Below are 144,179 nucleotides of genomic sequence, written 5' to 3'. Positions count from 1 at the left end.
AGGACATTTGCACTAGCTGTTTCCTCTGCCGGGGGACCCCCCCCCCTTTGATATTTTCAAGGCTTACTTTCTCATTCCATCCAGATTTCCATTGAAATTGAAATCTAGATTAATGCCTCTATTGTTCTCTATTTCTATACCATGCTGTATTCTTCTTCACTGTACCTATTTATATCTACACATATATCATGTATTTAGTTGTGTCATTATTTTTCTCCCTGTCTTCCCAGTTAAAATGTGAGCTTCAGAATGACAGAGATTTTGTCTTTTTCAGTGCTAGAACCCAGTGGCTAGTAACATGCATGATACGTTTTTAGAAACTCCGTAGACTTTGGTTGGAGGAGTAAATGAATGGATGAATGTCCCAGTTTTAAGGGCCCAGAATTAGAATGCATATCTCAAGAAAAAAGCTTCTCAGCTCACCAAATTCACATTCTACAACCTTGTGGTCACAATGGCTCAAAGTCCAACTCTGCTTTATCTACTCAATACCTCCTCCATCACCCTTGGTTTGAGATGGCAGATCAAGAGGTCTGAGCTAGAGGAATAAGGAAATATTACACCTGGTGAGTTAGAAAGTCAGGGCAACAGTGGGGTAAGAAGAAAGTGGGCATGAAATCAGCACACAGATATCACAGGGTTAAGCAAACTAGAGTTTCTAAAGTCAGTCAAGAGCAGCTACTGGTACTCAGCAAATGGAAGGATGGATCAAGGTTAACAACCAGGAATATTAACAGTAATAAAGATAGCAAATATTTTTATGTTGCCTTAAAGTCTTACAAGTTACAAAGCTTTTCAACATCTAATACACAGCTGAACCACCAATGAACTCATGGGGTTCCATAGTTAGAATACAACAACAGTTACAAGAGTTATAGCTACAATTCTTATGCCTCTGCTAGGCATTATGGTGTGGGAATAGACTTTCCTTCAAAAGCCTCAAGCAAAGGTGGGAGACAGGCACAGTAAGAAATTATTATTCTAAGAGAAGTAATTGCAATGTTAAAGGCATGACCAGTTGCTATGGGATCACAGAAGAGGTGAGCCTAACCCAGCTCTGGAGAAAGAAAAGATCAGGAGAGGCTTTCTGGAGGAGGCAAGAACTGAAATAAAGCAAAGAAAGCTTTTAGGGCTGCGTTGTCCCTTAGTAAAGCTACTAGTTACATGTGGCAGTTTAAATTTAAGTTAATAAAAATGAATGAAATTTAAAAGCCAGTTCCTCAGTCACGTTAGCCACATTTCAAGTGTTCAGTGGTTATTTAGATAAGGCAGATATAGAACATTTCTTTTCTATCATTGCAGAAAATTCTATTGTACGGTGCTGCTACGGAGTTTGGCTTTTCAGGGTCATTGTCCACTTGGAAACTCTTGAAATTAACAGAGTATTCTAATTAAAATTGGATTAAATACCAATCAGAATTCATTTGTGCACATAACAGAGCAGTCCAGAGGGAGCTGATCCTTCAGGTGAGATTTGATAAAGATGCTGACTTATTTTCTATGATTCTCCCACCTTTCTCTTCCTCACCTGACAGCTTTATTCTCATGCTGGTCTCCCTCATGGTAATTAATGGCTGCAATAGTTCCAGCCTTTTCATTTGTATTCCACGCCATCAAGAAAGAGAAATCGTTTTCTCTATCCATAAGTCAAAGGCATGGGTTTCACTCTGTCCCATGTGTGTACCCTGCAGCTGACACTAACCAGTGTGACCAAGGACCCACCATCTGTTTATTGACTTAGACCTGCGTTAAGTGCCTGATTGCTGAGGCCAGACATATGGAATTATGCTGATTTGCTTAATTCAGTAAGGATGGAGCTTGTTCCTGAAGCTAGAGGTGAGGTACAGACTTCTCATTCTGGCTATAACCCAATAAAGGAGGGGTGCAGAAAATGGTGAGTTGGCAAGACCCACTGTAGTCATTTAGCTAAGTGGATCTTGGATTATCTACATCTTTCTGGGCCTCAGTTTCCCATAGGCCATGTAAATAAGCCACACTAGTTCTGGCTTCTGTTGATGCCTCAGGGTGAGATTTCTTAGCAGGAACAGGCTAGAGAGAGGGAGAAGAGGCTCAAAGGATGCCGGATTTAAAAAAGCACCGATTCTCAGTGTTGTCCAAGTGCAGGATTGGCATCTAAAATTAAGGGCCTCCTTAAACTTTGTGCCTAAGGCACCATATTTGCCTTATCCTAGTTCCTACTCTGTTTCTTAGGAAATCAATTTGTCAGAAAAGATGGATTCTATCTTTCTCTTCAAAGGAGATCTTTCTTTTATCTGAAATAGCAATGATTTTCAGGTTCAAAAATGTACACAGACTGTTAAAAAAAAAAAGGCACTGCTGTTTTCACCAGGCCAATCCATCTCCCCAATGGTTGTTCTGATGAGTTGGATGATATTACAACACAATAGGAAAACATATTACCCATTACAAATGGCATTGCATTATAAACTATAAATAATTGATAGGCAATGATATAGAATAATAACTTTGCCTCAGAGCTATTTGTCTGAGGTCTTAATAATTTCACTCTGTTGAGTCATAGACTAACCCCGGAGTGGCAGTTATAACAATACCACGGTGACTGAGCAGATGGGTAGGAATGAGGATAGTGGGGACTCAAAAATCAGGTGGGAGGGAGGATCAGAGTTGATCAGAGTTCCCAGATTTAAAAAATAAAAGTATACAGGACAAACAAATATTGCATGGGACATACTTATACTAAAGAAATCATTTGCTATTTTTCTGAAATTCAAAATTAACTAGGTGTCCTGTATCCATGTGGCAACCCTAGTATATTACTCTCCTATTGCTGCCATAGCAAATTACCATAAACTTGTTAGCTTAAAATGACACAAATCTACTATCTTTATAGTTCTAGAGGTCTGATGTCTGAAATTGTTTTCACTGTGTGAAAATCAAGGTGTCTGCAAAATTGCATTCCTCATGGAGGATCTAAAACAGAATTTGTTTCCTTGTCTTTGCCAGCTTCTAGAGGTCACCTGTATTCCTTGGCTTCTGGTCAACATGCCTATGACCTCTGGTTCTGTTCTCATATCTTCTCTGATCCTGATCTTCCTGCTTCCTTATTATTATATTGAGTCCATCTCGATCACCTAGGATATATCTCCCCAAGGTCCTTAATCACGCATACAGAATCTCTTTTCCTATCTAAGGTAACAAATTTACCGGTTTGGGAATGAAGATATCAACATCCTTGGAGGGGACGTTATTCTACCTACGAAACCTAGCCCAGCCTAGCTAGAGATGTCTAGTTTCTGAAATGTGACCTCAGGGTACATAGTGTCCACAAATAGCATTGGATGGCACTTGTACTATTGTTCTTCCCCTGAACATTACTTTTAAATTTCCAACTTTTGGAGCCAATACTCCTATCTGAAGTATGAAGTCGTAGGGAGAACTTGGTTTCTGGAGCTGGGGCAGATGTGGATGGGAATTCTGACCCGTCCTCTTTCTCTCGAATGATCTTGCTAGGTTGCCTTCCTCTCTGGTTTCCTGGTCTGTGGGATATGAATAATAATACTGCCTCCACCCCAGGATTATCTTGAGGGTGAGAGATATTTGATGAAAGTGTGTAGTAGGCGCCACGTAAACATGCAGGGCTGCCATATTAATGATGCTGATGAGACTGTTGTAAGCAGGGGGGTTGTACACTTTCTTTCTGAACAAAGGCTGAGAAGCAAAGTTATGGAGATGGCAAATTACTGTCAATTACTTACTTGACAATTCATGCTGGGAATTTACGCAATTTGCTATAACCCAGAGCAGGACTTGCTCAACCTCAGCACTACCGATAGTTTAGGCTGGATGATTGTTTGTTGTGGGGAATGTTCTTTATCTCTGATTACATGTCTCTCTTTGGCTCCCAGTGTGATAGGTCAATAATCACAGTTTCAGAAGAACCAGTCTTGTTAAATGTCCATACTACCTAAAACTGTCACAGATTTCATGTAATCTCTATCAAAATATCAAGAATTTTTTTTCCACAAACTAAAATAAATAATCCCCAAATTTGTATGAAACTACAAAAGACACTCAACAGCCAAAGCAACCTTGAAAAAGAAGAACAAAGTTGGAAGTATTGCAATCCCAGATTTCAAGACATGCTGCAAAGCTGTAGTAATCAAAACAGTATGGTACTGACAACAAAAATAGACACATAAATCAATGGAACAAAATAGAGAGTTAGAAATAAACCTATACTTATATGGTCAATTAGCTTATAACAAAAGAGGCAAGAATATACAATGGGCTACAGACAGTCTTTTCAACAAATGGTGCCAGGAAAACTGGACAGGTACATGCAAAAGAATGAAACTAGATCACTTACACTGTACACACAAACTCAAAATGGATTAAAATAGACTCATGGATTAAATAATTTATTCAACTCAGCACCAAAAAAAAAAAAAAAAAACAAACAAAAAAAAACAAACAGCCCAATTAAAAAATGGGCAGGGGACATGAATAGGTATTTTTCCAAAGAAAGCATACAGATGACCATCAGACACATGAAAAGATGCTTAACATTACTAATCATCTGGGAAATGAAAATGAAAACCACAATGAGCTATTACTTCACACTTGTTAGAGTGGCTAAATAAAAACCAAAAGAAATAATAAGTGTTGGAGAGGAAGTAGAGAAAGGAAATACTTGTGCATTGTTGATGGGGATGCATATTGGTGCAGCTCACTGTGGAAAACAGTATACAAGTTCCTCAAAAAATATAGAATTGCTGTATGACCCAGTAATTCCACTTACCCAAAGAAAATGAACACACCAATTTGAAAAGATATACACACCCCATATTTGTTGCAGCATTATTTATAATAATCAAGATATATAAGCAACCCATTTGTCCATCCATAGATGAATGGATAAAGAAGATATGAGATAGGCATGCACACACATAAAAACACATACACACTGGAATATTACTCAGCCTAAAGAAAGATGAAATCTTGCCATTTACAACAATATGGATGGACCTAAAGGGTATAATGCTAAGTGAAATAAGTTGTTCGGAGAAAGACAAATACCATATAATTTCTCTCGTATATAGAATTTAAGAAACAAAGCACATGAACAAACAAAGACAAAAAAGAGATAAAACCCCTTAGACTCTTAAATACAAGAGAACAAATTGGTGGTTGCCAGAGGAGCATTAGATTGAAGAATGGGTGAAATAGATAAAAGGAATTAGGGTATAGTTATCTTGATGAGCACTGAGAAATGTATAGAATTGTTGAATTGCCTGGAACTAATATAACATTGTTATGTTACTATACTTCATTTAAAAAAATTACAACTTTATCTCTTTGACCTTGAATGCCTCTCTAAGTGGCCACTTTGCTGTTGATCATTTATACTTTAGAGTTAAGGAGGAGTTAGAGACCAGGATTTGATAGAGACAGAGCAAGGAGAGAGAAAAAGAGGCAGGTAGAAACAAAGAGATCCCGATTTGGGACACCAGAGATGTCACATTCTAACTTTACAGTTTTCCTGACACTTGATTCTTTTTTTGCACCTGTTCACAGAATTGTTTTGGTCCAGATTATGTTTTCCAATACCCATATTAAGGAAGTAATTGTTAACACCTCAGCCACAGGAAGGAGTTTCTCTGGATCAAATGTTAATTAACATCACAAATGTCTACATTTTCCATTTTATGGGCATTTACCTCTCCTCCACTAAACTAAGTAATCATTAAATTGCCCAGATATTTACTCTCTTTTGAAGGCCACCTTGAGATTGGTCATGAAACTCTCAAATGGAAAGACGAGGAAATCCTACTAGCATAGTAGTTGAGAGGTATGAGGTCTTTCTCTGATGCAGTATTGACTAGATATGTGGCCTTGGGCCAGTTTCTTCACCATGCTGGGCCTTACCTCCCACATCCCCACAATGAAGGATCTTGGTTAGATTATGCCTGATGTTCCCTTTTGGCCTAAAGTTCTGTGAGTCCGTAACTCATCCATGATGGTGTTGGGGTTCAGATCTGGGCTGGAAATGAAATTGTTCTTAAGCTCTCCCCCAACAGTGTGGTTTGGTTAGAGATTGCTTGTCTTGGTTGAAGTGAGAAACAGCATTTTCCTCCTTTCTTGTCTTTCCTGCCTTATCAATCCCAGCCACTGACCAGCCATTGGCATTGGTGTTCAACTATGGTAAGTCTGGAGCAGGGATGCTGCCTCCCATCTGGAGACTCTTGAAAGGACATACAAAGTAAGCAGGTCCTACAGAACTCATCAAGGTGACGGGTGTTGGGATTCCCTTGGAATTTAGTTTCTTCCTTTGGCAAAGCATTTAGCTGTACAATCTGGAGTATTATACTTTTCAAAGGAGTAAAATTATTTATTATATGCAATTATATAGCCTAAAGGGCTGATCAACTTTCTAATTGTTACAAAGAAGTAAATGATCATGGAACAGTAAACTGTCCTTATTTCTTCATTTGCTCTTGACTTTCTTTTCATGTGCATCAATTCAAGTGGATTAAACAGAATCCATGATTTTCTTGAGAGACTTTCTGAATCCCTTAATCTCCACAGGGCATCTGGACTATAATGTTGATGGGGTGGCTACTATCTGGTTGCCAATTTATTTATTTGTTCTCTAGTATTCATTAGGTGCCGACTCTGTGCTAGGTGCTAAGGAGATAGGAAAAAACAAAACATAAAAAAACTCATATTCTATCAGATTTATGAAATTATTATAATTCAATTCAACTCAACTCAATTCAATCCCAATTATCTTTATGCAGTCTAATCCAGTTCAATTTGACTTATGCTAACAGAGTACCCACTGCATATAAGATGATATGCTGGTTGTGACATCTCTTCATTTGTATTTCTAATTTCACCAGTCATAATCACAGCTTTGGTTATTAGGCACTGCACATTGAACCTTTTTATAAATAGGTAAATGACTATAGTAGGGAATAAATACCCCATGAGTCATACCTGAAGAGTATAAATCTTATTTCTCCATTCCATTGTAATCTTGAAAAAATCAAGGGTATCTAGGACAAATATATTTATTTTTTTCCAAGTCTCATATTCATTTATCTATTCATTTAACATGCCTTATAAGAGGACTGCCTAGAAACTGAGAACACAGAGATAAATAAGACCAAATCCATGCCCTCAGGCACCTCTCATATAGCAGCAAGACAGTGAAATATATAAATAGATAATTATTATCATATTAATAATGTTAATTATCCCTATCTTTCATTGACTGCCTCTCGTATTCCAGATAATATGCATGTCACACATCATACGCATTATCTTATTTGACCTTTATGAATAGCTATAAGAGGTAGGCATATTTTCCTCTTTTTGTAGATAAGGGAACAAAAGCCTGAGGCGATCAAGGTTGCACATATGAAAAATGGCAGAGCAGGGATTTGAACACAGGCTCGATTGACTCCAAAGCCCACGATCTTTTCCAACAGCAAAATTTATAAATAAAATTAAGGCCAGGAGTAGGAAATGTTCTTCTTAAGGTCGGCTACCATTCTTTCCTTTAGTTCTGAAATAATAGTGTGCTCGTTACTATTGCATATATTTTATATACAGATGAATGTGTGTGTGTTAGAGCTTCTGATAAGCATTAATTAAGAAGTATTAGCATAGTGATTTGATAGAAGTAGTTATAGAATGAAGTCAAAAAGTAGTATGGACATAGTTATATGTATGGACATGTAAATATAGGCATCTCATATCAGATATTGTACTAGATCCTGGGGACCACATCGTGTAGGAGACATAGCTTCTTCTGTAGGATTCATAACCTTCCAGGAGCTGTGGATAAATGAACTAACGGTCTTGTTAAAACGGTAATGTGCTAAGTCTTACACTGGCTGAGGCAGGGGTGGGGGGTGGTTTGGGAACTATGGGAACTAGCTTATTAGCGCCAGATAAAACTGGGGCATGGGGTGGCCAGTTCTCTTGTGGAGTAAACATAAAGTGAAGATCTGAAGGATGACTGGAGTGAGCCAGGTACATAGGAATGGTGGAGGGAGTATCCATTAGCCAGCTTTGCCTAGGCTATTCTATGTAACAAATAACATCTAGATCCCGGAAGATCTAAGGTATAGTAACTATAGATTAAGGTTTATTTCTTTCTCATGCTTTATCTGTCCTTGGTCAGTTGAGGATGTCACTTCATGTCTCTGTGCTCCAGAACCCAGGCTGACAGAGGCTTTACCATCTGGAAAGTGGCAAGAAGAGAGACAGCGAGACAGAAGTAAGCGCTGGCTGTCACAGCTTCTGCCTGAAGGGACAAACGTCGTGTTCCCTTATATTTCATTGATGAAATCAAGCTCCATGCTCACAACTCCATGGTCAAGTGGATAAGGAAGTGCAATGTTACCATATATCTGGAAGGAAAGGAATCCAAAACCTGGTAAAGAGCCTTCATGACCATCACCAGGGTATAAAGAGAGGGAGGGCATTCCAGGCCAGAGATGTGCATGTGGAAAGGCTGGGGGTCCTGCAACACTTCACCCTCAGAATTGCAGTGTCTCAGAAGGATTGAAGCCCAAGTAAACCTCACATTTTAATGATTCTCAGCATCCCAATATGCAGCCCCATAATCTCATGAAGACCTAGCACTATGTTTGGCACAAAATTGTTGAAAAAGAACTGAATAAGTCAGAGTTCATTATGTCTGGACCCAAGAATCAAGGTCCTGTCTTTTGCAGTGAGGTCCACATTTGTCACACAGACCTCTTTCCTATCCCCACACTTACCTAAGTCAGAGCAAAAGACATTTACTTTTTTTGGCCAGACAGGATGGTGGAACATAATTATTATTTATTTAAAACTCATTACCTGCAAGCCTTTTGCATGGAACCAATTAAGAAAGCTCTTAAAGAAAAATAAAATATTATGCTTGGTGTAACACAGTTTTTGGGGGCCCTCCTAATGTGTTAGAAATCCCCATAGGTCTTGACAATTTTTTCATCTCTCCCTTTTAAAAGCATGGTTGCTGCCAGGGAATTTGGCTCCTGGTGTTAAGTGCTGGTTGTGGTTTTCCCCCAAATAAAATTATGGCCACGTTGAAGGTGGGAGTGGAGCAGGGAGTGGGAATTGGGAGGGAGCATGGGCACTCCTGTCGGTTCAGGTGTCAAATTTTACATGTCTGGGTTTTGTTTCCATCAGGGCCCACTCTCTGCAATCACTACTCTGTTATATACGCTTACTGGAAGGGCTGGCTCTGTTTCCAGGAAATCTCTCTGAATTGGGGACATCAGAATCTAAAAGTAGATGGTGGGAGGGCCAGTTTTAGATGGAACCAGCAAAGGTGCTATGATTTGAAAAAGTGTCATGAGAAACAATCCTCCTTGAGATTCAGCAACCCGAAAATGCCAGCCCAAGGACAAGTGTGAGTGCTTGGCTGATGGCTAGGTCATCTTGAGATCTCTCTGAGTTCTGCTTTTCTGGTAGCAGGTTGGACTCTATAAAATATCTGAAAATTCCCTTCTGCAAAGAGCAGGTTTTGTGCCTATGAAATCCCTCATAGATGTACCAAAGTGTCACCATTCCTGCACTGGAGACCCACTCGTGTGGTTTAAGATCTTGCTGTTAAGACAGTAGCATTTATTATGAGGCTTTAGCAGCAGAGTGTAAACCACAGCAAAACAATGCTTAGCAGGGCTCTGTGGAAATACAGTTAAGCTCTGACTGGAGAAGAAAAGTGTAGTCAAGGAAATGTGCACAGGCAGGCCAATGGCCGGTTAAGTGCTCCTCTGGGTTTCCAAAAATTAAAAAATATCTGTCCATACTGAGAGTTATGCCTCTTGTCTATCTTTCTAGCTGTTTCAGGCTTGTCTTCTAACATGGGAAGGATTCTGTAGAAACGGCAGGGGTACAATGTGTCTTGTTTCAACCCTTTCAGAAGCCTACAGCCAGGAGGAGAGGTAAGACTGTGCATGAAGAGTTACTATCACAACAAGGGTTAGGTTGTCTTGGGAGGCAAGATTAAATACATTCCCAAAGTCTGGATCAAGATACTATGATTCCATTTTGTCATCTGTAAAATGGGAAAACTAATAGTAACTATCTCAAAAGTATTGGCAAATATTAAATTAGAATATATATACCCCACATAGGTACTAGTTAATATTTATTAAGTCCTTATTGATATTAAACTAGGGTTTGAATTAAACATTTTATATGTTTTTTTTAATTTATTTTTTATTGGTGTTCAATTTACTAACATACAGAATAACCCCCAGTGCCCGTCACCCATTCACTCCCACCCCCCGCCCTCCTCCCCTTCCACCACCCCTAGTTCGTTTCCCAGAGTTAGCAGTCTTTACGTTCTGTCTCGATTTCTGATATTTCCCACACATTTCTTCCCCTTCCCTTATATTCCCTTTCACTATTATTTATATTCCCCAAATGAATGAGAACATATAATGTTTGTCCTTCTCCGACTGGCTTACTTCACTCAGCATAATACCCTCCAGTTCTATCCACGTTGAAGCAAATGGTGGGTATTTGTCATTTCTAATAGCTGAGTAATATTCCATTGTATACATAAACCACATCTTCTTTATCCATTCATCTTTCGTTGGACACCGAGGCTCCTTCCACAGTTTGGCTATCGTGGCCATTGCTGCTATAAACATCGGGGTGCAGGTGTCCCGGCATTTCATTGCATTTGTATCTTTGGGGTAAATCCCCAACAGTGCAATTGCTGGGTCGTAGGGCAGCTCTATTTTTAACTCTTTGAGGAACCTCCACACAGTTTTCCAGAGTGGCTGCACCAGTTCACATTCCCACCAACAGTGTATGAGGGTTCCCTTTTCTCCACATCCTCTCCAACATTTGTTTCCTGCCTTGTTAATTTTCCCCATTCTCACTGGTGTGAGGTGGTATCTCATTGTGGTTTTGATTTGTATTTCCCTGATGGCAAGTGATGCAGAGCATTTTCTCATGTGCATGTTGGCCATGTCTATGTCTTCCTCTGTGAGATTTCTGTTCATGTCTTTTGCCCATTTCATGATTGGATTGTTTGTTTCTTTGGTGTTGAGTTTAATAAGTTCTTTATAGATCTTGGAAACTAGCCCTTTATCTGATATGTCATTTGCAAATATCTTCTCCCATTCTGTAGGTTGTCTTTGAGTTTTGTTGACTGTATCCTTTGCTGTGCAAAAGCTTCTTATCTTGATGAAGTCCCAATAGTTCATTTTTGCTTTTGTTTCTTTTGCCTTCGTGGATGTATCTTGCAAGAAGTTACTATGGCCGAGTTCAAAAAGGGTGTTGCCTGTGTTCTTCTCTAGGATTTTGATGGAATCTTGTCTCACATTTAGATCTTTCATCCACTTTGAGTTTATCTTTGTGTATGGTGCAAGAGAGTGGTCTAGTTTCATTCTTCTGCATGTGGATGTCCAATGTTCCCAGCACCATTTATTGAAGAGACTGTCTTTCTTCCAATGGATAGTCTTTCCTCCTTTATCGAATATTAGTTGCCCATAAAGTTCAGGGTCCACTTCTGGATTCTCTATTCTGTTCCACTGATCTATGTGTCTGTTTTTGTGCCAGTACCACACTGTCTTGATGACCACAGCTTTGTAGTACAACCTGAAATCTGGCATTGTGATGCCCCCAGATATGGTTTTCTTTTTTAAAATTCCCCTGGCTATTCGGGGTCTTTTCTGATTCCACATAAATCTTAAAATAATTTGTTCTAACTATCTGAAGAAAGTCCATGGTATTTTGATAGGGATTGCATTAAACGTGTATATTGCCCTGGGTAACATTGACATTTTCACAATATTAATTCTGCCAATCCATGAGCATGGAATATTTTTCCATCTCTTTGTGTCTTCCTCAATTTCTTTCAGAAGTGTTCTATAGTTTTGAGGGTATAGATCCTTTACATCTTTGGTTAGGTTTATTCCTAGGTATCTTATGCTTTTGGGTGCAATTGTAAATGGGATTGACTCCTTAATTTCTCTTTCTTCAGTCTCATTGTTAGTGTATAGAAATGCCACTGACTTTTGGGCATTGATTTTGTATCCTGCCATGCTACCGAATTGCTGTATGAGTTCTAGCAATCTTGGGGTGGAGGCTTTTGGGTTTTCTATGTAGAGTATCATGTCATCGGCGAAGAGGGAGAGTTTGACTTCTTCTTTGCCAATTTGAATGCCTTTAATGTCTTTTTGTTGTCTGATTGCTGAGGCTAGGACTTCCAGTACTATGCTGAACAGCAGTGGTGAGAGTGGACATCCCTGTCTTGTTCCTGATCTTAGGGGAAAGGCTCCCAGTGCTTCCCCATTGAGAATGATATTTGCTGTGGGCTTTTCATAGATGGCTTTTAAGATGTCGAGGAATGTTCCCTCTATCCCTACACTCTGAAGAGTTTTGATCAGGAATGGATGCTGTATTTTGTCAAATGCTTTCTCTGCATCCAATGAGAGGATCATATGGTTCTTGGTTTTTCTCTTGCTGATATGATGAATCACATTGATTGTTTTACGGGTGTTGAACCAGCCTTGTGTCCCAGGGATAAATCCTACTTGGTCAACATTTTATATGTTAATCAGTTTGGTTCTTCCAACAGTCTCTGAGTTGGGACTAGTATTATTATTCCCCATTTTGCAGATAATGACACAAAGGCACAAAGAAGTCTCCCTAGTTGACAGCCAGTGAGAGGGTGTTTTGGGATGAATCTGAGGTATCTGGCTGCAGAAACTGTGCCCTTAACTTCCAGCTCTGATGAATATTGGCTATTAACATTAATACATGTATTATTTTATTTGAATCTCAGGATACCCGCCCCCTGGGGGTGGTTACTCTAAGTCCCCCTTTTACTCAGGCAGACAATGAATCTCAGAGAGATGAGGTGACTAGGTCCTAGTCTCCCAATGCATGGCAAGATCAATGAGCTTTCCATTGCTATCCTTTGCTGCCAAATTCATGAATTACTTATCCAAAGAGGCAGGATATGCTAAATACCCAAAGTGCTACTGTCTTGAATCAGACCACATATGCAATAAATAGGATCAAGAACTAGAGTACTTCATACCTATTACCTCAAAGTGCTTTATTATGAAGGCAGGCAGCTGGAATACCCACAGCAATCTGATATGGGCTCTGGGACTGCTCTAGGCTAGATGCAAAATACATATCTCTGGGGCCCATGCCATGCCTGTGCAATCAGAACCTCTGAGGTGAGGCTTAGAAATCTATGTCTGACAAGCTTTTCAGGTGATTTTGAGGTGCAGCCAGTTTGGAAACCACACCAGCATAGCTAGACTCAGATCTCTGAGTGGCATTTTTTTACCAAGTGATGCAGAATGAAGCTGAGGGAGGTTGTAGAGGCTCCAACTTTGATGACTCTGCCCTTTAGGTCTTGCTAACAATAAGCAATTCACCCAACCTTACCTAACATTGGTTTCTTCATCTGTAACATGAAGCCCATAGTGCACAGGGTCATGGAAAGTAGCACAGGTGTTAACACATTAAAAACATGAGCCAAATCAAAGAGTGATTGACTCTGAACATCTCAGATGCTCAATATATACTTTCCAAGTTGAATCTTTGCTTTCTTGTGGTCATATCTGAAATCATGATGGTTTCTAAATGCATTTAATGTTTCTTGATGATGCTGATAATAAGGTATTTCCACTAGTCTCTGAAACTGTCTGAAACATAGTTATCTCTAGACAAAGATTGTTTCTAGAGCTCTCAGGTGTTCAAATTTTCCTTTTTAGTCAGAAATCAATACAGTGGTATATTTTTTCCTAAAATATACTTAAAAGAAAAGAGAAACCTAAATTAGTCCCATTAGGCTTTACCCAGTGCAAGGGGAGCCCCACTGTCTTTTTGACATTACTTACTGAGCATCTCTTTCAGCCTAAGAGGCTAATCTGATAAGTTCTAGTGGATGGTATAACAATTCCAGCTAGGCAGAGATCTGGGCTCCATTAAATACATGGGAAATGTCAAAGGGTTACTCAGTTTGGAGAAATAACTCCATTAGTTATAAATGGCAATTTATGCTGCCATGATTCCTCTTACAGAAACTATACTATGTTCTAAGGAGCTCAGTTATTTTCTGGTTGCTGCGGAAATGACTTCTCATAGCAATAAAATAAAGTAAAATGGTTTCCAATCATGAGTTAGCTCCCCTGTGACTTGGCTTCAGGGAAGGAATCACACCAACTCAGACTAGGCCAACCTGAACATTTTGGTCTATTTCTTTTTCCCTTTGGATATTAATAACCTGACTTTCTGGTGTGCTTCTAGGCCTCATGGATACATTGCTTAGCCTGAATCAGGCTGAACTCTGAGAACTCGCAAGATGACTTTCTTTACAAACATCATCCTTTAGATGTCAAGGTCTTCAATTCACAGTCTCTCAAATGATCTCAACTCTGAGCAGCTTACATTGTGATGTGTCTTGTTGGAAGCCACAAAAGCAGAACAAGGCATCATCCTTGCCTTCAAGGAGTTTGTATTCTTGCTGGGAAATCAGTGCTGATGAGCACTAATGCACTAAACAAGCACCAGTAACATACATTTCAGAATTACACGACACATTATTGGATGCTGAGTGGAATACATCCCAATGCGGTTGGAGAGGTAAACTGGAGACTGAGAATAGGGTTCTTATAGAAGTGTGGTGGTCAGAGGGAGAGCTGACTATTGTCTGGAGTCAAGATGTTTCCTATTGTATTGGCTCCACTGGGATAGGGAAGCAGGGAGAAGAAAGGATGGCCTATCCTCTGGGAAAATGGCTTGAGCAGTTTTGTGAGAGCGGGTCTGACCAGGTAATGGCTGGGTTCAGGGAGGAGGTCCTCTCTTCTCCTAGGGTAGGTGGGTAGGTAATGTACCTGTGAAATAATGGGTGGTCTCAAATCTGAGTATGACAGGAAGTCTTTCCATGATGGCCAGACCCTCGCCAAAATACCTCTCCTCTACTTTCAAAAATACCTCTTCTCTACTCTTATCCAGTATAACCTTTCTTAAGAAGCCTGGGGAGCAGTTTTCCCAGATTGTATCTAGGGATATGCCCTGTACTTTTCCACTCATAATTAAATAGTGCAGTAATTATTTGTTTAATGGCTGTCTCCCCCACCAGACAGTAAGGTTCATTAAATGAAGAATACTTAGCATGATAACTGACTCCTGGTAAGGACTCCGTAAATGTCTGTTTTTGCAACCTGAGTTTCATGAGTGCAAAGCTTGTTTTGTCCTGTCATCCCAGCATTCCAGGCTTAGCACGATGTCAGGCACAGAGGGAGTTTCTGTTACAGACATACTGGCCAAATTAACTCTTGATTTCTCCCCAAACTCCTTCTCCCGTCATCTTTCTAATCTCACTGAATGAGAACTTCATTATAGAAGTCACCCTTGACTCCTTTATTGCATAGTCACACCTATTCCAACAGCACACCTGTCAGCTCTGACTTCATTAGTTATCACTAATTGATGCCTCTTGAGACTTCTTTTACCACTGCGAGCAACCACGATTCTTCAGCTGTCACTGTTGCTTACCTTGTCCCCTGGATTCTGCACTTGGCTTTCTAGTCTCTTCCCCAAAGACCCACCAGATTGATTCCTCAAAAACATAACTCAGAGCATGACAAGCCTCTGTCCATACATCTCCAGTGGCTTCTTGTCTTTCTAAGAAGAAAATGCAATCCCTTAAACTGGCTTACAAAGCCCCATATAAGCTACCCTATTATATGAGTAGCTCTGAACTTCTCTGAACTTCTATCACTGTCCCTCCTGCTCCTCTGCATTGGCTTCCTGGCCTCCTTCTTGTCCTCAGCAGGCCAGATGGCTCCCTTCCCTCAGTGCTTCCACAAGATATAAGCTACACTCTTGGTCTGGAAGGCTCCTCCCCATACATCCAAGTGGCTCCTTTCCTCCTTCCTTGAGGCCCATTCAAATGCTTGCTTCTTAGAAAGACTTCCAGTAACCACTCTATCTAAATTAGCACCATGGCCCATCCAGCATGACTCTCTCTTACCACACCTATTTCTTTCATAGCTCATACTGATGGAGTCATTATATATGTTTATTTGTTCATTGTTTGTTCCCCCCCTACAACATGGTCAATTTTGTTCAATACTTATATATCCGGCACCTACCCAAAGTCTGGACATTTAGTAGGCAGGAGATCCTTAACGGATGGACTTGTGAATGAATGAGTGCAGGGGTGCTCACAGACATGCACACATACTCATGCCTCACATTTCTATGTGAGTGGTCTTTCAAAATTTTGCCTTAACGTGTCCCAGGAATCATTAGAGGTGTCAGCCCTTTATTTACATGATGTTTTCTGATCCTCCTGGCAATCCACTAATGGAAGCATTGTTATGCTCATTTCACAGAGAATGGGTAACTCATTGAAAAGCTTGCCTAAGACCAGAGCTGGAAAGTGGAAAGCCGAACTTGATTTGCATGATTCTGGAACCACTGACTTTCACTGCCCCAGAATGTTCTGTCCAAGTAGATAGGAACACTGGAAACATGCTCTGCTGCCTTGAGGTTTCTGGAGGGAAGCTTCAGAGGGGAATGTTGAAACAACACGCCTGTGCGTCAGTCGTGTAGCGAGGGAACAGTATTTACTGCCAACAAGTCAAAGCGGCTCACCCTCAGTGACTAAACTGAACACCTACCCTCAGATTTTCCCTTTAGGAGGAAAAGGGAAGAGAGGCGGCAAGCAAGAGGAAAACAGTGAGAGGTTCCTCTGGCAGGAAACCAGGCTGTCCTGTCAGGACATCTCCGACGCACCCCTTACAGGAGTTATTACTCATATGGGGGAAGAGAAGCTGCCCAACACAGCACAGACTCTTGGAATATTGCCTGCGGGAGAGGGGGCACAGTCAGTGATGGGTGGGCCCAAAGTTGGCTTTGAGAACTTAGTTTTTTTAATTACAGCTATCCTGAAAGGCTGTTTGGCAACTGACAATTTACTCAGAATTCACTAGATTGATGTATCAAGTTGGCCTTTCTTAATTTGGGGTTTGAATTCTCTTCCTACCCTTGAGTTCTCAGAAATTAAAGTGGTGTGGACTGCAGTTCTGGGGATGCCAAGATTCTGAGGCCTGGCTGATGCCTGAATCGGAGATCTGCTTGATGGATAATTTCGGTATTAAGGGGTGGTAGATGTCTGAGCCCTCATAAATAGTGGAATTCCATGGCCTAATGAATCACAGAGTTCCATTGTTATTGCCCACTGAGGACCCAGGTGTAGAGTGGGCGGTCTGACAGAGTGTGATGTGTGGTGGGATGGCCGGTATGCCTGAAATACAACCACCCTCTTGCTACCCCTTTTTAACTTGGCTTTGGGAAATGATCTTGCATGGGAGGAGATTTGCAAATTCCTGAATGTGGATTCTGCAAGGCGAGCTGTTTAGCATTCCCAGGTAGGATAAGTGTCCTTTGAACAAACCTAAATAGTTTAGACATGGCAGATATTTTTGGATGAGCTATCAAGGTAAACCAAGGTTAAACTAAACCAAGGTTAGTTTCTCCACATCTGCCTCTAGCCATAGGTGTTAAAGGACCCAGAGTCAGATTCATGCTCTTGCCACCTATTTGTATCAGGGCAGCCACATGCCCCAATTCTGTGCAACGAAATGTTAAGGGCAAGTCTTCTGAATAGCCAGGACATATTTCCCCTCTATTATAAAAGGAGAGATGCATGGAGACTCTCTTTCTCTCTCCCTCTTACCTCTCATGGCTTGGCTGCCTCCTACTTCTTGCCTTTAAATGTAGTTATGTGAAACTGTGACACGTAAAGGCAGGGTAGCTGCTTTGAGACTATGAAGGGAAAATGGAGAGAAGGTGGGAAATACCTGTCAAATGGCTTGAAGTCACAAACCTATCAAGCCAGCCTTGGAGCATCCAGCTCCGTGCATCTTGCTAAATACATAATCTCTTTCCATTAGGCTTAAATCATTGGTCTAATTTCTCTTACTGCCAGCATTTTCTTCCTCAGAAGCATCCTTATCTTCCACGTGAGGCTTACATAGAACAGCTTTGAACCTGCATGTTTCTGCTGGAAACTGGCACAGGTTAAAGCTTAGAAGCTCTCCAGATTGTGAAAACTGAGTGGCCAGGAATCAACTTCCCAAAAGCCAAAGATAGGAAAGCACTGTGAATTTCCCTTCCTTCTCAGACCCAAGCTCAAACAAGGTTAGGGAGCATTGCAATTGGCCACCTGCTGAGCTTAATAAAATCTGCCAGACTGTGAAAATATTTGTGGACAGGGACTGTGCTTTAATCATCTGTATACCCATATGCCCCAGAGCATTATTATGCACTCAGTACATACTTGCTAAGAGGTACTGGGCTGGGTACTGGAAGTCTTGAGTTCTAGTCTTAGCTTTATCATTAACTTAGTCTTTGACCTTGGGCAAGACCTTGACTCTTCTGGGCTTTACTTAGCTTCAGGGTAAAAGGAGAGCTTTGGATTAGCTGATCCCTGTAATTTCATGTCTACTACTAATGGGGAATGGAGGTAGGATTCAGAGCTTCAGCTCTAGAGGCAGATAGCCATCTACTTTAGACAAGTCACCATACTTTATTCTCTAAACCATGCGGAATAGGTAATTAGAGATCAAATTCAGCAAAAGATGAGCCAATACATTATAAGATATAAAAATGAGGAGCTGAGTGTATAGTGAATCTTCTTGAGATTGTGACTTTTGCTCAAGAGACTTACAGGGTAAAATGGGACAAATGACAAATTTGGCAAATGAGGAAATTGAGGCATGATGAATTAACTTGCCCAGAGTCACATAGCTAGCAAGTAGAAGAGCCAAGTTTCAACTGCGGGCAATTTGACTCGGGTGCCCACACACTTCGCTGCAATTAAAACGGCATGGCCTGGCTTATTCCTATTTTCTTTGGTTCAGAACTTGCTGGAAATTTCTTCAACTATTTGTTTTGGCCAAAGTCCTGTGTGTGCTTGTGTGCATGTATGTGTGCACATGTGGTGTGCATGTATAATGGGTATGTGCTGGGTATGCATATGTGTGTGTGGTAGTTATGTTGGGTGGACTGCTTAAACTTCATGTAAGCAGAAAAAGAAAGGAGTCCTGATAGCTCTTTTAAAGTATTAGCAATGAAAACAAACTTATCAATTTTTTTATAAGTTCTAGCTTTTATGACAATAAGCACAGTGGAATTACCAATGAAATTACCAAATTGGTAATTTGGTAATTACCAATTACCAAATCAAACATATGGTACAGAATGCATAGGCCATCAGAGGTCAGTTTGAGAATGCCTCCTGTTAGGCAGGAAAGACTCATGGAAGGAGAGCTGAACTCAGTTGGTGGGACTTGGGAGAGAGGATTTTTGTCTAAGAATACTTAAGAGGTTTATAATCATTGAGGAAGGGTATGGACTGTCTCCCCAGAAGAGAAGCACTCATACATATGTCCTATTTGTATGCAATTTCAAGGGGGCTCATAGACTTCTTTTGGGAGGGATCACTGAGTAAAAGCTCAGGTGGGAATATGCAAATATGTGTCCAACAGTAAGTGAAGACTTTCTTGAATGAGATACTAAATGGCCACAGGGGTGCAGAAGTGGGGTGGGTTTGGTAGATCTTTAGATAGATAGATAGATAGATGATAGATAGATAGATAGATATATTCCTGAGATTCCAAAATGTTTGAATACCTTGCTGAAATCCTAGCCAGGGAATTTCATCAGGGTATACTATGGATTTCTTACTCCATGTTAGGTCTTATCTGAAACAAAGCAAGGATTCAATAAAGGTTAAGACATCACATCTTCCAGACCAGCAGATGACAGACATGCAATAGGGGAAAATAAAGAAATCAAAGTCAAGGACAAAAAGAGTGGTAGAAGCAATGAATGACAAAGAGATTTCCCTCTTCGTTGCCATTCGCACCACCTTTAAGTTGTTTGCGATCCTGTAAGCCTGTCCCTGGCACTTCTTTCTTAAACTCTTCAGTGGCTACCTCTTTAGGCTTATAGGATAGATGCTAAGCTCTGTGGGATGGATGGTATGAAAGCCATCCATGATTGGGACCTGCTGATACCTCTGACCCCGTCTCTGGCCATCCTCTGCTTCTGCCTTTCCTGGTGGCACTCAGGTGTCATGATGTCCCAGCCCTCTGCCTTTGCTCATGGCATTTGTTATGCCTGATTGTCCCTCCGAACTTCTCTGGCTGTTTGTTTTTATCTTTCAAGTGTTAGCTAGGTGCCAGATCCTGTAGAAAGCTCTTCCAAGTCCACACTCTGGGTTTACTCTCTCTTCCTCTGTTCCCAGAATGCCTGTGGGCTTTCTCTCAGTGTGATGATCTGTTTGTATATCTATTTCTCCTTGCAGCCTAGGACTCTTTGAGGGCAGGGCCCATGTTTCCTTTCTACAGGCACTCATCAAATACCTGCTGGCAAGAACTATTACTGGAAGAGCCCTTTGTAAGTCATGGACTGGGGTTGTGGTGAGTTGGCCACCACTCTTGCAGTATACCTTGCCCAGCAGCCACCCCTTCTGCAAGTTGTCACAGCTGCAAACCTGGGAGTCACAGACCATGCCATACTCATCAGTGGATCCCAAAAGCCCCATTTAAAAATGTGCCCTTGATCTGACCACGTTCACTACCTCCGGTTCTCCTTCTGAAGCCCAGGCTGTCATTTCTTATCTCCCAGTTGGTCTCTGTTTCTACTCCTGACAACTCTCACCTCTCAAAAGCTTATTCTGCATACACCCCACAAAGTGATCCTTACAGTAAAACAAACGCCCCCCACCCTGCCCCAACAGATCACAACTCTCCTCTGCTTGCTCCCCTCCCCCCACAGTTTTATTACTCTTATAACACAATTCACACTCTCCATGTCCTGTTCTCCAGGGTCTATAAACCACAAAACCACCCTGGCTCTGGCAACACTGTTGGCTACATTTCCACCTTATGCAGCATCTTCACTGCAGCCCTACAAGCTTATGCTATTCTTCCAAGTTTCCCCAAACTATCCTGATCTCAAGGCCATTACACTGGTTGATCTTCATACTTGGAATATTGTTCTTCTATGCCTCACCTGATAATCCTTCTCATCATCCAAGGCCTTCTCTGACCACATCTCTAAAGCAGCATGCCTCTGTCCCATCTAGGACACTTTCCTATACCACCTGAATTTGATTCCTTTTCACCAGTTACTGCTATTAATAATTATCCTGTTTTTGTTTGATAATGCATGCATTGTCTCTCTATCCTTGGTGCAATCCTGGAGGGCAGGGATAGGGACTTCTTCAGTACTGTGGCACAGTAGATCACATGTAGTGAATGTTGAGATTAATAGAATTATAATTATAGTAGTGCCATAGTGTTTGAAATTCTGTTTCCCATCATATACTTTTTTCATCTGGGCAATACATAATGAGATAGAAGGCCATGGAGATGATCAGCAAGCTGAAAGCTCACGATTTTTTACTTGCTGAGGCAGGATTCAAATCCATTGTTTTTAAATCTCAAAATAACATTTATCAGTGTATTTTAACAAGAGTCCCCCAAATTATTCACTTAGGGAAAAGTTACCTTTATGAGACATATTCTATTTCCAAATTCCTGGATCACTGGAAATGCCTACAAGGTTGAAAAAAGGTGAAGTCAACAGGTCAATACTTACTGAGTAGTGACTCTGCAGATTTACATAGCGATGCGAAAAGTTCCACTGTCTGTATTCCCAGAGGGTGTGTACTAACACTATAAAACTCACAGGTGTCAGAGAGAAATTCACAGAGGTGTGAGTGGGGACAGAGATCTACAGTCTGGGTAGAGTGGAGATTCAGGACATGTGGGGAATGGTTTTAAATTCAGAGGATAAGGCAAAGAGGGTATGTAATCAAAATTACCCTTGAGCTTTCTAAAAGGGACTGTAAGTCATAGAATGTATATTTTTGTTTATATAATCCTGTTACAGTAATATTTATGATGAAATATAAATATACATATATGTGTGTACATGCATGTAACAAATGGATACTGAGGGATAGGAAAATGTATGTCCTTAAGTGCTAGAATCACAGAATCATGTGCAATGAAGTGCTTATATTATGGGCAATAAATTGATGTAGGAGCTGCTCATATTTCCCACCTTATATTCTTTCCAGAGCAGATACACTATTGGTGGGATCATGGGCTGAGCCTACTAATTTACTCAAATTGTTCTTACTCTCTCTTTTGCCCCTTGAACTCACATAGTTGAATCTTGTTATTTGATGCACACATTAAATACATGATATAGCTCATGAACTAGAAGTCTGCGGTAGTAAATGGGACAGCTCTGAATTTGAGCCTGTGCTTTCACACACATTCCTTGAGGTAGCCACTGACCAGTTCTTCCCCCAACCCTTTCCTTTATCCTTCTAGACACATCCTCTCTGAGTCTCTCACAACTGACAGCATGTACCAAGCTTTGGCCAATGGATAATGAGTGGTAGAGATGCTTGGCATTTCCAGGCCTTGAACACAACCTTCTGTGGTCTGAAGTGCTGTACTCTTTCCTTCTTCCAGTTTGATGCCGATGATCAGGGGGGACCTTGGAAATCACTTGTTGGATAGAGTGGAGCCGGGGGTGGGGGTGGGGTTTGAAGGAGCCATATTTCTGAATCACCATTTGGAGGAGAGCCACCTGTCACTCAGGAACTTCTATGCTAGACTTGGGTTAGTGAGAAATTTATGTATCTTGATTGAAGTCACTGAGACTTAGGAGTTTATATCTTATAGAAACTAGCATTGCTTTAACTAACACCCCATTTGTGTGACTTTGTGCCAACCCCTTAACCCTTCTGTGTTGGATTTTGTATCAGTCTGGGTCCCTCCCAAAATAACCAGCCTGTACACTTAAAAGCCACTATTGAGGAGGTTCAAAGACAAGACTATTTACAAAGATGCAGACAGAGCTAAGGGACACTCACGAGGAATGGTGACAGCAAAGAGCCATTTACACTCTGAGCCTGGGATTAAGGGCAAGGAGAGGAAGCATTACCAGAGTCTGGCAAGTAGTTATAGCTGTAGGAAAGAGCTGCCTGGAGAGAGCTATACCTTCCAATGGAAGATTGCTGCCGATCCAAGTTCCAGCAGGAAAGGAGTTGGAGCAATGAAGAGCCAGATGTCATTCTCCTACCTTCCAATCTTCCCACTGATGGCTCCCATTGACTAAACCCAACTGGAAGCCAGAAGGCAAGGAGCTCATTGATGTAGTCCATAAATGTCAGTCTCCTAGAGTGTGGGCCAGGTGTAAAAGGATAGAGAAAATATCTGGAGGTGCAAATGAAGAATTTTCAGCAGTTTCCCTATCCACAAGTTAGGAATCCTTACCACGTATAGAATCTGTACTAGAGTTAAATAATAAGTTCTGAATAAAATGTGACTCTTACTTCTCTGTGCCATCTGCTGCTGAATTATCCACTAATCTTTTTTTGTCTTAAAATTTTTTTGGTCATTATTATTGTTTAGTTTACTTCTTTTTTCAAATTTTAATTCCAGTGTTAACATACAGTGTTATATTAGTTGCACATGTACTATACAGTGATTCAACAATTCCATACATCATCCAATGCTCATCGCGACAAGTGCACTCCTTAATCCCCATCACCTATTCCCCCATTCTCCCACCCTGCCCTCTGATAAATGTCAGTTTGTTGTCTGTAGTAAAGAGTCTGTTTCTTTTTTTTTCTTTTGTCTTTTCCCCTCTTGTTCATTTGTTTTGTTTCTTAAATTTCATATATGAATGAAATCACATGGTATTTGTATTTGATTTATTTCACCTAGTGCTATACTCTCTAGCTCCATCCATGTTGTTACAAATGGTAGGATTTCACTCTTTTATTATGGCTGAATAATATTCCACTGTGTATATATATATCATATATATATCTCACAACTTCTATATATATGTGTGTGTGTATATATATATATCTCACAACTTCATATATATATATATATGTCTACCTCACAACTTCTTTATCCATTCATCTATTGATGGATACTTGGGCTACTTCCATAATTTGGATATTGTAAATAATGCTGCTATAAACATAGGGATTCACGTATCCCTTTGAATTGTTTGGTTTGTCTTAATCACCCAGAAATGTTGACATTCTCCCTAATGCCAGAAGATTTTTCAGCATGAATTTAACTCTGGTATTTCCTGGAGTGTGGTGTCTTCACTTCTTTGTGAGTATTTTTTATTGTAAGTGGAGCAAGGAGAGGAAGTTTCAGTTTCAGAGAAGATTCTTCTTTCCAGTTTCAGAGAAGATTCTTTCCAGTTTCAGCTATTCATTGTTATTTTCAGGCTCATGTTGCTAGGAACTTACCTGCTTCCCACTCCAGATGACATCCATGTCTAAAGTACTCTGCTTATTTCCTGTTTGGGTTTTGTCACTTCCTGTTTCATGTCTGTTTCTGGGTTTGTTGAATAGAGCTGCCTGTTCATTAATGAGAGAGGACTAGCCCTTTCCAAATAATAGGAGATTAGCATGTTCATGAGACAGGCCCGATTTGATGTGGAAATCTAGGAGTCTCAGCTCCAATCTTTCACTGCTTCTTACTTGCAGTATGACCTTGAGAAATGTTTTCCCTTTTTCTGAGACTTATTTTCCTCATCAGCAAAATGGGGTTCACTGTACCTGATTCACTAGTGAGATGTGGGGAGATAATGAAATATGCATATATAGAAGCACAGATATGACTTGGCACACAGCAGGCATTCAGCAATTTCTGTAGAAAAAAATAAAATCTCTAAGGTCCAATGAGGATCCTCGCCTTCTGGTTATCATGAAGCTAAACATGGAGATGACAGGTTGCTCTGGACCCCAAAATATGCAGAATCTTTCCAGGCTAAATATGTCCTATTTATTCAAATTGGAACTCTTTTGAATTTAATCATTACTAAAATTTTCAAATTGGAATCCACAGATATCAAGCCTCTTCCCTGGGATTCCTCAATGATAAATAGATGAAAAAAATCATAATAAAATATACCTTTGATTGAATATTGTTACCTTTTGTTTCTCCATGTGTGATATATGACACCAGCCTTTTTTTTTTTTTTTTTAGTATTTCTGGAATAACTTGTCCTTTTGACCAATCTGGGATCCAGAATCATTTAGATTAGAGCAAAACAGAGCTGAGTCCAAACTCCAACCCTGCCTTTTACTTTAGGAAGGTTACTCAACAAACCTTTTGCACCTAAAAAGTGAGCATCATAAAGCCACTTATCTCCAGTTTGTTTAAAGATTAGAAAAACAGGGGATCCCTGGGTGGCTCAGCGGTTTAGCGCTTGCCTTTGGCCCAGGGCGCGATCCTGGAGTCCCGGGATCGAGTCCCACGTCGGGCTCCCTGCATGGAGCCTGCTTCATTCACCCCCTGCCTGTGTCTCTGCCTCTCTCTCTCTCTCTATCATGAATAAATAAAAAATTAAAAAAAAAATAAAGATTAGAAAAACAATGTAAAAAAAGTCCAAGTGGTGTGTAAGGGAGAATGCTCAACAGTGGTAGCAATCATTGTTGAAAAGGGGCAATTGTCATATTATTTTAGATCCAGGACAAAGGCTTGTGGAATCCATTGCTTTTAGTTTATGTCTGAAACTGAAACTCCAAAAAGGAGACATGACTTACCAAAGACTACCCCATTAGTTCATAGATTCCAGATTTCCTGACATCCACTGTGACCTGGCCATGGCATCACCATTTCCTATGAAAGTGTCACCGATGGCCAAACAGTAGAAAGCCAAGCCATCAGGAGATGAATGATGGTCTCTGACTTATGGATCATTTGCAGAGCCCTGCAATTTCAAGCAAGTCCCCTGATATCCACCAGTACTCCTACTCAGTAATCTCCACTGGGCTTCAAAATAGCCTGAGGATTTTATTGCCATTTGAGTTATCAGTTGGAAAATGAGTGCAGTTTTGATGTGCTTTCAGAGCAAATTCAGAAAGAATTGTTTTTCAGTCTCCCTTCCATGTCCTTCCAGGAAAGTCCAGAGTGACTATGGGTATCTTCTTGGATCAAGGACTGTGCATAGGCCCATTATTATGGGGAGGACCTAAGTTCCTAATATTCCTTATGAATAATGACTCTAATGTCAAATATCATTAGTGAATAGGAAGATAAGTATCGTATTCTTTTAAAAATAAAGTATATGGACCATGGAGAATAGTTAATTATCTGATTTTTGTGGAATACACCTGGAAATGGAAAGAAACTGTAACCTTGCTTTTAGTGTTCAAAGAGGTATTGTCTCACGATAAATGAGATACCTTGAAGGAAACCTATTATCACCACCACCACTAAGTGGGACTCTAGTAGAAGTTCAAAGTGAGGATAAAAATCAAATATTTATTGAGTACCAGATATGTGCCATACAACATGCCATACTTCAAAAATATAACTACTTGATGATGTTTATTTTCCTCTGAAAGCTCTGTTAGGGTATGGCTTTATGTGTCTTATCCTCAGCAGTAATGGACACAGTGCCCAAAGCATCTTCAAGTGTTTGTTGAATGAATAAAACTTTCTATAAATGATCTTTTAAAATCATTATGATCACCTTGTGAATTGGGAATTATTATCTCCACTTTGTAGATGAGTATGCCAAGATTTATAGGAGTTAAGTAATGTATCCATTGTTGCAGTGGTGGATCTAGAACTTCATGATTTCTGAATCCACTCTGTTTCCACTGTGACACACTGCCAGACGCTTCATGAGAGACATCTCTACTTGTGTTTTATGCTGTAGAATGGTGAGTGTTTCTCTCCAATTATGGTTTCTTGCAGATTGAGGGGCAATGTTTCTACCATTTGACAATCACAAGGCAGAGTAGTTTAAGACAGAAGGAACTCCCTGGCTTGATTTTTGATTCTTGATAGTTCTGGGAAAAGCTACAGTTCTTTGCACGTTGTTGGTTGAAAGCCTCAATTTCTCACCGTGTGGACATCTCCATGAAGCTGCTTATGTATCCTCACACTATGTCAGCCTTCACCCAGTATAATCTAAGAAAGAGAGGGCAGGGAAGAAACCACAGTGTTCTTGATGATCTAGTCTCAGAAGTTACATACTTTCATTTTTGCCTTTTTCTAAAAGTAAGTCACTGATACACAATACTCAAGGGGAAGGGATTGGTCTTCACCAGTTGAAGGTAGGAGCATCATAGTATTGGTGGACATATTTTAAAACCACCATAATGGGTTATGTAGGCCATGTTTTATAATCTGCTACTCAAATATTGTATTTAAATTCTCCATATATATTGTCCAAAAAAGGGGGGCTTTGATGTCATACAGACCAGTGTTTGAACCCTGTGTATATATTAATGTCTCTAAGGCTTGTTTCTCAACCATAAAATGAAGATCGTATAAAACCAACTTCACAGGTTTGCAGGTTATAGAGATAAAACTGTTACTACAATGTCTGGCACAAAATAAGTGTTCAAAAAATGGATTCATTTCTGTTCCATTATAAGACAACACTCCCTCTCCCCACTTCTCAAATATAAATCTGAGTCAAGAGATGAAAATCACAGACACACAGACACATACATGGTGATTCTCAAGTCCACTCTGTTTCTACCATGCCACACTGCCAGAAGCTGCATGGGAGCCACCTTCACCTCTACGCTATGGAAAACAGTTCCTTGTGACAAAAATTAGATTTTTGAATTAGAATTGGAATACAAGTTGGAAATGGAACTTAAATGTTCTCCAATCTTGCTGAAATTCTCATACTTATTGACCACTCTTGAATGTTTCTCATAAGATAAACATGGGATTAATTCTAGACTCTTCCACTTGTGACCTTAATGACCCTGAGTTCCCCTTTTGCAGTGATATGCTCTCTTTCAACTTTGTTGTGAAGTGTAAGTCAGATAATGTGTGTAACTCACTCAATAAACAGTAGTTATTACTCTCATCATGTAGATGGTTAGCTTCAGTTCATTTAATGTCTAAAATATTTTAATGCCATCCGGAAAAATTGTGTGTATTTGGAGGGGCAACGGTAGGTGTACTACTTTTCCCTAGAACCATAAAATGTGCTTGCCAATTTACATAGATTACATAGGAATTGAGATAATTTCCCAAGAAAAAAATAGAGTGAGGCCCATATTATTATTCCCACCTAGCAGATAAGGAAATAGGAGGTGAATTGGTTGCCCTGAGCCTCACAGGTACCTAGACTTGACCTTGGGAAATTGAGATAGTGTTCTTCTTTATTGAATATATTAGGACAAGGGCAGTGTGGACTCACAGAGTGATGGGTGGAATTCTGTGACCTGCTGATTGCTCATTTGACTACACAGTGTAAGTACACGTACAAGTGTAAGTAATTTGACTACACAGTACAAGTACATGTTTAGTTTAGTGCAATAATAATTTCTGGGGATACTACAGGCCAGGCATAGGCAGATCTAGATAGAGGGTTAAAGAGAGGTAAGGGGGTTCTATGGGAATGTAGAGGTAGAGGAGAAACGCAAAACTCATTATAATGTTTCTTTTCTTTCCAGATAATGACAGATAGACAGCCCTTGTGAACTAGGTGATGGATGGAAAGACAGTTTATGTTACTCAGACACACACTGGTAGTAAACACTGAAGACTGGCAACCCAGAGGCTTCAACATTGATGAAATTCCTGATGAAACTGTGTTGGATGATTATAGAGTCAATCTGCTTGAAATCAAGATATCACAGCTGAACAATTTCCTTGGTTCTCTTGTGTCATTTATCACCATTGTTTGTCTTGGTTGTTGGTATTAACATCAATTATTTATCATAATGCACATTTCCCTTCCTAGCCCTTTTTCCGGTCTGTCATGTGGAGTCTCTTGCTATTAAATTGAGGGGCAGGTAGAAACATTAGTCCTTCTTACATCATTGTTCTCTCTGAATTAAGGTTTTTTTTTTCCCCTGGGAGGTGGGGGGAGCAGGTAAATTGGAAAAAGCCAGTCTAAGTTGGATAAAGATTATTTTTCTTGCTCTGTGCAAATATTTCCAGTTGTCATTTAAGTTACTATTCCTCTGGGGTTGAACCTCAACTAGAATAATGGAAGTGTGATGTAGAGAAGCAGGCATGTATGTTAAATCTAAGGAGTAGAAGCAGTGACTCTTGGGATGGCAAAAACAGCTATTTGTCCCCAGGTCTGGTCCCCTTTTCTTCCTTAATAGCATGACCTCATTGTTACGGGACAGCAGGCACCCAGCTAAAAGACTATATTTACTACTCTTTCAGTAGGCAAGGAGCATCAACAGTAGTGTAATGTGAAATTTGGAGGAAGGCTGATTAAAGGTAGTTAAATTTATCACGAGTTCCTCCTCTTAACTCCACCCTATGGCTCTTTCCTTCTGTTTTCCTATACCGTGAACATGATGGTGGTGCTCTAGGAGCCCTGTTGAGCTGTGAAGACATTAGGATAGGAGTTCCAACCTATGTGGTGAGTAGAATGAGGGGTTTTGGATTCCCTGATGGCCATTATGCCACCGTACGGAGCTCAGATTTCCTATCTCTGGACTTTTTTATGGGAGAGATAGTTAAACAGCTGAGTTATTTAAATAATTATTTGTTTGTTTGCTGTTTAGGTTTTCTGTTACAGACAGCTGATCTTAATCCTAACAGATAAATTTAGGGGTGACTAGATGGATAGGAGGGAGGATTGGAACAGGCTACTCCCAGGTTCTTGGCTTGGGTGACCATGTGGGTGGTGGTCTTATTCAGTAAGAAAGGATACACAAGAGGAAAAACAAGATGGTGAGGAGAGGGGATATGTATGGTCTTGGGCATAGTCCAAAAGGGCCATGGGACAGTAATGCACAAGAATCCCATAGGCAGTTGGATATAGGCATTAGGTGCTATGAAGTGATAAAAAGGAAAGAGAAACAGACTTGGCCATGGCTAGCATGTATGGGATAGGTAAAGCTACCGGTGTGGATTAGATTGCTCAGGGAGACCTGGATGTGTCGAGAATTAACATAGAGAGTATGAGTGAGCTTCCTGTGGGTCAACTGAGGTGGTATACAGATATGCAGCCATAATTATGATTCCAGGCAGCATGTGGTAGATGTACCACCAAGGACCTATCTTATTACTCTTCCCCTGGGTAGTTTTATTTTGATAAAGTGCCAAATAAATGAAAAATTTAAAGCAGTTAGTTTCAGTTTCTAATGAATCTAAGGCAGATACTGCTGCCAACAAGAGGTTCTAATCAGCACGAGACACTAGTATTGCCACGGTAAGTTGATATAATTTTATCCACATCAAAGCCCTGTGATGTCTGAATGTATGTGTCCTAATTACAAGCAAATAAGTGATTTCCAGTAGGGTTGTAAAATGTTGAAACTGACTAATGGATTTCCCTTAACATTGTCAAAGAATCATCAAGTAGTGGACAGAGCATGTATCTAAGACTTAGACCAGACTGGGTGGGTATGTTGGCTCTAATAGTTTTTACCTACACTGTCTTAATGTCTCAGCTCCATTTTCTCAGAAGAAAAATGCCGCAATGCTTTCTTTCTCATGGTACTGCTGTCAGAAACACAAGATGTCACATTTAAAGCATCTGAACAGTATCGGCATATGGAAGACCTGTAATTCTTCATCCCACTAGGTTTATCAAGAAACTGAAGCTGCAGGGATTGGGGCTCATTTTCTAGATGTCTCTTGTCTGAAATTCTCATTCTCAGGGGATTTTCTTCAAGAAGTAAAAGCACTTGAATGGAAAAAAAAATAGAGACGAGACAGAGTAAATACATTATCCAACTTCATGGGATGCCACTTACATTGTATTTATGCAAAGAGTGCTCCTGGAGTTGGGCAGTGTACAACCTCTATACCTGTATGCAGTGGTCCTGTTTGGGAGCCACTTCTCAAAATAAACAACCCCCCAAAATACAAAAAACCCCCAACCTTGTCAATAATAATGCCTGTTATCCTTTGAAATAAGAGGATGCATAGTCATGGTTGTGTTTTGTCCTTTGTTGAGGTTATGCATCCCTAGGCTTCTTAGAATCTCATTTTCTCTGCTCTCTGCCACACATTTAGTGCTCTTCATCTTCTCAATTTTTCCACCTTTCTTTGGAACATGCTGTTCTCTTTTCCTGGAAATTGTCCCTGATTTGGCTTCCTGGTGAACCTCTGTTCATCCTTATAGACACAGCTCAAATGTTACCTCCACTGATTACCTTCCTTGCTAACTTTGCGTGATATCAAAGATTCCCCCTTCTGGGATGCCATGAAAGCTTGGCCATATTTTTGTCTCTGCCCTTGAGTTAAAGCCCAAACTTCTCAGTTGGCCTTAAGAGTACAATTGTACTGGCCTAGTACAATGATCACCTCTTTAGCTGGATCTCTTGACACTTCCATTCCAATACACCTAGAATCAACACATTCTACTTATATTGATTTAGACCTTGGGCTTAATTTGAGCCAGGAGAACATCTTGCCATGAATTGGGATCTATTTCTGGATGGGGGTACACCTGATCCTGCCCATGGGTATACGGTACAAACATCCTTTCTTAACCTGTTATATGTTTCTTTCTTCAAAACCTCTAGTTTCATAGCACCAACTAGATACATGTGGCTATTTAAATCAAATTAAAATTAAATAAAATTAAAAATTGTGTTCCTCAGTTGCACTAGCCACATTTCAAGTGCTCAGTAGTCACGTGTGGCTACTATACCACTGGACATCACAGATAGAGACATTTCCTTTATTAAAGAAAATTATACGGATAGTGCTGCTGTAGACTTTTCAAATGTTTGAGAGAAAAAATACCTTAGAGTCTTATTACTCAAAATATTGTTCCAAGACTAGCTACAACTGCACACCTGTTGCTCATTAAAAATGCAGAGTTTCAGTTGTATTAAGTCACAGCAACTGAGTCAGAATCTGTGTTGGAACAAGATTCCAGGTGGCCTGCATGCACACGCAAGGTTGGGAATCACTGCCTTAAAGATTATTGATGTCAGCCACCTAACTTTGAATGTCCTTAAGGTTTTCACCTGTGCATCAGAAGCCTGGAGAGCCTAAAAAATTTGGGATATCTGGGTCTCTTCCCTGGAGTTTATGATATACTTGTTTTGGAGTGGTCTTGGCACTAGGAGTTTTCAAAGCTCACCAGTGACTCCAGTATGTAGCCAGGATTGACAACCAAGGCAAGAAGGATCAGAGAAGGACATTGATGGACATTGATGGTCTCTAGTTATAGGCTAGCTTATTTTACTGACTCCAACTCCAGTGCTCATTCTGCTACACTGTCTAGTCTCACCCTTGTCAGAATTCTAGAAGAGCAATGTGTACTGATCATGTTTTTTCCCCCTTGTTTTTTTCCTTTATTTCTCCTCTTGAAACAATCACCCTGATATCCCCGAGTAGAGGTGACACAGGGACTGCATTATAATTGCTTGTTAATGTCAAATTGATGGCTGATAGATTTGCCATCTGCAGAGGCCTTGCTCTTAACAGCCAGTGCCTGGCACGAGGTTTGCCACCCTCCTGGTGGAGATCAATATTCTATTATGGAAGCAGCTGGCTGGCAGACACATGGGAGCTTCACCTCTTGCCTTTAGGCACACTGACTCTGTGAAGAAGTCAGATCGGAGTTGTGAAGGCTGTGGGAAAGGGAGCCACTAATCAGCCCACTAGAGCCCCACACTTCCACTGAGACAGGTGCATGAGGGGGCGCAGTGGTTCAGCCATTACCCTGCATATTGTGAGGGCCTCCAGGCCAGGCAGGTAGGCAGGCTGCCCATCACCCCATTATGTCCAATCAGCTAAGTCTTGCACTGCAGCCAGCCTCAGCCTTGCCTACAACAGACTGCTGGAAGGAAAAAAAAGAGAGAAAAAGAGAGAGAGAGACTTCATTCACATTACTCATTCCCTCTGCCCACCCTCTTCTCTCTCTTATGGTCTTTCTCTCTCTCCAGGTGAACTGGAGTGAAGGGCAGATGAATGACAATAGTGACAGTGATAGTGACCTATATTTATGGAGCATTGACAAAGTATTAGGAAATCTGCACTGTAAGATGGAGATTGACTTTACAGATGAGAAAGTTCAGGATCAGAAATGTTATGTGACTTGGTCAAAGTCACACGTCAGGTAGTGGTAGAGCTAGCATGTGAACCTAGATCTGCCACTCAGCACAGCTCATGCTCTTTGCAACCATGTAGTTCGGTTTCCCAAAACACGTGTGTGAAAGTCCTCAGGTATGTGTATGGAGTAGAAAACTGCTGGGTGCGCAGCATCGTAATGACTATGCACATTGCACCGTAACAGTCCCTATTTGATATTTAAATGGTTGGTACCATTTATAAACATATGTTGCACTCACCTTAAGGATACCACCTGATGAAGTTTTTTTTGCAGGTGTATACACCTGTGTAACCACACATTGTGTCAAGAAATGGAGTGTGTCCATCTCCCCAGATGTTTCTTCAACGTTCCTTCTTAGTCCCCCCACCAAGAAAGAACTGATATTCTATTTCTACCCGTATGGATTAGTTTGCCTCATCTTAGACTTCATGTAATCACACATTATGGGGATCCCTGGGTGGCTCAGCGGTTTAGGGCCTGCCTTCAGCCCAGGGTGTGATCCCGGAGTCCCAGGATCAAGTCCCATGTCGGGCTCCCAGCATGGAGCCTGCTTCTCCCTCTGCCTGTCTCTCTCTCTCTCTCTCTCTCTGTCTCTCATGAATAAATAAATAAAATCTTTTTAAAAAAATCACACAGTATGTTCTCTTTGTGTCTGGTTTCTTTCACTTGATTTGTTTTCAAGGCTCGCCCATGTTGTAGCGTGTATCAGCAATATCTCCCCTTTTATTACTGTACAGTATCCCATTTTATGGATACATCACAATCTGTTTATCCATTATTCTGTTGATGAGCTTCCAGAGTAGTTCCCCACTAGACTATAAATGCCTACAGGGTAGGACAAGAGTTCCCCTGATACTGTGTTTACTTCAACCCCAACTCTATCACTCTTATCACCACCTTACTTCATGGGGTTGCTAGCACAGTATCTCACACAGGGAAGGGTTTTGAAAATGTTTGTTCATGGGTAGGCTTGCTGAGGGAGTGTCTGGAGTACTACTGAAGTATCTGAGACTAAAGCTGATGAGCTTTCTATAAGCAGTTCTTCAGAGAGACTAGCTTAGCCCTTGGGGCTGCTATAACAGAATATCACAGATGAGGTGGCTTATAAACAACAGAAATTTATTTCTCACAGTGTCTGGTGAGGACCACTTCATGGTTCATAGATGGTTGTCTTCTCACTGTGTCCTCACAAGGCAGAAGGGGCAAGGGAGCTTCCTGGGGTCTCCTTTATAAAGGCACTAATCCCATTTATGAGGCCTCTACTCTCATGACCTCATCACCTCCCAAAGGCTTCACCTCCTAATATCATCACATTGGGGATTAGGTTTCAGCATGGGGACACAGTCATTTACTCTCTAGCAGAGATCATCCTATTTTCAATTCAATTCCTCTCAAGGAAAATTAAGCGGTGGATCTAGACCACTGGCATTCATGGCATGACAGTCCAGAAATACTTGTCCAGGGACGAGTTTTTTTATGGAGTCCAAGGACAAAGTCCAGAATGAGAAGAGAGATTTTTCTGTTTCTTCAACTGGAAAATGAGGATAATATAACCATCTCTGCCTCAAACCACATATATTTATAGGATAGAGGAATTACAGCAAAATTCTTCACAAGTCACAGTGGACCTTTGCCAGTCATTAGTATGATAAACTAAATCCCTAAATCTGCTGTCCTCTAGCATTTCTTCAAAGTACTTTCTATGACATGCTCAGTAAATGCACCTGCCATTGTATCAGTTTGGAAACTACTATGGCAGAGGTAGCTCTGGGAGCAACCTAATGCCCTAACTAGCATGTTAAAGAATGTGAGGCCCCTTAGAAAGCAGGTGAGCTGTGCATCTTCCATTCACCTTTCCAGATGCCATCTCCATACCCCCACACCTCCCCCCAAGCCTGCTGAGTTATTTCCCATGAAACTGACTTAAGTAGACAAACCCTATAGGTTCCTGTATTCCTGGTGTCTGGAGGGAGTTAGGAGAATGGAATTGGCATGATTATTCCTCTGGGTCTCTCTCTGCAGGCTCATCTTCATTAAAGTCCTTAGCTCCTGGCTCCATCCAGCCCTCTCTAGCTCCAGGTTCCAGTGACTATTCCATGCCCTTGCCCCTTCTGACCTTGGGGTGTTAAGTCTATAACTAACCCTCCAGGGTACTTTGATATTCCTTAGGGCTTCTTGATACCCTGTTCACATCTTTACGAATAGTGTCTTTTAAAATTTCTCTTCAAATTATCCTAATCTGAGTGTGTCCTCTGTTTCCTGCTGGGACTCTGACTGATACATTAATCTGTACAACTTTACAAAGACTTGTTTCCCAAAACATCTGATGATGACTTCCTTCCCTTTATTTTTCTTTATTACTTAAGAGAACCCTGTTGCATTCATGGATAATTCTGAGGAATACATTCTCTCTTTTTTCTATTCACCAACTCTCAGCCTTCCAAACCCAGTTTTCACAGAATTCTGGAGCTTTTCTAACATAGGACAACTCTTTGCAATTACTAAAAAGTGGCATAGAGGATGGTCGTGGACCTGCCATAAGTCTGAATTTGGAGATGGCTCACATGGGTCAGGGATGGAGTCTCCATAAAGTATCTGTCCTGGATGGTTTGGAATTTCAAAACGTGGCCTCAGGATACAAGCTTGGTGAGCAAGGATAGACTAGGTCTCTCCGCAGTGGAGTGCTACCATTTCAACCATGTAAGGTGACCAAAAGTCTTATGTCATGAGTCATAGAAATAAGTCTGAAGGCCTGGCATGGTCAATTTAGTCCTTTTATTTAGTGACCAAATCACTCACTACTTAATTCAGTTTTTTGGAGGTGATTTAAATGATGGAACCAAATATCTTATATTCAGTTTCTTTTGTCGTCCCTGTTGTCAGTGACCTAAATTGAGACTCTACTATGTCTCATTCACTTCAGTACAAAAGCTTTTTAATGACTCTCTGTCACAAACGTCCTCTTCTCTAATGCATCCTCTGTAATGTCATCAAGTATCCTTCTAATCAGAACCAATCATTCCACACATCCTTTTAATCATTGATATTCTAGAGCCTATAACAGTTTCCTGTATTTCACACCATGACCTTTGAGGCCCCTTTCCTTGGAATGTGGCCATCCCAGAAACAATTTCAGCATTAGTCAGTCACCATAAAGGTAGGTGCATCTCTATTCTGTGACATCCTTAACTCAGGATAGTGAACAGAACGTAAGCGACATCATCATAGGTTAAGAAGTGATAACACAGATACAGCCACTATCCTGTTCCTGGGGCTATCCAGAGGACAATGCTGACCCATCTGCCTAATGCTACTTATGAAATATTCTCAGTTTTTCTGCAAGTAAAGCAGATGTCACTCAAGGGGAGTCTGCACAGAGGAAAACCGATCCATTTCATAGTGTGAAGATATTTCCAAAAAATATCCTTATTTTGTGGAAGCATTATTCTTCCATTTAATTGATGAGAAAACTGATGTGAAGAGAGGGTAGATAATCTGTGACTTTCTAGCCATTCAACCTCAAAGTACCTCAAATAAATGTAGATTTTCACAAAATGGAGACAAAGAGAAGAAGGAGACCAAGAATAGTATCTTTGTTTCTTGCTTCCCTTAGACCTTTGGGCTTGATTTCTGCTCCATCTGACTAGCTCTTCTTTTCAGTTCAGTTTTATAATGTGTGGGCTCCTGGCCAAGCTGAAGAACTGTTTAGCCATATGTATGCTGGGTTGCCAGGTGCAGGAGAGATGGACTCTACTCAGATGTTTACCTTTCAACTGTGTGTGAGGAATGTAGAAGGGGATTTCTTGGTGGAGATACCCATGCTAGCTTGAAATATCCAGTTCAGAACTAGCATTTTAAGTCATCTGAGGTTCAGAAAATTCAGATAAGACTGGTTTAAAGAGGTGGGGACATCAAAGATAATGTACTTTTTTTCCTAGGCGAAGAAAGGAAAATATTTTCTTTATAACTTCCTGCTCTTATAGGGCTCCTTCCTTCACTGTGTATTGAATGCCTGATGTATACTTGCCTGAGTGCTAGGGCACAGAGGTCAAAATGGCCATTCCTGTCACTGAGGAGCTTCCCAGTTGTCCAGTGAGAAAGATACAAATTGCTGTTATACAGTGCACTATAATTGATGGGCACCTATGATTCTCTGGAATACAGGGGAAGCAGGAGGGAGGGAAAAGGAGTAATATTTCTGGAATGTCTACTGGGTAGCAAATACTGTGCTTTTTGCATTATATATGTCTTGTGTAATCTTCACAGCATTGCTGGAGGAACAATATAATTTTCCCCTAATTCTCAGAGAAGTAAAGCAGAGAGGTAAAGATAGGAGTTAAAAGTTCTTATTCATGCTACGTTTGTCTGGTTCAAAAGCTTTGGCTTTTCCCCCTGACCTTTGCCAAAGGATCTGGGACTACATTCATTCACTTGTACACTGTTTGCTGATGGCTAAGGTGGAAGGGCTGATAGGCATTATAGGCCAAGCAGGTCCAGGCTGTGAGAAGTCAAAGGGTCCAAGAAGCATAGAATCTTTGGAAAATGACTACTCCTTCTCTGTGATCAAAGTCCATTGGAGGAGAACAGGGGGATAGGGGAGAGTAGGAAAGAAGAGGTGAGAGAAAGAACTAACAGTGTGGACAGTGTCTGTTTGCAAAGGACTTTGTATCTGCAATGGCATCTTTCTTGTACTAGGAAGACTACAGTCTTGTGATTTGTTTTCTTTGTTAATTTACTATATGTTCCCCTTAACTTTTAGCAACCAAAGGGCATCACGAATGTCCATAGGCCAATGAGACAAGAGCTGTGGTGCCAGAGATGAGAAAACACCCCAGATTTGGATTTGTAGGATGTGCCCCTGTTTCTTGACCCACCATTGAGACCTCTGTGAACTTTGGACTATTATTTAACCCCTCTGAGCTTCAGTTTCCTTGTTTGTGAAGTGGGGATCCTCTTCAGGTCTACTAACTGAGCCAGGGTTTCAAATAGCATCACAGATCTGGATATGCCTGGAAAACTAAACAGTGTTGGGCAAACATTTGCTTCCCTGATTTTGGCATAATAGTAGTTTATGGAGTCAAAGACAATGGTCTTGTCCTTGACTGGATTTCTACTAGGAAAAGAATGAAAATGGTTTTTGAATTTCATCTTTTTTTAATTTTTTTTTGCAATTGTTTTGCAGAAGTTTTCTTTTGCTCCTTTGGCCAGTTGTAGACAGCCTTTGAAAGAAGGCCAGCCTAGGAGTGATTCTGGTCCTTGTGTGACTGAGTCACTTGAGATGGAGAGAAAGTGTGAACTTGCATGAGCGGGATGTGTGAGAAAGCTCACTTGATACCCTGGGTCATAGGTAAGGAGACTGAGACTCAGATGAAGAAATGTATTCCAGATTATCCAGCCAGTCAATCCCAGAAACGGATGCCAGCCCGGCTCTGTGTGTTCAAGTGCCCGTTCTTTTGCCACTTTATGTCACCTTCTGTAAAAGCACCTCTGAGTAAATGGGTAGGGCTGTCAGTTAGGTTCAAATCAGAGTTAAGGTGGAAGTATACACATGGGACATGTGTGCCCTGTCAGAAACTTTACTGTGGCTTTTACCAGCCAGCCCTGAAAATAAAACCCACCCAGAGCCAGTTAAAATCAGCCTGGGCTGTAACGAGCCAACAGCTTCCAGGGTGAGAACACCTCTCTTGTTGGCTCCAGTTGACAGCAGGAGAGCAAGTCAGGAATGAGGAACCAGGAAGCCACTGGGAAAAGATTTTGCTACCTGGACCGTTTCCTGGAATACTTTAGTTAAATAAGGCAAACCCTGATAATTTTTTCAGCTATATGTGTGTGCAGTTTTAAAGGAAACCCATTCAGGGGCATGAGATTTAAGACTTATGCATGAAAGCCTCAGTTTGGTGAGACCCTCCTTGAGGACAGTGACTGCTTCCTCCGTTGGAGGCATCTGCAGGTAGCGCACCTGTACAGCAGGAATGCTCTGTCAGGATGCATTAGTGTCATCTGGGCTGATGTTGCCCACGGCTCCCTTCCCAGATTAGAAAGAGGAAAGCCGAACACCTCCAGGATATCTTGGGAATGACATTTAAAAAGCCACAGCTGTCCCAGCTGAGCCTGGAGCCTGGCAAGGGCTTGGAGCCCATATTATTTATGTCAGCAATCTTTGTCAGAGCCACATCTGGGGACAAAGGATCAAACTCTGACAAAGTTAATTGAGGCTCATCCCATAGATGAAATTGAGACACTAAACAAGACAATTTGTAATGTTTAGAAAATGCGTTTCTAAGATACCATCGAATGCACTGGTTTCTTGGCATTTCCAGAGAACACTCTCACCAGATACACCCCAGAGAGACAACACCTTTTAGAGGTTCAGGGACCACATAAAGGCTGGTGATGGATGTTTTCCTTGGGGGCGATTATGGCTTTTTCTTGTCTAATAGCTCCCCTATTCATACCATATTAAGGGCTTAATAAGAACTGAAAAGGTGCCGTAGCTTTAAAAGCTGACGCAAACTCCAGGGCTCTGTACAAAACATAATATCCCTGGGAAAATAGACGGCATAAAACCATAAACAAAACACACCTTACCAATGCATTGATAAAAGCCAAACTGGTATTACAGCCTGCTGGGAAAAGAAGGCTCATTCTTGGTAGTGACACTTGTACATTCTGGGGGTAGGTCGGAACCCAGGAAAGAGAGAATGCCTTCTTGTTGAGACTTGCGGATAGAACCTCTGTAGGGCATGCCAAACCCTTCCCTCATTAACTATTTGACTCTTCCTACAGGCTCAAACCTATTACCTGGGCAGTTGCGAAATGAGAACAGTTGTGAGACAAAGAACACATTGTTAAATTGCAGAGTTGCACAGTTATTGCCTGGAGCACCAGGTTAAAGGAAACTGAACTGGAGGATTGGCTGGGACCGTGAGTGTACACGGCTCAGTCTGAGGCCCTGATCCTGAGAAACTTGCTGGGTTCCTGCCCTTTGATTCAGAGAAAGCAGCTTTCCAGCTGGGGCAGACTCCCTCCCCCACAGAAAATAAAATAAAGTCAATAGCACATAAAAATTCTTTGTACTTTTTTCAGTGCCTTTCATCTGCTGAGCTCAAAGGACGATGAGGGTATTAACTCTGGCTACACCCCATAGTGGTAGGTGGAGAGTTTGCTCGTCCCTCTGTTTTATGGATGGGGACCTGAGATAGGGAGAGGTTAAGCAATTTGACCGGGGTCACACGATTGGCAGGGGTGGAGCTGGGAAGAGAGAGGAAGTGCTCCAATTCCTAGTCCAGTGCCCCCTGCAGGCTATGTTGAGAGATGCAGTAGGGTTAAAACTGAAGGACTGATGCGGAAATGGAATCACACGTTAAGATCAAGAAAGGATTGGGGTGACTGGGTGACGGGCGCTGAGGGGGGCACTTGATGGGATGAGCACTGGGTGATATGCTATATGTTGGCAAATTGAACTCCAATAAAAAAAAAGATCAAGAAAGGAAATCTGCAATCATCTTGTCAATGTCTTCAGTTCCCAGTTGAGGAGATGAGGCTTGGGAAGTTGATGCGATTTTTTCAAGGTCAAATGCGTAGTTGATTACAGAGCAGAGGCTAGAATCTTGTCTCTTAACTTCCAATCCAAGGTGGTTTCCACTTCACTGTGCTCTAGTTATCTCCGTCTACACCAGCTTTGCAAACTTTAGAGTACCTAACAATTTCTTTGGGGTTCAAGAAATGTTCAATGATAATTTGATAGTCTCATACCAGCTTTCCTTCTCTATGCCTTTGTATTCATTTTTCAGCATTCAGTTCAGGACCTAGAGTAACTAGGAAACTCCTTGATCACCTCAAAATAGCTCTAGTCTCTACCAGTTGAATCACACATTTGGGCTCAGGCATCATTTCCTAAGGTGTCTCTGTCCTTCCCCTTGACTCTCCAACTGCCACAGACTAGGTTTCCACAACACTTTGTATCTAAATCTGTCACAGTGTGTGAAAGACTTGGTCATAATCCATGATGTACTTGTGTCTCTGCTCCACAAGACCTTTTATGTGCATGGATTCATATAACCTCACAGCAGTTTTGAGTTGCAAATTTAAACCGTTTGGTAGCAAATGAAGAAAAGCAGAGGTGAAATAATTTTGCCAAGGTCTCACTGCTGGTGAGTCACTTGCAAGCCAAGTCTTTTTATACCACAATTCTGTGCTCTTTCTATTTCACTTAGCTGTGCTTTTCAAGGGCACCAACCACGTGTTTTACATCTCTATCTCCTCCATAGGGACCGGTATGATAATGATCGCTGATGAAATTCTGATTGCTCTGAAAAGAAATGGATCATAACACATCACCTGATACTACTGATGATGAGCCATGATTTTTGTTGTGTCTGCCTCCTATGTCCACATATGTGGGTGAACGTGTGAGTTCTTTACATCCGCAAAGCCTCTCATCTAGTCAAATATATCTCTAAATCCAAGCTTTCTTAGAAAACCTTGGAAAGTGTGTAGGACAATGATTATAATGTGGGGCGGGGCCATGGAAGTGGGAGTGTCTTAGTCATTTGTGGAGGTTTGTCCAACTATCACTTCTCCCACAAAATTATAACATGGGCTCCAAAGTTTTCTTTAGTTGAGAATCACTGGGAAGAGGTGTAGTAGTTCAAGGTAACGCTAACTGTTGTAACAGACTCCATGCATAAAGGCTCACACTTACTCGGAGGTTGTTTGGTGTTTGATAAAATGGTTCTGGAAATACATGCATGTGTGGTCAGGCTGGCTTTACTTCATGTTATTGGGAGACAGTTTTACAGAGCTGTGCAATCCACCACTTGCTTCCAAGTTTGCTATGATGAGCTCCATCCCAGCCAGCCATAGGGGAAACGCTTAGAAATTTTTATAGGTTAGACCTGGAAGTTATGTTTCACTGGCCCAAAAGTCACATAACCACATCTTACCTGCAAGGAAGGCTGGGAAATATAATTCAGCAGTGTGTCTAGGAACAGAGGAATACATTTATTCTGAGCTCAGATTACTGATATCATCTCATTATAATGCCTCTGTTGCAGGCACCTTTTTTCACTCATTATTTGATTCATTTACTCATAAACTTACAACTATTCATTGAGGGTCAATCATATGTTAGGCATGATAGTGACTGGGAAGAGGCAAAAGCAAAGAAAAGATCTACTTTCAGGGAGCTTACAGACGAATACAGACAACAGACATAGTTTAAATAGTCACACAAACCAATGTACATTTTTGATAAGTGCTGATTTTGAAAGAAAGGAATACAATGTTAATGAGAACTTAAAACAGAGGCTCATCATGACTTAGATTGGTTGGTCAGGTATGACATCCCTAAAGATGTGTTTTCAGAACTGAGAATAGGAGTTAACTAATGAGCTGATGGATAAGTGCCAGGAAAGTTTTCCTAGCCAGTCCCAAATAAAACAGTGTCTGATACATAAGACAGTTTATATCCTGGGGTAGGGGGAGAGAGATGCCGCAAACACATGGTATAATTTAGTCAAGCAACTGGTAAGTCTTGAATTAAACCAACTGCCTGTCTTTCAACTAGTGGCTTTGGCAGTGACCAATGGTGAGGCTTTCCAAGTATGGACAATCAGCTTAGCCAGGAGTGGATGAATAATCTACCTGACACTCCACCTGAGCATACTGTCAAGGGACCCCTTTAGGAACACAATGGCTCCTGTTCCCTCTCCAGGGATAATGCTCAGCTTTATCCCTTGAGATGGTCAGGAGTCTTTGGTGTGCTGATAGTTAATTAAGTACATCACTGCTTGGCCTCAGGCTGTTCTGCTACCTGAATCCATGTTGAGAGTCTTCAGTTTGCTCTTCTTATGCATATGTTTTTGCCATGATTATGGCACTTGGGTTGTGTCAATATCGCTGAACTGTCCTATGTTGTGTCATAGCATGTCAGGACAATATCCTACAATAACAGGGTACAGAAAGTCTGGCACAATACAAGGGAAAATAAGCCTGAGAAAAAGAGAGAGAACAAAGTCATTTATTTGTAAGATAACAAGCAGGTTGAACATTTTTCTTTTTGGAAGCTGCTGGTTTCCCAGGGCAAACACCCCACAGGTAGCAGAGCCCCAGGTACTGTTTGAAATGATGTGTGATCCCATCACAACTATAACTTGGTATATATATTTTAGAGGTATGTCCTGCCAAGAAAGATATTAATGAGGTATTGCACCATTTCTCCTTCTATTGCTTATGTGGAAATGCTGAGTCCAAATGAGATTCCTTGGGGGTTTGAAATTTAGGCTGGGGAAGAATTACCCACATAAGCTATTTTGTGACATGAGTTCTGTGGTGGGATGGCAAAGTTTATTTAACAAGTGCCATTGGTCAGGCTACCTTTCCAGCAGTCAGGTGTAGTTTTAACCAGTGAAATACTAATGACTCACTTCACCCCTCTGGGCCTCAATCTATTCATCTAGGAACTGGGAGATGTTTATAGGTGAGACTTTAGAAGTCTGTACAGCAAAAGCAATAAACAGGCCTTTAACCCTGCTGAGTGTGGGGTAGATGTATTGGATGGTACTGGTCAGTTAGGCTGAGTGCCAGGTGTGCCTTTGGGTTCTGCAATCTTGGATTTTAGCTACTTCCTTGGTGGTGTCACTAGGCATTCCTTCCTCAGAATCTCCTTTAGGTGAGTCCTGATATCTGGGCCTCTCAATTTCACTCACGTGTAATTTGTTTAAACTCACTCTAAACAAAGCAATGATATCTGTGAAATGAAAGGTTTGACAGGCTAGAGATTTAGTACTAACACATGTTAAAATTGTAGTTGTTTGAATATAAAATAGTCTTCCACATACTGTGGAAAGTTGCCTCCCATAGTATTCTGGCCACTCTTTGGGAAACATTCTGTTGAAAGCATCAGCAATAAAGTTTTTTCAATAAAGTTTCTTCTCTCCTTTTTGCTTTCTTCACCAATTTCTTAATAGCTGCTAAGGACTCTTCAAGGGGCAAGAGCTCTTGCAAAGTGACCACATATGACTGCATTTATCTCTTCCGCAGATCTTAAGATCATTTTCTTGTCTGTGTCTTCAGGGCAGGGATTGTGTTTGAGTTCTGTGGGACCCTTAGAGTTGCCATGGTGCCTGGCACACGGAAGTGCCTCAGTGAATCTGTTGCATGCATGGACACTGTCTTTGGGGTCATGGCGCTCTGGATTTAATACTGGGTAGCAAGTCAGAACTGGTAAACCTGCCATCAAAGCATACAAATGCTTCAATGTGAGAGAAATGAAAAGGAGTCGAGTTTGTCTGGGCGAGGAGTGGTCAGGGTGGCTTCATGGACAAGACTTGAACTCCATCTTGAAGAACGAATAGACAAAAGAGAAGGAAATTCAGGGCAGAGGAATGGTAGGGAGACCTGGATGGGAAGGATGAGCTTGAAGGCTATGAAAATCTTGGTATGGAAAGTGACCTACAGCGAGTAGAAAACAGTAACAACCACACAGCCCTTCCTGTGTGCCAGTAACTTTTTCAAACACTCCTCATGTATTGCCTTCCTTAATCCTCTTGCCTGCTTTGTGAGGTAAGGATTATTTGAATCCCTATTTTATGAAGGAAAAATGGAAACAGGTTCCCAAGTACAGCAGTGAAGCTGATGAGTGAAGACAGGCACCCTGGTTCAGAGTCTATGCTCATGATGACATTATATTGGATGAGAAAATAAATGGGGCTAGAGGAGACTGAAAAGGTGGTGTGTGCTAACAATTAAGCCTGTAATGAGTATCCCCAGATCCCAGGGCAGAGTGTGCTGGTTGGAGTAAAGTTTTGTCATGGGAAAGACCTTCTGAATATTGTTGTGTTGGTCGCTATTCAAATTGCCCACTCCTCAGGACAGCTGGGAATGACAAAGTGGCTTCCTTGAGGAGATAATGTAGGTAGGTGTCAGTCAGCAAACATTTATAGGCACTTCCTGTGTATCCAGAATGATGGCAGTTTTAAATGAATAAGTGAAAGGATAAATGAATGGCATCAGTGTAGAGGAGATCTGTGAAGGTTCTGGTGTGTGTGACCAAAGATAATGGTTTTTATCTAGCGGGCAATGGAAGTCTACTGTCTGTTTTAAACAAGAACAAAATATAATCAGATGTATGGATTAGAAACCACTAGAAACATATTCTTGTAACTGTAGAGAGTACAAGGTGGAGAGTAGAGTAAAGGTGGTCAACTCTGCAATGGTCTAGGGCAAATGAAGCAGTGGATATTATGAGGAGGGAAAAGATTTGAGAGATACTTATAGGGAAGAAGTCAAAGGAGAGGAGTGAATACAGAGGATAAAGGTGAGGTGGAAGTCATAAGCAGTGCTTGATCTCAGTAAGCAGTGGTTTGTAAAACATGATCCAGACCCAGTGCCTTACATATGGACCCATGGGAAAAAAGATTTAGACCAGCTTATACCCTGTCATGTGTCACTACTTATCTATCAAACAGGAAGCTTTAATAGGAGTTCTAGAAAAGGGGCAAATTCAGTATTTCAAAAAGACCGAGAGAGAGAGAGAGAGTGTGTGTGTGTGTTTAAGGTTAAAACACTTAGGAAATGTATTTTGGCATAAGTGGAGGTACAGGAGTCTAGGGAAATAAAGCTCTTTTTACCAGAATATGCTCAGTGCTGGAATTCATTCATAGGAAAGTGGAGTTCCTATGAAGAGAAACAGGAGCCTCTTTCTCACAGTCTTACTTCCTCCAGCTTGTCTGGGTTTGGCAGTGGGTGGGGAAAGGCTGATATGGGGGTAGAGGCAATGTGTGGGATCAGAGGCATCACCATCTATCAACCACGGTCCATTGATTTTGTATTTTTACTATCCCCATGATTTCTTCTTTTCAAATTGGCAGCTACAAGCAGCAGAAGGAAATTGGAGCCTGTGTGATTTTTGCCTCAGTGGTTTAAGCTTTGACTTTATTTATGCCTTTAATTTTCTATTTAGCAAATAATTGTTGCCTTACACTCTATTGCATGAAATGTCCTGGAATTGAAATTAGATTCTGCCCTTGGATATGCATCTCTGATTCCTGTTGACAGTCCCTATGATGTCATACTTTGAGCTGAGTCTCTTCCAAAGCAGGTCAGACTTCCAGGCATGGAGTATCTCCACCTCTTCCCTGTGCTTCTGTAATGCCCTCTCTCAGAACTGTCTGGTATGGCTCACCGGCCCTTCCCATCATTGCTCCTTTAACACCTGGACTGAATCTTCAAGCAGTCAAACACCAGGGAAGGCTACATTGTAGCAGAAAAAATCTGGGCTTTGTGTTAGCATCCTTGTTCTATCACTTGGGAGCAAGATGATGTTGAGAGATTATTTAAGCATGATGGCCCTGGTAAAATGGGAATAAAAATCAACTTTCTCAAAACATTGTTATGGTGATTCAAAATGTGGTACCTAAATAATGAAAACATGGGAAAGGTTTAACACAAGACCATGGTGGCTATTGACAGTTTCTAATTACAAGGGTTTCAGACACGACAGAGCACTGTTGGTGGTGGAGGGGTAGGGGCATCTTCATAAAAAACTTCTTGGAGAAAGAGAAATTTCACTTAAATCTTGAAGGATGAGAAGATTTAGCTGGCAGCAAGGACTCCTTGGCTGGGACTCACTCGGAGGACTCAAGGGAGTGGATGCTCACAGGCATCAGATGTAGGTCTGTCCTCTCCTGGGAGATGATTTCCACAGTCACTGACATGCAGCTCAGGGTGTTGGGCTCTCCTCAGCAAGGCTTGGGAGGTTGGGGCTGCCATTCGGTCTTCATTCCCACCAACTCTTTCTTTTCCCACCACATCTTCTCCCACATGGTTCCTCCCCATCTCCTCCCAGTGGGTCCCAACACTAAACTCTTGGGCCTTAAAATGTGGCTGTGAATTGTGGACTTTGTTTTTGCCATGCCTTAGAGTTTACTAGATTATTGTTTCCTCTCTCCTTTCCTCCTTCCTTCACGTTCTATTTCCTTTCCTTCCTTTCTCTCTTTCATCCTTCCTAGTAGAGTTAACTTTTGAATATAGTGAGCCACATTGGCTTTGAATTCCAACTCTGCCACTGTGGGTTTTCATGCCTCCAAATAGTAGTTTTATCCTCTGTAAAATGCTAAAAGTAATTATAATTACATTCTAGAAATTGTAGGAAGATTAAATGTGCTAATACATTTTAGGGCATCCATCAGCATTTCTGGACTTGAATAAAAGCTCAATAAATATCTTCTTTAGTTCTTACTCAATAGATACTTGTTTTTTCAAAAAAATGCATGCATGTATGTATGTGCATATTTGTATATAAATGTAATTAGAAGGACATCGAGGCATTGTATGTTCTGGGACCCCTGAGACCCTCAAATAAGAAGCTCCACAGAACAGAACCTTCCAGAACCTTTGCTAATTCTGCACCCTCCTCATAGAATGCCATACCTATTGATGCTGCACCTTCTCAAAACACGATTGATGCTGTATGACCACAATTGACCCTTGAAGTATCAACTTGGATCTCCCACTTGCACCTCCCCTCCAGCACAGTGCCCCACATAGTACCTGTGTAAAGAAACCTAAAACAGATTTCCACAACTGAATGGACTGAGACAAAAATAAGTAGGTGTCAAATTCTACAAGATTTTGTTTGGTAACCTCAGATAAAGATGCCAAGATCAGATCACTGCCTTCAAATCCTCTTGCATTTACTAGTAGAACTCAATCAAAGCTACCACAGACAGCACAATGACTATGGTGGTCCCGCTGAGAGAACAGTCACAGATCTTTTAGCCATGTAAATGGTGAGATCAAACCAAAATCAACAATGGAATATGCCCAGGCTTGGTGTAAATTAATTTACAGTAAGAAAAAAATAATTCACAGTAAGAAATAAGATACATTCCATATGTAAGAAATGACCTTGTCTATCTTGTTCATTGCTGTATCCTTTCTAGACAGCACTGTCCTTGACATTCAATTGGCCATCAAAAAATACTTGTGAATAGATAAATGATTCAATGGTGCCATAGGAGAAGGAGCTGGCTTTTCAAGAACTGCTAAGGTTTATTGAGTTTCAGTTGTGTGCCACCAACTTTAACATATATTATTTTATTTAATCCAAACAACAAAGCATTATGGTAGGCTTTATTATTATTTCAATTTTTGAGATGAAACTAAAGCTTAGGGAAGTTAAATTGCTAGGCCAACACCATACAACTGGTTGGTCTGATGCTTTTCATCATCCTAATACACAGTCTTAAATGCCTTTGTTTTGCTCTCACCTAATGGTAACAGAAAAATCCCAGTTCAACATTTTAATTTAACATAAAACTCATTAAGTACTCCAGAGGTTCTACTCTCAGGTGGACTATGGCTTTGTGTTCCATAGGGCTCTGCCTCAGTTTCTCCATTTGCAAGGTGGAAATGATGAAGCTTGCCTCTTCTTTGGGAGGTTATGAGATTTAATTAGAGCAACACTTATTAAAATGCTTTGAAGTTAGAAAGTACTTATTAATATCAGGACTCATGATTATGTTTCCAAATAGGATTTCCTTGTCTTTAAAGCCAATTGCCTGGGATGAGCCCCAAGGCCCCCCAGAGGGAATGGTAGGGAGCATTCATGTTGGATGCCTAATTCAGCCCATATGGTTTTACAGTGATTCCATAAGTGAGGAATAATCCCATCTCTTTAACTTTCAAGTGTGGGAACATTAGAGTTTGCTCCTTAATGATTATAACATTCAGGAATGTTGGCACCTTTTCTTCCTGACTTCACGTTATGAAACCCAGAGAGTGTTGAGTAACAGGATGTACATTCATGCCATTTTCGGTTTCTTTGGGGGTTCATTTGGGAAACCTTCCTTCAAGCAAGAGCTACAGTGGTTAGACACGGAGCAGCCCTTTAACCTCAGGGCTGTTGCCTCCAATGTGGTGTAAAGGTCCTGGTGTGTGGAGTAAGAGTTGGATCCTGTTCCTCATCAGTTAGGAGCCATTGTTTGCAAATGTGTTCCCCGATGGAAAAGGATTAGGTCCCGGACAGTAGGGAACATTATGTTCATATTGCAAAATCTTGGTATGATCTAGTCTTGGGCTGATGGGGATTTGATAAAACATTCTTCTTGGCTGAAAATGTCATCATAGGGCTCAGCATATTGCCGAATCCCACCCCACCAGCCCCCTCCCTCTTCATGCTGCAAGGCCAGATTTACAGAAGTCCCTTTGGCTCTGTTGGAGTTGCCTCAGGACTGTGGGAAGACCACAGGAGTCCAGTCAGAAAACTGACTTTGCTTCCCTAAGCAAAGGGAACCTGGGAGCAGGTTGTTTTAACTGTACAGCTTAAGTGTTCTCATTGCAAAGTGAAGACCATAATACTTGATTCTGTTTATCACCCATGTTTTGTGATTATCGGATGAACCTATCTCTATCTCTATTTCTCTCTACTAACCTATCTATTCAACAGTAGAGTGATAGATAGATTGACAAGAAATAAAGGGACATACGGACATGGGAGGCTGTCTAGCATGATGACCATCATGTGGATTCAAATTCTGTGTGACCCTGGGAAAGTTAGGTAATGTTCATAAGTCTTAGTTTCTTCCTTTGGTAGAGAGGGATGAAAATGACAATATTCACCACAGAAAGTTATGAAAATTAAATGAGATGATGTATATTGAAGCACTTAGCACAAAACCCAGCACATTGTAAGCTCTTCACAAATACTAGCTATAGTTATCATCGTCATTGTTAGGAGAATAATTAGAAAATTATAGGAAGTTATATACATGCAGAAAGTATTACTATCTTTTAAATTTGCTGTTTATTTTGGCAAAAGCAATTCTGAGGCTTACAAATTGTTCTTTGGGAAAATGAATTATTCACCAGGTTATTGGCCTCAGCACATTTCATCCTCAGCAGGAACAAGAGAAGTGCAAAATCTGCTGGCTGCAGCTGTGGCCCACTTACAGGATGCACTTGAGGAAATTCAGCACAGTGAGAACCTGGCTGTAACTGTTTCTTGTGAGGTCAATGTCTTTTGCAGAATAGGATCAATGTTGAAAAGATGCCTGGAAAGTGAATCTATGCATATTGAAAGCTATCTTCTTATTAAGTTTCCTTACAAATATACAAACATGTTCAGCCAGAAATTGGAACATAAAAATCACACTGGGAAACTTAGCTGATATTTCCAGTCTATTCTTTAATAGAAAAATAATAAGTGTGTATTAATAAGATAAACTATAATTATAAAAGAGCTAGGTTTTACTTTCAGTGTGGAGTCTTGAAACCCAAGAGAGGTAAGTCCTACTGATAGATTATCAGAGTCATCTGTAGATTTAAAAAAAAATACAGGTGTCCAGCCTTACATCTTATGCTGCTGATTCATAAGTCTGGGTAAAGCCCAGGATTTTTATTTTCTTCTTGGTTTGCTTTAGCTCCACATGTGATTTTTATGTACAACCAGCAAGAACCATTGAAAACATGGTGGAACTGAATAGAGCTCAATTGTTGAATTAGTAATTCAACTCTTAATTCTGTGCCTTGATTTATAACTGCATTTGGTTGTTCAGATCCTGTTTTCTAGCTCTTATTTTAGAAATGACTTTTTCTTCCTGTATAAGCCTATCTGAGGTAATGAGGAGATGTGGTGGCGGGGAAGGGGAACAGGTGACAGGAGCATAGAGATGGAAAAAACAGAGAACCCCGGTTAGAATTCACAGAATAATTTAAAGAGAGTGAAACAAGATTGTATTTTTGGAACAATATATAAAAATTTTTGGAACAAAGAAAAGGCAAAGAATTCTGAAGAGTTTTCAGATAATGAATATGCAACCAATGAGTTACGAAGTCTTGACTTATGAAAGTTTTCTTTTCTACTCATTCATGCCTAGAAGATCTAATTGACCTGAAATAACACACATAGGTGCAAATACTGGAAGAAGTTTTCATAAAGAGTAGAGAAGGACTAGGATCTAGTAACTGTAATTTCCCTAACAAATCCAGTGGGCTGCCTGTTTATGTGTATAGTAGATAGTCTACAAGATGGCTGCCCTCAATTCTGCTCCTCACTTCAGAGGTCAAAGCTTAAATCTAGGCTGATGTTAGTGATTGCTTAACTAATAGAATGTGGCAGAAATTATGTGATGGGACTTGCAAGTCTAGGTCAGAAAAAGCCTTAGAGCTTCTGCCTGAATCTCTTAGTACACTTACTCCTAGGATGCCTCCAAACTAGCTGCCATGCTGGGAGAAACCCAAGTGACACAGAGATGACAAACATAAGCGCTCTGGTTGACAGTCCCTGTTGAACTCTCAGTCAAAAACCAGCATCAGACACTAGCCAGATAAATGGGTCATCATGGATGTTCTGCCCAATTTAGTCCTCAGATGATGCAGCCACCCTAGCATCCTAGCCAACATCAGGTGGATCAGAAAAGCCACCCAAATAACTTTTCAAATTATGAGAGATAATAAAATATTGTTTTAAGCCACCAAGTGTTGGGCAGGTTTGTTATACAGCAAAAGATAAATGAAAAAAAAAAAAAAGGAAATTAGTTGCTACTCTGTATTTGCCAGTAATAGGGAGATTTTGAATTTGTTGATGCTATATATCTATCTGTTTATCCATTCTTCCATCCCTTTAACCACCCATTCTTCCTTCTATCATTCCATTCAACTGACACTTATTGAACATCTATTATGAAAAGGACAGGGAAAGGAACATTTATTTTTCTCATTCAACAAGTATTTATTTATAATTTATTACTACCAGGTATTGATCAAGGAATTGATAAAGGCAAATAAATGAGTTTAAATCAAGACAGAAATGGTATTGGCTCATATTCCAGTGGGAAAACATGGAAAAGAAAGATACCTAAATAAACAAATGGTGTAATTCAGATGAGTACCATAAACGAAATAAAACACTACTATGGGACAAATATTTTTCTGAGGTACTAATAAGTGTGACTATGGTATGTAAGTGGTTAGAGAAGATGTTTCCTAAAAAAAGTGACATTTGAAAGGAGACTTAAATGACAAAGAGATAGCTATGTGAAGAACTGGGGTGAGAGGAGCATTTCTCAAAAATGAAAACATGGTAAAGGCGCTGGAAAGAAAATCATATTGGTCTGGAGGAGGGATAGCAAAAAGATCAGTGTGATTGGAACACTGGAATAAGGGAGAGAAGAGAAGATGGAGAAGAAGGAAGAGGCAAGATCACATGGGCCATGGTAGGGATTTGGAATTGAATTTAAAATATACTGGGAAGCTCTTGCAGGATTTTAAGCAGGGAAGAAGTATAATCTGAATGTATTTTCTGTAGATCACTCTTGTGTTATATGGACAGTGAGTGTTGAGGAGGAAGAGTAGAAGTAGGGAAACCATTAGGAAGCTCTCGCAGTGGTCCAAGTGGAATTCGATGGTAATGTGAACTAGGTTGGTAGCAGTGGGGGTGATGAGAGAATATTCTATTCAGAGTGTGTCTTGGAGGCAGAACCAACAGAACTTGCTGATGGGTTGGATGTGAAGTGTTAGGAAAAAAGAAGAATAAAGGATAATTCCTATAATTACAGACTGAGCAACTGGGTGAATAGTGGCATCATTAAACAAGATGGGGTAGATTGGAGAGGAGTGTGAAGTGGGGGTGGGCAAGTTCTGTTTTGGCCCTAGTAAGTTCAAAATTATTATGCATGTTAATGAAGGCATTGAACACGCCATTGAAAATGCAAGGAGGGAGATCAAGGGAGTTCTGAACTAGACTAGTCAGCATATAGATTTTATTTAAAGCCACAGTTGCATTTCCCCAGAGTGTAGAGTGACAATAAAGTCAAGCACATTGGTTTTTTAACAAAGTTATGAGCAAGAGGAAGACCCAGCAAAGGAGATTCAGAAAGAGCAGCCAGGTAGGTAAGAGTAAACCCAATAAAATGTGCTGTAACGAAGTCAAGTGAAAAAAGCATTTAGTAGAGAAGGTACACACAAGTAAATGTCAAATTATGCTCATAAATTAGTAACATAAAGACAATTATCTATTGGATTGGGCAAGATGGAGGATGTTGGGAACTTGACAAGAGTAGTTTTAGTGGGGTGGTGGAGACAAAATCCTGACAAAAGTAAGGTAAAGAGAAAAGAGGAGGTGAAGAATTAGAGACAGAAAACAGAGTTTACTCTTAATAAATTTATCTATTAGGAGAAAAAAATGGGGCAGTCATTGGAGGGAGACATGGGGTTAAGGGAAATTTTTTTTAAGATGGAAGAAAGTATGGTATATTTATATGTTAATTGCAACGATCTAAGAAGAGAGAGAAATGCTTGATATAAGAGAGAGGTGAGATCATTTCAAATGCAAAATCTTTGAGTAGATTAGAGAGGATGGGGTCTAAAGCGTAAGACATGAGGCTGGCTTAGATAGGAGCAGTACCCATTTATATATGTTAATAGGCAGGAACACAAAGTACTCAGGAACAGAAACAAGCAAGCTAAAATTTGGTGATGAGAAGAATTAGCTGTTCTTATCTGATCTGATCTCCAGGTAGGCATGGCTTTTTAGGAAAGCTCAAATAAGTTGCCAAGGAGATAAAGAGTCTAAAGGGGTTACAGATGAAATGATATAGAAATCAAAAGGAAAGAACAGAAGTTGCTTCCAAAAGGGGGTTTAGAAAATAGATATTTATTTCTCAAGTTTCAAAAATTTCACTTAGATTCAGAGGACTTTAAATTGAGCATATCTGTAGTAACAGATACCGATTTTTTTTCTCTACCTTCCAGACACTTGGACATGCACATGTGTGTGCGGGTGCAAACACGTGCCTATATACACACACAAAGCAACATTCTGATATTGGAGAGGAACACCTGATCAAGCCTGGGCCAATTATAATGTCCCCTGCTCTGGACCTTTGTGACTGGGCCAGGAATGAACACATGACCTAAACCAGACCAATCAGTATCCTTCCCTGTGGTTATTTTTAAATAGGAAGTAGAAGAGGGAAATCTGTCCTCTCTTTACCCAAGAATGCAGTTCTGAGTCAGCTTCTGGCCCTGTTCTCTACTGCATAAAAGAAGCAGGTCTCAGTGGAAGTGGATGAGGTTAGCACTTTGATAGAAGCAGCAGCATGGAGAGGTGAGAGGAGAGAAAGTCCTGCTGGCTTTCATGCTGGCTGAAACTCACCGTATGGCTGAAGCCCATCTCCCTACATTCTGTGTTTTGTAGGAACCAATAACTTCTTGTCTTTGTACTTAAACAAATTCAAGTTCAGTTTCTGTTGTCTGAAACTCAAAGAATCTCGACTAACAACCCATCTCTGGGCACATGCAGAGAGAGTCACCCCTCCTGTTCCTGTGGCAGTCATCATTGCTCTTATCACTTTCTTTCTGGGGAGACTTTACCCTGTCCCAGCATTCTTATCAATACAATGCCCCAGCCAATTTTGGGTGAAGAGAGTTGGAACATGGATGAAAGGTAACTGGCATTCCTGGCCTCACATTTGGATGTAAATTTAAATAAACATGCCTCTTAGATTTTAAGGATTTTTTGCTTTTACAATCTCTCCCTGGCCCATGTATCTGAGTTGGTATTTGTTCAACCAGAGCAATAAACTCTTGGAGGTAGCACTTATCCCCAGTCTTCCTTCTGTGGTGGTTTACTTTCATCAGACATGCATGGTATGAACCTTGAATATGTGAGGATCACTGTTCTTCCCCAGAAGCCTATTGGGGTAACCCAATCCGACCTTATTTTAGGCTCTCTTTAAGGCTTTGTTACCAGTATCTGACATTTGGATTTGGGTTAGGAGATCCTGTATGAAAGCCATCATCCACCAAGAGGCTGTGGCTAAGAGAAGATAATAGCACTGACACCGGACAACTGTCAGAGGGGATGATCAGAGCTCTCCCCTTGACTCTTTCCTCATGTTCAGGCCTGGAAGGAGAGGGTGGTAGAGCTAGTGGTCCAAACTCATCTGGGAGAGCAGATATTCCCCGACGGTCTGTGCGTGTGTGTGTGTGTGTGTGTGTGTGTGTGTGTGTCTGCGTCTCCAGGCCAGGATCAGCATGGGTTCTACAATGACAACCAAGGTCCTTTAAGAGGAGTGCCAAGGGAACAAGCTCTCTGGAACACAGGGAGGTGCTGGCCAGCCCTCCACCTTGGTTCTGATTGTAAGCTCTCATTCACGCTGGCCTAACATATGCAAGGAAGAGTTTTTCCTCCTCCTACCCCTTATAGTTGGGAAAATAAAGGATAACTTTGTGATAGAAAACTAAAGTTGGTGCCCCTTTTTGAAGGGAACTATGGCTGGTATGTCTGAGGAGTTACCAGCTATGGAGGGGCCACAGCAGAGCAGCCCAGTCACAAGCCTTGGGACTGTCTTCTAGAATCAAATCATCAGATCCAGGTTCTTTCTCTTCTCCTTACGTCAGAATTTGACGTGGTCCAATTCTGATATCGTACCACTATCTGCCTTGCTCTGTACACCCTTGAAAATCTGTTTTGTGTCCTTCTTAATACATATGGCTGCTCTCCACCATGGTGTATTTTTGCTTTGGGAATCGGTTTCTGTTTCTCCTTGGGCCCCATCCCCCATAAACTTTATCTAGTTAACTTTCGGTCACCTTTCATGATACTCCTAGCGCTTCATTCACATCTACCACGAATGCCTCCTTCACCACCACAGCCTGGGCCACGTGCTCCTTGTAGGTTTGCAGGACAACTTGTCACGTTGAATTTGGATCACTGACTTAGGGCGTTGCCTCCCAGTGTTTCAGTTTAATCTTGGTGAGGAGAAACTGAGGAAAAATGGACTTGATCTTGACGGTTTATGTCTGCTGTGCCCAGAGTTGAGAGAGATTCTGATGTCAGCTTGGTAAGTGATTATTTTTCTCAGGATGCAACATCAGATTGCACTCCATGATGAGAGCAGAGATTTGTGTGTGTTCCCACTGTCAGCCATCCTGGGAATGGTGGTTCCTGAAGAGGTGGGAGAGGACTTGGGAAGTGAGTGTCCGTCTGGACTTAGATAAAATTGCTTGCTTTGGGAGCCTTGGGTGCAAGGAGGGGGACAGTTGGTCACATTTCAATGAAGTGAACTCAGAGAGAGTGATTCCAGGAGGTAGAGCATGCTGGCTTAGGTCTCATGAAGAGATATTAAGAGAGAGAACGAGCACAAGGCCAGCACTGGCCAGGGAGGGTCAAAGCAGGGCTTGTGGGTTATCTTGTTATTGTGGTTCCCTGCTAGTGTCACTGAGCTTCAGTAATATCTAGTGAACATATTTGCTTCTGTGATCTGCTGGGCAGAGTTTACAAGGAGGGCTTGGTGCCTGCTTGGGATGAAGCAGGTGGGGGAGAGCAGTGGCATTCTCTGAGGCCAGGGTGGGGGTAGCCAAGGTGGCCACCAGTGGAAGGCCTGGCAAAGCAGCTTGTTTCTCACGGGTCATCACCAGCAACCTGGAGGCAAGAGCAAATAAATAAGAGCATTCTGCTCTTTCACAGAATGAGGCAGCCTGGAAATTCTAGTTTCGGGCAATTAAGTGGTTAGAAGCTTGTGCTCCTAACACTAATTTGAGTTACACTATTATTGCTTTAATTTATTGATTTAAACCAGAGGTTCTCAACTGGGGGCGATTTTGTGCCCTAGGGGACCTCTGGCCACGTCTGGAGACATTTTTGGTTGTCATGATGGGGTGGGTGGAGACCAGAGTTGTGGCTGACCATCCTATGATGCACAGAACAGTGTCCCACAACAAAGAACGATCCAGTCCAAATGTCAGCAGTGCCCACTTAAGTCGTGCCTGCTTTAAGAGCAATTGAACAAAGCAAACCCTGGGATCAAAGTCATTTCCAACTCCCAGGGATCCATCCACTGGTTTGGTGAAGCACCCCCTGCAGCCCCTCACAGGCTGTGGGAGAGCCAGCTTTCTCAGGGAATTCAGCTTCCTGATGGCAGAGCTGAATATAGAACCTGCCAAGCGGAGATTCAACCTTGTTTACATTCTTGCTGGCAGCTAATGAAGAAGCTGCTGTGTACTGGAGCCATTATCTGAACCAAAAATAACACGAGAAAATGATTAATTTCATCTAAAAATAGGCAGGCGCTTTGCTATGTCAGCCATGATAATCAGCTCTAAGCTGATTGTACTGCAGCACCGGAGTGGAACCTGGGAACCTGAGTGAGGAGCAAGTCTGGGCCCAAAGCAATCATTGCCCCCTCCTCTGGCTTTTGCTTTTTTACTTCTCTTTCTCCATCTCTCTCTTCCTACCTTGTTCCTATTTTTCCTCCCCTACTTTTTATTCCTCTAATTCTTCCTTGTTCTCGATGGTTCTTCCTCTTCTTTTCCTTATCCTTCTTTAACCAACCCCCCCAGCCCCAATTTTAGCCCCAGCCCCGCCCCCAGCCCCAGTCCCCGCCCCAGCCCCGCCCCAGCCACAGCCTCCACCTCTAGCTCCAATATCTGTCCCAGCCCCGCGCCCCAGTCCCAGTCTCCGCCCCCAGCCCCAGCCCAGTTTCCGCCCCAGCCCCAGTCCCAGTCTCCGCCCCCAGCCCCAGTCTCTGCTCCCAGCCCCAGGTCCCAGTCTCCGCCTCCAGCCCCAGCCCCCAGTCTCCGCCCCCAGCCCGTCTCCGCCCTAGCCCCGCCCCAGCCTCCGCCCCCCAGCCCCAGCCCCTCCCCCAACCCCAGTCTCCGCCCCGCCCCCAGCCCCGCCCCCAGCCCCAGTCTCCATCCTAGCCCCGCCCCCGCCCCGCCCCGCCCCAGTCTCCACCCCCAGCCCCAGCCCCGCCCCCGCCCCCGCCCTGCCCCCTGCCCCAGCCTCCACCCCTAGCCCCTGTCTCCATCCACACAGCCCCAACCTAGACCCCAGCCCGTCTCCACCCCAGCCCCGCCCCCGCCCCAGTCTCCGCCCCCAGCCCCAGTCTCCGCCCGCAGCCCCAGTCCCCGCCCCTAGCTCCAATCTCTGTCCCAGCTCCGCCCCCAGCCCCGCCCCCAGCCCCGCCCCCAGCCCCAGTCTCCACCCTAGCTAGCCCCGCCCCCGCCCCGCCCAAGTCTCCACCCCCAGCCCCAGTCTCCGCCCTAGCCCCGCCCCTACCCCCGCCCTGCCCCCAGCCCCAGCCTCCACCCCTAGCCCCTGTCTCCATCCACACAGCCCCAGCCTAGACCCCAGCCCCAGTCTCCACCCCAGCCCCGCCCCCAGCCCCAGCCCAGCCCCCGGCCCCAGTCTCCGCCCTAGCCCCGCCCCCACCCCGCCTCAGTCTGCGTCCCCAGCCCCAGTCCCCGCCCCTAGCTCCAATCTCTGTCCCAGCTCTGCCCCCAGCCCCGCCCCCGGCCCCAGCCTCCGCCCCCAGCCCCAGTCTCCATCCACACAGCCCCAGTCTCCACCCCAGCCTCGCCCCCAGCCCGTCTCCGCCCTAGCCCCACCCCAGTCTCCGCCCCCCCTCCCCAACCCCGCCCCAGCCCCAGCCTCCGCCCCTAGCCCGGGTCTCTATCCACACAGCCCCAGCCTCGGCCCCCCTCACTAGTCATGTCCCCCATCCCCAGTCTCTGCCCCCGCTCCCAGACTGGAGAAGGCATCCCATTTCCTAGCGTAGTTTCCAACAGCAGAGTCTGTGTCTACTTGTGGCACAGGACATAATCTTAGGTAGTACATGGATGACTGTTGGTTGTTAAGAATCACAACTATTTTAATGTTTTCTAAAGGAAAAAGTACATATAGCCCATTATTTCATGAATATTTGTGTTTAAGATGAGACAAAATTAAGTATTTAAGCTAAAAAATATTTCAATTTAAACAGGAAGTTAAGGAAATAAATAATGCTGTCTTCCATTAGGAAGAACTATATGAAATTGCTGATAACTGATTATTTTTGACTTACAAAATGGCAATTTCATATGTTTTCACCTAATACAATAAAATCCATGTTCCTCAGCATATGTGAAGTCCCTTATGGCCTGGCCCAAATTTATTTTTCAATTCTGAGTTTCCAGTTTTTCCCTAGATGAACTTTCTGCTTTAATTAGATCAGCAAATATTTACCAAGGGCCAATTGCAAACGAGGTACTGAGCAAGGTCTTTCCATTGCAGATATGATTTGAAATCAGCAGTCCCTACCCCAAAGGAGCTTACTATCAAGAGGAGGAGAGACACACATGGTTTCAGGCAAAACGTAAATATCATGAGGTAGGTTTTAACTGGGAGCAGTAGTACCCATTTAGAGATGTCTGGAAAAATGTTGTGGAGACTTTTGGCTGTCAGAGTGATTGGGGAGTACATTTAGGATATTTAGGGAGTGGAGTTAGGTATACTAATTTTCCTGCGATGCATGGGAGATTCCTGATAGAGCCTTTATTGAATGCTCAATAAAAAACTGATCTACCCCAATTGCCAATAGCAGCCACATGAGAGACACTGATGGGGGCTATTAGAGGTAAAAAGGAACAAGGAGAAGGAGCATCTTTGCAAATATGGGAGTTCAGAGAAGTCCCAGAGGAGGTGGCATTTGAGCTGAGTCCTCAAGGAGGAAGATCTTGTTTGTCAATCAAAGTGGGAAAGGCCTAGATGGACAGAAAAACACATTAATTCTGGAAACCCAAATCAGCTTAGCTTCTGTCTTTCCTCACCTGGCTTCAACTGTGTACTGAGTTTGTATAAATCCATTTCCATGCAGGACATTCCATCCCCCCCTCCAATAAGTGTTTCATATGCCATCTCCTTTATGAAGTCTCCTTAGCAATTCAACTGGGGGTGATTTTTTCTAGGTTTTTGAACCCCAGCAATGCCCCTTGTCTTTGCACCTTCTCCCTTCCTCTATTGGGTTGTGATTTCTTTAAAGGCAAGACCTGTTTTGTGATTTTTTTTTTTTGCACTTGGCAAGCGATCACTAATAAATAATATTAAATTTGTCATATACTACCTTATATTGACAAATACATTGTTTCTTTTTAAAGATTAAAAACCATACTTACCAAATTTGCTCCCAGGATGGCTCAATAAAACAGTTTCACAAGTACTTGAATCCTCTCTTGTAAGTCAATAATTCTCAACTGGGGACAATATTGCTTCCCAGGGATCATTTGGTAATGTCTGGGGACATTTGTGGTTATCCTGACTGGCTAGGGGGTGCTACTGGTGTCTAGTGTGTAGAGGCCAGGAATGCTACTAAGTATTCCACAGCACACAGGACAACTTCCCACATAAACAATTATCTGGCCTGAGATGTCAGTAGTGCTGAAGTTGAGAAACCCTGGTGTAGATTAAGAAATGCAAGCAACTTCCTGAAGGTTTTGCAGCAAATTTCTGACAGATCAACTGTCCAGAACCTAGGGCATCAGCACCATGGAAGAGTGGAGAAAGAGCAGGCTGTGGAGCCAGGTGACCAAGCTCATGGTGGGACTTACTAGAAAATCTCTGACTCACATCTCACATTCCTGCACTGTCCTCCATTGCTTCCTCTTTCCTCAGTTAGATCTCCAATTGCCACACTGTTTTATTTTGTCTATGACTTTGGCTATGTTAACTTCTCAAGCCTCCATTTATTCTTAAACTTAACAAAATCTCCATCATATAGTAGTTGGGAGATTAAATGTGATAGTATACATGGAAGTATGCAAGGGTTGTTTATGACATACCTACGGTGTGCTGGGTACAATTCTAAATACTTTACGGGTATTAAGTCACTTAGTCCAACCAATAACTGTATGGGGTAGGAAATACTATTAGTTCCATTTTATCAATAAGGCAACGAGGCTCAGGGAGATTACGTAAATTATCAGAGTATCACAGCTAGTTAAGTGATGTAGCTGGATGTGTGTGTGAGTGTCTGGACATCATATTTTTCTGCCTTTTGCCATCCTGTCATTTCATCCTTCTCTGTCTGCTGATAAATGCTTACATCCTGCTCTGGGGAGAGGGTGCCTGGCTCACAGCCCACATTTCTGCTCTGTTTACCCCACTTTGGGCCTAAACTGCATCTCTAATTGCCAGGTTATTTCCATTTGGTTTCTGCATCAATAAGACCCAAGCTATGACCAGTTGTGGCAATCCAAAAGATTGGCTCAGATCTGCTCAGCTGGCCGTGGGAGTTTTCAGGGTGTGTAAGTTTCCAAGGTAGGTTGCTGTAACAAAATTCCACAAACTAGGTAGCTAAAAACAGCAGAAATGCTCTTCCTCAAGGTTCTGGAAGCTGGAAGTCCTGAATCAAGGTGTCAGCAGGGCCATGCTCCTTTTGAAACCCATAGGAGAATCTGTTCTTAATTCTTCCTAGCTCCTGGTGTTGGTCAGCAATCTTTGGCCTTCCATGGTTTGCATTTGCATCTCTCCAATCTCTGCCTTTTTTGTCGAAGGGCATTCTCTCTTTGTGTCTCTATGTGGGCTCTCCTCTTCTTAGAAAGACACCAGTCATATTGAAGTAGGGCCCACTCTACTCTTCATATGGCCTCGCCTCAATATAACCCATTATATCTACAATGACTCTGTTTCCAAATAAGGTCACATTCAGAGATCCTAGGGCTTAGGAGTTCAGTATATCTTTTTTTTTTTTTTTTTTTTTTGTAGGGGGACACAAATCAACCCATAACAAAGGACACAAACTTATTTTTTTAATATGTTTTTTATTGGAGTTCGATTTGCCAACATATAATATAGCACCCAGTGCTCATCCTATCAAGTGCCCCCCTCAGTGCCCATCACCCAGTCACCCCAACCCCCCTACCCACCTCCCCTTCCACCACCCCTTGTTATTTTCACAGAGTTAGGAGTCTTTCATCTTCTGTCATCCTCTCTGATACTTCCCACTCATTTTCTCTCCTTTCCCCTTTAATCCCTTTCACTATTTTTTATATTTCCCAAATGAATGAGACCATATAATGTTAAAGGACAAACTTCTATCTGTCTCTGTCATCCCATGGAAACTGGGCTCTGTTCAGGGTTTGGCCACCTCTGAGCCTCACTCTGCCTTCCCCAGGCTCTTTGGAGGATAGATAGTGTGTTTGCAGCTTCTTATCTTCAAGGAAATGAGGTATCACATGTCCTTGTCAGAGTCCCTGCTATTTCATATGTTAGTTGATCCAAATAAATGAACTCTTGAATAAATACCATCTGGACCTGCTGAGTCACTTTCTCAAGTGGCCCCCATTGCTACTTCCCATCAGGGGCATCCATCTCTGCTGATGCCATGATTTCCAGAGCTCATGGGAAGAACTCAGCTTGTTTCCCACCCTGATCCCGTTTCTGCATCATAGACTTTCTAGGTACCCCCGGGAGGCTGTGAGCTGGCCCTCCTCAAATAAAATGCTCCTGCTCCTAAAAGTATTCCTAAAAGTAATTATAAAGATTAGCCCTTTTCCTTCTTTTTTCTTGTCTTCTTTTATGAAAATGTGAGCTTAAAAGTAAAACAAAGGACTTTATTACAGCAACTTTCATGGAAATTAAAACAAATATTCACCCACATTCTCTTCATGCCTAAACAAAAAGAACTGTTAGAAACTTCATTTTCCAATTTTTAGTCAGAAGCATGCATATTTTTTTTTTTAAATTTTTTTTTTTTATTTATTTATGATAGTCACACAGAGAGAGAGAGAGGCATAGACACAGGCAGAGGGAGAAGCAGGCTCCATGCACCGGGAGCCCGACGTGGGATTCGATCCCGGGTCTCCAGGATCGCGCCCTGGGCCAAAGGCAGGCGCCAAACCGCTGCGCCACCCAGGGTTCCCAGAAGCATGCATATTTTTACATTAATTGCAACATAAATAAAATGCTCTGTTCTATTTTTTTCTTCTTTAACATTACTTTTGGAGGAATTTCTTCATGTTGCAACATGGTCATTTTGATGACTGCAAGATACTTCCATTGGGTTGTACTGATTTGGTCTCTAAAATGATTTATCCAGTGTATTTGTGTCCCTTTTCCTTATAATTCTGTATGCATTGGGCTTTGTAATTTTTAATTTTCTTTAAAATTATTTTAGTGGGTATAAAAGAGATACCTAATGCAGTCTTACTTTGCACATCTTTGATTAGCAGTGTGAACAAACACCTTTAAAATATATCTTATTATCTAATACTCCTGACAGCATATAAAAGCTATTTACCTATGCATCAGTCCAGGTTACCAGTAGCAATGAATGCTTCCTACAATTCACACTTGCACCAAGGAGAAAAAACAATAGCCTCCTCTTCCTTTTCCTGAGCATCTAGGGAGCTACTTAGGAGCTTAAGCAACTTGAGTGGTGGAGTTGTCTATGTACTTTAGCTCTGCTCTTTCAAACTTTCATGGCCCAAAGTGACAGGACAAGAGCAACTTCTATCACTTGGCATGTGTTTCCATTGGTAGTGGTAGGGTATTCATTCAAGGTTCTTTTGCTACACTGACCATAGGAAGTTACTAGAAAAGTGGATAGGGGAGTGGGCGGTTTGGATTGGGAAACTGACACCAAAGAATTAGTAGTATTCCCAAGTCACAACCAAAATACAAAATACACTAGCTTCAAAATGCAGACCTATGGTTCCAGTTAACTGTATTCTGAATATAAATCTCTAATAAAGTTTTGTTGGGATGAAGACAAAGAGGAAGAAGGAAGGTGTGTAGGAAGGATGAAGGCATATATGGGACACTTGGCTATATCATAGGTCAGCAGACACTTCTGTAAAGGGCCAGATTGTAAATATTTTCAGCTTGTGGGCATATGGTCTGTCACAGCCACTGAACTCTGCCATTGTAGCACAAAAGAAGCCATAGAAAATTCTTAAATGAACGGGTGTGACTGTGTTCTAACTTTATTTATGGGCACTGAGATTTGGATTTCATCTGATTTTTATGTGTGACAAAATATTATTTTTCTTCTGATTTTTTTTTTTGCTTTCACCATCTGAAAATGCAAAAGCCACTTTTGGCTCACAGGCAGTGGGTTGGATTTGGTCCAAGGGATGAAGTTTGCTGATCTCTGAGTTATAGTCAAGAAAGGAAGGATGGTGTTGTGAAGTGGTTTTCAAGTTTTTTTAGCAAGAGACTTATTTATGAAATCCTATATATATAGTAGTTTAAAGTATCACTGCTCTGGTTGGGAGAGGAGAACATGGAGGCTAAGAAGCAGTTCTCTTTTTCTGCTCCTTCCCACACATAAGACAACCTCTGCATCACCTCTGGCTATGGAAATCAGGCTGACCCAGAAATCTTGAGACTAGCTTTTAGTCATTCCTCTGCTACTCTGAACACCTTGTATGTGATGGGTGCTCATTTAGTTCATTAATCCAATTAGTGAATTGAGTACTGCTGAACAAGCTGTGAGCCCTTGGACTGGTTTCTATAGCTCACTGGTTTCAGTTTCTTCTTTAAAAATCAAGCAGAGTTGAAGAGAAAAGGATGGAATGATGTCTGTGGTCTCTTCCAGCTTTGTCTTGATTCTAGGTTGTATACTTTCCAATACTGGAAAGGTTGTGGCTCATTAAATTTGATGAATGTAAAGCATGGCCTTAGCTTCACTCAATTAATCGGTACTTTTTTTCTCCAACCCTTGCTCCTAGGTTGATTGAACATAATTGGAAGTCATACAGGAAGAAATGATGGGTGTGGTAATGGGAATATATTGATACTGAATTATCTAAACTTTCTTTCTTGTTCCACTAATTGAAAAAATGGAGTACTCTTCAGTTGGAAGTCCAGTTCCTTGAAATTAGGAATGGCAGGGTTTTTTTCCTTCTTCATTGCATAAGATCCTGAGTATAATAGGTATTTTAAAAAAATATTACTAATATTGATGCTAATAATGATGGCTTCTTCTCTGATCCCTTGCTAGTTCTGCTAGAGCTACACTAGCTTACTATCTCTTCTTCATATACACTAAGCTCATTTTCTTCTGTCTGGAAAAGCAGAGCCATAAGTCTTAACGCAGCTGATTGTTTCTCTTCATTTAGGTCTCAGTTTTCATAACATCCCCTTGGAAAGGACTTCTCAGACACTCTGCCTAAATAGGACAGCCTCCCCTCCAGTAACTATCCTATACAGTAGCCAGCACTTACTGAACTAGGGTTGGTCTGTGTGACCCACTGCACATAGCAAAAGTGATGCTATATCTCTTCTAAGGTTAGGTTGTAAATGATCATGGCCTCCATCTTGGGTGTGTGCAGTCTCTTTTGGATCATTTGTTCTGGGGAAGGCCTGTTGTCATGTCTTGAGGGCATTAATGCATCCTATGGAAAAGTTCACATGGAGAGGAACTGAAATTTCTGGCAACAACCAGTGAGGAATTGAGACCTGCCAACATCCATGTATGCGAACTCAGAACAGGGTCCTCCCTCAATTGAGCTTTTGGATGAGGCTGCAGCCCCAGCCCACAGCTTGACTGCCACTTCATGAGAGAGATCTTGAGTCAGAATCATCTAGCTAAGCTGTTTCTAGATTCTGGACTTGCAGAAACTATGAGATAATAAATGTTTGTTGTCTTAAGCTAAGTTTTGGGGTAATTTGTTACACAACAATAGATAACTAATATACTATGATTTATTTTCTTTGTAATGCTTTTCATGATCTGATTTAGCCTTATTGACTGATTGAGTAAGGGATATGGAATCACAAACAAGTAATTTACAACACATGCTATAAGTACAATGAAAAAATTATGTTAGAGGTAAGTGTAGGCCAGCAGTTCTCAAAGTGTGATCCCTGGGCCATCAGCAACAGTATTACTGGGAATATAACAGAATGCAAAGTCTTGGGTCCCATACCAGACCTACTAAACCAGTAACTTTTGGGATGGGAACCAAAAAACTGAATTTTAACAAGTCTTTCAGATTGTTCTGATGCACAGCAATATTTGAGAGTTACTGAGCTACCATTATAGAAGCATGTAGAAAGGCTCCTATACTGGCCTTGGGCTCAGGATAAAAAGGCAGGACACCACAAAGTAATCCTGGAGGAGGGGACACTAGAAATAGGTATGTAAAGGTCATTTAATCTTAAGCTCCTGAGGTGAATGCAATAGCAGTATAAGTATAAAAGTGAAATAGAGAATTCTTCTTGTAAAAAAAAAAAAAAGTGACTCTGCTTTTCAGTATAATGGGAAGTCTTCCTAGCAGAGATGACAACTGCGTAGGAGTTTTCCAAGAGAAGGAAGTGAAAAGAGGATTCCAGGTAGAGGAGACTGAATGAGAGAAAGCCCAGAAGTAAGGGGCATGCTGGGAATACATGGAAGGATCGTTAGCTGCAGGTAGTAGCAGTGGTGAGGCTGAAAATGTAGGCTGGAACCAAACTGCTCCAAGCTGAGCAGAGGATCTGGTAGATGGATAGCAAGATGAACATAGACAGGATTTCTGAATTCTAACATTGTGAGGCCAGATGGTGGGATGGCATGCATCTCTGAAATGAAAGTGGTAGGGATGCACCTGTAGCAGGAGGCCATCAAGGTGAGGGGAAGAAAAGGTGGTTGTTCTCTTCCTCTTCATTGACTGCCCTGCCTTAGGCACTAGAGCCTCCCTCTGTCTGTTCAGACGACAGGCTCCTCCAGCCTTCAGGCAGGAACTGCTGGCAGTTTTGATCATAAAGGGCAAGTTGTTTTAGGAACTGAGCAAGGCAAAGACATTCCTTTCCTTGTGCCTAGGAGACAAATCTTGCTTCTCAGACCAGTATAGCTTTTGCCCTTCTGTCTCTCCAAGGCACTCTTTCATCAGGAAACCCTACCTGCCCCTCCACTCCCAGTCATTGAACTAGAGTGGAACCAAGTGCAGTTGCATGTAGCCTGCCTTTTGGGTGAGAGCATCATTTATGTGGCTTGCCCTTCTGTGGAGTCACAGGGACTGGATAGTTTCCAGAACAAGGAGGTTTGAATAATCAACCACTGTATTTGCAGCCTGAGGTACTGGAGATGGTTTATGGCTAGTTTATTTCACACTGACTTGTCCCTCATGCATATAAGTCCACATGGTTGTGTTCCCAGAGACATCCATCGATACTTTGTGTGTTGCAAGAGCTAAGCCACATACTTTCTCAGAACATTTATTGAAAGAATAATAGACCAAGTGACAATAAATGAATCAATGAATACATGAATACTGTGGTAAAAAGAAATCTGGACTTTGGAGTCAGACAAAAATGGGTTTGAATTCCAGCTCCATCACTTATTATCTAGGTCACATTGGCAAGTTATTTTGTTTTTCAGAATGTTTATTTCCTTATCTGTAAAATGGGGCTCTGATTTATTTTGAAAGACTTAAAGATTTTTCTGAAGACCAAAGGAAATCAGATATATATGTGTATACCTAGCATGATGCTTAGTACTTAGTAGCCACCTCCAAAATGGTGATTTCCCTATAGAGCAATGGTTTTCAACCTTGGGTGCACATTGGAATCAAAAGAAAGCTTTTAAATTTACTGACACATGAATCTCACCCTAGACCAATTGAATTGGAATGTCTGAGGGTAGAACCCCAGCATTTGTACTTTTTATAAGCCCTCCAAGGTGATTTGGATATACAGGAGGACTAAGCATCACTCCTATGGAGAAGTGATTGGTAACCCTCACTGCACACCAAAATTATTTCTGGATCTTCTAAAACATACCAATTCTGGGACCTGCCTCCCAGAGAGTCTATTTTAATAGGAGTGGGGGGTCTCAGCATCAGATTTATTTAAAAGCCCCCAGGTGATTCTAGTATATAGTCAGCATAGGAAAAAACCCGCCTTTTTATCCATTTACTCACTTACCGTCCTGACACATTTTATAACTATAAATTAGGAAGAATATTTGCACATCAGAAGCAATCCCTTCTTCACTTAAGCTCTTACCACACTATTTTTCCCGAATAGTTTATTCACATGTATCATAGTTAGTTGTTTATAAATCTAACCTTTATTAAACATGTGAGCTCCTTGAGAAAACAGATATGGTATTTGTCTCTCAGGGGTATGGTACAATGCTTGGATGAGTAGGTGCACATTATTGTTTGTGGAAGATGAGTCTATGCACAGCCTTCTCAAAATATTATAGTCTTATCCATATATGTAACTGGGGTTATAAAAATCTGAGCCTACTATGATCCATTTTCTGATAAGATCAATGAAGCCATTAGGACCAGCGAATCATTTATATATGAATATACACACATTTTCCCCCCTTAAACTAAGTGGGCAGATGACTTTTTCTATACTTGAAAAAATCGTGTATATAGTCTGGAAGTAGAGTTGATTTATAATACAGTTTTATTCAAAGACTCAAAAAATCATGATCTGGTCATTCTCTTTCTTACATGGTTCTCCAAGTTAAAATCATTCTTAGACAAATATTGCCTCCTTATCATAGCCAGATGGCTGCTGAGTAACCAGACTTTATATTCTTTCAGGTTCAAGTTAAACCAGATGAACTAGAGTCTCCTAGAAGTTTAAGCAAAAATCTGGTGATAACTCATTGGCTCTGATTGCATCAGATATCCAAACTTGAATCTTTCTGTATAGGACCAGGAAAAGGAAACATTGTGATTGGCTCAATTGATGTAGTACTTCACCTAAGTCATACAAGACTGATGGGGGCATGGTTTCTTTGAGAACAATCAAAGTACGGTTATCTGAAGGACAACTGGATGATTGGCAGCAAAAACAAAAACAAAAGTAGATACTCAATCTAAGAATCTATTCAGTCAGTTCAATTAAATACAATTTTTAAATTAAAAATTTAATTTCGTTTGTCAAAAAGTTAAAAAAACACTTTATCATATAGATATTCTCATATATAGTCTGCGTCCTAATCTTAAAAGGGATTCAATATAAAAATTACTCATCTGAACACATACACATTTCAAAATATTATGCCATTGTGAGATATTGTTGCAGCTGTTGGCGGAGAACAGCATTATTTCCAGATCCTTCATGATCACTACCTGGCTTTGAGCGCAGACAGAGACACTATGTGATTCTAATTTCCACACTGTAAATATGCAAGAAATAAATCCATCTGTCCAGCCACCCATTCATCCATCCTTCCATCCATTCATCGTTTCATCCATGTAACAAATATTAACATCTACCCATTTAACAAAAACTATGTGTTTTAAGTACTCAGCTTTCTGAGATAAATAAGATAAAGTTCCTTCCCCAAAGGAGCTCTGAGTCTTGAGGGGACAGACATTCGTGAATTATCCATAACAGAGCATGATAAATGCTTTGCTTGAGGGATGAGCAAAATGCTGTAAGAGCACAGATCAAGTGGAGGACTCGGTGAATAGTGCAATAAAGTAATTTCATTCTCAGGAGAAGAGAAGCTGCATTCACGGGTGTAGATGCTACTTTCTGGGGCTTCTTAAAAATCTCTCCAGTCTGTGGTTGACTTTCATAGGAAGAGCCTTCCCTTATCCCACTTGCTTTGACTTGCTTCCTCGAAGCCCAACAACCTATTTGAAGTAGCACAAAGGAGGCACTCTTAGAAAATAAGAAAAAATAACCAGCAACAAGAAATCTGTGCCTCAGAAGGATCTCTGGCCAGGTCATGTAATTTATATTGTATTCTAGGGGTGTACCTGGATGTACCTGGTCCACATGTGCAATAAAATGTAACAGAGGTAGGGGATTCTCCTTTGATGGTATACCACATGGTGTGACTTTAGAGGAAAAGAAAAGCTAACTCCTCAAGTTTCAGTATCAACTCTATACTTTTTCTTTAATGCCTTCATATATTCATAGATATGCCTAGAAAAATAGACTGTGTTAAGCTGCTATCAGGTATCAGTCATTTCTCCCTCAATGTGGCTGAAAGGACTGGTCAGAGGTGGGATTGGAAAGGGAAAAAATATTTGTATTCCATTCAATTAATCTTTATATGGTGCCTTCCGAGTGATGAATCTTTGCTAGTATTTGGAGATGTAGAGATAGATGAATAAGATACAGGTGTGTTCTCAGAAATCCTTAGTCTAACAGGGAAATGGCAGTAAGCAGTCACTGCAGGATGGTAAATGACACGCTAGAGGTGACAGAGCATCATCTCACATGCTGTGGGGCTGGCCTTCTGGAAATAACAGAGTGACTTGGTTGTCTGCAGGTGTTGGCATTTCTCTAGAATTTTGCTGAAATTGAGCCCATGCTTGGACTCTGAGCTAGTTGCAGTACTTGGTATGAACTGATATTTGTCTAAAAGAGTGATTTTTAGACTTTACATGCTTTATTCTGGGAAATGCTTCTCTCAGAAATCATCTTAAAAATAACATGATGACATTGGACACAGCTGAAGACTTGGAAGTTTAGACTGATGAGCTTAAGATTTAGCTGATATCAAACATCGACACAGAGGAATTTCAAAGAGGATATTTGAGAACCAATTTTCTTGAAAAGCTCCTCTCTCCTTAGTGGAATTTAGAATGACCAGGAGCAAATGGAGAGGGGACTATATGAGGGAGATTTTTCCAGAGATTCATTGAAAGGCTGTGAGTTCCTCTCCAAGGTGGCGGGAGTGTGTTCCTCACTTCAAGCCAAGGGCGATGGGGCTTCCCTGAGACCATTCAGGGAATTTGATGTGTGTATCTAGGAGCTGTGGACTGATGACTGACTCCCTCCATAGGACTCCAGCATGAAGGAGAAGGGACTCCACTTCCTTGCACAGAGCCAATTTGAGAGGGGCAAAAGATGCCAACAAGCACATGAGAAAATGCTCTGTGTCACTTGCCATCAGGGAAATACAAATCAAAACCACAATGAGATACCACCTCACCCCAGTGAGAATGGGGAACATTAACAAGGCAGGAAACAAGAAATGTTGGAGAAGATGTGGAGAAAGGGGAACACTCTTGCACTGTTGGTGGGAATGTGAACTGGTGCAGCCACTCTGGAAAACTGTGTGGAGGTTCCTCAAAGAGTTAAAAATAGACCTGCCCTATGACCAAGCAATTGCACTGCTGGGGATTTACCCCAAAGATACAGATGCAGTGAAATGCTGGGATACCTGCACCCCGATGTTTCTTTCTTTTTTTTTTTAATTTATTTTTTATTGGTGTTCAATTTACTAACATACAGAATAACCCCCAGTGCCCGTCACCCATTCACTCCCACCCCCCACCCTCCTCCCCTTCTACCACCCCTAGTTCGTTTCCCAGAGTTAGCAGTCTTTACCCCGATGTTTCTAGCAGCAATGTCCACAATAGCCAAAGTGTGGAAGGAGCCTTGGTGTCCATCGAAAGACGAATGGATAAAGAAGCTGTGGTCTATGTATACAAAGGACTATTACTCAGCCATTAGAAACGACAAATACCCACCATTTGCTTTGAAGTGGATGGAACTGGAGGGTATTATGCTGAGTGAAGTAAGTCAATCAGAGAAGGACAAACTTTATATGGTCTCATTAGTTTGGGGAATATAAAAAATAGTGAAAAGGAATAAAGAGGAAAGGAGAAAAAATGAGTGGGAAATATCAGAAAGGGAGACAGAACATGAGAGACTCCTAACTCTGGGAAACAAATAAGGGGTGGTAGAAAGGGAGGTGGGCGGGGGGTGGGGGTGACTGGGTGACAGGCACTGAGGGAGGCACTTGATGGGATGAGCACTGGGTGTTATTCTATATGTTGGCAAATTGAACACCAATTAAAAAAACAAAAAACAATTAAAAATTAAAAAAAAAAAGAAATGGGCACATGGGAGAAAGCTGGCTTCAAGCACTTTGCTACCTACCCACAGGGCTACCTCAGCATAAGTTCATGGAATGGGAGGAGCACTGTCCATGTGCTCGAATGAATCTAGGTCCCATAGAACTGAGGGTGCAGTTGATGATCTCCGCTAGGGCATCTAGCTCATTTTGGAACTGGCCTTGTGAAAAGTATAGAATTCATAGGATTTGTCTGTTGGGCCCAGAGACAGCAGAGCTATTTTACAATAGTACTAAGTAAGGACCTTTTGACTCCTCTTACCTCTCTTTCTTCCGTCTTCCACCCTCATCTGAAAGGGAGCAAGGATCAGAAATAACTGCAGCTGGCAAACAAGAAAGCAAGAAGTGATCCTTCTCCAAGGCAGGTTACCTGACTACCATAGGTTCTGGCTGTTGGGGTGGGCCAGGTGGAAGAGGAGTCTTATTCTTGAATATAGATAAAAATTTTGATTAATGTATTGGACTGCATTTTAAAATTTCTGAATGAAGACTGTCCATTTGAGATTTATAACCATGGGATGACCTGAATTTTCCCTCAGTGGCAGGGGAAGACTTATTAGCCTCACTGAGTGAGCTTAAGAGGGCAGTTGGGGACAAAAAAAGAAAAAAAACCCCAAAAACCAATTTTATGACTAAACCCTATGAGTTCTGCATGTTCAGTGTTCTCATTACACATGTGTCCTCATCCATTAAAAGAGGACCCGTAAGAGAGGAACTAAAGCTGCACTGGGAACCCACTAAAACGCCCATGTGTAATGAACAGTGGGTGGGAATCCATCTGGACTAAATTAGCTGAAGTGTGGGTTTGGGCATTGGAGCAGGAAGTGATTCTGAGAGCTGTCTCATGAGGCAGCTGTCCAGAGGAGGAACTCTTTGGGTTACCCAGTTTATCTCAACTCCATTAAAAGCCAGAGCAGGTCTTTTTTGCCTGAAGGGTTTTCTCTGACAAGAGGAGATTCATAATTCATGCCACTGGCTCTTATCTGGCCTGTCACGCATTGTGTTGGACACAGATTCACTGCCTTTTTCAGAATTTGTGTGTGCCATAATGTGCAGAAAGAGGAGGCTGCTATCCCTAGAGTAGCAATTCTTAAATTTGGGGGTTCATCAAAATCATCTGGGGATCTTGTTACAGCAAAGAGTCTGACACTTTTCCCTCAACATCAAATGCTGTTTTAGGAAGTCTGGGGTGAGGCCTTGGAATCTGCATTAATAATGAAGCCCACACATTTCTGAACCAGATGTCCTGATGATCATACTTTTAAAACACTGCCCTGGAGTTTATATTCTGAAGTTAGGGCACTGATGGCATCACACCAGACCTGATAGACTCACATGCACATACGCATCTATACTACAAACTCTATTCCCTGTCTTGTGATTACTATCCCCATGAAATCTTCACAAAACTCTGTGAGATGAGTCTTACATTCTTCCCATTTTACAGATGAAGATAATGAGGCACAACAAAGTTAAGTACTTGCTCAATGTCATGCAACTAGTAAGTCATGGAAAAATGATTGAAACTCAGTAGTCATCTGCTAGGGTTAACCATGGTGCAACATTGCCTCTCATTTTTTTGCAACCCATCTCTTGGTGCAATTTTGTAGGAGAGTTTCAAACAAGTTATAGTTCTTAACTCTATCAAATGTCTCTGACTCTGGTGGCCTAAGGAGTAAGTCATTCCGGGAAGAGATGGGGATGGGACAAGCTTTGTTCAAGGCCTTACACACTCCATAGCCCAATTGTAGAGAAGTTTCCTCCAATGAAAGATAAAGCAGCTCCACCATGCAGAAAGCTTAGTAATGCATCTCAGCACACAAGGAATCTGTTGAAAAGTGAGGGTCATACTAATGACTCATAGGCTTTGCAAATACTGAAAGCCTTTCTCAAGACAGAGGAAATCATGTTCAATAATAATGTGTATTATTATTATCATTATTATTATTATTATTATTATTATTATTATTATAGCTAATTTCTATAGAGAGCAGAGGTTTGCAAAATTTTTTCTTAAGGGGTAGCTCATAAATATTTTAGGCCTTATAGACTACATGATCTCTGTTCTAGCCACTCAGCTCTGCTGTCATAATGTGAAAACAACCATAGACAATACATAAAGGAATGCATGAGGCTATAAACTTTATGTACAAAAACAGGTTGTCATAGTTTACTGCTCCCAGTATAGAGCATTAGAGTTTATGGCACACTTTCCAGTCCCTTACACTGTTGCATCTAGAAGAATAGGATTCCTAGGGAAGTGAATGACCCACTTGAGGCCACTGGCAGTCTGGTGACACAATTGTAAACCATGCCCATGCATGCTGCTTTCATATGTAGACCTGCAACTACAACCCCAGGCACCACAGGAGATGGTATTGCAAAGATTTTGAAAATGGCTTCTTACATATGGTAGCCATCATGACAGATATGGGATGGCTTTACTGTGTAGAATCTTTACTAAACCAGAATGCCTAATTTTCCTCTTTGCTAGAAATTTAGTATTTACTGTAGTAAGTAAATTACTTACTGCTGTAAGTAATTTAAGGCCAGGGACCAGAATCATTTTTTTTTCACTTTTGTATCTTCAGAATCTAAACCAAGGATCTCAAACTGGGAATCCTACGAGGACCCAGACTGCTAACACTAATAGATATAATCATGGAGTGGTAGGAACATGGACAAACTTAGGGCATATAGCCCATTTCCAAGAGGCAGTGGCTACCTAAGTTGAGACAAATGTTGCCTTGCAGACGTACAGGCCCAGTGCTGCCAAATAATGGTTTTTCCAAGGGATTCCAGAAACTTATATTTTTAATGTGAAATATCCTGATTTTACATATCGGCCATCTGCTTCCAACTGTAACAAAAGGATGGTGCAGATCAACTAAGCAGGACACAGACCAAGTATGAGGATCATATTCTACTTATAAATCACCAGCTTTTGACCTCTTATCTAGCACATAGTAGGTACTCCACAAATGTTGACCAGATGAATGGAATTTCCATTTTATAGATGGGGATATGGAATTCAGTGATTAGAACATGGTTCAGTGCTCCTTCTGTTAAGTGAAATCCAGCTCCTAGGAGCTCCAGCAATCTTTCCTCCTCACCTCTCTCCTTCATTAGAAAGCTATTGACAAATGTTTTCTCAATCAATTACTGTAATCAGTCAGCTGCAACATTTACAGGTCAGGAGAACACATCAACACCTGTCAGGAGGCCAGACAATCATGATTCCCATTTGTCAAATGTGCCGTTTCCCTCATTCCATATGCGACTCCATCCGCAAGTGCAGAGCCTCACAAATAAAGGGCTGTCACAAGGCCCTTTAAAGAAACGGCCAGGAGAAAGGAGATCATGGTAGAAGTGGACCCAGTTGAAAACCTCATGGATACCTCGCCAACTTAAAACACTGACCTGTAATGGAATAATTAAAACAGGCATCAGTATAAGACAGGAGCAACCAAGCTATCTTTGACACAGAAGGGTAATAGCCAGTATGGGGGCGGGGGGGCTTCATTTGTTCATAATCCTAAATCTGGCATTCTCCTAATACCTCCCAGGCTGGTGTGTACCATTTCCCTGTTTCATGGTGCACCCACAGCAGGGGAAGGGAGCAGAGAATGGAGGTCTGCCTTCTATTTCACAAACAAGGAGCCTTCAGTCTGGATTCATCAATGAGTGACAGAATTTCTGGGGAAACCATATGGTGATTATTAAACATTTATATAATGCCATCTGTATACTCCATGCCTCATGAATCATGAATGAGACAAGCGCCCTTCTCAGCAAGCTGAGGATTTCTGTAAAAGTGAAGCAGAGAAAAACAGAAGGCGAGCTAGTGAACAAGGGCCTGTCAAGTGGGCCTGTTGAATAGAAGGGATGGGACTCCAGAGGAAATCTGAAGACACAGGGAGGGAATGGCTTTGGGTTTAGTGGGGCCAGGAAACAGTGCCAGAAAAGCCATAATGGTAATCATCAGAGTAACAGTAGCAACTTTGATTCTTTGAACACTTACTATGGGCTGGGTAGGATGTGAAGTGCTTTCCAGCCACAGTTTTACTTATGCTCATGACTACCATATAAGGTAGGTATTACCACTCACCCCATGGCTTTGAAAACTGAGCTCAAAATGTTTAATGACTTACCCAGTTCCAAGACCTAGTAAGTGGCAGAGTTGGAATTCAGGTCCAGGTCTGTGAGGCCTTAGGCAACCTCTGGCAAGTCCCATAGGTCATGAAGACTCAGTATACTTTTTTATTCCATTTACCACAAGCTGGCTTTGGTGTTAGGCCTCTGAAACAAACATGAGAGATGGCTCTTGCTTTGGTGTTGCGTCCTCCCTGAAGCTTGTTCATTCCCCCCCTCCTCCTGTCCTTAATGGCAGGTGATTGATGGCAGTATAATGAAAATATTGGTAATGATTATTATAAAAATAATGATGAGTACTTTTGAACATTGGTTAACTATGTGCCAAGAATTGTGGTACTTTGTGTGCATATGTTTTCTCCTCTAGTCTTCCTGCAAATTCTGTGTGGTAAGAACAATTATTTCTGTTCTATACTTGGGGAAATTGGGAGGCAGAAAGAATAAGCAGCTTGTCAAAGAATTTGAAGTTACCTTTGCTCCAGTCCAAGTGTTATGCTATAATTGTCAGTGAAAGAAGTGGATTTAGGCATGAAATATACCATCCTTTCAATATAAAGATCTCAGAGTGGGCGAGGAATTAACACCAAATCACAAGGAAGGGAGAGATAGAGGCCACACTGGACCCGAGGTCAATGGACTCCCCTCCAAGTGCTTTCCCCCCTTTTCTTCTTTTTTTCTTAGCTTCTGTAAGCTGCCTCAATGCAGAAGCCAAGAGCAGACATGTCATTTAAGCAAACAAACAAAAAGGCACAAAGAAGCCAGGATGATGTTTGTATTAGACTTTGGAGACCACCTGATTCATAATAGTTGATCTGGACTTAAAAACCAATAAGGTCACCCTTACAACTAACCTGATATAGGTTGGCTCTGACAGCAGTCATTAAGATGGTCAAATAAATGGACAGAAAGGAACAACAACTGTTGATTCCGTGTTACCAGAGGCAGTCTGGCTCACACAGTGCAATTTTTTCAAAGAAGAAAGCCATCAGTCCTGGAGATGTCCAGGATGAGATGTTGGATGAGTCCCCACCCAACATGAGGATCTCTAATTTATTACATGCATATCTTAGGCTAGATTTTTAGAGCAATATGATTTTTTATTTATAGGGGGATTTAAATACGGCATTTTTCAAAGTGTAAACTTCAGATCTAGCCTATCAGCTAGAGTCATAAATCACAGCTGTTTCATTTCCAAATCATTAGGGAGACTGAAAGCTTAAAGTATTTAATTTATCCAAACCACATGGGGTAGTTTATCATTGTGCATGATGTACCATTTTTTTATTTCAATGCTGACTAGTAAAATTTTGAACAAATCATGCTGAGTTTTGAGGGTGAATGAAAGCAATGCAAATCTTCTAAATCTCCAAGTAGTAGGTAACATGAGAATCCCTATGAAAATTTGCAGAAATAGAAGTTTATATAATACTTATGATATCTACCTGATATGACAAGGCAGCTCATATTAGAACCCATTTTGCATGGAATAAGTTGAAGGTTTCTTAAGAGAGAAAAATGTGGTGGGCTGATAGATATGGATGACATGACTGAATAATATGGAAAGAAAATGTCCTAGTCTCTTCTTGGTTGGAAAGGACATTTTCATCCCAGTTATAATTCTCTCTCTATAAATAACACGAATCCTACTGCACCTGCCTTGAAACTTATCTTGGCATGAACAAGCGAAGATCTTTGATTCTTTGATGAGTACTTTTTTAAAAAATTGATTTATAATTCCATGCAGCCTACACTCAAGGACTGGAGCAGTTGGGTTGCTTATCTCTTTTTAAGCTTAAGTGGTATGTATTCATTAAGATAACAAAGATTTAATATGTTAACAATGCTAAAACCTGGGACTTGAGCCCAGATCTATTTTGACTCCAAACAAGGTGAAGCAATTTCAGTGGTACTCAGTGCTTTTCTTTTCAGAGAAAAACAGATAGCTCTAGGCAGGAGTAAGCTGATGTGAATGTAATTTTCTTCTTAACCTAAAATGAGTTAGTGTGTCTCCCAAGTGTGACTCCACATTTGCATTGTTTTTACTTCTGCATTGAAGTTTTCATTTATATCTGTACTCCCATGTTCATTGCAGCATTATTCATAATAATCAAGATATGAAAACAACCCAAGTGTCCCTGACAGATGGGTAGATAAAAGAAATATGGTGTCTACATACAATGGGATATTATTCAGCTTTAAGGTAGAAGGAAATCCTGCCTTTTGGGATGATATGGATGAACCTGGAAGACATTATGCTACATGTAATAAGCCAACCACAGGAAGACAAATACTGCATAATTTTACTTATAGGAGGTAGCTATACCAGTCAAATTCATGGAAGCAGAGAATGTAATAGTGGTTGCTATAGCCTGAGGCAAGGGAAAGATGGAGAGGTTGTTATTCAATGAGTATAAAGTTTCAGTTCTGCTGGATGGACAAGGTCCAGAGGTCTGCTGTACAATGTAGTGTTTATAGTTAACAAGGCCATCTTGTGTATGTTAAAATTTGTTGAGAGTAGATCTCATGTTTAGTACTCTCACCCCAAGGAAACAAAACACAGACACATAAACAACAACAACAACAACAACACTAAAGGGACATTAGGATATGGGAGGTTGGATATGTTTATTACCTTGATATTGGTGATAGTATCATGAGTGTCTGCATATATTTGAACTCATTGAATTGTACACACTAAATATGTACAGTTTTTGTATATCATTTATTCCTTAATAAAGAATTGGTGTTACGCTAGGCAATGGGCATTCTGTATTAGACCAATATGTGTGAAATTCTAAATTGGTGTGCACTGGACTTGAAGTTATTTCCCAAGTTTGTCCTATAACTTTAGGTGACTCTAAATTTTTATGCAAAATTTCTCTATCAATCTCTATCACCTTTTGTTTTAATGTTTTTAAAAAACATGAACCTTCATCTGCTTTTTCAAAAAGAGATTTATTTACTATTTAACAGAGACTGCATGTGTGAGTGGGGATGGCAGTGGAAGAGGGAGACAGAGAATTTCAAGCAGACTCCTCACTGAGCACAGAGCCCGACATAGGGCTCTATCCCAGGACCCTGAGATCACGACTTGAGCCAAGGGCAGACACTCAACAACTGAGCCACACAGGCGGCCCACTCCAACAACTTTTAAATTGTGGAAGTCATGCAACGTTTCTGAGCCTCAATTTTCTTAGCTGCAAGATGTAGAAAATAATGCCTTCCTTTCTAAATTGGGAAGATTAGAGGAGGTAAGGTAATGTAAAATACTGGCAATAACAATAGTACTAATTATTGAGTTTAAAGTTAATAGCTAACCTTAATTGACCACTTAGCATGATCTAAGCAAACCATGTTTTTCATTTTACATAATCTTCAGTAGAACTAAACAGAGAGGTAGTATTATTATTTTTAAGGCAAGTAAACAGAGACTTAAGAGAGATTAAGAACTTGCCCAAGATCGTGGCCTGTTATACATTAACATCACGTAAAGCTTTATGACTTTGCAGTGTAGCCTTCGACAGTCTTGAAAGTAGAAGAGTGGAATTGTCACACCCAGCTTTGGGACAGGTTGGGGGATGCTCATGCATCTGTGAGATTTTTTAAACTTGGCTACATGTTCCCATGCCTCAGATCTGTCACATCTTATTGAAAATGTTTTAAATGGGCCACATACATCAGCCAACTTTTTGCCTTCTCAAGGGAAGGAGAGCACTAATATTTAATAGGCATCTTCCATGTTCAAGGCTATGCTAAAAACTTTATTTCATTCTGTCTTCATAACAATGCTATGTAGTAGGTGCTTATAACCACTTTTATAGGTTTGAAAATTAAAGTGTAGAGAGATTTTTATTTATTTATACTCTGCTTGATTTGCAAAGATTGAATAAAACACATTTATATGCTTATTTAATAAGAGGGGAAATTATGAATATAAGCATAAAAACCAGAATCATGGAAAATATGGTAGGGGAGAAGATGAAAACCAAAAGGTAAATTAGCATTAACATAGATATCATTGGGTCCTATATTGTTATTTAAATTGAGTTCTAGACAAGTCTATGAGCTTCCTGGTAGCCAGGGCATAGAGTAAAATGCAATTAGTTACATGATTTTTCTTGTCCCTAAGGAAAAGAAAAAGTATAATTTAGTATCACAGGAGCAGCAAAGTTCAAGATCACAGAGTTAGGAAGAAATGGAAATACTGGCATTGGAACCAGGGTCTGCCTGTCTTCCAATCCCACATACTTTTGCTCCACCAAAAGCTGTCTCCTACTATGTTGAGCTTGGGAAAAGGGTGCTTTTACTCTGGTTTCTATCAGTACAGCTTTGCCTTCAGCACTCACCTTGTTTCAGTATAATTAAAGTATTTCATCATAGGCAAAAGGGAAAGATGTTAAATTTTAATTCCTGTGTGACGTTAATAATGTGGGCAGGTTTATTAATTTCCCCCTCCAGTTAATACAGGCATGTGGAAGGATGGGGCTTAAGGACCAAAAGGAAGAAAGGGAGAGGCACCTCAGGTTGGCAGGTACCTTTATAAATGAAATGAGCAGATGTGTAAGGATGATGAGGACAGTGAAGAAGGCAATGTGCATTAGGGAGAAAAAAGAAAGGAAATAAAGAACTGCAAATAAGGTGGTGGCATCTGCTGTGGCCCAGGCAGTACTTCAAGGATATAGGAAATCTGCAATCAGGGAGGCCTTGAGATATAGGTCCCAAATGGGAATAACCACTCACCTTGGGATTGGGGAGGGGCTTGATACTCTTCCCTCTTGTCCTCTGTTAGCTTGAAGCACATCTCCAACAGAGAATCCTGGCTATCTTACTGCCACTTGATGGCTCAGGAGATGTGGGGCTACATAGTTGGACACATCTGACTCCAGTTGCAGCTTTATTATTCTAGTCTCATGAAAGTCCTTGAATCACTTTCCCTCCTGGATCTTAGTTTCCTCTCCTGTTGTGTGGGCATAACCATCCCTTGGCTTCCCAGAAGGGTTAGTCCACTCCTATAAGTGAAAAGCCTTGGGGAAATGCACACAGTGATGCCAGCATAGTGTAAGGAATTCATGACTGAGTTTCCTCCAGGATTTCTGCTTTCCATGAGAACTCTACAGAGAGGAATTCAGCCTTGTGACATTCACACAAGGAGTAAGCAAAAAATAAGACAAAGCAAGACAGGCAAGTATTAATTTGAATGATATAGCTATTTAATAAATGTGGAGTTGGTGAGAACAGCAGACTGGTTTCCTCTCTCAGGGACCTAGCATTCAAGTGGTCTGAGCTCCATATGTCTTATAGACTTCATTCCTTTATCCTAGTAAATCACTTACTGTGAGGTAAATATTAGGATTCCCATTCCATGAATTAGCAAAATGAAGCTTGGAGGACTGGTGTGATTTTCTGAGGCCAATAAGCGACAGAACCAAGTTGCACCCCAGTCCGTGCTGTGTCCTCCTTCAGCATCTATCTCTACATCCTTCAAGACTCAAGAAGTCATTTCTAAATTCAACAAAGCACTGGCCAATTGCATACCCTAAACAGGGTGTAAGCTCTGGAAGGAGTTCATGTTCAAGTGAACAATGATTTAAGAAAAGAGACCAAACAAGATATGTTTTGAAGAGCCTCTGGTAGGAATGTCCCCAGCATTCTAGGGGGAGTAGAGAGGAGTAGGCAAGACCAAGAAAATGAAGTTGATTAAACTGCTTACCTACTTGGCACAAGGCTACTGTTAGGCAGATGGAGGGAAAATACAAATAACACTTTGATTTTCTATTGGGATTGCTTCAAAACAGCTTTGCATATCCATCCTATTCAGATCCACCCTTCTTCCACATACCCCTCCACTACCCTACTGCAACCTTCATTATCTATCATTGGGTTTCATTCACAGCTCAGTTTCTGCCCTCCTTTGGGAGTGAGAGTGAATGATCTTTGGGAAGGCAGATCTGACCATGTCACTCTCTGGCCAAATTCTTTTGATAACTTCTGATTAACTTTCAAAGAACAAGTGTCCAAGTGCCCCTTTCTCCTTCCTGCCTCAGGCTCAGACTGTTCCATCATCACACACCTGGTGCAGTCCCTACTTTGCTGAGCTACTGGCTTTTCTCTGTCATTCTAAGCATTCCCCCTCTTTCCGGCTCTTGCTGTTGCCTTTGCCTCTACTTACCCTTGCCTTCTTTTTCCCATTAAATTCCATTCTTCTTTCAAGGAGGAGCCCTGTTGTCAGCTGGCAAGATTCTTCTTGTTAGAATCAGTTCCTGTCCCCTGTATTTCCATTACATTTTGTTGACAGTTCTTGCATTTTAACTTGTCATACGGCTTGACTGGTTTACAGGGACTGAGTGTGGCATGTGTTTGTCTAGCTCCTTGGCATCACTGAGGTCAGGGTCTCTGTCGTTTTTATGTGTATGTCTTCAGTGCTTAGCACAGTACCTGCGCCTTGGGAGAGGCACAACACATTGGTGGAAGTAAACATGGAATCACTCTCTTGGTAGAAAAATAGAAATCACTCTAGTTATTTTAACAGATGGAATTTAATATAGTGAATTGGTTAAATAAATGTGAGAGTACTGCAAAGACAAGAAGAAAAAAATACCATTGAATAATTGCAGGAAGCAATTATGGAGTAACAAAAAGGAAAGTTTGAGGTAATCAGATTTAGGAAGTTTGGAAGGGTTGGGGGGAAAGGGTGCTGCCCAGCTGGCACTGGTGCTTCTTCAGGGCATAGGCCTCAGTTTCCTCATTTCAAAATGCAGATGGATAATCCTTTCCCAGTGGGGTTGTTTTGAGGATTAAATGGGAAATCGATGCAAGAGGATTCAGCACTGTGCCAGGCACATCCTTTAAGAAAGTAAACTATTATTGCCCAAGGTTATGGAGCTGCTACTGAGTGTACATGTAGAGCTTTAGGGCGGGCAGGATCTTGTTTCTGCCCTTGGTTCTGCCACCTTGCCTGTAGGGTTGAGTTGACATGAAGATTATAGATCATTTGTATAAAGAATCAAGAACAACAACAAAAAAGAATCAAGAACAATAACTTCTTAGAATAAATGGAAACTTCATTCTTTCAGTTGTTCAGTCATTCTGCCTCCCCCTGTCAAAAAAAAAAAAAAAAAAAAAACAAACCCAAAAAACAAACAAACAAAAAAACCCCTTGGAATAATCCCAACTTCTCTTTCTTTGTCTTATACTTCACAGATGCCATTAGCAAATGCTGTGGCTCTGTCTATAGAACACATCCACAACTGGACCATTTCTCACTACCACTGCTGTTGTGTCTGTACTCTCACCTGGATTACTGCAGGTGCCTCCTACCTGGTCCCCTGCCTCCATCCTTGACCCACTGTTAGCTTAGTCTCTACCCAGCAGATAGGCATCTTGGAGAATGTGAATTTGATCAAGGTGCTTCTCTGCATCCTCCTGTGCCTTTGGAATCTCCTCAGAGCAGAAGCTGGGGTTCTTATAGAAGTTGACAGAGGCTATGGGAGCTGCATACCACACCTTGCTGGAGCTGCATGTGTTCCCTCCTCCAACTCTTCTTTATCACCCTTCTTTTTGTTCATGGAACACTCCCAGAACATCTCAGAACCTTTGCATTTCCTGCCCCCTCTGCCTACGATGCTTATTCTTCTGACATCTGCAAAACTAAGTCCTCATATCATTTGAGTCTGTGTTCAAGGATTGCCTTGTTGATGAGGCCTTTCTTGATCATTTCACGTAGAATTGTACATACTTTTCTTCACCACTGCCACGGCCACTATATTGAGCTAGCTGCCCCTGGTTTGCTCTATGTTGCCCTTACCATGACCTAACCCATTGAAGAGATGAATAATGACTTGGTGGTAGCTCTACTTATTCTCCAAAATCCTGGGATCTAATCTTGCATTGTTGTTTTGCTAGCTGTGGGAATGACTAGCTGTGAATATTATGCTTAACCTTTCCCTGGCAGTGGAATGTGGATAGTAATACATGCTTATAATGTTTTGCATATTTTTGTTTAGTTGCTTGTTTTGTGAGAAGTGAATGAAATATTGTTTCCAAACAGTCTAAACAGGGTGCCTGGCATACACAAGGAATTGATTAATATTAATTGTCTTCCACTTGATTGAATGAATTCCATTCAATTCGGTCTGACAAGCATTTATTAAGTTGTATTTTTAAGTTAAAAAATTCATTTAGAGGTTCCCTTCTAGAAAGCATACATCATTGTGAATATGGAATTAGTTGTGAAAATGAGCATTCACTTAGAATAGGAAAAGAAATCACAACAAATTTGACAAACATAATTAATGTTAGAAAAGTCTAAGATAAATATTTTAATTAATTTTAAAATACAACTTTATGATACTTTTTCTTACTTTTTGGGGGCCTTCCTGCCTTTTGATCTCCTTTCCTAATGACAATAATTTCCCCATAACATTTTCATTAGAGGTCATTGAGAACTAACTTAATCTTTCCTCGAGCATGGTTGATGGGGATTTGTTGTTTATTTTTGATAGTTGGGATGCATAAGACATATGACCTCACCCACGGAGACATACTATTTGTAGTACTAAAGATTGTACCCTACGATCATTAGAATGCTGATATATCCTATTTTGTGTGATTCCAAGCAGAGAAGAAAAAAATGCATAGTGAATTTATAATTGTATTGGCTGCATTGTCTGTATCCTGTCAGGAGACTCACTCTGTTTTGACTGTGCATCTGGATGATTCTTAGAGATCACCTTGACTTTCTCTGTTGAACCATTTCCACTTTCCCAAATAAACACTTGCCTCTCACTGCCTAGAATTGTATTATGAAAGGTTGTCCTAAAGTGTGGAATATTGTTTGGAAAAGTTTAAGATAATCAAGACACTGTAATTTGCTCTTTCTCCATCCTCATCCATAACAAAAAAATATTTCCAACAAAATTTTACTCTTTAATTTAAAAATATTTATGAAATACATAACATTTTAGCTTGATTGCTTATTTATATTAATAGCATTAACAATTCAATATAGAGGAAAAATTTTAAATCATAAAGCATAGTGATCCCAGGGAATGGTACACACACACATATGTACATATCCACTTATCTGTCTATATAATTTTGTTATAGACATGTATGTTGGGATTATCAATGGAAGACCTTAAAGCATGAAAATATATTGTGTTAATAAATATTCTCTGAATCTCAGGAAGAAAATAAAAACATACTTTCAAGGAAAATAGAAATGATAAACAATTTCAACTCTCAGGAAGAAAGTTATACATGTATTGAAAAAAATTAAATGGATGATTGGCTATACCAAATCACCATAACATCTAAATTCACTTAAGTAATTTTAAGAGTGATATAAATACTGAGATTTACAAAGTGCAAGTAATTACTTCCTTTGCAACTCCAATGAAAAATGAAGGATGTGAATTTAAAAATATGCAGAAGGTAAATAACTTTAAAAATTCTTTCATTAAGATATGCCAGTAGCTCATTATCTTATAACATGATAGGCTCCCAAAGATATTCATGTCCCGATCCCCAGAACCTATGAATATGTTAGGTTCAGTGTCAAAGGGGAATTAACATTGTCAATGGAATTAATGTTGCTAATCAGTTGAATGTGTGATGGGGAAATTATTTTAGATTATCCAGGTGGGCCCAATGTAATCACAAGGGCACTTTAAAGAGGAAGAGGAAGGCTGAATAAGGAGCTGCATAGAGATGTGACTTGACAAAGACTGGACTTACTGTTTTTGGCTTTGAAGATATAGGGCCATAAACCAAGGAATGTGCATGGTCTCTAGAAGCTGGAAGGACAAGGAAACAGATTCCCTTAGACTATCCATGAAGGGCACAGACCTGCTGGCACTGTGATTTTAGACTAGTGAGGCTACGTGGTATCTCTTCTTTTTTTTTTTCTTTAAGCTTTTTTTCTTTTCTTTTCTTTTCTCTTTTCTTCTTTTCTTTTCTTTTCTTTCTTTTCTTTCTTTCTTTCTTTTTAAAATTTTTTTTTTACTTATTTATTAATGAGAGACACACACACACACACACAGGCAGATACACACGCAGAGGGAGAAGCAGGTTCCATGCAGGGAGCCCGATGTGAGGCTCCATGCAGAGAGCCCTATGAGGGACTCCAACCCGGGTCTCCAGGATCACGTCCTGGGCTGAAGGCAGGGGCTAAACCGCTGAGTCACCCAGGTGTCCCATCTTTTTTTTTTTTTTTTTTTTTAAATCCATTTAGCCAACATATAGTACATATTTAGTTTCAGATGTAGTGTTCAATAATTTATCAGTTGTGTATAGCATCCAGTGCTCATCACATCACGTGCCCTCCTTAATGTTCATCACCCGGTTACCCCATTTCCCCACCCACCTCTCCTCCAGCAACCCTCAGTTTGTTTCCTAGAGTTAAGAGTTTCTCACGGTTTTTCTCCCTCTCTGATGACTACCCACTTGATACTTCTGACTTCCAGAATTGTAAGAAAATAAATTTGCAAAGTCAACAAGGCAACAGTGGCTTTGAATGACACACTGGAGCACATGAATTTAACAGACATATTCAGAATATTCCATGCTAAAACAACAAAATACACATTTTTTTCAAGTGCACCCAGAAAACTTTCCAGAATAGACCACATAATATGCCATAAAGTAAGTATCAACAAATTTAAAAAAAAATCGAAGTCATACCATGCATCTTTTTTGATTATAACACTATGAAACTAGAAATTAACCACAAGAAAAATTCTGGAAAGAGCACAAATACATGGAGGTTAAATAACATGCTATTAAAAAATGAATGGGCCAACAAGAAATCAAAAATCATGCAGACAAATGAAAATGGAAACACAATGGTCCAAAATTTCTGGGATGCAGGGAAAGTCGTTCTCAGAGGGAAGTTTATAGCGATAGAGACCTATTTCAAGAAGCAAGAAAAGTCTCAATAAACAAGCCTTACACCTAAAGGAGCTAGAAAAAGAAGAACAAAAAAAAAAAAAAAAAAAAACCCCTAAACCCAGCAAAAGGAAGGAAATAATAAGATTAGAGCAGAAGTAAATGAAATAGAAACTAAAAAAGCCAGTGAACAGATCAGTGAAACCAGGAGCTGAATCTTTGAAAAGAACAACAAAATTGATAAACCTCCAGCAAGACTCATGAAAAACATAAGTGAGAGGACCCAAATAAACAAAATTACTAAGAAAGAGGAGAAATAGCAACCAACATTACAGAAATACAAATAACTGTAACAGAATATTTTGAAAACCTATATGCCAGCAAATTAAACAACCTAGGAGAGATGAACAAATTCTTAGAAACATATAACCTACCAAAACTAAAGCAGGAAGAAATAAAAAATTTGAACAGACCAATCACCAGCAATGAAATTGATTGGTAAAACAAACAAAACAAAACACAACTCCCATTATTCAGTCATCAGAGAGAATGAATACCTACCATTTACATCAACATGGATGAAATTAGAGATTTATGCCGAATGATTTATGCCATAGAGATTATGCCACTAACAAGTATTATGTTAAGTGAAATAAGTCAAACAGAGAAAGAAATTATCAGATGGTTTCACTCATATGCCGAATATAGGAAATAGTGCAAAGGACCATAAGGGAAGGAGGAGAAACTGAGTGGGGAAAAATCAGAGAGGAAGGCAAACCATAAGAGACCCTTAACTCTGGGAAACAAACTGAGGGTCGCTGGAAGTGAGTTGGGTGGGAGGGATGGGGTAACTGGGCAATGAGCATTAAAGAGGGCACATGATGTGATGAACACTGGGTATTATACACAACTGATGAATTATTGAACATTACATCTGAAACTAATGATGTACTATATGTTGGCAAATGGAATTTAAATTAAAAATAAAAAACTCCCAGAAAACAAAACTCCAGGATCAGATGTCTTCACAGGCAAAGTCTACTAAACATTTAAAGAAGAGTTAATACCCATTCTTCTCAAACTATTCCAAAAAATACCAGAGGAAGGAAAACTTCCAAATTCATTCTATGAGGCCAGTATCACCCTGATACCAAACCCAGATAAAGACACACACAGAAAATAAAACTAGAGGCGCATATCTCTCATGAATATAAATGCAAAAATCCTCAACAAAATATTAGCAAACCAAATCTAGTAATGTATTTTAAAAAGTCACTCAACATGATTAATTCTTGGGATACAAGGGTAGTTTAATACTCACAAAAAATCAACCTGATCCATGACATCAATAAGGAAAAGGATAAAACCATATGGTCATTTCAATAGGTGCAGAAAAAGTATTTGACAAAGTACAACATCCATTCATGATAAAAAACCCTTTGCAAGGTAGGTCTAGAGGGAACATAATTCAACATAATAAAGGCCTCATACAAAAAGCCCACAGCTAAGATCATACTCAATGGTGGAAAAACTGACAGCTTTTCCTCCTAAGGTCAGGAATAAGAAAGGGATATCCATTCTCAATACTATTATTTAACACAACTGGAAGTCCTAGCCACAGCAATTAAACAAAAAGAAATAAAAGGCATCCAAATTGGAAAGGAAGAAGTAAAACTCCTTATTTGCAGATGACATGACACTATATATAGAAAAAACTCCACCAAAAGAATTGCTAGAACTGATAAATGAATTCAGCAAAGTAGCAGGACATAAAATTAATGTACAGAAACCTGTGGCATTTGCATACACTCATAAGGAAGCAGCAGAAAGTGAAATTAATAAAATAATCCCATTGCACCAAAAACAATAAGATATCTAGGAACAAACCTAAACAAAAAAGGTGAAAAACCTGTACCTTGAAGACAATAAAACACTGATGAAAGAAATTCAAGATGATGAAAAGAAATAGAAAGACATTCCATGCTCATGGGTTGGAAGACAAATATTGCTAAAATATCTGTACTACCCAAAGTAATCTACAAATTTAATGCAATCCCTATCAAAATACCAACATCATTTTTCACAGAACTAAACAAATGATCCTAAAATTTGTATGGAAACACAAAAAACTTCAAACAGCCAAAGCAATCTTGAAAAAGCAAAACAAAACTGGAGGTATCACAATTCCAGAAATAAACCCACAATTATATGGTCAATTAATCTTTGACAAAGGAAGAATGAGTATACAATGGGAAAAAGACAGTCTCTTCAACAAATGGTGTTTGGAAAACTGGACAGCCACATGCAAAAGAATGAAACTGGACCACTTTCTTTCCCCATACAGAAAAATAAACTCAAGATGGATTAAAGGCCCACATCTGAGACCTGAAACCATGAAAATCCTTGAAGGGAGCACTGGCAGTAATCTCTCTAACAGTGGCTTTAACAACATTTTTCTAGATATGTCTCCTAAAACAAGGGAAATAAAACAAAAATAAACCATTGGGACTACATCAAAATAAAAAGTTTCTTCACAGAGAAGGAAACAATCAACAAAACTAAAAGGCAACCTACTGAGAGGAAGAAGATACTTGCAAATGACATATCTGATGAAGGGTTAGTATCCAAAATATATAAAGAACTGATAAAACTCAAAATCCCCCAAATAAGTACTCTAATTAAAAAATGGGCAGAAGACATGAACAGACATTTCTCCAAAGAAGACAAACAGATGGCCAAAAGACACATGAGAAGATATTCAATATCACACATCACCAGGGAAATGCAAATCAAAACTATAAGGAGATATCACCTCACACCTGTCAGAATGACTAAAATCAACAACACAAGAGACTACAAGTGTTGGCAAGGATATGGAGAAAAAGGAACCTTTTTTGCACTGTTGGTAGAATGCAAATTGGTGCAGCCATTGTGGAAAGCTGTATGGAGATTCCTCAAAAAATTAAACATAGAACTACCCTACAATTCAGGAATTTTCACTACTGCATATATGCCTAAAAAATACAAAAACACCAATTCAAAGGGATATGTGCACCCCTATATTTATTGCAGCATGATTTACAATAGCTAAACTGTGGAAAAAGCCCAAGTTGTCCTTGGATAGATGAATGGATAAAGAAGATGTGGCATATATATATACAATGGAATATAATTCAGCCATAAAAAAAGAATGAAATCTTGCCATTTTCAAGGATATGGATAGAGCTAGAGAGTATGAAGTAAGTGAAATAAGTCAGTCAGAGAGAGACAAATACTGTATGTCACTCATATGTGGAATTTAAGAAACAATACAAATGAGCAAAGGGAAAAAGAGAGAGAGAGAGAGAGACAGAGAGAGAGAGAAAAAAAAATTCACTATCTCTCTCTATAGTTAAGAACAAACAAATCAATGGTTGCCAGAAAGGAAGTGTGCCAGAGGAGGTGGTTACCAGAAGGGAGATGCAGGGAAATAGGGGATGGGGATTAAAGAGTTCATTTATGATGGAAAAAACATAAAATAGAATCAAAGAGTTAAAAAATAAATTTGTGTTGTGTGTCTAAATTTACAGTAATTTGTAACAGTAACAATAGGAAGCTAATATGTATATTAACCAACACAACTTTTAACATCAAGTTTTAGAGAAAAAAATAATGCTCTTTAATACTTCTGCAAGCAATTAGAATACTGAATTTAAAAAGAGTAAAAGAATACTTATTCATGTCAAATCCATGTATATAGCAGTCTGATTTTTCTAGAATAATGATTTTCAAATGTTAGCAGGCACCAGAATCACCCAGAGGACTTGTTAAAACATAGATTGCTGAACTTATCTCCAGAGTTTCTGATTCAGTAGGTCTGGGATGGGGAAAAGACATTGCCTTTCTAATAATTCCCCAGGTGATGCTGGTGCTACTGGTGCTACTGGCCTGAGGACCACATTTTGGGAACCAGTGATCCAGAAAGTGGCTGAAAGAGAGAAGTGAAAGTCATCTTAGGAAATCAAACCTGTGTTAGAAATTTCATACATTAATACTCAGGTGATTTGCTCACAAAATGTCTCTTTAACCCTTACTCAGAGCTTTAAGGAACAGAGCCCTGTTTTAGGCAGGGCTATCTTATTATCAATTGTAGGAAAATTGATTATATCAGTTTATAAGAATAAATAAATAATAGGAGACACTGGCCTTTGCAAAGATAGCACATTTATATCAAAAAAGAAGGAAAACAAGCTGACTGCTGAGTGGTGGTGGGGGGTCAGAAACTAGGACAAGCAGGCATATGGAGTTCAAATATTTAAATGCCTACTTACATTTAATGAAGGGGCAATTAATCATTCATTCTTTATTACCTCGAGAATTTTGATGTCCGGTACAGAAGCCACTAGCCACATGTAGTTATTAAGCATCTGAAATGTGGCTAGTCTGAATTGAGACATGCTATATATATAAAAAACCCATGGAACTTTGAAGATTATGAAAAAGAATATAAAATACATCATTAATAATTTTTAAATATTTAATATAATTGAAACGATAACATCAGGATATATTAGGTTAAGATATATTATTAAAATTAATTTCTCCTGTTTCCCTTTGCTTTTTTTAAACATGACTTCGGGGAAATTTAAAATCACCTAAACAGCTCATGCTGGATTTCTATGAGAAAAGCACTGTTCCAGAATGTCATTGTATTATTCCATATTTACAATATATTTATCCTGTTCTAAGTAATAATGGCAGGATGGGAGGCTAGGGGTTCAAGACTGTTGAGTTCCTTGAGGGCAGAATGACTTATTTGCTTGATGTACTACAGAGCCAGAACCTTTCACCATGCGTGGCCTATGTGAGATGTTCATTTTATATTTGTTGAAAGAATGAATGAATAAGTGAATGGATAAAAGAGTAAAATGTTGGCATTCTGTTTAAGAAAGAGTAGAGTGTTTTCAGAATTCAGGAATTCAGAAACTTCCAGCAAAAGTGGATAGGATTTTAGAAACTATAGAGTCTTTAAAGGTTACAATAAGCTTATTTTCTGAAAAATACATGAAGGAGAGGTGCCTCGTTCTAACAATTCAGGATGGATGATGTATGATTGTCTTAGATTTAAAATGCCTCTTTCCCTCTAAACAACACATAAATATTTAAGTAACAATTGTACTGTAACTTAGTAGCTCCTGAATCATTTATTGAATATACTTGGATTTGACATACTTATCATACTTGAATTAAGAAGTGGTAAGATATGAAGTAAAAAGTTGTGGAATTAAAACTCTGAAGGTTTGAGGTAGAATCTTCCAAATCTGTTATTTATTAGGAACAGATGCCTCCAAATTATGCATCTCACCTTATACAAATGGTATCTTAAGGTACCTTGCAGAACAAGGCATGTACTATAATTTTTAGGCATGCAAGATTTTTTTGCTCCATGCATGGAAGCACAAAATGGTCTTGTGTCCAAGTGCAAAGTTGAAATCAAGAAACAAGATAAGGAGAGGGGAGGGGAGAAGCTGTCCTTTGTTCTGTTCCTGTGAAGATTCTGGTTGCTTCAGCTCACATTAGTTATTCAGTGCTATTTCTGAGTGAGTCCTTCCTTTATACATCACAGTTAAGATAGGAAAATAGGGGCACCTAGGTGGCCCAGTGGTTGATCAAGTCCCTCATCGAGCTCCTCGTAGGAAGCCTGCTTCTCCCTCTGCCTGTGTCTCTGCCTCTCTTAAAGAAAAAAAAAAAAAGATGGGAAAACAACCAGGTGATAGCAAGAATACATGTGAAATAGTTTAATTTAGCACTAAATATCTAAACAAAAATGAAATATGAGGAAAGTCAACACATTTCCTTCATTGAACTTCCAGTGAAAAATATTTTGAATACAATATAAAAAAGACATATAGTGTCTGTTACCACTTTGTCAATATAGTTGCACTATCCACGTGTGGCCATTGAAATTGAAATTAGATAAAATGAAATAAAATTTAAAATTCAGTTTTTTAGTCCTATGAATGGTATTTCACATGTTCTTTGGCAACATGTGGCTAATGGCTACTGTACTGAACAATGTGTACAACACTTCCATCATTGAGTTCCATTGGATAGTGCTTCCTTAGACAGTTGATTCTCTTAACATATCTAAGTTTGGTTCACTTATCTGAGAAAAGGGAGGAATACTGATTCACTCTTTAGTTACAACACAAGATTTCTGACAGAGCCAATGTTCATAAAAGTGCCATGCAAGTGCTACACAAATGTGAATTATTGCCAGAGTCTGCATCAGGAGAGGGAGGTTAGAGGTGAGAATTGGTTATACTAGACAAATGGCTGGACATTCATTGTGTATAAAGCCTAGACCTTTCCTCAGTGTACTTTGCTATAGCTTAAGTCCATGACTGGCTTGACATCTCTTTTGCTCCACCTGATATCTTCTGGTCTGCCTTTTCTATTCCACCTACTGCTGTAGTAACCAGCTACCATGCAGGTTGAACCCAACAGCATCTGGCCTCAGCTGCATCCTCTAACTCTTGAGTTTTCCCTGGAGCTTCTAATGACTTGGCCAATGTATTGAATCTAAAGGAACCTGTTCAGACATTCTGAAGTATATGCAGCCCTGAGAGTATGAGAGGTAGCCTCTCCTGAGATGGAACCAACAGGGGATGGGAACAGGCAGCTTAATATATCCTCATTTATCTCTCAGACAGCCATTATTTGGTGTGTTCTGTAAGGTTTCTCAGAAAGGATCTAAGGGGTTTGAGCTTCAGTTATCCATGTGGGTGATCACCTGGACAGTGCACCCTGGCCAGGGTTTTCTTCATTCCCTATTTCACGCTTCACAATCCTCTTTCTGTTCCTTGGGATCACTTTTTCAAAATAAACTCCCTACAAGACTTGTCCAGGCTCCACTTTTCTTGGGGGCACCAAGGTTAAGACAAGGCTTTTGGATGATTTTCTGCTTTTCATCCACAAATTTTCTCAAGGTTGTTTGAGATTTGAAATTTGAACAAGTTGCTTTAATATAGTCCATGACCTTGAGCCTAAAGACAAAATTAGTCATGTCAATTAGCCTGCCAATTCTTACTACATCTGTGGAGAGAAAATTTGTAGAGATTGGAAAAGGCAAGGATATGCAAGAGTCTCCATGAGGACCCAAATCCCCTAATGTAAGATAAAAGTCAATATGTTTCAGTAAAGTGATTAATGTGTGCCCAGAACTGTACCTGGCAATAATATTTAACAGTAATAAAGACTTGTAGGTTTTTTTTTTTACCCCAAAGTAGCTTATAAACAACATTAAAACTTTAGCTTTGATGTCAAAAGAGCTGATATCCTGTTTGTTCCTTATCTCAAAACCACATTTGTTCCTTTAATATTGCTTTGTAACTACTTACCCAGAAAGTAAATTGTAAGCTCAGTGAGGGTAAGAACTATGTCCTTTTACTCACCCCCTTTACCCTGGCACTCAGGAAGGTACTCAGCAAATATTTGTTTACTTAATGAGCAACTAATAAATAGTACTTATTGATATCTTACTTTGTGTTAGGCCAGGGGCTAGCAAACTATAGTCAGTGAGCCAAATCCATCTCAGGATCTGTTTTTGTAAATCAAGTTTTATTAGAACACAGCCATGCCCATGCATTTCCATGTTGTTTGAAGTTGTTCTCAAGCTACAGCGCCAGAGTTAAGGAGCTGTAACAGAGACCAGATGGCCCACACAGCCAAACATATTTACTATCTAGTCTTTTACAGAAAATGTTGCCAACCCCTATGTTGGGCTATAGGGTGCTAAAAGGCTGCATTTGGAGTGTGTGCCATGGCATGGAAAAGGTTGGGAAGGTCTTTGATAACTTCTACTGAGTAGAAGCCAGTGTTCTAGAATACTGCATATTAAGGTATAGAGAGAATTGTCTGTACATAGAACTTTAAAGTATGGAGCAGGGAAAGCTAAAAGCCTTCTTAGCAGGCCCAAAAAACCCAGACCTAGACAAGCCTCCTACCCTTCTTGGTGTAGTGTCTTCATAGCCTTAGCTGTGGATAGGAGAAATTGCTTTGTATCTCCCCTAAATCCCCTGCTTTGAATACCTGAGTTCTAAGGTAATAAGATAATCATAGCTACCAATTTATGGAGAGAGGGTGAAATCCACGTGTCTATTTTGTGTTGTATCTGTACTAAACCCCCAGATCCCAGTATAGCACTTATACATGATAAATGTCTATGGAGATTATGGAATTTTCACCAGATTAAAGATGAGGACTATTTCAGTAAGGAAATATAGTCTTGTTTGTTGTAGATACAGAAGCTGGTGAAAAAAAAAAAAAAAAGGAAGAAGCTGGTGACTGTCACACAGCTAGCACATAGTGGAGGTGGACCCAAACTCAGGTTCACCTGACGAAGCGCATGGGGTTCCCTGCCCTCTACTTGTCACTAGCTAGCTGTACTCTTAAGCTAGCTTGCTCATCATTCCAGGACTTTGTTCAGATCTGGGAACTGAATGATTTCTAAACTCACTTCTTAGTTTTGGAAGTTACTAAAACAATACAAACTCTTGTTTATAGCCATGAACTGAAAAGACTAGTTCAGTTTAACTGAGGTGGGAAAAAATGTTATGAGTAGGGGAAAAGTGAAGGAATTTCATAGTGGCTAAGCAGTGAAATCAAATGAATTTCATTTTAGAGAGCTGAGGCTTCCATACCACAAGTAGGTCAGAAATCACTAGAGTAAGACTCAAAGGTCAGGTTGACCAGAAAATAAAAAATCAAATGCACCCAATGGAAGAGACAAAGCCCCCTTTGCTTTCAAACTACTTACCCTCTATTCGGAGCTGGAAAGGGCTTATCTCAATTGCTTCATCCCATGACAACACTTTGCATGGGTTCCCTTTGGTTTTCCCAATGCAGTAAATCTTATCTTTCTCTAACCCAATGCTGAGGTTTTTGAGTTTCTTTTTTTTAGTATTATTTTTTTCTTTTAATTCTAAGAATCTGTTTCTTCCTCTGTTCATTTTGAAGTTCAAAGGCACGCTCTTTAAAATCTTCTGCAGTCGGGTCACCTTATCTATGACCTGCCATCTCATCAGTTTTATTGTCAAAGCCTCACTGTGGCTTCAGAGCACATGGTTTATTTTTACTTTATGTCCTGACGTGCCCTGGGCCACACGAGCCATTCAGAAAAAGGTGGCCCAGGGACATGCAGGCCATACTCTTCCCTTAATTCCCATAATTAATTGCTTTTTAATCAGTGGCAATGACTCTGGCAAATAAGCCTGCCAAATATTTGCTTACTCCCCTTATGAGCCATTCAGCTTCAGCCACTGAACCCACACACTTAGTTGCAGATGGAGCATGATGAGCTAGCTTGGGGATACTGAGCCAAATCTTGATCTTGCTGGGCTTTAGAGGGCTTCATGAATTATGAGTGCTTTTCTGATACAACTTTTTACTCATATTGTGAAAGTGTTTTAATGAATTTTTAAGTCATTTTTTTCAATGAATATTTACTTAAGTGCTAGGGCATAAAGACAGGGCAGACAGATTATGCTTCTGCCTTCATGGGCATTCTAGTGCAAAGAGAAAGAATTTATAAAAAATAAGTAATATGTACATTAATAAATAAGCAACTAGTGATATATGCTATGAAGGGAATAAAGTAGGAGGATGGGATTGAGACTGGGGTGAGATATTAGGGTGAGGGTCAAGCAAGGTGTCAATGAAGAGATGACATCTGAACAGAAACTTGAGTGACAAGAAAGAGGCAGGCATGTGGGAAACTGGTTGGTGGTGGGGTGAGGGGATTCAGGCAGATGTGAGATAGTAAATATGTAAATTCTGAGGTGGAAAGGAGCTTGCTGTGTTTGAAGAATACAATGGAGCCCAGCATGGTTGGAGTTGGACAAACATGGAGGATAGTAGTTCAAGATGAAGTAAGAATGTAGGTAGGGTCAGATAATGTTAGACCTTGTCTTCCCTTATAAGGAGTATAGGTACAAGCTCTGTTCTGTAAACCATGATAGGTGCCAGATGCTGGGGCTATAGAGACCAATAAGACACATTTGTGGACCAGATCAGTTGCCCTGACGGTCTTGCCTCCTTGTATATATAAAGCTCCTCTTCCACCCAGGATTTCTATCATTCTCAGATGCTCCCTGACTTTCAGGACTTGCCCCTTACATTTCCCATCCTTTCCTCCTTAAGCAGCATCAGAGGCCAAAGCTCCCAACCAATCCTTTATCAATGGACATGCCTCTAGGCTTCCCAAATCTGACTCTATCCCTACCTCTTCCTGCCCTCTGAAACCCCTGTGCTTTCCTGGAACTCACAGTGAGCAATTAACAAATCCCCTATGTTCTAAACTTTCTTTCTGAAAGGTCCTATCACTTTCTTGATCTCAGCAAAGTCTTTTGTCCCCTGGTGATGCAGCTTCGCCTTCAAGGCTTCCATTGGTGACTGATTCATCTCCATACCTTAGATAACTTAGGGCCTGAGGGTGAGGGGGTTATTCCCTTTCTCCACAGTATGTTTTCTACTTCAAAAATCCTAGCTGCTTTGAAGCATATCAAAAGTACCCAAAAGTACCAGGTTACAGAGTACAGAGGTACAGAAGTACAGAGGAAGTGCTTCCAAAGTGTTAGCTTTAATTATATATTTTAGCATTTTATTTTTGCTCTTTAGAACAAGAGGGGAAATTTGTGGTTAAAGACAGACTTTGGAATCATATTGCCTGGGTAGGATCCAAGCTCTGCCATTTTTTGCTTTGGAGTTTTAGAGTAGGTTAGTTAATGTCCTTGGGACTTGGTTTCTTATCTTTAAAATGGGGATAGGTAGATGAGGAGTACTCTGAATGGTGCTGGCATATTATAAGTGCCATATAAAAGTCTGTTATTTTTTGTTGTTGTTATTAACTGATTGATGACTTCAATATCTGGCTTACTTCTCCTCTCCTCCTTTCTGCTTGATAACATTCTTGGCAAATTCAGCCTCCATGAAGTTGGGTCATCTTTGTGATCCTTCAGCCTTTGGCTTCCTTAGCTCTAACCATTTCTTCCTCCACCCTACCTCAGCCACCTGCTCACATGTCCATGCTCTGGTCTTTATCATAATCTCCAGCAATTGCATCTCTCTCAAATCTTGATTTCATATACCCCACTTGCTAATTATCATCTCCCCTCTCGTTAGCTCATTTACTCCAGCATTTACCCTCCAGAGACTGACATCATTGACCTTAAATCCATTTACCTTTCCACAGCTTTGGGGTGTCTGGTACCTGGAAGGACTTTATTATGGATTGGCAGGATATTAGAACTCCTAATTCAAGCCAGTTCCCCAGAGGAATGGGGGTTTGTGAAAAGTTACACTTATTGAAAATCCCCAATCTGGTAAGTCTGGTAGCTTTTGTCAAATATGTAATCATCACACAAATCAAGTGTGTGTTAGTCATACAGGAGACAGACACCAAACTTACCCTAGACAAGTCATGGGAGAGTTTTGTAAAGTGACACTGTGCAAAGGTTTGGAGAAAGGAACAGGAAAGAACGCAGTATCCCAAGGGTTGGCAATATCAGTGAGCTGCTGAGACCCCCGGTCTGAAGAGAAAGAGAAGAAGCAATTACCTGAACCCAGAAAGAAGATCTAAGTATAGAAGCTTGCTTCAGCAAAGGAATAGAGCCAATGGAGCAGAGAAAAGTGGATGTATGTGGGATGGAGGCTGGGAATCAACAGCCAAACATACTTCCTCTGTCCCCTGACCTCTTGCATCTCACAACCGGAAGCCAGATGGTGAAGAGCTTGCATCCGTATTGGCCAGGTTAGCAGGATGAAAAAAATGTGTGGAGAATAGATCTTAAAGGGAAGGCAGAAATTATCTAACACATGAATTAAACTCTGATTTTTATAAGATACATGCTTTAGAAAGCTAGTTTGTGCCAAAGCTCCCACCTGGTGTCTTTATGACTTCTGCAGACAACAAGAGAGTTCCAGGATGTCATATTTGTCAGTCTGTGACACAGTACTGCACGTAGTGGACTGGGAATGTCCTAGTGTCCTTTTCCCTTGGAGGATGTTTCTGGGAAATGTTGCAGGCCCTGTTTATCATATTCGTGAGAGCTGAAACTGTGTTTCATTTTTCTTTTTAGATAGTTTTGAATTGTTTATATATATTTCTATCTGCCCACTCTTCTTGGCATTGTCCCATTCCAGGTATCTAGAAAATAACTTCTTGGAAATTTGAAATTCTAGGGGCTGGGGAGTGATTGAAGACAAATTGGTGGGACATAATATATGAATTACAATGCTCATTGAAATTAAGTGTTAAGTAAGAGAATTACAATTATCTTTGACTCTTGCGCTTGGTCCATAAGTGAGTGAATTAAGATCTCATCAGAATCAAGTTTATTTTCTGTACTTATTGACTCAGTTAACCCCACATTAGCAATTGAATATTGTGTTTTTCATTCATTTGTTCTTTTGTTCATTTATTCCATGACTACGTTTTGATTATCTATTTGTACTAGCTCTCTACTATATTGGAGTGGGGTAGGAAATAGTGGTAAAGCTAAAGGAGGAGAAACATGGTCTCTGTTTTCTTACAGTTTACAAAAAGCCTGGTAAATACTAGATTCTGGATTATTAATTTGCCTGACAATGCCCAGCTAATTCTGGGACTTATCTCCTGAAAAATATTAACAACAATAAAAATAGTTAATATTTAGATGTTATTTTCTCTATGCCAGAAACTCTATTAGGCTATTTTTCATTTTCTTTAAAAAATTCAAACAATGCATGTATAGAATTTAAAAATTCATGTAATACTATAAGGTTTATTATAAAACCCAGAGGCCACAATTTTTAAAATCATCTGACCAGTTCTTCTATTTATCTCATTTCCTTATAACATGTTCATTTTATAATTGCTTGATTTACATTTTTGGATATGTGTCTTTGGCTTCCTATTTGGAAGATAAGGAATTAGATCTCTTCCATACCAACCGTAAACACTTCTCCTCTCCCTGGTTCTGCTCTATCAATATTCAGTGTTTAAATTTGTATATATGATATATTCCTTGTGGCTGAGCCACATAGTATGTTATTATGGTATTTTTTTCTTTCGTTTTCTTTTTCCCATTTTGGTACATATTTTGGGAGATAAAAATTGCCCTACTTTTTCATTTATTCCATGTAACTATCACAAATGCATCTACAAACTTTCTTCCAGGTGGCAAAACTCTGCATATTATTGTGAAATGTATGAAGTAATCTGTCGGTTGTCTTTTTTGTTTGTTTGTTTTGTTTATTTTTTTTCTCCCTTGGAAACATTCTCCTAGAGTCCTCTTTCTCTTGCTTCGGTTTCATCTTGTTGCTCTCCATACTGGCTGCACCATGGTGACCTTGGAGCTTGTCTTTAGCAGCATCTTGGAATTACCTCCTTTTCTCTGCTAAGTTGGATCTCGTGTTTCCTGGATCTTTTCCCTGTCTGACTCCCTTACTTTGATGGAGTATGGCTTCCAACAGCTCTCTGAGTCAAGCTGTCTGGTAGGCAACATTTTTGGGATCTTGAATGTTTAAAAATATCTTTATCTCCTCATGCACTTGACTGATAATTTAGAGGGTTGTGATATTCTAGGTTGGAAACCATATTTGTTCTGGTTTTTGAGGGTATTATTGCATTGTCTTGCAGTCTTGAATGTTGTTCTTAAGCCTGAGGTCATTCTAATTCTTTATCCTTTTTAGGTGATTGTTTTATTCCTTTATTGCAGCTAAGTGGACTTTTTCTGTGCTAATATTCTTAGGAGAATTATCTCATCCCTTTCTCACACCAACTCTAGGAGACAGATACTGTACTTGCCACCTTCTTAAAGGTGAAGAAAGAAGACAGAGATGTTAGACATTGCTAATATACCCAACAAGTAGGTGAGAGGGCTGAGATTTAAACCTGAGTCAGTTCTGCCTACCTCACCTGTACTCTTCACCATCATACCTGAAGAAATTCCAAAAGTTCAGGTTTAGCACCATGCTTTTGTCTAAGGCCATTTCTGTTCAAGCCCACTCTCCCCTGGGTCCAAATCCACTGCTGAAATAAGTGCTTAAAGCCCAGTCAATGCCTGATTCACCCCATTCCCCTCTCCCCATCACCCTGCCATCTCAGTATGTATTGGAGCCTGGTGTGTGGGATGTTCTTAGAACATAGTGATGGTCCTGTCCATGATGTTCCTGGAAACTGACTCCATTCACAATCTGCATTACCCATCTTTTGGCAACTTCTCTTTTCGAACATCTGATATTTGAAAATGCAAGAGTCTTATATCATTTTCCTTGAGTTATATTTGTGTTCCATATTTCTGTCACTTTCTGTAAGGGAACCTTATTTATATTCCAGTGATTTGTTGTCTTTTCCTTGGCTATAGATCATACTTTTTCTTAATTTGACATGCATTCAAAGTACCTGAGATAAATTTTTAAAAATTCCTCTTCATTTTACTCCTGGCAAGTACCCTTTCCTAAGGTCTCCATTGTGCATTTTGAATTAAGAAGGATTCATATTTAAGTGTATATGCAAGGGAAGAGTGTCACTGTCAGGAAGTGCAAACAGCAGGGGATCTGAAGTCAGTGGGCTCTCATATTAGTCCTTGGTCTACCAGCTACTTGTTGTTGACCTTGAGTAATTCATTCAACTGCCCTCAGTCTTTGCTTCCTTGTCTCAACAGTGGGTTAATTTCTCGTATCCTCTCTGCTGTTACTGGATGTCACAAGGACAAATGAAAAAAAATATGTGGGAAAATATCCTGTAAATTCTACTGTAGCCTTTGTCAAGCTGTCATTCATTTATAATCATCAAAATTTGGGACTTCTCTATATTATTGTGCACTATTATTTAGTATTTAGTAGATATTTTTTCTTTAAACCAACTTACTTTTAAAATATAAATAAATTTATTTATAAAGTGAAATTAAAGGAAAGGAAATAAAATCAAGAGAAATCTAGGAAGAATCCTAGCTCAGAGAGTGAGAGTTGCTCAATGTATATGCTAGGGAGGAACAGACAGGAGTGAGTCTCAGGCTTGAGCATGAGTTTGCAGGGTGGTGGATCAAAAAATAGAATGAGTGAAAGAGAGGAAGACCCAAGGCAATGGATTCACCCATTGGAAGAGAAATCTAACTTGAAAGGGAGGTCTGAGGTAGGAAGAAATAGAGACTGAGAAGTATGATGAGTGGTAGGATAAGGCACCATTGGTAGGGAGAGCCTGGGAGTGAGAAAGAAGAACTAGGGGTTTAGAGAAAGGTTTGGTTTAAGGAGGTCATATAATGGTTGGGGTTGAGGGATTGGGGGAACTTGAGGAGACATAAAGCTGTTTTGGGAACACAGGAGTGTTGAAAAAGTTAAGGGAAGGGATGCTGACCATAAGTGATGAGGGATGTTGATTAGGACTTGAGGGATGGGAGTTGCCATGGTGATGCTGCTGCCAGGTAAGGTAGGAGACGCATTTGGAAGTGGGCAGATCATTGAGGTGATGGAACATATGTCCTCATCACATTAAATTTCACAGACTCTCTTCTTGGAACAAGACTCTAAGAACAGAGATGCCCATGAGCAAGTGGTAAGAACAGTCAGTGTATCACACACATGTTCTACTTTAAATTGTTTTGTATATTATATATTGTATACACCCATATATGTGACCATACTCTGGAAAACACTGATTTAACACATTCTGCAAATAGATGAAATTATTTCTAATTAGCTATTGGAATACACATTATTGTCTTGATAATTCTCTTCCATTCCTCCTTGGTAAATATATCCAAGGTCTAGAAATTCAAAAGGATCCTGTGGGCATAGTTGTCTCTGTATTTATATAGTGGGTGGGGAGCAGATGGAAAATAGGTCTTGGTAAAACTTAAAACTTATTGAAGTTCAAATTCAGAATACCTTTTAACATCTGGTAAATGTAAACCATTCCCCCTTTTTGATTTTCATTTGGGCCTTTCTCAGAAAACTAAAAGTTCCTGTTCTCACAACTTTGACTTATATAGGAAGGGGTCTGAGGAAAGAAATGCAATGGAAACAGTTACATCATAAACTATTTCAAGACCTGCCCTAAAATGGGGAATCTGGGAGATAGCTCAGTGCTCCATCTTGCTGGATTCTTATACTGGAAAGCAGAGGACAAAAGAAGATTAAGTGTCCTAAGTATTATCTTGGGATTTGGGTTTCATGTCTGGGAGGCCCAAGCCTGCAGATCTGCCTAAGCACAGAAAGATAGCAACAGCTCTAAGCCTGACCTACACATCTTTAGCTAGAGTGGGGTCATTTACAAGGATGTTGGTTATGGATGATTTTGAGCAGTTGTATCAACAAGGGGAAATGATGAAGAAATGGTTTAAGGAGAAAAAACATCAGTTTCTGTAACCCTCCATGTTTTCTTCTTTCTTCTTTCCTTATCCTTCCTTCTCCAAGGCTAGGATTTAAATTTAAATTTGGGTTCCTCTGCAGAATCCTGTAAATGTCTGCTTTTTAACATAAAACTAACCACTGCTTTTGAGAATCCATGATCAATGCTTGGGCTGAGGTGGTAAGATTTTGAAGCTAGAGGGGAGGTCAGAAGTCATCTAATTCTGTCCTCTCACTTTGAAATGAGAAACTTATAGGCCACGGAGGTGAAATGATGTACCCAAGGTCATCCAAATGGTTAGTAGCAGCATCAGGGATGGGTTGCAATTCCCTGCCTCCATCTGTTGTAAATCCTCTTGGACAGGCTTTGTGGCAAGCTACCAGGGAAGCTTATTGGAAAGCATTTAAAAATGTTAGACCGTCTGCAGATGTGATTTTAAAGGTTATTTATTTGTTTTACTGCAGATCATGACTTCCCCTCCATCCGTCTTCTTGTTCCAGGGCCAGATTCTGCCCTTTGATGTTCTTTGTGGCATTCAAGTTGCCTTTGGCCTGAATCAGAAGCAGAGTTTGACCCAAAGCTACTGATGCCTTTGTTTGCTCTCACAGGACTTCCCCTCCCCCCAGGAGGCTCTGAAAAATCAGTTGTCTTAGAGTTACTTTCTACACAAGATGTGTCCTGCTGTGTTTGTGTCATAGAATCTTTGTGCTAGATGAGACCTGTAAGGTCATCAGTCCAACCCCCGATGCAGTTCAGGCACGTCTTCCAAAAATTTCCTGGCATATGGTCACACAATCTTATGGCTGAGCGTTAGCTTGGGAACCAAAAAAATATCTTGGGTTTCTTTTCTCAGGTTAAGAAGCTGAGATTCAGAGAGGTGAAGTGATTTATCTACATCCAGGCAGAAGAGCTAAAACTAATCCTGGCTTCTGACCTGAGTCTGTAGCTCTGTCTAATGTACCATCTTCTCCTTAATTAAATGCTTGCAAGAAATGTTCAGTGAATCATCCATACATTTATTCATTTGTTAATCATTATTAATTTACTAAGCCCTTATTTTATCTAGAACTAGTAGTTATAGGCCAATTGACAGTTGAGCAAGATGAAAAATCATCACACTGAAATCTTCATTAAGACAATCAGTTTCTTGGAAGTTGTGTTAGTTTTCTGGTGGTGCTGTGACAAATTATCACAAACTTGGCTTAAGGAAGCACAAATTTATTACATACAGTTCTGGAGATCAGAAATTTGCAATGAGTCTCACTGGGCTAAAATCAAGGTGTTGGCAGAGTGGTGTTCCTTCCGGAGGCTCTAGGGGAGAATGTGTTTCCTTGTATTTTTCTGACTTCTAGAAGCTGCCTACAGTCATTGGCTCCTGGTGTGATCTCTCTTCCATCTTCGTTGCCTCATCCTAACTGACCCCATCATCTCTGACATTCTCTTTCCTTTCTCTTCCGTCACAAATCTTGTGGGATTATATTCAGTCCACCTGGGTAATCCAGGACACCCTCTCCATCTCAAGATTCATCATTTAATCACCCTTGAAACTGTCCTTTAGCATATTAGTTAACATATTCATAGGTTGTTGGGTTTATGATTTGACTATCTTTGGTGGCTTTTTACTTTCCCTACCACAGAGGTCACAGACAAAGCAGCACAGAGAGGTCAGATGGGACATGACAAATAGAAAGAATAGCATGTTCTAAACTGCCCACGTAGGAGGGTGAACACATGGCATTTCTGGGGATGCCTGGTCTCTTAGTATGCCTCTTAAAGATTATTGGCCTATTAAAATATCTTTCTCAAAATCTCAACAATTGGCACACATAAAGCAATTAGTATGAGAGATAGAATGAGATATCCCAAGGAACCCCAGGTAATATTGTAAAAGTTGCATTTTTTTCATAAGGCATGAAGGTAGAAAAATATCATAAGATATGGAGGTTTGCATTTTAAGCCTGTCGTGGTCCTTCAATGATCAGAAATAGTCAGGTGGTGGGGACTGGCCAAATAGATAGCCTGGAGAACAAGGAGAAGCCTAAAGGATAAGAAATAGTTACTTTAAATGGATTTGTGTGTTGGGGTGGGGGTGGCTATAGAAAGCACAATCTCTCTCTCTCTCTCTCTCTTTTTTTTTTTTTTGGTTTCAACTATGTGATTTCACAAATGAGACAGACTCATTGTTGCCAACCAGATCCTAGAAATTGCTTGATTCAGATCCATCCAACAGTGATTCTCAAACTCCATCCTTATAGAATACGTTCTTTGAAAAGTCACTTTGAGTGGTCCTTGACTATACCTAACCAGTATGATCTTTCTCCAATTCACAGAAAAGAGAATAGACAAAATAGAATTTTTTTTAATTTATAATTTTTCTCTCTTACCTTTTTTTTTTCTCAAGTCTACTTTGACTTTCCTGTTAGCTGGTCCATATCCAAATGAATGGATGGTAATAGGTGTAATAGAAAAATGTAGACATGGTGCTAGGTTTTGAGATATAAAGAACCACAATATGCATCAAAGAGCCCTATTTCTAATTTGCTATGAGTTGATATGCCACAGTTTATTGGGCCCCACAAAGAACATCACAATTCCCATTTGGGCTATTATCACAATTTGTATGACCACTACATTTTTTTTTTTGACCACTACATTTTTATAGCAAGTAGTTATTAGCGCTAACTATATCTCAGGTTGTTATAAAATCAAGGGATATAGAAATACGGAAAATATTCTGAAAGTACACTTTCAGACCTTGAATCCAGAGAGAAATTAGGCAATATTAATTTCTTTGGCATCCATTAATTTGCTACTAAGTGACTTATTTGCATCCTTTAGCTTTATAATCTTTAATCTTCGATATCAATTTTGTACAAAAAGAAGCAGGAAGAATGCATAATACATGGTATTCAATCAATGAAAGTGGGATAAATAATAAAGACAATGAAGTGAGAATCTTGCTGTAAGTTGCCTATGATTACAGAGCTACTAACTGGCAGTGAACTACTATCAAGTCAACCTAGGTCCAAAGTCTTTGCTCTATGTAGCCCCAAAAGCTGCTGATGTCTAGGAAAAATAATGGCTGACATTTATTATGTGTTTACTGTGTGTCAGATACTGTTCTAAATGCTTCATATATATCCACTCATTTCTTTGTCACTGAAAAAAATATTTTGTGGTAGATGCTATTAGCATCCCCATTTTATAGATCGAGATACAGAGACTTAGAAAAGTTATGGAATTTGCCCTGGGGTGCCTGGCTGGCTCAGCCGATAGAGCATGCAACTCTTGATCTCAGGGTTGTGAATTTGAGCCCCATGTTGGGTGTACAGATTGCTTAAAAGTAAAAAAAGAAAAGTTATGGATTTTACCCAAGATTATAAGCTTTTCTTTCTTTTCCTTTTTTAATTTGAAATTCAACTACCCAACATAAAGTACATCATTAGTTTCAGATGTAGAATTAAGTAATTCATCAGTTGCATATAATACCCACTGCTCATTACATCATGTGCCCATCACTCAGTTACCCATCCCCCCTCTCCCCTCCCCTACAGCAACCCTGTTTCTTTCCCATACTTAAGAGTCTCTCATGGTTTGTCTCACTCTCTGATTTCTTCCCATTCTATTTTCCCTCCCTTCTACTATGATACTCTGTGCTGTTTCTTATATTCCACATATGAGCTAAACCATATGATAATTATCTTTCTCTAATTAACTTATCTTGCTCAGCATAATACCCTCCAGTTCCATCCACATCAATATAAATGGTAAGATTTCATCCTTATTGATGGCTGAGTAATATTCCATTGTAGCCCAGATGTCCACCCACAGATGAATGGATAAAGAACATTATAAACTTTGTAATTATAAAGAGGGATTTGGACACAGGAAGACTTACTCCAGAGCCCATCCTGCCTTATAAAACAAAACCTACAGAAGTTTTAAGAGTTAGGGCATGGCAGCCAGAGGAGTAATGAATGATAGTTGCCAATCTATGTTAGAAAGCAAAATCCTAGAGAAGAAGCCAGCCAGCAACCTCTTTCACTTCAGCTGCAGCAACTTCTTGCTAGACACATCTCCAAAGGCAATAGAAACCAAAACAAAAATGAACTACAGGGGACTTTAACAAGATAAAAAGCTTTTGCACAGGAAAGGAAACAGTCAACAAAACTAAAAGGCAACCTATGGAATGGGAGAAGATATTTACAAATGCCTTATTAGATAATGGGCTAGCATCCAATATCTATAAAGAACTTATCAAGCTCAATACCCAAAAAACAAAAAAATCCACTCAAAAAATGGACAGAAGACATGAACAGACACTTCTCCAAAGAAGACCTATAAATGGTAAAGAGACACATGAAAAAATGCTCCACATCACTTGGCATCAGGGAAACAAATCAAAACTACAATGGGATATCACCCCATACTGGTCAGAATGGCTAAAATTAACAACTCAGTAAACAACAGATGGCGAAGATGCGACAAAAGGGGAATCCTCTTACACTGCTGGTGGGAATGCAAACTGTTGCAGCCACTCTGGAAAATAGTTTGGAGGTTCCTCAAAAAGTAAAAAATAGAACTACCTTATGACCCAGGAATTGTGCTAATAGACATTTACCCAAAGGATACAAAGATATAGATTTGAAGGGGCACATGCATCCCAATGTTTATAGCAGCAATATCCGCAATAGCCAAACTATGGAAAGAGCCCAGATGTCCATTGACAGTTGAATGGATAAAGAAGAGGTAGTATATAGGTATGTGTGTGTGTGTGTGTGTGTATACACACACACACACACACACAATGGAATATTACTCAGCTATCAAAAAGAATGAAATCTTGCCATTTACGACGATGTGGATGGAACTAGAAGTGAAATAAGTCAGTCAGAAAAGGACAAATTCCACATGATTTCATTCATATGTGGAATTTAAGAAACAAAACAGAAGAACATGGGGAAGGGAAGGAAAAAGAAAATAATATAAAAACAGAGAGGGTGGCAAATAGTAATAGACTTAACTCTAAGAAACAAACTGAGGGTTTCTGGAGGTGAGGTGAGTAGGAGATGGGGTAATTGGGTGATGGGCCTTAAGGAAGGCACTTGAAATAATGAGCATTGGGTATTGTGTACAACTAATGAATCACTAAATTTTACCTCTGAAACTAATAATACAGTATGTGTTAGTTACACTGAATTTAAATTAAAAAAAGAAAGTTTAGCTAGTGGTCACATCCTAGTCAGACCTCATTATCTGGTAGTTCTAAAGCATGTGTAGTGGAGTCCTAAACATCTATCTCCTAGTGGTACCTCAGGTCCCCTGTAAAGTCTGAGGATAAATCAATAGAGTTTTTGTCCATACTTGCTCTCCTTTTATCTGTTGTACATTTTATGCTTCTCTACATGGCTTAATTTGAATAATGGACCTTTAGCTTTTAAAGTTGGGAGGCTTCTCTCCTACTTACAAAATCTGGGTGTTGTCATCAAGCCATCTTTTAATACTTTGATTTTTTTTTTCTGCTTCCTTTTCCTAGCTGCAATGGGTTTTCACTACTTGCCCAGGGCCATAATTATTTGTTGCTCCTTACCTATAAGCTTAAAGCTTTTGTTGTGTAGGAGAGTGTAGAAGGATCCAGGTAGGGCTCATGACTTTCCCACGGTGGCTGCTGGCCCACTCTCTGAGACCTATGTCAGGAGGGAGAGTCCCTTAGGTTTCACACCTTGCCTCCAGTCATTCCTGTGAGCACCCACTGAGGTCTGTTGTCTATTGTCTGTTGAGAAGAGCCAGTGAGTGGGTGGAAATTCCCATGGTGCCAGGCGTTCTATAATCTCATGTTACCCCAGTGTGGTTTTTAGCAATGTGTTAAAAATTTTTAGCTGAATTCTTATTAACAGCTTTTATGGTTCCTGTAGCATCTACCATAAGTAAGTGCTCAACCCTGGCTCTTCTTGAAGGCATGTATCTTTTGATTTAGGGCTAGCTGGTTGTCCTATAAACTCAGTACTCTGATTGGTTCAAAAAATTTTGTGAATTTGCAGATTGCTTGGCACTGTGTTTGTAGTACCCACAGCAGTGCCACTCTCTCCCACATTCTACATCCTAAGAAACCAAAAGTCTTTGACAACATTCTTTTTGATGGAATTAGAGACACTAAATGTGAATTTCACTTTGGACTTTCTTTGTCATCCATGGAGTCTATCAAGAAGCAATTTTAGGCATCTGGGACTCCCAAATATTACCTTCAAACATCTCATTGTCTAGTAGGAACCATAAATGCACCAACAAATAATTTTGAATAGCAAGTAAGTGCTAAGGTAAAAGTAATGTATATTAGTAAATAAAATGGGCAAATGGGGTACAGCCTGGGTAAGAGACAAAGGAGCTACATTAGTTCTTAAAATAAAAATGTTTTCCTAGTGTAGAAATCTGTGTAGGGTCTTTTAAGAAGATGAGCAGAATAATCTGAGTCATGGAATTAGCATAATTTTTGCTTTAACATAATGAGATGGAGAGAATAATATGTCCTACTCACAGACTCTTGTTAACACTGTTTAAGGACACTCAGCCTTTTTCCTCCCTGGCCTATATATTTTTTAATATTCTAGTAAAATGAAATCATATATTCTGAAAGATTGGATAACTGCTTGCTAATATAATAGTGCTAAATATTTCACTTTTCCTATTGTTGAACATTTGGGCTTTCATTTATTTTGCTTTTGCAAATGAGATTGTTATAAATATATTTTACATGTAAAATATCTTCCACATTTTTTTTGGATTATTTCATTGGATATACATTCATATGAGAAGAATTTCTGAATTAAAGATGACTTACAACAATTTGATACATATTTCTGAATTGCTTTTTAAAGTGGTAATTCCAGTACTTATTTTCCCATTAGCTCAAAAAAGTGCTCATCTTATCACATCTTCACTTGCATAAAAAAAAAAGTTAATTTGATAGGTACAAAAAATGGCATGCCATTCATTCTTAAAAGTTGGCACTCATTAGAATACGATAGGTCTGACAACTTAAAATATTTCTATTAGCCATCTTGCTTCCTCTTTTATGAATTCTCTTTTCATGCCCTTTGCCCATTTATATATTAGAGTGGTTGAGTTTTTGCTGGCCTTTTGGTGTTTTAGATTATGAGATCATATTTATTGGCTTTAAATATTGTGAAATCTGCCAGAGTTTTGGAGCAAGGCTACTCAAATCTGACTATTCAAAACTGCCTTTGAAGCTTTTTTAAAAAATATGCATTCCAGGGACACCTAGGTGGCTTAATGGTTTAGAGTCTTGACTTCAGCTCAGGTCATGATCTCAGAGTCCTGGGTTCTGGCCCCACTTTGGGCTCCTCGCTCAGCAGGGAGTCTGCTTGTCCATCTGTCCCTCTGATCCTCCTCCCTGCTCTCTTTTTCTCAAATAAATAAATAAATAAATAAATAAATAAATAAATAAATAAAATTTCTTTAAAAATATGCATTCCTGAGCCCTATCCATGGAAATTTTGTTAGAGTTGCTCTAGGGCAAGGCTCAGGAATTTGCATAAAAAACCCCAGAAGGTTCTGACATACCTCTCCAGTTTAGGAACACCTTCTCTTGTTTTCCATTTTTCAGTTGCCTTCTTTGGTTATCATATTATCCTCTTAGGTTCTGCTCTTCACCTGGCAATAAGCAGAGTAAAAGCTGCATTCCAGAGGATGAAACTGGTAAATACTAGAGAATACAGAAAACTGGCTTTTTACTTGGCCTGGGTTTCACTTAGTTGCTTTCTAAGCTGAGAGATCTAGGTCATATTTGGATGATTTTCATTTTCTTTATCTTTAAATGGAGAGAATCATATTATCTATGACTACTACTTTACTACTAAGCCAAGGCTACCAGTTAAGAAACTTTTGTCATGGTCTCAGGATAAGATAATTGGGATCTAAAAGAGAAAGAAAGAAAAGATGGATGTAAAAGACATTAGGATGAAAGAACTCCAAGGCCATACTTGAATCATCCTTATGGAATGCTAACTGTGGCAGGTACTCTGAGAAGCATTTACATCATATTATCCCATTTGATCTTCACACTGACTTTGAGATGGGTGCAATGATCACTTTATAAATGAAGAAACTGAAATTCAGAAAGGTTAAATGATTGCTTCAGTTGACATGACTAGGATGATGGAGTTACCACTTCCTAATAGAAGGAAGATTATAGGAACAACAGGTTTGGGGAAGAAGATCAGGAGTTCAGTTTTGCATGTGGTAAGCCAGAGATATTCATTAAATGTCAAGGGGACATATAAAGGAGACACTTGCCTTTATGACTGTGGAGTTGGAGGGCTAGAAATAAAAACTTAGAAGTCATCAGCTTACAGGTTAATGCAGTGGGAAAGAATGATTCCAAATGCATGGTGAGAACAGATAAGAAAGGGAAGGAGTCTAAGGTCTGAGCCCTGGACCCAGTGTTAAGAGGTCAGAAAGATTAGGAGCAACTGGTGAAGGAGATCATGACGAAGTGGTGAGTGACAAAGGGGGAAAATCAGGAGAGGATGGCATCTTGGGAGGCAAGAGAGAAAACGAATAAATATTTAAGAAGTATGTGTCAAATGAATGAAATGACACGTCTGGGCAGAATTCAAATCCAGATCTCTCTGACCCCAAAGCTTATATATTCTTATCCAATATGCCAGTGGTCAGCAAACTTTGAAAGGGCCAGAATGGTAATTATTTTAGATTCCGTGGCCCAACAGGCAAAATCCAGGCTACTAGGTAGGTGTTCACATAATCATTTAAAATGCAGCCATTTAAAAATACAAAAACTATTCTTAGTTCAAGGGCCATAAAACAAACCAAAACACAACACAACACAACAAAACAAAACAAAACCAGGTCTCTGGCCCACATCCATGGTTTGTTGACCTTGGCGCTGCACTTTAATTCTAGAACCATCTGTCACCAAAGATATTCATACTCAGGCACTCCCCCCACCCTGTCTTAACTAGCCTCTTCAGTCTCACACAAAATTCTACAATAATTTCAATAGACTTTTTGCAGCAGTGCCATAGTTTCACTTTTTTTTTCTTTATGTAAAGGTGGCCTATATCTAATCTAGCAATCTTATTTCTCCCAAGACACTATTTCTTGTTCCATTCTGCTTAGCTGCATAGCTGGTGAAGAAACAGAGCACGAAAGCAAGCTCAGAATTTGCATGAGTGTGTTCGTCATTGACTGTGGCCTCCAAAGTGGGTTTCTGGCTTGAGAGCATAATGGAGGGGAAGGGTATTTCCCTCTTCCTCTTCTTTACTCTCTGAATGTCAAAAGAGAATCTGTGGAAACCTCAGTGTAGGCAGAGATATTTTCCCAAGGGGTGACACAAGGGATGTCACTATGATTCATTACTCCTGCTTAAGAACTCTACCCACAGAAGCACTGTTTTTAGGAAGATAAAGTTCAAACTTGGTAACATTGATTTCTATTTTTCTCAACTTACTTTCTACCAAAAACCAGCTCCATGACCTAAAAGCATGTATTATGTTTACTCTCCTTCCACAGTGCCTTCCAGCTGTGCTTTCTCCACTTCCCCAAACCCCTCAATCCCAGCACCATGAGGTCCATTCACAGTGGAGCTTCCCACATCACCAGCCACTGGTCTTTCCTCCATGCCCCTCTCTGCCAAACTGTTCTATTGGGACAAATGGACTCATCAGGGAGAAAATAGCAACACACATTTCTCATTCACCTCTCAGGACACACGTATTTACAGATATTTCCAATCAATCATGAAATGACTACTAGAGTTCTCCCAGAAGGCAACCTGCTTTCTTGGAACTGCTCTTATTTGGAAAAGCATTTTAATTATCATAACCAACCATTTTGGTTGAGCAGCCTCTGAATACAGAGGATGATCAAGGGCATTAAAGTCCTGGGCTTAGACAGGGCAGACCCCATCCACTTAGGTTCTGAGCCCTTCTGCAGCTATGCAGTAGCTATCCTCACTCTGGAACTGGGAGTGAGATGCTTTTTCTCCCTTTCCTCTCCCACTGTTGGCTGGTGTATGTTACAAGGTCTGGAGCTGATGAAAGTCGCACAAATCTTCTTCATTGATAAGTCAATACTCTTTCAGAAAACCCATCTTTTCTTTCTTCCTGGTTCTGGAATGTTTCTTTTGTCTAGATTCCTTACTGCCAATTCAACTGAGATTTGCTATTTGTCCTCAGTATTTGTGACCTAACCCCAAATGTTCTGTAAACTATGAAATCTATAAATTTTTAATTTTCCTTCCTTAGGACCTAGAACAGAGCCTGACAGAAGGGAGATAATCAGGGACACCTGGGTGGCTCAGTGGTTGAGCATCTGCCTTTGGCTCAGGGTGTGATTCCGGGGTTCTGGATTGAGTCCTGCATGGGAGTCCTCATAGGGACCCTGCTTCTTCCTCTATGTCTCTGCCTTTCTCTCTGCATCTCTCATGAATAAATAAATAAAATCTTTAAAAAAAAAACTTTAAAAAAATAAAAAAGAAGGGAGATAATCAGTGAATGTGTCTTAAATTAAACTAAGGAAAGGCTTATTAATGTTGTCTGATTGATAGATTGGAAAGGGGCAGGAAGGAGGTGGGAAGGCCAATTTCAAGGCCCTAATAATAGAGTGTGAACTCCCTGGGGGCAGAGGATAAATGCTGGTTGACCCAATGAACAATGAGCTCAGTGGAGCTCAGCCTGGTGTGGTGGCTGAAGGGGTGAAGCAGAGCTATATCTCCAAGAAATATAGTGGAGAAAGAAATGTCCAGCAGGGAGCTGGTCTGAATGGAAGAAGATCACAGGAGTCAAGATGAACTCCAGCTTATTTATCTGGAGACTGGCCACTAAATAGTCTGTTAAAGAGAGAGCCATCTGAGAGTCAAAAGGCATAGGTTCTGGGCTTGCTTCTCTTTCTTTTGTGTTGCTCAGTAAGCTAATTTATCCCTTTGACCTCAACTTCTCTATCTACAAAATAGATACAACATCATAGAGTTGTGAGAATTATTATTATCATCCTTTTGCATAATAACAACTCCTTTTGATGCATAACTCAAGAGCCTGCAAATAGGGAAATTCCTCACAAGTAAGCAAACTGAGAGGTAGGGTCATTTTGATGGGAGAGGAGAAGAGCCAGTCTCGGAAACTGAATTCCCTGAGTGGTGCAAGGCTTGTCCCAGTGGAACCTGAGGGCTGCGAGCGTGTACAAAAGAGTAGTGTCTTCTCAGAATCTGTTTGTAATCTTTGCACAGGCTCATGTGTCACTTTAAAGGGTTAACAGGAAAGTAGATGTCATCTTGTCAACCTTCCCAACCTCTTCCAGCTGGAAATCATCCTGCTTAGCTCTGAGCACCCACAGCCCTCCATCTGTACTTTTCTTGTAGCACATTTCTCTCTGTACCTCAGACCCTGGATATTAATGCACATGGCTTATCTCCTCCCTAGATGGTAAGCAACTTGGAGGCAGGAGCCATGGCCTGGTTGCTGATAAATTATGCAGAGTTCTGCCAGCTTATCTTGTAAGAGTAGAAATTCATTAGCTGCTTGTTGAGTAGATGGGTGGATAAACGGACTGATGGAGGGATGGATGCACCATCAATCTTGCTCAGCAATGGATTCCACGGCCCTCACACAGAGCCTGGCACATGATGAACAATGAACACATTCCTGCTCACAGACTGGACAGGAAGATGCCCCATTGATCTTGTTCCCACGGATTCTCTAAGGCTAGCAGAGGGTCTAGTGCTTAGCAGACTCTTAAGAAAGAGTTGTTGATGGACTTACTATGTTTCTGAACTGCAAGAAATCAACTAGCATGGAAAGAGATGTACGCAAGTTGGTTTTACTTGATGCATTCCTCTCCAAAATAGAATAGCCCTAGAGTTAATACCTATCACATGCTTTTTACTGAACCTGGGGAACAGGGGTCAGCAAACTATAGCCCATGGGCCAAATTGAGCCCACTGCCACCTGCTCTTGTCAAAAAAGTTTTATTAAAGCACAGTCATGCCTATTTACATATTGTCTATGGCTGTTTTTGCAATGGAAACTATATGGCCTGCAAAGAAGAAAATGTTCACTATCTTGTTCTTTATAGAAAATGTTTTCCAACTGTTGTACAGAAAACTAGTTACCATAATCCAGAAAGTGACATGCTCCATGAATAGTTGCTGGGCCACAAGCTGATAGTCAATGGCTGATATTTTTGAGTCTTTATGATGAGAAGAAAGGTTCTAATGCATTCCCTTCTTAGGAACAGTGATAGTTTTCACATGCCCCCCCCTTTTTTTCCCACAGGCATTCTCAATTCTGCCCCACAGATGTTAACTTTTGAATATCCGTTTTGTACCTCTTATGTAGATTTTACTTCTAGAAAAAAATTAACTTCAATCCAAACCAAGTATAATTCTCAGACAATGCAGAATCCAGAGAAGAGACATATGAGGTTATAAAATGTGACTTGGAATAAAGCTGGCCTCTTAAAAATAATTAACTCAGAGAGAGAAGACATGGTCCCTGACCCTAAGGAACTCACAGTCTCATGGGGAGACAGGCATGATAGATGACAATTACAGTCAGAGGTAGATTGATAGTGCAGCTCATGAAAGCAGATTCAGGGCCCCTCTCACACACAGACCACTTCTACAGTCCTAGTAAGAGGTTCACATGGCCCATATGTGCTTATAAAATTTGCAGTAGGAAGATATTTTCACCCAAATAAGCTGTGTCTAACTTTGTCATAGGAATTTTCTGTGCTTTTCCTTAAAGAAAACCCCATAAAGCTACATTAGGCTTCATGTCCCATAACACGTGCATCTTCCCCTGATTCCATTACAACATGACATTGCTTTAATCGGGTTTGCTCTCGTCCTGGAAAAGGAGCCTCTAAGGGTGACTAGAGGAATTTGAGGAAGGTGACATCTGACCTAAGGACGAGCAGGACTTTTCCAGGCAAAGAGTGACATCAATGGAGGAAAGGAGTGGGATGGGCATGGCAAAGAGCATGTGTAAGTGATTAGGGGTGAGAGAGCTTGCCGTGTTTGGGGAAAAAAAATAATATAGCATGGTAAAAGCAGAAATGCTCCAAGAGAAAAAGGTCGGAAAGTAATTTTTTTTTTTTTTTTTTTTTTTTTTTAAGAAGATGTGAATGGAAAAGTAGTCAGGAGTCAGATCCTAAAAGGCTTGGCTGGGGGTTTGGATAGTGATTTCCTGATGATGAGGTTATATTACAGAATATTGAGAGGGAAAATTGTTTGATTGTATCTTATCATTAGAAAGATTCTTTCATAAATCCAGGACAATTCGTGGTAACCTTGTCAACAGAAGAGACATGAGGTTGCAGAGGGACGTTGTGAGGGAAGATGACTTATTGCTGATTTATGCCTGTGCAGTTTGTGAGGGCCAGACACCTAGACTCCATGGATTTTCTCCAGAAGTTTTCAGCTGCCCAGGTACAAGGGGGAATCTGACCATTTGCCTTTCTTTCTGGGCAAGCCTTCGTAACTTGCACTCTTCCTCCAACTGCAGATTCATCTGCTCACAACTACCTCACTATTTAGCTGCAACTCACAGGGAATAGAGGGCCTGGCCACCGTTAGCGGGGCACAGGAGACCTGTAGAAAGGAAAAGTAAAAAAGAACTTAGCCCATAATAATGCAGGTAAAACACAGGTTCAAGAAATCTCAAAAAGAAAGAGTTTTTTAAAGCTATGCTTTTAAACCTGGAAAAGTCTGAGATGGTATTTCTTCCATAGCCTCTTTTTTTTTTTACTTTCATATTTTATTTTTTATTATTTTTTTTACAATTTTTATGCTTTATTTTATTTAAATTCAATTAATTAACATATAATGTATTACTGGTTTCAGAGGTAGAGGTCAGTGATTCATCAGTCTTATATAACTCCCAGTGCTCACGTGTCCTTCTTAATGTCCATCACCCATTTACCCCATCCCCCACCTCCCCTCCTCTCCAGGAACCCTCAGTTTGTTTCCTATGATTAAGAGTTTCTTATGGTTCATCTCCCTCTCTGATTTCATCTTATTTTTTCCTCTCTTCCTCTATGATCTTGTTTGTTTCTTAAATTCCACATATGAGTGAGATCATATGATAATTGTCTTTCTCTGATTGACTTATTTTGCTTAGCATAATATCCTCTAGTTCCATCCACGTCGTTGCAAATGACAAGATTTCATTTTTTTGATGGTTGAGTAGTATTCCATTGTATGTATACCACATCTCCTTTATCCATTCATCTGTTGGTGGGCATCTGGGCTCTTCATAGCCTTTTAACAGGAGTCTCTGTTTCCAGATTTGCCCCCTGAACCAACAGGAAATGCCAATCCATCCTTATCCCTCTCCTTGTTAACTCTGCAGTGTACCCCACTCAGTCCACGTCTCCAAGTGGTGGTCCCTCGTCTCTGCCCCCACTACCCCAGCAGCAGGTTCTCACCAGGTCAGCCTAGTTCACTTCCTTCCCTTGCCACTTCTCTTCACCTTGGTGATTCTCCCCCTTCAGGTGTGGCTGCTGCAGGAAGCCTTGGACCTGCTGTCCCTGCTCTGTGTTCCCATCACATGCCTTGTGTGGTTCACTTTGCATTAACTCTGCTGCCTCTAATATGTGGGTAGAGCATGGTGGCAGGGGCTGGCCTCCTTTCAGGGCATTCACACTGGCCATTTCTATTGCCTAGAACATTGCCGTCCTGACTTCTCTTCATTATCCCATTGTTACCTGTGATGTCTCATTTGCAATATCATTTCCTCAGAAAAGTCCCTCTTGAATCTCCAGCTTATGCTGTGAACCAGACTTAGGTCATCACAGTCCTCTTTTCCGAGGCACTTACCTCAATGCAATTGAGGTTACTTACACTGTGAGTATTTATTAACATCTTCCTACCCATTAGACTGACAGCTTTATAAGAACAAGAAAGACATCTGACCTTTTGACCAAGTTACTCTGGAGGTAGTCACACTAGCAAATCAATTTCTGGGGAATTAATGGAGGGAAGCTCATTCCTTAACTTAAAAAAAATCAGGCTGGGGATGGGTCAGTTCTCTAAGACAGAAACGAACCTTTCCACCAGCTAGTGACACAAAAGATGGATGTGCGTATTAAGCTTTACTCTGAGAATAGGACGTTGTCCTGTTCAAGAAAAATGATACACAACACAACAAAGGGAGAATTTTTCCAGATAAAAGTGAAAGTATGGGTTTATGAAATCAAGAGAAAGTCACTTGTTCCCACTTTCCCCCCAGACAACAAATAGAACCCAGAATATTTGTGGAATTCCCAGCTTCCAGCTGTAGTCACTGCCCTGGAAGCTTGCCATTCCCCAGTTGAAAAAATTAGGTTAGGAGATGGGGGTTGGTCACATGGTTTCAGATAATGGCCCTATATTTAGAAGTTTTGTTCCAAATATAATCAGATTCCAAAGGCCTGTGAGGGTTCACTTATTTATGAAAATGAAGACCCAGCACCTTCTGACATCCGTGTGCTAGCGCTGCAGCCTAGGTGTGCTGAAGCAGTGCTACTCTGAGAAATGACAAGGCTCCTGTGATCCAGGAAGGCTACAGCCTGAGATGCTTCTTTTTGAAGCAGCATTTGCTTTCTGCTGGTTTAAAACATGCTCCTCTCAGGAATAACCTTCTGGCTGCCCCAGAAATGCTGCCCTGCAGATTATGTGATGGCAGCCCTCCTGTGCACCCCTCTTGGGGTCTCCTTCCTCACATGCTGCCTGCCCCTTGCCATTCCTTCTGTCTTGCTCTTTTCTGAGAACTAAAAATTCTTCCTAAGAAAGGAGGAATGAAATATGCATAGAACACATTCCCAAGAAGGTGAATCTTTTTGTAAAGCAGAGCATGAAGGAAGCCTAGTGAAGTCATTTAAACAACAAAAGCAACAACAAACACAGAAAAAAAATAAAAGTAAAAGATTTTTTTTTTTTTTTTTACCCATCCCCTCTCAAAAATCCTTCCTTCCCAAGTTCATGTTTATTGAGGCTTCTTTTAATCCATCCTACTTCCTGGCTGCTTCAGAAATAGAGAGAGAGGAGCTTAACAAATGTTTCCGTGTTTGCTTTTTAAGAAGGGTCAGGTAAGAAGGGGCTCATTCACAAGAGTACTGGTAAACCAGAATTGCAGGTGGCGGCTGGGCAGAAAGAAATGAAACTCTAGAACATTTCAGTCCTCATGATCCTGCTATCTGCCCTTCTAATCAGAACGTGACTCCTGATTGATTTTGAGGAAAGTTCCAATACCTCAGGCTATTTGCATCCTTCCCTTTTCTCACAGAGTTCACTCAAGTGTGTCTGGTCATATGGCTTCTGATTTACACTGACTCCTAGTTCCTCTTTCTCAGGGAAACCTGTGAACTCTTGAAGTGATACATGTGTCTGATGAGTAGTTGGAATAGACCCATTAGCTCTGTCCTGAGGAACTGACATGTGGTAGCCCTGGGGTAGGGGCATTGAAAGAAAAAGGCATGGCTTATCCTTCATCCTAACTATGTGTGTATATCTATTTTCAAACAGCACAGGACAAGTCAGAAGGTGTAGGTCCAAGATCTGTGCAACTTGGGCACACTGCTTCACCTACAACTCAGTTTTCCTATCTGTGAAATGGGATAATCGTGTCTCACTTGCCATTTTACAGGGGGTACATTTGACATGGGGACCAAAGGAGATGATGGGCATGGAGGCATTTTGTAAACCTGCATCTCTCTGTAATGCAAGGTACCAGGATTAAGTGTCAAGTGTGTGGTGCAAAACAGGCTCTCTCCTTGACCCTTGTTGTATATTGGAATTATGTGGGATGCCATGAAAAATGTGAATGCCCTAGCATCATCTCCATAGCCTGGGGGGCTGTTATGGAACATTAAAAAAAAAAAAAAAACCTCCTCAGGTGATTTGAATACACAGGTTTGGGAACTGAGGTAAGTAAGTGTTGTGGATGTGGAGATAAAGGGGAATTTGTGGAGCAGGGAGGGCAGAAAGGAAAAATTTTGAAGGAAAGCATAGACATTTGAGTGGCAGAAAGGCCCTATTCAGGGGGAATGGTGAAGGGGACAGAATAGATAAATTAAGTACTCATAAAGTAGTATGGTCCATGGATTTGGGAAGGGAGCACTTCGTGCAGGCTTCCTGAAGGAGGTGGGGAGGGCGAAGTGTCTCTCCATGGTGGCTTTATAATACCTTGTACTCCTCTATATTACTGCACTGCCACATTGCTTTATCACTGTCTCCCCAATGGACCATGAGTTCTTTGAGGACACAGATTGTTCTTACTGTCTCTGAATTCTCCAAACTTAGCAAGGTGATGACAGACACAAGCTTAATACATGACAGTTTAATAAATGACAGGAATTGGGCATCTGGTAAGGACTTATTTTAGGTTTGACGCTGCCACTAATTTACTGGGATGTCTAAGATTGGCTACTTTGCCTCTGGGGTTGCAAGGTCCTCCTGTTGTGAGATTTGATGGCTCTAGGAATTCAAGTATTTGAGTAGCCTTGTGTCTAGAATTGAGGTTCGGTGACATACCAAGTTCAAATAATTAGAGCACTCTAATTCAGGTCAGTGGTTCTCAAACTTTAATGTGCATACTAAGTTACCTGGGGATCATGTTAAAATGCAGTAGGTAGGGGGTAAGGGGTGGGCTGAGATGTTGCATTTCTAAAAGCTCCCAGGTGATGTCATGAGGCCAGTCAGTGGACCACTCTTGAATAGAGGACCACTCACCTCTATTCAGAGGACCACTCACCTCCCAGGTGAGGCTGATGCTGCTAGATCATGAACCACACTTGGAAGAGTAGGTCATTAGGCTGTGTTGTGTGATGCCAAAAGTGACCTGATGAAAAATCTTCACCCTACACTCTGAAAAAATGGATTAAAAAAATTTTTTTTGATAGGGATACTTTGTAGGCTAAAAAACAGGATTTAGTTCAGTCTACCCAGGGCTCTAATCTTATCTCCATTACTTCCTAAGTAATTTCAAAACTCTTTGCCTCAGTATCTTAATCTATAAAGTGGGATAATAAAAGACTATCTCAAGAAGGAAGGACATGAGGATTCAGTGTGATGAGGTAGGTAATGCAATTAGTACGTAGTAGGTGCTGAGCATTTGTGAATTGTCTTCTTACTGACTCAGCAATACAGGAAATAAAGAAGTTTCAGGAATTATAGATTTACTTTTTTCTTCACATCAAGAAAGGAAGGCTGAGCTTTGTAGGAAATGCATGGCCTTTCACTTCCTTTCTTTTGGGGGCACGAAACCACCAGGTGTGTCTTGGTACAGAATGAGTGGGACGAAAGAAGAGTGAAAATTAAAAGCATTCAGAGGAGCTGACTCACAGCTCCTCAGGGAGAAGCAGCCAGCCTGGGATGCTTTGTGGGGAGATGCTGAGGTGGTTTGGGGGAAACATGAAGTAACAGAGAAAGGAAAAGAAAGACACAGGTGCTTCCCCTACTATTTACCACTTTACCACACTGTCCTTCTCCCTTCAGCTCTGTTTTTGGTACTGAACCCTGAGTCTTGAGGGACTGATCTTTTAGACACATTTTATTTATATAATGAGGACAAAGGGAACAGGGCAAGTCCATATTCTGGCCTCTTGGGAGATTAGGCGTGAACACAGGTGTTACTATCTGGATGGATCATGGCCACCATCCCTTGTGGTAATGTCCATACTCATTTCTCAGGTTTCTAAATAACAAGCTCCAAAGATAACCCTTGAGGTGATTTTTAGGGACATTCCATCAGAGTAGGGGTACTCAGCACTGTCAATTTCCCACTGCCTTCTCTGTACCCATCATCTGGTTTCTGGGCACTTACTGGACTCAAGCAGACCCTAGACTATTCAAATGGCAGTTTGGGAGGCCTCAATCAACAGCTCCTTGCTCAGGTGTGCACATGCTCCATCTTTAGTTGTATTATACTCTATATTTGCTAATCCTAGCCAGGAGTAAGGAAAACAGTCTGATTAGGAATATAATCCTGTGACCATCTGATCTATCATTTCCAAAAGGAATTCACATTTAAAAAGAAGAGCTTCTGAAAGTAAATGAATCTTTGAATTTGTGGGTTACTACAATGATTGCTTATTATACATATTTGGGGAATGGAACAACATTTAAATGTAGAAGTCTAAGGTTTACATCATAAAGATCTATACCTGGCCTGTGTATCTCTGGTAAAGAAAGGTTTCCAGGTGATTCTTGATGGACAATTGCAAAGTCCTGGCTATTGATAAATTGTGGGAGATTGGAAGTTTTCCCTCTGTCTGTTCTTGACATAAACATCCATTTGGTTATCCATTGCCGTGTAATAGAACATCCCCAAACTGAATAAATAAAACAAAAGTGATTTAATATCTCTTAGGATTCTGCAGATTGCCTGGGCTCATCTGGCTGGTTCTTTTGCTCCATATACGGTCAACTGAGTCATTCATTTGGCTGTATTCAGCTGTTGTCCAGCCCGGGCTGGAAGACCTGAGAAGTCTTCATTCAAGTGTGCAGGGTCTTGTTCTCTTCCATGCAGCTTCTCCATATAGATAGCTTGAGTTTTCTCAAAGCATAGTAGTCTCAACATAATCTCATTTTTTATATGGTTCCTGGCTTCAAGAATGAAAGCAAAAGCTGCCAGTCTTCTTAAATATTAGGGCTGGAACTCGTGTTGCACTATTCCTACTAATGCCACTCAGGCTTAAGGGGATAGGACATGGATTACACATTTTGATAGGTGAATGACATATATATATAGGAAAGGAAGGAATAGATAGTGCCGTCTTTGGAGACTGCCTACTACATATCTTCCTACCAGTTAGCTACAAAATAGGAATCTGAAACATAACACCCAACCTCTGAGGATGTGAATCCTTATATCAAAAAAAAAAAAAAAAAAAAGCACAAAATGTCCATTTGGGCCAAAAGAGCATTCGAGAACACTAACCTTAAAAATAAACTCACCTACATAATTTATAGTTTATTGTGGATCTTGTATCTCTAATGCAGAGAGAAGCCAGTTGCAGAAAGATACAGGTTCTCCCTACATATTTCTATATAGGTCTGCACTCGTTCTTCTGGCATAGCATAATGCAACTAGTTAATTGGAATTAATTGAAATTATTTTTATTCATTTTTGTCAGCCTTGCTGTTAGACAAATTTTTTTCTAGATTACAAAAATTGATTGTGGGTGCTAATTAAAAAATAAAATAAAAATAAAACTGCAGTTATTTTACCAGCAAAAGATGGGTTTATTTGGGAATAGCAGAGAATTGCAGTCCCAGAGAAGAAAACTGTGGCAGAACCATATTCGAATCCCCTGAACAAAGGAGAGGAATACTCTTTCATAAAGGAGAGGAAGGAATTGGGAACTGTTATAGAAAGTCCACTGGAGTAAACTGGGAGTTGGAAGCATAGTGGCTACTTGTTGGCTGAGTTGTGACTGTCCCTCATTGGCTGGGCTGTTGCCCAGGTGAGGAGGTAAAGTATTTTCCTCCTGCTGGGATAGCTCAGTACTTACCACATGGAAACTCCATTCTCTTCTTGCTGGGTTTGCAATTGGCCACAAGTGGTAGGGCATGAGAGCTCCCCACTGCCAAACCTCCCAGCTCTGTTCTAGTGAGGCTTCCCTTCATTAATTTTCCCAAGACCATCAGTGGCCTTCTTAAAGGGATTAGAGGACATAGGGGATTCCCTCCACCTTAATATTGCTGGAGAAGTGGCTCCCTGACCAACTCTAACTAGGGGAAACTTAGGCAAAGCTCCATGTTTGTTTTGTGCCCCACTAAAGCCCAAGGGAGCTTTGTAGGAGGGTAGCACAGGCCAATGGAAAAAGTATGGGTTTGAGCCTAACAGAAAGGAGCTTGGTTCCTAGATCTGCCAGGTGAGACCTCTAGTGGGTTAATTTTCTGAAGCTCAGTTGCATCTTCAGAAAAGTGCCCACAGTAATCTTCTCTCAGGCTTTTTGTGAAAATGAGGGTGGTGCTATACACAGGTGCTGATTGAACTATTTAGCAAATGTTGTGCCTATTGTACTAAGCAATGTGTTTTTTCTTGAAAGACTTCACTTTGTAGAGGTATTTAAAGTCACAGGGAAAAGAAAACATTTTGTCAAATACTTATGGAGAAGGAAAGGAGAGAGAGCAATAGCTATGTGTGTATTCAATGAGCAAGGACATCTAATTTAAAACGTAGAGGTTCATGTGTTGGGTAAGTTACTCAAAAGAATTTCTTGGATATTGATAAGCATTGTGTGTGGTTTTAGTTCATTTTCTAGAACAGTGAGTCTACCTCCCTGGGTACAGTCAGAGCTGCTGGGAAGTTTAGAGGGAGGCCTTGGGAAAGCATCAGTACTCTAAGCCAGGTGGGCTGGAGAGGTGGAATCTGAAGAAACCAGTGGAGAGAAGAAAGGAAGCATGGATTGCAAAAGATTGGCAAGAGGCCTGGAATTTCATATCTACGTCATCTCTTTTGTGGTAAAGGGGAAATCCCATGATCCATAGCTACCCCAGATACAGCAGTGCATCCTTGACCTATTAGAACAAGACCGTAGAGAACAATGACTATATTATTTCACAGAAAACCTTCCGATTTGGCTCAGAACTCCAGTTTTCCATACTTCTGTCTAGAATGATATTGTACTCCTCTTTCAAACCCATAGCCCAGTGGTTACTAAGAAACAAGAATCCCAATGACCTGGTCTCTAAGGGCTCTTAAGTGGAAATCAAGTGATTCTTTTTCCATTTCCAAGATTTTATTCTTCGAATCGTGTGACAGAGAACTTACAGGGTGGGAAGAAAGAGAACTAAAATGGGTTAAGTGTACTACATGGTGGCCACTCAATTGGGCACTTCACAGTGTTTTTCTCATTGTATATTTTTATAACGCTGCAATGTAAGCATCATTAGTCCCATTTTATGGATGAGTAAAGTGAGGCTCAGAGAGAGGGTCAATCAGGTAAAGATAAATTCAAAGTCCAAAGCATTCAAGCAAAACCTTATTATGAAATAGTGAGATGAGAAATCCAAGATATTATAAATCTTTTTGTCTCAAACAGAAAACTGTCCTAGAAATATAAGCCAATATAAACAGGTAAACCACCTGTTTCAGAATGTGACAGAAAAATTTGACAAAAATACTAGGAATATAGAGACAATTTGAGTGATTCAAGTGGGTTTGATTTAATACATGAAAGGATTCTACAAATAGAGGATATTAATTATTCTCTTATATTGAAATATCAATTGTAAAACCTAACCTGTAGTGGGTCATAATTAATACCTTAAAAATTCCTCCAAATAGATATTTTTCAAAGTTGCCACTCTCTGATCATAATTTAGTACACCAAGGAATCAGTGACCGAAGGTTCATATGCACAACAAGGAGAAAAACAAAGCAACTCAATTTTTTATTAAAGTTTAACCACTAGGGATGCCTGGGTGGCTCAGTGGTTGTGTCTGCCTTGGGTCCAGGTTGTGATCCTGGAGTCCCAGTATTGAGTCCCGCATTGGGCCCCTGCATGGAGCCTGCTTCTCCCTCTGCCTGTGTCTCTGCCTCTCTCTCTCTGTCTGTCATGAATAAATAAATAAAATCTTTAAAAAAAATAAAGTTTAACCACTAGGAAAATATAGAATCTTTTGCAATATAAGCATGGGAGCAAAGAAGAAATAAAAATAGAAATTAAGTCTTATCTAGGAATCATGAAACGATGATACCTTGTTACCAAACCTACTGGATGTAAACCTATAATTAGACATGTATAACCCAAACTACTATAATTATTTTATTATTGAAAATAGATGAATGATTCCAATGAAGAATCTAGAAAAAGAATCGTAAAATGAATCATGAGGGAGAACATGAGAACTGACACATACAATACATGAAACTCATGATGTAGGAAAACAATACAGCAAAAAGATAGAGGAGCAAACACAGTTTCTATGAAAGGATCAACGATTGGCAGATTGACATTCTTTGTGGCAAGCCCGCTGAAGGGAAAAAGTGGGTTTGCTTCATTTCCTCCAGGGCACATAGTGGAAAATATGTAATTAAAAGCCAGCCTGCCCAGGTCTCTGGGTGGCTCAGTCAGTTGAGCATCTGACTCTTGGTTTCACGCTCAGGTCATGATCTCAGGGTCGGGAGATCGAGCCCCTTGTTGGGCTCTGTGATCATCCAGGAGTCTGCTTGAAGATTGTTCCTCCCTGCTCTGTCTAAAATAAATGAATTAATCTTAAAAACAAACAAAAAACCCTGCTGCCTGTCTGCATCTAGAGCCCTGTCTGATACATCATCCACTATGAAAAGGTTCAAGAAAAATTGCACAGTAATAAACTGACTCAAAGATGGTAAATAAAATAAATTCCCCCCCCCCCCCAATATTTCCAACATGTACAGGTTATAAGAAGTTCAAAGGACTTTTATTTGTATTACTTTTCCTTGTAAGGTCACAAAGCAAGTAATGCCTCCATAACACTGAGGATTCATGTCTGAACTATGGCTGGTTCCCAGTGACTTCCCATTTCAGAACATTTCTGTGTTTAGTCCATCCAGGTTGAATATATGAGATCCAGAGAAAGGTGAGGAGATTGAAACTAGAAGTACAATGACAGTCCAAGAGGAGAAGCCCGAATTGGACTTCAGGGGGCTTTCCTGAACTTGGTTTACATATCAGACACTTTCATGTAGATTATATAGAAGGTAGGTTTTTAAACCTCTTTGCTCAGAGACACATAGCCTTGGCAGTCAGGAACCCTGCACAGGGATCCACACAAAAGGGGGCAGGGTTTGGCCCCCAGGCTGCCTGACTCTGGAGTCCAGGCTTGCAAACTCCACTGAACCATTTCCTACTCCCTGCTGACCCCGACTTCAGCTCTCTTGCTGCTTTCCGAGTCCACCTCACTGCCTCCCTTGAGGGCCCTCACCTCTCCTTGCGGGCCTGGGATCTGTGATAGGGCCTTAGGAACTGATTAGGTTGGGAGGGGTGCAGCCGTGTGAAAAGAAAACACACACGTTCCCCTTCCTCAGCTGCACGTTCTTTCCTTCAGCTGATAGCTCTCTGGTTATATAAATGGAATGTTATACAAATGTTTCCGCCATGAGTTTCCTTTCAAAGGATGAATAAGAGAATGAGGCGTTTTGTTTTCCTTTGTTCCCCGGTAGCACCTATGTTAAGAATTTGTGCTCAAAACATGACTCACTAATTCTTGGAGCAAAGCACAAGGAAGTGAACGGATCTAATACTTCAGTGAGATGTAGGCTTGAGCTTGTGTGGGAAAGAATCAACTGGAACCGCTTAGGCGAGGTTTCATTCAAAAAAACAAAAATCCTCCCTCTCCTACCCCTTCTCCAGCGGCTCCCAACATGACTGTTGTGTTCATGTAGCCCCATTTGCTTTTCTGTATGATTGTCAAATATTTCAGGCAAGTGATATCTAGTTCCTTTGTATGTGGGTGTGTGCTGAATTGTTCGGGTTTATAATTATTAACTGAATCATTGGTTTGTTGTTTGATAGGCAGTCTGGATTTGGGAATAGTTATTTACAGAACAAAGGCGGGAGGGAGGTGGTTTAAATACAGTGCAGAGTAAATAAGCTTGATGAGTACCTAATTTTTGTGGACTTAGTAACAATAAGCTTCCAGCTAAACCCAGTGCATTTTAATTCCCTCAGCCTATGTATGCTATGGGCAGAACATATCCTGTTGGAAGAGTGAGATCTCATTCTTAGCACACAAAAAGCCATTCTCAGAACCTGCTTTCTAGAAAGTGACCAATGTGGGCAACCTCCACATCCCCACCCCCTCTGGCCCCAGCAACTTGCTGCCTGAAATGTTCTTATTCTAATAAGAATTCATTGGCTTCAGAGAGCTGTACAAATGTCAGTGAGTCAGCTTGCTGGCTACTGGAGATCTAGGAGCAGGCTGCCTGGGTGCCAGGATGTTTTCTTTGGAAGGAACCCTCTTCCTTGAATTTCTTTTCTTTGCATGAGACAATGAGGAGCTGGAAGTCACTTTGGGTGTGACTGTTTATCTCTCTTTAATATTGGTTGCTCAATTCCTTCAAAAACATAAGTCCTGGGGCAAAAAGGCATTTGGGGAATCAGCTAGAAGGACTCTCCAGAGGCCATCTTTCCTGTGGTTGACAAAATTTCTTCTAATAGCCTCTGCTGTCTAATTCATCAGGTCTGTGCCCTCTATTGGATAAAGAAAATTGACTGTTTCCTCCTCCAAACTGTGCCATTGACTGAAAATCAGGTTTGTCACCGAGTTTTCCCTCATTATCAAGATGATATCACTCCTGGATAATTTAGCACCTCTCCCTCCGATCCAGGCTCAACAGTACTACCACAATTGCTAGCATGGCTACCTCCACCATTAACCAAACCCGTCGTCTCCTGACCCCCACCAACAAAATCACCATCCCTACTGTCAGAAATGCTGCCACCAAAATCTATCTTTGTGGCTGCACCAGCACCCCATCTACCACCACCACTAACAGTGGTGCCATTACTACTACCTTCATTTAATTCAGTTATTTGCCGAGCAGTTACTGACTTAGTTATATACTGAATACTGCCTGGCACTTGACGAGGCCCTGGAGATAACCAAGAATACCATGCCATGATCCTGCCCTTGGAGGACAATAGCTTATTAGAGGAACTTAGAAAATTATATAATTGGCAATATACAAATACGGAGAAACACATACTGTAGAATAGATATAATAAGATTGCTTAAAGCATAGGGTAGATATTTTAGTAATTCAGAAGCATCAGTTTACTATCGCTTTTTTTCTGGAAGCTGGAAGCTAGGAATGGTTTCAGCTCCAAGTAACACAATAGCCAATCTAGAATAATTAAGACATAATTATTGCACACGGCAAGATGTCCATTGCTGGCTCAGTGGCTCAAAAATATCAGGGCTCTAGGCCACAACTGATGTAATTCTCCTTCCTTTTTGTTCATAGCTGCAAAATGGTGATCTCCTACAGCAATTGAATTCAAAGTCAGCAAACAAGGGGATGCCAGAGTAGAGGGAGCCCTCCCCTCTTGTGTCTATCTACTATAACAAAGTAGAAAAAATATTTCCCATAGGACTCTAGCAAAGGCCCCTTAACATCTTTTTTGGCTGGAATTGAGTCATATAGCCATCCCTAGCTGCACAGGAGGCCCGGACTGAAGATCTAACATTTGTAATCTCTCTAGTGAAGGCAAAAGGGGAAAAAGAAGAAATGAATTGAAATTGCTGGCTGTTAGGAAGACAGAGTACATGTTACAAAGAGAAATCTGTAATTCTGCCCAAGGAAGCCTTCCTTGATCATCTAGTTCTGGTGCTTTTCTTATAATATCCTATGCTATATTGGATGCTGTATATATATATATATATATAAGTATATGCTATATATATAAATTTGGTTGAGAAATTTTTTTTATGAATCACACTCAAATAACTACAAAATTTATGACCAAAATTTGCTTAATTATTTGTTTAATTTCTATCTACACATTAGATTTTAGGATCTAAAATTGGGTCAACTTCCATCTTGTTCATCATGGTGTTCTCAGCATTTAGCACAGAGCTTGGCATGTAGCAGACAATCAGCATTTGTTAAATGAACAAGAATGAATGAATGAATGAGTGAATGAAGACTTTGAGATCAGTCGAAAGGATTTCAACAATGATGAATATTGACATGGATATGTGTGTGCACATGTACATTTTAGATCCTGCTATCTTATTTCTACAATAGTATTCATGGCATGTTTAGAGTTTTTGTATAGTACTCAATCTTTATGCTAGAAATTGCTTTTGTGCCTTGTGGTTTACTACTGTAGTGTTGCACTGAAAATGGTGGGGAACAATAAAGTTAAAGTGGTTCAAGGTTTACCTTCTCAACAAAGGTTTGAAAAACTGCAGAGAATTATGCAATATTATTTGTGAGCAAGTATTTCCACTTTGAATGACCTTTCTCTTCCTCCTCTACTTCTTCCTCCTTCTTTTTCTTCTTTTGGTTGATTGTTTATAATGGTAAAGGGAAATAGATAATGCAACCTTGGCCACCTTTCAAATATGACAAAATTATTCTCTATTTTAACATGTAAAACTCTGTAATCAATCGCAAATTATAAGCAGCAGGCAGAATTTCGTTAGAGAGAAACTTAGAATAATCTTTTCCTTCTTAGAAGCACTGAAAGAGAAAAATAATCTTTTTTTATAAAAAGTAATTTTAAAATGTTTATCATGGGGAATAAACAATAATGACTCTCTTTTACATTTTGTGAAAGAGTCTGTTAGGTGTGGGGTCATTTGGAGGCAGATGGTTTCTCTTTTCAGGGCGTTATCATTCACAGTCATTCCTGGACTTCTAACACTGTAATACTGTTTCCTCATTTTACCACATAATTATGTTCTATTGCCAGCTCCATACATTCATCGATCGCAAGATAAATGAGATCACATGCTTGAAATATTCCTTAAACCTGTCTAGTACCATTTAGTTTCAATGAAAACTTCTTGTCCATAAACTTTTTTAACTCTCAGGTGGGATTTTTTCCACCTGAGTTATTTATTTGGTGAACCTGGTCCTACTCTGGCCTTATTGCTATGTTCAAATTACCTCCAAAACTCACTGGCTTAAAATGTAGCCATTTGATGATACCTATTTGATGCACCTGGAATTTAAGGGAGTTCAGCTGTACAATCCTGCTCTAAGCAGCACCAGCTGAAATTGCTCAGTGATATCAGCTTGTGAATGGGCTAATCTAGCAGGTCCAATATGGCTTCACTCACACATCTGGTATCTTGGCAGGGATGGCTGGAACAGCTGAAGGCTGGCTGGGCATTTATTTCTATTTGCATCTATTCTGCAGGGCTGGCCCAGGCTTTCTGACAGCATGGTGTCTGGGATTTGAAGAATAGCATTCTAAGAAAAAGCACCCTGAGAGCATATATCTAAGAAGTCCAGGCACAAGCTGCAAAGCTCCTTATCACCTTATCTTGGAAGTACTAAACATTTCTTGCCCAGAAATGCACTTCTGGTACATTTTATTGGTTAATCAAGTCATCATGACCAGCTATGTTCAAGGCAGACTTCCTCTCTTAATGGGAAGAGTATCAAATAATTGATGGCCATCTTCATTGTGGAAGGAATGGTAAAAGCAAAGTCAAGAAATAAGGAAAAATTGAGATCCCTGGGTGGCTCAGCAGTTTAGCGCCTGCCTTTGGCCCAGGGTGTGATCCTGGAGTCCTGGGATTGAGTCCCACATTGGGGTCCCTGCCTGGTGTCTGCTTCTCCTTCTGCCTCTCTTTATCTCTCTCTTTGTCTGTCATGAATGAATAAATAAAATCTTAAAAAAAAAGAAAGGAAGAAAGAAAGAAAGAAAGAAAGAAAGAAAGAAAGAAAGAAAGAAAGAAAGAAAAAGAGGAGGATTTTTTTTTTTTTCAGAGAATGAGTCATACAGTCTGGATGAATTATAAGGTACATGGGATTTAAGTTGGGAAGGTAAAATGGAAGGCCAAGAAGGCAAGAGTAAGACTTTTATATTTAACAGAGTAGAAAACAGGGAATTAATAAAAGGATGTAAGAACAGGAGTGACCAGGTCAGAAAAGATGTGGGTGTTGGTTAGGGAAGATGCTGAGTGGGAGAGATGAGAAATGCCCTGGATGTGGGAGTCACTGGGATAAGCTCACTAAAGAGGAGACAACTGGAGAAGACTGGGAGAAAAATTGCCCAGACCTCAATCAGGTGTTACTGGAGTACCTGGAAAGCAGGGCCCAGGTAGAAGAGAATTTCCAAGACAGAATTTATATATCATTATCAAGTCCCAACTCAGTGTCTTATAAATAACAGGGAAGCTATTGGGACGTGCAAAGTAAAAGTCCAAGGGTAGAACCAGCTTTAGGTATGGTTTGATTCAGTTGAATAACACTGGTAGGATCATCTTTGTCTCTGATTCTTCTGTGTGTGGGCTTTATTTCTTGGTTATTTCTTCTAATGCTGATAGAATAGCATAGAATCTGACGCTGCTATAGGCCTCACATGCTCACACTACCACGTCCCACAAAAGAGAATATTCTCTGTCCTAGAAAATATGGCAAAGATTTCCTTGTGTTTCATTGGGTCAGACTGAGTTATAAGATCAGCACCCCCTTCCTCTCTAGTCAGTCCCTCCATTCCCTAACTTCTACAGGGGCAGCATCTGTGGTGGATTGAGCAAAAGAACTTCTTGTACTTCTTTTTATTCTCTTGAAACCCAGTCCTAGGTTATAAGGAAGTTCCGTAGGGAGAGGACCCAACACTCCTAGCTGACAGCCTCAGCTGAGCTCTCAGTCAATACCTAGGACCAACCTGCCAGTTGTGTGAGTGAGCCATCAAGATAATGGATCCTCTATCTCTAGAAGAGCCACCTCAGCTGATGCCACATGGAGCAGAGACAAATTGACCCCACTAAGCCCTACCCAGGTTGGAGGTTCATGAGTAAACTAAATGATTTTTGTTCTTTTAAATTGCCGATTTTGGGGGTGGGTGTTATGAAGCAGTAGATAACTGTAACAAAGCTCATTGTCGTGATATATCTATGTCACATCCTCCAGTAAAGCTTTTTTAGTAATAATATTTTGATTTTTAGGCTCACTTTTGCATTTTTGTCATAATCAGTCGATTGTTTCTGAATTCAAGCTGAGAAATTCAGCTTGTACATGTACCACAGATGATTAAAATAGTGATTGAAGACACAATTGTGTATAGTCTTTGTAAAAACAGAGTAGTGCTTGGGTCCTGGGATAATGACAGTTTACTTTTCAGAGGAGAAATCTTCATAGATAAAATAAAAGAACTTAACAAATACTCAGCTAGTGAAAACTTTGAAAGCCATAAAACTTTGAAAATGTTTTCAAACGCATTATTCATTTTTCTGTCTGTCCTGTGCATCTGTTCATCCATCCACCCATCTATTTCTAGCTCCTCTCTTAACAGGAAATATAATAATAAGCCTGACCAGTGAGACTTTCATGGGGTAGATGATGAGGAGAAAAATTCTCTTATTTGTAGAGTTCTAGGAATTAGTAAATGGTGGATTCACATTGGTTAAGATTGATAAGAAAGACCAAAGCCTTTTCTAAAATGCAGCAACAGACCTGAAGAAAATGTTGCAGACAATAGAATAAAGCCAGATGATCCAATAGCCAGAACATTTTAAAAAGGACAATTAAGTTAGACTGGCACTTGGAAGGGTGGTCTAGGCTAATTCATTTGTTCATCCAACATCATAATCCAATCATTATGTGCTACTGTCTACTATATTATGAATGGAGGGTTCAAAAGTGAATAAGAAACACTAATTCACTACCTTATTGGAACTTACATTCAAGGGACAAAACAGATAATGTACATGTAAATCAACATAGATCTATAAGAACTTTAGAGTGCCAAGATCTCTGAAGATAATAAAGCAGGGTACATGATAAAACAGGACTGAGCCGGCAATATTAAGGGTTAATCAGAAAATATCCTTCTGAGAATACATTTGAACTGAAATCCAAATGGCAAGTAGAAACAAGGAAGGCAAATAATTGGTAGATAAGCAACCCAGGCAGTAGTTACAGTAAGTGCAAAGGCCCTGGGCAAATACTATCATTGGGCTAGTACCCACAACTAGCTTCATGTGATGGGAAGGTTATACAAATCCATTGAAAGGGCCCCAGTGGCAGAGGAAGTCAGTTCAATTAGTCATTTATTTGTCTATCAATCCATCCATCCATCTATCCATTCTGCACGCAAACATCCATCAGCATACATGTTGAGTGCCTTCCACACACAAAGAACTGTGCTAAGCCTGGGGGGCCGTTGAAACGAAAAGATCAACACTCTATTTACTGGAGGGATGCATTATCAATCCCCACAATCACTCTCTGAGATGAATTGGCATGTGATTGAACACTCACTTTATTGGTAAGGAAACTGAAACACAGAATCTAATGACTTAACCTGACATCACCCAAGTGGTTATTGGCAGGGCTTAAGCATTTTATCTTCCTTTCTTAATCAGGGAAAGTATTATGTATGACCTATTTTTTTCAAACTCTCTTCCTCAGTGGGGTAACAATTAGGATTTATCTATTGCTAATGCTTACTTACCATTTTAAGTTTCTTTAATTAGAGTATTTTAAATTAGTGTTATTTTAATTTTACTTATCTCCTGAGACATTCCAGAGGAATGAAATAGTGAAATAATGTACATGAAAGCACTTTGTAACCTATGAACCATAATACAGATGTGAGTTATATGTAGTTTTATATTTGAGGATATTGTATATTAGTATTGCTTCCTCTTTAGAGATCTATCCCTTCAGAGAAATTCAGAATAAAATAGACTTCTGGATGGATGCTTTAAAGACATTTTATAATTTCTTTAAAAACGAGACTGTGAATTCTGAAAATGACCCAAAAGAGGTGCTTAGTAAATATTTATTGAATGAATCATTAAGATGAAATATGCAAGAAACATGGGTATTGTGTGATGAGTTACATTCAGTGTGGCTACTTGTGGATGAAGGGCCAATTCAATACCACATTGCCACCCTAAGGAAACCATATGATTAATTTACACATCTGTAGAGGGCTGCTATTAGCTACCTTGGGAATGAGAAGCATATGGCTCAGGGAGAGAAGATCATTCTTTTGAGAGAAGGAAATAAAATTATCTGAGGGTAGATTACCCAGTGCTTTCAAAGTATTATTAATCATTTTGTTTTATTTTTTTTAACAGTTGGGTTTAAAGCCTTAGGTTGACATCATGTTTACTTTTGTTCCTCCAGCTGAGCAGGTGATTCTTTAAGTTGAAAGCCACAATCACCTGCCTCGACCTAGTGGCTACTCAGTGGTTAACAGATTAAGCTTTGGAGCCAGGCTGACTGGGTTCAAAACAAGGCTCCATCTCTTAGACCAGTGTGACCTTGGAATAATTTCTTAACTGTTCTGCAACTAAATTTTCTTTCTTTCTTTCTTTCTTTCTTTCTTTCTTTCTTTCTTTCTTTCTTTCTTTCTTTCTTTCTTTCTTTCTTTCTTTCTTTTTTTTTTCTTTCTTTCTTTCTTTCTTTCTTTCTTTCTTTCTTTCTTTCTTTCTTTCTTTCTTTCTTTCTTTCTTCTTTCTTTCTTTCTTTCTTTCTTTCTTTCTTTCTTTCTTTCTTTCTTTTCTTCTTCTTTTTTTTTTATCTACCTTCTGGGATTGTTGGAAGGATTAAATGAATTAATACATGTAAAGTAATTAGAACAACAGTTTAAAAATGCTCAGGAAGTGTTAGCTAGTATGTGTCTCCTTGTTTGAGTTTCCTATTGGATAATAAAGGCTGAGAAAGAAAGGCTCTGTCCGGTTTAATTTATGTATCCCTTAGTGTTAGGATTAGGGTAAATTGACTGTGTCACTAGCCTGATTGCAAAATTTAGTGGAAGAGGGGACAAATTAATATTAAAAAAAATTAAAAAGATAAAAAAGATAAGTAATATTTTAATGCACTAGTTAAGAACTCAAAATTAATGCAAACATTCCATGGTGAACATAATACCAAAATTGTAAATAAAGACAGCCAATACAATGGAATATTACTCAGCCATTAGAAACGACAAATACCTACCATTTGCTTCGATGTGGATGGAACTGGAGGGTATTATACTGAGTGAAATAAGTCAATCGGAGAAGGACAAACATTATATGGTCTCATTCATTTGGGGAATATAAAAATTAGTGAAAGAGAATAAAGGGAAAGGAGAGAAAATGAGTAAAAATATCAGTGAGGGTGACAAAACATGAGAGACCCCTAACTCTGAGAAACGAACAAGGGAGGTGGGCAGGGGGTTGGGGTGACTGGGTGACGGGCACTGAGTGGGGCACTTGGCGGGATGAGCACTGGGTGTTATGCTATATGTTGGCAAATTGAGCTCAAAAAAAAAAAAAACTAAAAAAAAAAAAAAAAAGACAGCCAGTAACTTGAAGTTAATTAAAAATTATGTAGGATCATCGCTTGGTTAAGGGAAGTTGTCAAACATGGAAATTCCCCAAATTGAAAATGAGATAAGTAAGAAATTGATTTTGAAATGTTATTGATGAGTTTTTTTCCAATAAAATGAGGGAAGAAAAAAATAAATAAAACAAGGGAAGTAAAATTATACTAAATTCAGCTTGAGGTATAAATGAAATACATAAAATAATTTTGAGAGTTTTAATATCCCTGTGTTTTGATTTTTCAACCATTCTAATGTTCTAGAAAAAATTAGCTACTGAAAACTTATATTAAAATTCATTTTTCCTTAGGCTTCAACATAGCTTGGCCTGGCTCTGATCTACCTACCTCCTGGCTCAGGTCCTAGTACATAGAAGATGTTCAGCTCATGGTTGTGGAAGGAATTTTGAGCTTTACAAGGGCAAGGCAATAGTGTATCTGTGGAACTTTCCCCATTTCAGTGCCTAATGCACTGACTGGTACCCCGAGGGGTTCAAATCATGTTAGTTGAATGCTGAATGAAAATAATTAGATTTACACCAACTTGATTCAAAATTCAATTCATGTCATGCTATTGGATTCAGTTGAACTGTTTACAGTGGATTTCAGAAGTCCCATCTATGAGGTCCTAGCCTATGATCCATTATGATCCCTCCCTTGCTTTGGAGTACCAGGAAGGGCACCACACAGTCCCCAAGAGACTAATGAGAAGAGTTAACAAGCAGGAAATTGTATCACATAAACCTCTGTGTCTGCTTCTTGCATGTGTACTAGATTGATGGCCTTCAAACACTTGTGATGATCTTTATAAGATATATTTTGTACATCATGATCCAGTACGCATGTATATGTTTCTACACATGCTTACAACAACTGTATCATTAAATGCCTAGTTGAATTATGTAAGATGTACTCTTTAATTTTGTTCAATATCCTTAAAAATGCATTTGTGATGACCTCAAAGTGGTTTCATGAACCACTGAAGGCCTCGACTCATAGTTTGAAAAACACTGCAGGGGAGTTTTTGGGTGGTGGATATTTCCTGTCTCTCTGGTATTACACCTAGTATGGCCCATGATGCAGGGAAGGTGGCTAATAAGCAATACTGTCTGTAGACCTTGATGCCAGGTGCATATGGAGGTAGACAATTGGGTTTGAGTCCTAGCTTTGTCACTAACAACCGTATGACCCTGGGCAAGTGACTTCACTGCCATGAGCCTCATTCTCTTTATTTGTAATAAGGATAATGATGACAACAATAATAAAGATAACTAACACTTATTGAAGGTCAACAATGCACCAGGCTATGTATGATAGAGCAATGATTGGAACTTGGCAGACATGTTATGAGGACCAAATGGGGTAAAGGGGTAAAATACTTGACACATAGGGGGGAAATTAATTATTGCTGGGCACCTTTTCTTCTTTGTGGTTCCTCTGAGCCAGCACTTCCTACTGGGAGTTACAAGTATGTTGCTTGCTCCTTGGGGTATTTGGCAAACATAGAGCAGGAATGAGTCCAGCACTTTGAAGGGCACTGTGGGAGCACACTGCCAGTCACATTCTCAACAACCCATCTTCCAGCCTTCCTCCTGGCCCATTTGCAACCCTTTAGTCTGCTTTGTGGCAGTTGGGTCCAGCTGGCCCTTGTCCACTTTCCAGCCTTTCTGGGAAGGACAGTGGCAGTGTTGTTGAGGTCTGAGGCTCACAGAACACAGAGCTCATGTCCTCAGGCTACCTGTGGCATTTCTCCCAGGACATTTCATGTTCTCCCCATTGGTGTCACCGGCACATGGGACCACAGAGGAGAGAGGGCTGGGCAAAATTCCATTACAAATGCAAACCACTGGGAGTGAACGAATTGTGTGATTCAGTCTGTTCTGATCCAGTTTTCTATAGGAAGCAGCATTTATGTTTGCTTGAAATGAGGGTCTCAGTTTCTCAGGTGTGCTGGTCCACCTTGCTTGCAACTCAAGATGTCTCTGTCTTAGCACCTGGGAAGTCACATCTTGCTTAGGAAAGAACTTGACAGCAATATCAATTCTAACAGCAACTCTTTCTAGATATGTCCATCACCCTATATGTACACATAATAATTACCATTCATTGAAAATATTTGTTTGATATAGGCTATTTCAAAATCTTCGTAAGAATATTTTGAGCAGTGAATTACCATGCCTGGTGTGCAAATTTTAAAAATCAATATTTAAGAAGAATTAAGTGATTTCCATCAAATCATCTAGCTCATAATGGTGGAGTTTGAACCAGAGCTTAAGTTGATCTGATGCTGAAGCTAAGTTTTCTGTGCTTCCCACATCACCTGTTCACAAACCAAATTCTCATTAATAATCATAGCTCACATTACATTTACTCAGTATTTACTACACAGCCAGGCTCTATTGCAAGCACTTCAGATGTATTGCTGGCAACACTTAATCCTCAAAGCAACTCTATCAGAAAGGCATCTTATTATTCCATTTTCCAGATGAAGACGCTGAAAAGAGCTATACTTGCTAAATTCGTATTCTGCTATAAGTGCTGGATCTGGGATTTGAATCCAGGCAGTCTGTGTCCTTGACCACAAACTTATGTTACTTCCTATTTATTTCCTTTGGGTCTCATATGACCTATGAGAGAGAGAGAGAGAGAGAGAGAGAGAGCAAACATCACCCCTTTACAAGTCAGGGCACTGAAGGAATTTATTTACCTAATATTATAGAACTGTTAAGTAGAAGGGGGGCTGGATGCTAGGTCTTCTAGTAATCAGAAGGTCTCTGGCTTCTGGTTCAGTGCTTGCTCCACTAGATCAGGATATTGTTGTCATGTCATTGAGATATGCATGGTGCTTCTTACCTATCCTGTGCTTGGCAAACAGGTGTATGGTAGCATCTGTGAGCTTTAGGACTTGAGTGGGTCCTGGAGCTTGGGTTCAGAAGGAAGATTCCTCGCCTGTTACTATACTTTTCTGGTTCCTCTCCTCTGACTGTTATAGCCTGGCCCCAGCATGTACCTCGTCTTTCCTCCTGCCTCCCTGCTGCGCATCATTGTTCCTTGGGGACTTCCTGCATTCAGGGCACCTCTCCAGTATAGCAATGACCTGGATTCTGAATTTTCTGGCTCATTCAAGATCTTGTCTCTAATTCTTGCTGGTCACAGTCTAGCATCATAAATCGTGGGGAAACCTCACCAGTTCTTTTCAAAATCTTCACCCTCCACTTTATGAAGCACAGAAGTGAATGCTTTGCTACACCCTCTCTTTTAAAGTTTTCTAATCTATTTGTTAATAATTTGGTTCCCCCATGGGATGCCTGGGTGGCTCAGCAGTTGAGCATCTGCCTTCGGCTCAGAGTGTGATCCCGGGATCCGGGATCGAGTTCCACATTGGGGTGCTTGCAGGGAGCCTGCTTCTCCCTCTGCCTGTGTTTCTGCCTCTCTCTCTCTCTCTGTGTCTCTCATGAATAAATAAATAAAATCTTTTTTTAAAAAAGGAAATATATATCTTAAAAAATAATTTGATTCCCCAACAAAATTGTCTTTGATAGCAGGTATGATTTTATCTACTTCTTATGGCTTCTCCAAAGAGAATAGTGTAGGGTTAGTTTCATGAGAAGTAGGAATAGAGGCAAGATAAAAGAGCAAATGACCTTTATTTCATGTCCCCCCTGAACTAGACATTTTCATATATGCCATATCATTTAATTCTGACATCTCTTTGAGATAGGAGCAGTTATGATTATCCCTATGTTTAGAGAAAAAAAACCTGAGGCTTAGGGAGATAAGCAATGTAGTCATAAATGCTTTCATCATGAAATCACTATTTCTAGGAGTTCAACATACATGTATGCATGTGTGTGTACATACGTGGATGTGTGTCACACACACACTTCTTAAGTTTTCGCTGGTATAAAGTTTTTGATCCTATGAATCTACATAAAGCTCAGACAGTTGCTTTCCCTAATTATATTATACATACTTGTTCACAGAGTGAACATTTTTTAAATAAATTTATTTTTTATTGGTGTTCAATTTGCCAACATATAGAATATCACCCAGTGCTTATCCCGTCAAGTGCCCACCTCAGTGCCCGTCACCCAGTCACCCCCACCCCCTGCCCACCTCTCCTTACACCATCCCTAGTTCGTTTCCCAGAGTTAGGAGTCTTTCATGCTCTGTTTCCCTTTCTGATATTTCCCACTCATTTTTTTCTCCTTTCCCCTTCATTCCCTTTCACTAAGAATGAACATATTTCCCATATCAGCAACAGTCCAAATTTCAGATAATTTTGTTCTTTTTAAATACATATACCTAAATGTGACAAACTCGCACTATAACACATTAAAGAAATTCATAAATTGATAAAATTGTCTGTTGGAACCATTTATCTCAGTATTGGACTTGAAAAACAAGGTCTGCATATCTATACAGACTTAGATGCATATATTAAATGCTATGATTCTATCACGTTTGCATGTAATTAATCAATACTTGCCAAATCTGTTTCAGTGTCATCAAATAAATGCACTAGTTGAGTGCATTAATCGTTGAGAAGTGACAATATGTGAAATGTGCTTTGTGTTTCTAAAGTAAGCGAGGGTTGCTTAAATAACCCCTTTTAGCTTAATATATGATTCATTCACCACTTCTTCCTCTAACTTGTGATAACATAAAAGAGAAAACCTATCATATAAAAACTTGGCCCACACACTCCCTTTCCCACATTCTGTTATTCCATGCCAGTCCTGCCTACTCTATCCAGAACCTCCCTCTACAAATATTTCTCCAGTTGGACCTCAGATAACCTCATTGCTGACTCAGATTTTTAGATACATAATGTTTTGAAAATGAATCTCTTGTTCTAAGAACTCTAAGCCTTATATTAAAATGAATAAGTAAATGAGTAGCTGTTCATAATCAAAGAATCTTAAATATTAAATATTCATTGATTTTCTATTTGATTATCTAAATTGAAAGAGACATCCATTGTATTATCCAGCACCTTGTGAAAATTCTATCTACCAAAGGGAATACTCACTGAGCATCTATTATGTGCCAGGCACCATGTTCTAAGTGGTACAGTTAAAATTTCTCTACCAAAGCCACAAAGACTGTATGTCTTCCATATGTATTGTATCATATCAGATGCAGTGGGGTATTAGAAAAGTGTAGGAAAAATTTCACTCCTTAATCTCAAGAAAAATTTCAGTTTTTTATTTTGGGTACATGGGATTCAGTATAAACTGAGAAGTGAGCATAATCATTACCCCTTGAAATTGGAAAATTCTTAAGAGAACTGACTTTTCAGAAGGCAGGAGAGGATGACATCCAAAGATGAGATGAACATTGCTGGTGTGGAGGAGAACGACCAACTGAAACCCAGGGTCACTGGGAAGTGTTGAGAGATGAATTTATACAGAATTTGTGACACCAAGACCTTTGAGCAGGATGGGAAGGTGAAATTGTACAGGCTATGGCAACAAACCAATTTAAATACTGGCTCTGCTGCTCAATACTTAATCACACTGAGCATCAGGAAATTAGCTGACCCTGTGAAGCTTTACACCTGTAAAATGGAGGTAATACGCACACTACAATATTACGGGAAAAGATGAAATGAGACAGTCTGTTATAAACTGACACGTCAGGTTATTTTGGTAAACAACAGTTTATGACAACTAGAGTGGGTGGGCATCCTGCATCTTCCCCCTGACAATCTTACTTCTGGAAGAAATATTTTGACAAAAGCCAGTCTCTGCCGCTTGTATAAATCTTCATCATCAAATAGGCCATACGGCCTGTTGAGCTGGATAGGTCCCTTCAAATATGAAAGAATCACCTCAGGTATGGTTTTCTAGTCTCTGTTTTCCCCACTAGAATATCAATTCCACAAAGGCAGATGTTTTTGTGTATTTTATTTACTACTGTATCCCCAATACTGGGAACAATGCCAGACACGTAATAACTGCTCAATAAATACTGGGTAAAATGAGTGAACCAACTAGTAAATGAGTGAACTTATCACCCTCAGGATACAGAATAAAGTGAACATAATACATTTAGTGCATGTATTTACTGATATATATATATATTTTTTTTTTTTTACTGATATATGTTAAAGTAAATTACAGAAAGAACCAAATGTAAAGCAGCTGGAATGTTTGTGTGCTTGTCTTCTGCATCCTTCTAATGCAAACCCACTGAGTGTCTCATTCTCTACAATTACTAGCACAGAGCTTGAACAAATTAGATGCCAGTTATATTAAATTAGGTTGAATAGACATTCTTATGTATTTCTTTTCTTCATCCGTAAATTGGAGATAATAATTCCTATCCTATTTACTTTCTTGGGCTGCTCTGACATTCAAAGCACAATGAATGTGACAAAAATGCATGAAGTAGTTTACCATAAGATTGTGTTTGTAAAATGTGAGCCATGAAATGCCTGCATCAGAATCTTCCAGATTATTTTGAAAATGTTGAGTCCTGGGACCTGTTTCAAGATTTTCTAATTCATAGTATGGCAAATATACCTGGAAATCTGCATGTTAATGAAATTATTGGTTGATTTTTTTCCCCACTCTTTTATTTTTTTAAGATTTTATTTTTATGTTGTTGTTAATTTTTGTTTATTCCCACATGCTTCGTAAGCACCATTAGATTTCCAGCATATCCGTAAGAGATGAGAAGAGGGGTGGCAGTGATGCTGAGTGTGACAAATTGAAACACACAGTGACCAGGAGCTCTATGAGGGAAAGGAAGGATATTGACTTCTTGTTCATCTGTTGTAACCCTGACGTCCAGTGTAGTGAATGTCCTGTAGTCAGTGTTCCATAAATGGCTGTTGAATGACTGCCATGAATGGTGGCAATGCTGGCTTGTGAACTATCTCAGGTGACGCCCAACACAGAGGAGGTGACACTTGCTCTTTGAGATGAAAGATGTAGGTCGAGCATGTGAAGTTCTGTCTTGCCAAAAGGAAGAGGATTTCCTTCTTGCACTTTCTTCCCTTCCCATTTAAACAATGTCCACAAGCTGGGAAAGGTATATAAACATATAGACTGTGTTTGCACCTCCAGCTCTGGGTTGGTAATGACCACATTTCCTGCCTTAGGAAAACTATCAGACTGTTGTCAAAGTTGTCTTTGTTCCCAGAATGCAATTCCTTAATCTTCCCCTAGGCTTAGGAGCTTACCCAGGGACCTCGCCCTACATTGCTGGTCTTTGCCTATCTCCTTCTATTCTTTTCCTACAGCAGTTCAGAAGAGGCAATGAGGAGTTCCTTGAAAATTGTGCATAAAGCTGATTACTTGAAGAGGTAGTTTATTGCCTAAAGTTAGGCTTGATTTCTTTTCATCACCCCATAAAGGAATCAAGTGATCCAAGAAACTGTTATGGTTTACAAAAAGAAGGGCAGCAGGAGGAAACAGCTATGAATGTGTTGATTATTATGAAGATGTTCCAGCTTCTCTCTCAACACACACACACACACACACACACACACGTTGCTGTCTGTCAACTTCCAGTGTGTAGCAGCTGGAAGCATCCTTGGGCTTGGCTTTGGGTAAAGGTTCTAACTCATTACCTAAATGAGAGACCTGTGAAGCCACCTGCTCTTTTGCACTAAGTCTTCCCCAGCAGACAGCACTGGCCCAGGGGGCAGAGAGGAGATTGAGAAGAAAGGGGATAAATCCTGGCCCTGGAGGGGCAATGGATCTCTTGATTGCTACTACCACCTGCCAACCCCACTGTTTTCCTGTTAGTTCAGATCAGCTGTTCCCTGTGTCTCTATGTAAACAAACTGGGAAATCATTCCTTTCAAATGGGAGGAGAAATTGTGCAGAACACCCCAGCACTGAAATTCTTTTTTGTTTGTGTGTCTGTACCTTGCCAGGCACTCCTATCCTGGGTTGTGAGAATGATGGGTAGGCTCGGATCAGTTCTCAATACATGGTCCATGGACATCCAAAGTTCTCCCTTGATTTTTTGCTAATTCCCAGGAGCTTACTCTCTCATGGTCACCCTCCACCTGAGACTTCTCTTTTTGCCCTAAATCAGAGTGATTCCAGAAATCAGCCTTTATGA

General features: G+C 40.2%; 1 long non-coding RNA gene across 1 annotated transcript; it reads right to left on the bottom strand.

The window, feature by feature from the left end:
- Positions 1-74,287: 74,287 nt before the first annotated feature.
- Positions 74,288-110,879, bottom strand: LOC118351572 (uncharacterized). Its single transcript, XR_004807204.2, has 3 exons — positions 110,680-110,879; positions 75,845-75,992; positions 74,288-75,113 (listed from the first exon to the last, which is right to left on the bottom strand). It is a non-coding gene; the product is annotated as an uncharacterized LOC118351572 (long non-coding RNA).
- Between the last annotated feature and the right edge of the window lie 33,300 nt (positions 110,880-144,179).

This window comes from Canis lupus, chromosome 13, assembly GCF_003254725.2.
Source record: "Canis lupus dingo isolate Sandy chromosome 13, ASM325472v2, whole genome shotgun sequence".
Lineage (NCBI taxonomy): Eukaryota > Metazoa > Chordata > Mammalia > Carnivora > Canidae > Canis > Canis lupus.
Note: the sequence above shows the minus strand (reverse complement) of the source record. Positions and strands in the feature narration are given on the sequence as shown.